The 121,896-nt window shown below is 52.8% G+C and overlaps 6 protein-coding genes and 1 long non-coding RNA gene across 7 annotated transcripts; 3 read left to right on the top strand and 4 right to left on the bottom strand.

The window, feature by feature from the left end:
• Nucleotides 1-676: 676 nt before the first annotated feature.
• Nucleotides 677-4,947, bottom strand: LOC131481714 (anthrax toxin receptor-like). Its single transcript, XM_058671770.1, has 3 exons — nt 4,777-4,947; nt 3,732-3,812; nt 677-925 (listed from the first exon to the last, which is right to left on the bottom strand). The coding sequence occupies exons 1-3, from the start codon at nt 4,927-4,929 to the stop codon at nt 716-718; spliced, it is 444 nt and encodes a 147-aa protein (XP_058527753.1). The 5' UTR covers nt 4,930-4,947; the 3' UTR covers nt 677-715.
• A 46-nt stretch (nt 4,948-4,993) lies between these two features.
• Nucleotides 4,994-21,774, bottom strand: LOC131481766 (anthrax toxin receptor-like). The gene is made up of 15 exons (XM_058671890.1): nt 21,300-21,774; nt 17,373-17,444; nt 15,979-16,050; nt 15,087-15,168; nt 14,947-14,980; nt 13,892-13,971; nt 13,742-13,810; nt 13,337-13,420; nt 13,187-13,247; nt 10,909-10,998; nt 8,319-8,388; nt 7,883-7,961; nt 6,175-6,498; nt 5,262-5,285; nt 4,994-5,005 (listed from the first exon to the last, which is right to left on the bottom strand). The coding sequence occupies exons 1-15, from the start codon at nt 21,545-21,547 to the stop codon at nt 4,994-4,996; spliced, it is 1,401 nt and encodes a 466-aa protein (XP_058527873.1). The 5' UTR covers nt 21,548-21,774.
• Nucleotides 21,775-22,605: 831 nt separating this feature from the next.
• LOC131481789 (uncharacterized) lies at nt 22,606-25,985 on the top strand. The gene is made up of 3 exons (XR_009246565.1): nt 22,606-22,909; nt 23,399-23,496; nt 25,793-25,985. It is a non-coding gene; the product is annotated as an uncharacterized LOC131481789 (long non-coding RNA).
• Nucleotides 25,986-29,642: 3,657 nt separating this feature from the next.
• ZNF488 (zinc finger protein 488) lies at nt 29,643-30,551 on the top strand. Its single transcript, XM_004583543.2, has one exon. It carries the CDS (start codon nt 29,643-29,645, stop codon nt 30,549-30,551), a length of 909 nt encoding a protein of 302 aa, XP_004583600.2.
• A 5,481-nt stretch (nt 30,552-36,032) lies between these two features.
• RBP3 (retinol binding protein 3) lies at nt 36,033-43,404 on the bottom strand. The gene is made up of 4 exons (XM_004583542.2): nt 40,354-43,404; nt 39,323-39,513; nt 37,500-37,642; nt 36,033-36,686 (listed from the first exon to the last, which is right to left on the bottom strand). Exons 1-4 carry the CDS (start codon nt 43,402-43,404, stop codon nt 36,343-36,345), a joined length of 3,729 nt encoding a protein of 1,242 aa, XP_004583599.2. The 3' UTR covers nt 36,033-36,342.
• A 9,805-nt stretch (nt 43,405-53,209) lies between these two features.
• Nucleotides 53,210-56,691, top strand: GDF2 (growth differentiation factor 2). Its single transcript, XM_004583326.2, has 2 exons — nt 53,210-53,561; nt 55,686-56,691. Exons 1-2 carry the CDS (start codon nt 53,210-53,212, stop codon nt 56,615-56,617), a joined length of 1,284 nt encoding a protein of 427 aa, XP_004583383.2. The 3' UTR covers nt 56,618-56,691.
• Nucleotides 56,692-60,151: 3,460 nt separating this feature from the next.
• GDF10 (growth differentiation factor 10) lies at nt 60,152-72,221 on the bottom strand. Its single transcript, XM_004583325.2, has 3 exons — nt 71,808-72,221; nt 62,395-63,356; nt 60,152-60,917 (listed from the first exon to the last, which is right to left on the bottom strand). The coding sequence occupies exons 1-3, from the start codon at nt 72,124-72,126 to the stop codon at nt 60,726-60,728; spliced, it is 1,473 nt and encodes a 490-aa protein (XP_004583382.2). The 5' UTR covers nt 72,127-72,221; the 3' UTR covers nt 60,152-60,725.
• Between the last annotated feature and the right edge of the window lie 49,675 nt (nt 72,222-121,896).

Below are 121,896 nucleotides of genomic sequence, written 5' to 3'. Positions count from 1 at the left end.
TAGCGTAGTGGTTAAAGTCCTCGCCTGGCTCGTGCCAGGATCCCATATGGCCACTGGTTCTAATCCCAGCGGCCCCACTTCCCATCCAGCTCCCTGCTTGTGGAGTGGGAAAGCAGTTGAAGATAGCCCAAAGCCTTGGGACTCTGCACCCGTGTGGGAGACCCAGAAGAGCTCCTGGCTCCTGGCTTTGGATTGGTTCAGCTCCAGCCGTGCACTTACTTGGGGAGTGAACCATTGGACAGAAGATCTTCCTCTCTGTATCTCCTCCTCTGTATATCTGCCTTTCCAAAAAAAATAAATAAATCTTTAAAAAAAAAGAAATTGTGAAGTAAACATGGAGACCTTGACTGTGGAGAGCTGAGCATGAGGAACTCAAGGAGGCCTCTGGGACACACTGGGGAGGAGACACAGGGTTGTGCTTGTGTTTCAAATGTGTGAGGGGACTTTCCTCCTGGGGAATGTGACACACATCCCTGGGAGTCCCAGTCCTGAGTGACAGGCAGGGCTGCTGGGACAGGGACTCACCCATCCTTGGTATCCCCATGACACCAGATGCCCTGTCCCACCAGGTGCACAGTGCAGCGTCTCCCCAGGTGACAAGCCCTTGACATTGGTGACAGGTTCTTACTGCTCTGCCCATAAAATAAGTGTCACGTTCAGGTCTGCTGAGCAAATAAATCCTCTTCATGTGGGGTGTGGGTGCGTTGAAGTTGGGCTATGGGGGAGGCAGGGACAAGGTATTCCTGTAGAGCCCTTGATCCCTGGCTGGAGGCAGTGGCAGGAGCCTGGAGGAAGGCCTGGAGCACCTGTCTGGGAGGTGGTGGCACTGTGGGCACCAGGTGAGGGGGAGTCTGTCCAGGTTGGGCTGAAGGCACGCACTTGGGTTGCAGGGGTTCTTCATGAGGGTGAGACTGGGCCACCTCTCCTGGAGGGAAGAGAAGAGACAGAAGGTGACCTAGAATGCTTTTTTTCATTGGGAAACAAACCAGACAGCATTGGTGTGGCCAGTTTAATGAGGCAGAAGCATCAGGACCCAGAATGTAGAAACTGTCAAAACACCTCAGCCCAGTGGTCTGAATAGCAGCCTGAAAGAAGTCCTGGATATCATGCTGAGAACCTGTGGCCTTCATCCCTGTCGGGTGCCAGGGGCTTGGCGCCTGTGGTTTGGGAACTTGGACTGGGCAGATGATGTGGGATTGCCTTTGGGAAGGACTGAAGGTGCTATAGCTGGGAGAGGAATGTAGTTCCAACAGTATCCATCAGAGGGAAGCAGAGGGAAGTTTTTGGATGGGGGAGATGGCTGCCCTGGGACCAGGAAGCCAGCCAGGAGACAAGGGGATTTACTACACCACTGGCTTAGTTCCTGGACAAAGGGGCCAGGATATAAGAAGTGGAGGCAGCTCTAGAGCTGGAAAAGACAAGAAATCCAGATGTTCCAGATTCTCAGCTGGGAGCTGAGACCCTGGGGTCTGCTTGGTTTCTGCTCTGAGGCTTACAGAAGCAGCCTGGCCCTGACAGATGCAAAAGATGCAGCCAGCAGGATGATCAGGCTGGACCCAGGGGCTGCATACTGTGCTGTGGACCAGCTAGATTTGAAACTGAATGCAAGTCAAAGCCGCAGTGATAAGGTTTACCTCCCTGCCCTTATCTGAGCTCTGCAGGCCTGCCAGCCCTCAAGTGGGGACTGAGGCAGCCCCACGAGGAGTCACAGAGACATCTGTCCTGCACTGTGTCTGGTGGTGTCACTGGGAAAGGCTTGATGCCCGGGGCACTGTCCACCCTAGGCCCTTCCAGTCCTGCCTGCCTGAGGGCAGGTGCAGAGGATGGGGGCTCCTTCCTCCCTGCCTCTCCCAGGGGAACTGTGAAGTGCAGGGGTCGGCTGGGCTACTTCTGAAAAACTGCAGGAACTGGGGTACAACCCAAGAATGGCTGTGGGTCCTCTAGCATCCCGTCTCTCCTTCACCCCTGCACAGTTTGCTTCTTTGGTAGGGACATGGCTACCACACAGGTGCCACCTTAGGTGTGGAATCTCCCACCTCTACTTCCTGAGCTACAGAGGCCTATGGTTTAATGTGGGGTCAGCCCTGGGCTCCTGCTTCTGCTGTCTGTGTTGCAGCTGTGAAGGTGCCACTTGCAACACCTGATTCAGCAAGGTAGGTGAACACCGTGAACTGGCATGACTATGTCACATGGCCTTGTCCTGCCCCTCTCTGAACTCCATCCCACTGAGCCCACAGTCAACATTCCACAGCAGGGCCTGCAGCCTGGTCCTGCCCATGGATTCTGTGGCACATGGGCTTGAGCAGCTCCCCCTCTATTCAGGCCCACTCTTCCCAGTACATCTGGGTTCTCCCCAATCCTTCCTGGGTCTGTGTGTCCTGGGTCAAGCATCCTCCCATCCCGTGGGCAGAGCTCTGCTGGGACCAGGGCCGGGAGAAGGCCTTTCCCGCTAGTCCCTGCTCTCCTCTGTCACCTGCTAGCCTGGGCAAGTGCACTGGCCAGTGTAGCCCCCACATGGACCTTGGCACTACACACCCACCAGACCCTGCCTGCATCTGCATAGAAAATTTCAAGTCCATGGTCAGGCCAACCAGGGAAGGGTGCTCAGGGATGGAGGACTAAAACCTTGCAGTGGTGTAGGGGACCCAACGTGGGGGACAGCAGAAAGAGTGAGACTGAGGCAAGTTCAAGTCTAGCTCTAGGAATCGCACATGTTGAGAGGCAAGACAAATCACTCAGGCCCTCTGTGCTTCAGGTCCCTCAGGAGACTGGGCACACAGCATCAATTGTTGACATTCTGTGAAGATTATGAAGGTGCCCACAGGGACACCTGGCTCACAGAAGCGCTGGGATAGCACAAGAGCGACAATTAGAACACTGTGGCTTCTCCTCATAGACAGCAAAGGGGGTGACAATGGAAGGAATTTCCACTACCTGGTAAGCTGACCAGGGCTGACCACACAACACTTACGTACAACCACACACAGCACAATGTATTTGAAAGTTAAAGAATAAGCATTTTTTAATGGAATCGAAGTCATGGCATTAAATCGGATTTACTGACATGCCATGCTCCTGAATCAGAAATCATCCCCAGCAGGGAGGCAACCTCATAACCATGCATGTGGTCTGAACCGCATTGTACAGGGGCTGCCCAGAATGGCACAGGGGACACTGCGACATGGGAAGTGTCCTGGGGATTCCTTCTTTCTGTGTCAGCTCTAACTTGAGCCCACTGCAGACATGCCCTGCATGCACCCTCGCTTCCCTGCCTCTAGGATTTCCCACCCCCATCTCCATGCCCATGTACAAGCACCTCCAACCCACCAGGCTTGACCTCCTGTTGAAGGCCACCTCTGCAGACTGCCATCCCTAAGCCAGGACTGGAGGGGCCTGTGGTCATACTTCCCAAAGCAATTGGGCTAACTCTCCTCAAAGTGTTCACGAGAGGCCAGTTCTGTCCATCGGCTGGTGTCTGTCTCAGGCACAGAGAAATCTTCCCGACCAGGCTAGTCAGGCAAGGTAGACCACACATCTGCTGCAACCACATTCCCAGCACTTCTTCCCAAGGGACCAGCCATGGACACACGTAGGGTTGCAACAATGCATCCTGGACATTCCTCTTGGCACCCACCCACCATGGCTCTCAGCCACAGCCAGAGAGGACAAGTGTCAACAGCAAAAGCAGTGGTGATTGTGCCCCAGGAGACAAGTCCCTATGCCCTGCTCACCTGCTCCCTGGACCGACACCACATCAGTGGCAGCTGTTGGCAGCTTGGTGGGATGATGTTGCACAAGGGATTCAGATTGCCCTGAAAAGCAGATGTAGCCATGAGCAACCAACACACACCACCTCCAGAAAGCACCCAGATCTCCCTGCCCTGGGACACACTGGGACACCCTGAGACCAATCTCCATCCTCATGCTGGGCAGGGTACTGGTGCCCTGTGTGTTTATGGGGTGCTCACTGAACACCATGTAGAGTTGTGGAATGGTGCAGGAAGTGTGGGATTCAGGGCTGATTGAGGGGAAAGGTTCCACGTGGAGGGATACCTGGGGGACAAATGGGCAGGTCACACAGTGCACATGGGGATGGGTCTTGGCTGGAGCTCAAGGAATGGGGAGGGGCCTGCCTTGGGGGGACTCAGGGAGAAGTAGTGAGGACCCCTGTGCTGTGCTGAAGAAACAGGCAGGAGTCTGAGAGCCAGGGAAGGTGAAGAGGAAGCAGCTCCCAGGCCGGAAAGAGCCCTGTGGGGCCCTGCAGTCTGGGTCCCAGGCGAGTGCAGTGGTCTGCTTAGTTCCCTGAGGCTGTGGCTAGGCTTGTTTGTGTCTAGCATGGTCAGGGGACAGGCAGGGCTGCCTCACAGCTGCCCTCTGAGGCTGCAGAGGAGCCGGAAGCTCCCTGGAGCACGTAGGGGTCTTATCCTATAGAGATAGGTGCTGGTCTACTCCTACCAAAGCCAGGCACTATGGTCCCTTGACCCTGTCCTGGTGTCCCTGGCTGCTGCTTGAGCAGGGGACATCCTCTGTGATACCAGGTCAGCCCTTATATAGAGGCTGGGTGCTAGCAGAGAGGGACAGAGCTGGTTTGGGATGGGCTTAAGGGCAGAGCAAATCTGTATTCTTGTGTCCCTTCAGCATGGATATGAGGGCTTTCCAGGGGGTTCCAATGATCCAGTCCAGTACTGGCCAAGACATGCCCCTCTGTCTAGGCCCATGTCCTATAGGGCAGAGGCTCAGCCCAGCCTCACGCCCCTCTTGCAAGAAATGCCTCACCTGCAGCCCTCTTCTCATGCACATCCCCCGGCAGGTACAACAGCAGATGATCACCGTGGGGCACACCGTCACGGGTGGTGGAGGGGGAGGTGGAGGACGGTCCCTCTTGGGCTTCAGGAAAGAAACACAACCGTTCACATCCTTGCCTGCCATTGTTAGGGACCAGAGCCTAGAGCCTGGAGATGCTCATCCACAAGACCAGTCCAACCGCAGCAGCCTATGCAAAATTCTGGGATGGACAGGAACCATCCCAGAACCTGCCCGCCCAGATTCTCCAACGCACTGTGACTTCAGCAGGCCCAGTGTCCAGAGGTGCTGCGAGCATGGAGGGAGCTGTCTGGGACATCCCTGAGCGTCCCAGGCCCTGTGACCACCCTCTGCCCCCTTAGGAGGGAGACAGTGGGCCTGGGCCTCAGGGTGCCGTGGCTGAGGGTCCCTGATCCTCCCAGGCAGAGGGCAACACCAAGACCAAATTCCATACTGACCTTTACTGGCGGGGGCTCTTCACGCTGTAAAATTAAGACACAAGGGATCTGTGTGGGCCTTTGTGGTAGCCTGATCTTGGGCAGCAACACAGCACATGTGTCGGGTGCCCCTTGCCTGTGGCACTGTGCCTGGTACACTCTACTTCGCAGCTGCAGGCTGTTGCAGAGTGGGGAGCTGCCTGCTCCTTCTGCTCTTGGCTGACCTGCTTCGCCCCTTCCCTCCTGTAGGCTTCCTTGCTTTTCTGCTTGTAGCAGTTTCCTAGTGCCTCTTGGCTTTTGCTCCTGCCCTGCTGTACCCAGGGGCCTGGCCACAGCCTAGCACAGTGACCTTCCATCATCACGCCCTGATATGGGCCTCATAGTCTCTCGGGGAAACAGCTGGCAGAAGCTTCAGTGTCACCCAGTCTAGTATCCAATGCATTTTGGTATTGGGTGGTGACAGATAAAACAATGATGGAAAGATTAGGAATGTAGGGGCAGAGGAGGCCCCCAGCGGTCATTCATCCTCTCTGGTCTGCCTTCCCCTTCCATCTGTGTTCTTTGGACTCTCTCCTCTTCCCTCCCCACACAGGTCACCCCATGAGCCCACACAGTATGGTGGCTGAGAGGTAGTCCTGGTCTCAGGGGCTGGGGTGGCCTCTCTCTGGGAACCAGCGTAGGCCTTGAGCCAGAGCTCCAGTGTCCCAGGCCAAGTCCTTAGGACCAGCCAGACTGGCGCAGGAGGCCCTGGGAGAGGCTGGGCTAGTGTCAGGAGCAGCCATGGGAGGATAGGGTGTGTGGCTCTGCTGGCTCCTATGATGACCATGAAGCCTGTTGCCAAGTGACTAGAGGCAGGCTCAGGAGCTGGGACAGGTGCATGTGCCTACACGGGTGGAAGGGCCTGAGCCCTGCCTGGGCAGGCAAGTGCACTCACCTTGTGGCGTGTTACCCAGAAACAGCACAGCAGCAACAGGAGCAGTGGGATGGACAGCCCGATGGGGATATAGATGAATTCGCCATCGTCTACAACGTCTGTGAAAATCGTGACGGGCGGCAAGGTGGTGGTGGCGGCGGTAGTGGTGGTGGTGGTGGTGGTAGTGGTGGTGGTAGGGGTGGTTGTGGTCGGGCTGGTGGTTGTGGTGGTGGTGGTTGGGGCAGGGGTGGTAGTGGTGGTGGTGGTGGTGGTGGTGGTAGTGGTGGTAGTGGTGGTCGTGGTGGTGGTGGTTGTTGTGGTAGTAGTTGTGGTAGTTGGAGAGCGCTGCAGGAGGAATAGCTCCACTGGGCTCATGGTGGCCATGGCAGGGAGTGGCCAAAAGGCTGGTTGCATTCTCCCCAGCTTCCCCACTCTGGCATACCCATCACCTACTCCCCCTTCTTGGGAGAGAATCTACAGGGTTAGAGGGAGGGGCCAGACCCAGCAAGTGACAGACCACTACCAACTATCCCCCCTTGCTCATGGTGGATCTGTCCCAGCATGGAAGGCCCATGAGCCCTATAACTCCTCATCCCCAGCTATCACTGCTCCCTTGGTAGTCAGTGCAGGGCTTAGTGAGCACCTCCAGCTCCAGGTTCTCTTAGAGGTATAGGTCCAAGGATGGGGCTGGAGATCTGGGGCTGGATCCCAAGGTCTGTCCTTCACATGCTAGCTCAGCAGCATTGAACTCCCCATGTGCCTCCCATTGGCACGGGAACATGGATGAACCCCCACCCCTGTGGGCACCTGTGAATGTGCAGAGTGACAGAAAGGGCGTGCTTGACCTTCACACCTAGGCAACTGCTGGCTTCTCCCATAAGCAGGTGCTGTGCTGATAGAAGAGGCCATGGGGGAAGGTGGGAAGCAGGCAGAAGAGCCAATGCCTGAGACACAGGCTGGTGACAAGCAGCAGCACAGCATGGTTGATGGGGGTGGCATGGTCTGGGCTGGAGACATAGAGCTGGGCCGGGGTTGGCTGCAAAGGGTGCCTGTGATTGGCCTGAGTAGCTGTATTGGACACACAGGTGAATCCTTTCACAGCTCAGGGCATCGGGAACCAGACCCAGAGGGAGGACTGTTAAAGCCTTGGGTTTTCACACCCTGGGGCCTGACATGAGGTGCTGGTCGTGGAGGTCTTTCTCTTCCTCCAAGATCCGGCCTTCCATACATAAGTGGTCCTGGGGCTCAGGGTATGGGCAAGAGAGGGGGAATTTGGAGGGGTAGGCACCTGTGCAGTGGCCCCAGCCTTCCCAGGTGCATCTGCCTGATCTAAGCCCTGCCCCATGCACCTGAGGACTACCCTTTACCAGCAGGAGGAAAACTCCAATCTGAAGAGCAGAGTGGCAGGAGGCATGGTAGGGAGCCTCAGGGAAGCAGGTAGGAAGCAGCAGGCAGGTGACCAGTGACAGCAGGGGTTTGTCCTCTGTGTGCAGCTTACATGGGAGAAGATGAGGGGCTAGATGCACAGCTGGTACTCTCTCAGACATACACACTCCCTGGATGTAGTCTCCTTGTCAGAGCCTCCACATGCCCTATGTCTTGGACATACCGCCCAAGTCCACATGCCCCACCTTTGCTGGAAGCAAGATGGAGTCACTTTCTGGGTCTGCTCTGGGACGCCCTTGCCTCTCTCTGGCCTCCCCATTCGGTCAGACCCCCTTGCACTCACGCATTTTTTGCTGGTGACGTTGAGGTTGTTGCCCAGGAACTGTTGCCCATTGTCGAGGCTGACTTCAACAGTGAGCATCCTAAGCCCCAGACAGGTGCCGAGAATGAGAAGCAGGTTGGGAAGACACAAAACCTACCGCGCTCCTTAGTGAGATGTTCCCCTCTGGACGCTGTGCAGTCACAGCAACCAAGAATGGACCATGGTGGGTCATGGGGATCTCATCCCCAGTGGAACAGGCTGCTGAGTGGCTTCTGTGCCTAAAGCCATTGTGGCCAGGGAAGGGCCAGGGAGGGTTGTTTGGGGTCCTCATCCTTACTCTTCCCTTCTTCCCAGGTGTGCTGACTTAGCTGTCAGGCGGCTGGAGCACCCACACCAAATATCCCCAATAGTGGTCAACACTGACCATCAATCTCCTGTGAGGTCTGCATGGACTTACTGCTGTGGCTGCTTTATAACTGGGGCATCACAAATTATCTGGTCTTCAGTCACACTTAAGGGTCTTACATCTAAAAACAAATCATGGACAAAGAATGTCAACATGCATATCCTTCCACTCCATCACGCTGCACTGCCCTGGGCCAGCAGAGTCACACCGAGCCAATGACCCACTTGTCCTCCCCACCTGCCTCTGCTGCTCACAGGCACCTGCTGGGCATGGTAAGGCCCCAGGGCACCATGCACTGTGTGCTGCTCCAGGAGGAAGCCCAGCCAGGGAGGGAGTCACTGGTGAGGACCGAGGGTGACAGGCCACAAGACAAAGAATAGAGCAGCACAAATGCCCCCAAAGGACAACACAGTGATGAGGATGAGTGGAGGGAGGGCCTGGGAACCGAGAGGCAGTGGCAGCTGTTGGGTCATGGGTGACCGGGTCATGGGTGACCTGTTGCATGTGTGTCCTGGAGAGAACGGAGCATTTACATGTGAGATAACACAGCACCAGGGGCTGCTTCCACACTCTCTGCATGGAAGGTATCGGGACATGGGGTAGGGGTTGGTGACTGCAGGAAGCAGGTGAGCCATGGACATCACATGGTTCCTGCTGATGTGGGCACTGTGGACCCACTGTGAGCACAGCCAGTGACAAGCAGTTGAGTCTGAGGAGGTGAGGATGGAGTCAGTCTGGAGGTGCATTCTGAACTGTGGAGTGGCCTGTGCCAAGGCCCTGAGACAGCGGCAGCCGAGTTGGCTTGGGGGGGAAGAAGTGAGCCAGGGTGGGTGGACCAGGTTTTACTCTGAGTTCGTACTTCTCTCTGGGTTTGCTGGATTCCAGACAGAGGCTGGCCAAGACGCAGTGGGACATGCACAGGGCTGATGTAGGCATGGAGCTCACGGCAGCCACCCAGGCTTTGAGCAGAGCAGATGGGTGGAGATGATCCTCATCGCGTCTCGCCTCCACTTGAGCATTCTTCTTCATCCCATCCAAGGGGAATTCAAAGCTGCACTGAGATACCTGACTGCATCACCTTTGATTCAGAGACCAGGCCAAAGTTTGTATTGATTCTCTATCCTCTCTTTACATTTTTTCGGATGTTGTCTCCTTCCTCTTCTAATAGCAGTCATTTTAAAATAGTTGCACATTTTGCCAAGGTAAAACTGGAATGCTAGAATCTAACTTGCATTTCAGATGGCACTTCTATTTTGTCTCCCTCTATACCTGAGGTCTCTAAGGCTCTTTCTTCCACCCTGGTTCATGAGACTCAACTGTGGGTTCTAACATGTGAACCTCAGAGGATCAGGAGAAATGATGGCAAAGGTTTGTGAAATGAAGGCTTGGTTACCTGTGTGGCATGCTGAGGCTGCCCATCTGTCTCAGCCGGAGAGATCCTGTCATTGGAAGCTCAAGCCAGAGTAAGAAGGGGTGGGAAGGGCAGGTACACCCTGCCCGTGGAGGGAGGCAGCAGCTCATCTCAGGCTGGGCACAGGGCCCAGCATAGCCAGGATTATGGGAAAGGAATGTTCAAGACACCATTGACCAGTGAGCAACTGAACATCACTTACCACAATCAGCATCTTCCGTAGTGAGCACAGAAAAACACAGTTTTAACCTCTCCTGGCTTCAGGGTGCCCTCTGTTTTCTAAAATGTTACTCCAACCTTTAAAATGGCATTATCGGGCCTGGCAGCATGGCCTAAGGGCTAAAAGTCCTCGCCTTGAACACGCCGGGATCCCATATGGGTGCCGGTTCTAATCCCGGCAGCTCCACTTCCCATCCAGCTCCCTGTTTGTGGCCTGGGAAAGCAGCCGAGGACAGTCCAATGCTTTGGGACCCTGCACCCATGTGGGAGACCCAGAGGAGGTTCCAGGTTCCCGGCATCGGATCGGCACGCACCGGCCCGTTGCGGCTCACTTGGGGAGTGAATCATCGGACAGAAGATCTTCCTCTCTGTCTCTCCTCCTCTCTATATATCTGACTTTGTAATAAAAATAGTAAATCTTAAAAAAAAATAATAAAATGGCATTATCTATCTTCATCAGTCATCTAAGCTCCAGCAATGAGCAACTGGACACGGCTACTTTAGGCTCAGACACTGACCAAGAATAGGTGGCAGTCTGCAACTGTGGCTTTCCCGGGCAACAGGGCGATGGTCCCTGGTGCTGGCCCAACTTAGAGTGAAAGCCAATGACCCCAAGGACACCCATAGGTTCCCTCTGGGATCTTCTGGAGGCTCCTCCATGAGGTTGATGGGCCCCACCTTCCCCAGCACCTTTTACTTTGAGGAGGCAGAGAGCCCTGGCACAGTGTCCTGGGGATGCTGTGGTGTGCCTGACCAGACTCAGGGACCTAGGGCTGCTGCTTTTCCTATCCATCCAGAGAAGAGAGAGCTGAGGACAAGGTCAACACCCTGCCATTCTTCCTGAGGGCTAGGTCAACGCTACTGGATGTTCTTGGGAACCCTGGGTCTTATCACAGCCTCACTTTCCAGGTGCAGATCCCCTTCCAGTGTCCACTCAAAACTGGTAGCAAGGACTGGGAGGGTGGACCAGCACTAGGACATGTGACTCGGAGACTTGGTGCAGCAACTTACAGACAGGCTTGTTTTTGCCTAACTTGAACTTGCAGATGACTCCTTGTGCGGTGTTAGCGAAACGTCCAATAACAGTCACTTTGTGGCGGGCTGCAAGGAAGAGTTCCAGTGTCACTCAGGCCTCAGAAGCCCTCGTGCCCATTCCCAGCACTGAGGTCCACAGAGCTCCTCCTAGAAGCGGGTGCCTCTGTTGCCTTCCTAACCAAATCCTCATCTCACGTTGTTTTAATGTCCAAGAGGAGGTGTTGGACTGGGCTTGGAGTTTTGGGCTCTGGACCCTCCTCCACAGACCCTGACCCACAGAGCCCCATGAAAGTCTCTCTGCAGGCTCTGTTCCCCTGGTGCTCCCTAAGGCGATAGAGCTACAGGTGGTAGTGTTCAGCCAAGCCTTGTGATGGGAGTCCCAGCAGCAGGAATGGAGATACAGCAGCCCATGCTGGTCCAGAAGCACAGGCCTGAGTGCCTGTGGGGTTCACAGCCCTGTGGAGCCTGCACAGCTCGTGGGAGTCTCTGTGTCCACAGACTGAGAAGTCCCCAGGAGCAAGGCCAGGTTGGACACAGGTGAGTTAAGAAACTAACCCACACCTGCTAGAGGGAGGATCCTGTCTGAGCTGTAGGTGCTGAGACCACAACCTGGAATGGGCTGCCTCCCTGCTTCTTCCTTGTCCTCCAAAGACCACACCCCCCCAGCCTCAGGATCCTCAAACATTTCCCCATACATGGTATGTCCCTGCCTCTGAGTCAATCCTATGGGAGGCACAGGGAAGGTGGAGGAGCAGGGATGGATAGGATGGCCCTGGGTCTTCCAGTTACAACCCCAACTCCTTCACCTTCACCACTGCCCCCTGGCCATGCTTTGTCCCATTTCCAAGGTCCACCAGTGTAAGGGCAGAGCTGGTGTGTTTGTGTGCAGGAACCTATCACCTGGGCTCAGCTCCCCAGGAAGGGGCTGCCAAGGGGTGGGGTAGGAATGGAGCTGAATCAGAGCAATGTGGGGGACAGGCTCAAAAGGAAGACACCCCAGGGGAGGGGCCTCTTCCCCAGCCATCTCACTTAAGGCCCCCCAACTTGTCCCTCCTGGGGAAGTAGGAGGGGAACCCAGAGCCAAAAAGCAGCTGGGCTGAGAATGGTTCCCAGTGGGAGAGGAGACTGACAGCTCCTTTCTCCCTGTGAACTGCTGAGGGTGGTGGGAGCTGAGCTTGCGCAGGCTTCCTCAGCAAGGGGGAGAGCCCAACTCCCAGGGGCTACACGCATCGTGGCTCTCAGCATGGACGCCTCTGAGCAGCTAGTGCAGGTCCCTTCGTATTGCTAGCATGTGAGTGTCAGAGGCAGTGTGACCATTCTTGTTTCCATCCACTGAGGGATGGCCTGGGTCTTGGCCCCATTTTGCTCTTGGACAAACTGCCTGGATACTTTTGGAACTGACTCAGCCTTGGGTGTCTTGGATGAGCCCTACTGGTTCCTCTCACCCTTGCCTGTCTGGACTGTTCCTGCGCATTATAGGCTGCTTCCTCCCACTGCCTGCTGTTTCTTGTATCCATTCTCAGTGGACAGGGTATGTCTCAGCTTTGCCAGAAAACTTTGTGTGATGAGATTAAAGCGGCAGCCAGCTTCGCTCACACGTGACCTCCCCCTTCCCACAAATACAGGAGGTACTTCTAAAGGGGCATGGAAAACAGGATTTAAAGATAAATTTCTTTTGATGCAAGACGGTTGAAATGAAATCTATGCATACTTGAGGTCTTGGAAAAGCTCATAAAAACGTGCATTATTTCAAAGCTTGCATGGATCTCAACAACATTGGCATCAAAGTGAATTGAGATTCCGGTTCTGTTTTCCCATGAACTTGATTTTGAAGTCCCTGGTTACAATTACTCGCCAAGCTCCACAGTTGTACATATGAAAGCTGCACATGTGCCTGCTCCAGGTACACTCACGCACATGCATGTCATGTTTCCCATGTATGCAGATGCCCATATACACCCTAAGTATGCTCAGCAAATATCAGCTCACAGTGCTTCCATCATCCTCCAACAGACTACATACACACACTCAAGACACACACACAAGGGCACAATCTCATCCCCATTGCCATCTGCCATACTTTGCACCCACAGGCAGCCTCCACCCACACATGAATACAACACACAGATCACAAAAGACAAGCACATCCTTCACACACTTACCAAACACCACTTAAATCATACAACTCACCTCGCACACATTGCACCCAGACATACCCCTGCTGCACACATGGCCTTCTGCCCCCAGCTCTTACCCTCTGCACACACAATGTTCTTGAGAAGACGCAGAGTTGGAGGGCAAATGTCTTTAACGACCTGGAAGGAAGATGGTGGGATGCAGGTAGTGAGACCCTCAGGGCATCAGCAAGAGGACTTAGGGCCTGCTCCCTCGTAGCCCCACTCACCTGATCTGTGATGGACACCAGGCGGTCGTATCCCTCACCAGGGAGCATGAGTGTTTCTTCTGGTCTGGTTGACAAACCTGAGAGCTAAACAGATGTCAAGATGTTTTCCTGCCCCCAGCCTGGGGCTTGGTGAGGCAGCAGGGCCCCATGCCCAGGCCAGAGTCTGCCCTCCAGGTTAAGGATAGTGGAACACCAGGATGAGGGCCAGACACCAGCTGGTGGTAGAAGGAAGCCCTCCACCCACACCTCCCCACCATGGGGTTTGAGCCTAACTTAGGTGAAATCTCACTTTAGGTTGTCTCTTGCCCATCCTGTCCGGTGTGAATCAGAATAGCCCTCTCCCCCCACTGAATTAAGAGGCCACGGGCGAGGCTCCAGGCACCATCTGGCAACTTGTGCTGTTACCTGATCATTGGTAGCTTCGTCAAAACCCACAGAGTAGACAGATGCCCCCAACGACTGACTCTCCCTGACCTGGGAGACAGAAAGTGGGGAGAGTGGATCTACGCACACACCAGAAGAAGCCCGATGCCTGTGCCTAAGGACTGTACTCACTTTTGCCTTGAGTCTTTGGAAAAACATATCAGGCAAAGCTTGACTCATAAGGTTGATGATCACGCTGGGCCCAACGACCGCTGAGAAGCCAGAAGTGGTCAGGTCAGCCAGGGTACCAGCAGGCCCTTTGCCAACAGCCTCAGACTGCCCCAGACTGCCGGAGTCACACCACCCACATGCAGGGAGGGGGACAGGGGTTCCCATGCCTCATCCTCCTTGAAGCCCCTGCCTACCCAGATCCCAACACTCACCCCCCCCACACAGCCCCCAGTGTGAGAAGGGGACTTGGCCCAGACCCCTGCTACACAGCACCTCACTGAGGTGGCTTGAACTCCACTGGACAAGCCTGGCCACAAGGGCAGCTCACGTCACCCATGGACAAGCACCGGAAGGTCATGGAAACAAGAAGGGGCAGCCAGAATCTCCTGGCCACTGCAGACTCAGTGCAGGTGAGGCTCTGGGCTCTGGGCATTGGGCACTGGGCTCTAGGTTCTGGGTTCAGGCTCCTGAGGTTATCCTTGTGTCCAGAGGTTCAGGACACTGGTCAGCAGTGCTCAGGCAGGGAGCCCCTGGGTTCCATCTGTCCACTCTCTCTCCTGTTCCAGACCCTTCTCCTTCTTGACATGCTCTGGGAGCCACAGGGGGGATGGTGTCAGCTCTGGGTAGGGAGACCTGGACCTAGGAGGTAAGGGTCCTGAGGAAAATGAGTTAGGGAGAAAGACAAAGAGGAGGAGGAGAGGAGGAAGGCTGTGCTTTCCACACAGGATGCTCAGTCTGTTCAAGGCTGCCCAGCACTGTTCTCCCTTCCTGCCACTGGTCCCCCGTGGAGGCCAGGCGCCTCCTGCCCACTCACACCCACGGACATGTACACTGCCTCCAAGGCCTGCTCTGGGCCATGCTGGAGCTCAGAGAGATAGTGGGGAGGTTGAGGCTGGGAGACGGGTTGTGGGGGAAGGGCCTTCCCCAGAAGCCAGAGGCAGGGAAGGCCCAAGGAGGATCCCTGTTTGCATCTCTCCATGGGCAACACCTTGCTCTAGAGTCCCCAGGCAGCTTACGTTCATTTTTGGCCTTTATGATCTGCTTATTGATCTGCAGAGAAATGAAGATGTCATTACAGGAAGACAAGGCAATGACCCCAGGAATGCTCTCAGATCCCAGAACCACAAGTCTGTCCCCACCCTCTAGTGGCCTGTACCTTAGCCAAACCTAAGTCCGCCAGTGCAGAGCCAGCCCTGACGCTGTATTCAAGTCTTCTCAGGCCCCTCCGGATTTTTTCCCTGCAAAGAAAGCAGAAGGAAGAGTCTGTAATGAGACAGCTCTCAGCGGTGCTGCAGCCTTTGTGCCCAGACAAGCTGGGCAGCAGAGAGCGTCCTTCCAGTCAGCCTGTCCCCCCTCCACCCTCTGGCCTACCACTGACCTCTGTCCCTGACTTCATTCCCTCCCCCTTCCCTCTGCAAAAGAAAGTCAGATATGTGCCTGCGAGGGAGCCAGGGCTTCGTGACCACCTCTGCTTTTGGATCTGGAAGATTCAAGCTGAAAGTGGTGGCCTGACAAGGGTCGTCACACCCACAGGATGACAGATGGCCTGAGGACAGGACTAGGACAGGCAAGAGAGGCCTCCTGGAGTTTAGGCTAATCCCACTTGACATGAGCTGGTAGAATCCAGACCAACCAGAGCCTGGAGCATGAGGTGGCTTTGCGCTTTGGGTAAGGACAACCTGCCAGCAGCTGAGCTGTGAGGTGCCCAGGCCAGGCCCTCCCCAGGAGCTGGGGAGTACAGGCATCAGCTCAGCCTGCAGAAGCCATCCCAGCCTAGTGGGGCTAAACAGCTCCTTCCCAGGTTCTGTTTTCTCTCTCCCACATCTACAGAACACTCAGCACTCCCAAACCTGGGCTGGGCAACCTACTCCTCTTCCCACTGGAGGTGGGCTGAGGGAGCGAGCCATGGGCGGGGCGGGGTGGGGATATCCCTGGTTAGCCCACTCTGTGCTGATGGGCTCCCCCACTACCCATCAGAGAGACCCCTACCCCATCCCCTCTGAAGTCCCAGGCACACCAGACCTGCTGGGGGCCACAACCTCACTGACCTGTCTGAGGTGAGATCCAGGATTATGTTGCCCTTACAGCAATAAGTGACAAAGGAAACCCGCAGCTTGGGGCTGGGGAGAAAGCACAGGATTGTGACAGTCTGCCAACTTCCCTGCTGCCTCCAAGACATCCCTCTGAGACTCCCTGCAGCATCCCATGCTTGGGGATTCAGTGGCTGATGCACCTGGAGCCTCATGGATGCGAGTGCATCCATGCTTTGGCATCCTGCTTTGCCCCTATACCCAGAAAGCCCCAAGAGACATCCACAGCCACACCCAGCAGCTCACACAGCATACAGGTACACAAATGACAAACAGAAATGTGGGAGCGCATATACAAGAGTATCCGTGATGACACAGACACTCAGGTGAGGCACCAGACACAGGACATATGAGAACATGAACTCAGCACATATGAGATTGCACACAGAATATGTGATTGCACAGACAGAACAAGTGACATGATTAACAGAATGTGATCACGCACCAAACATGAGAAAGCACAAGAGCACAGGTGAAGACATAGAACATGTGATCACATGCAAAACATGAGAGAACACACAGAACGTGTGATGATGTGAGCACACACAGAGACTAGGTGGGGGCACAGACTCAGGCACTTCTCCCTGAGGGAGTCCCTCCACCTGGCCTCTTGTTAACTGCTTTGTCCTCCTCCCATCTCTAGGAATCCTCTCACTCTAGGCAGCTACACACACACACACACACTGCTAACCACTGCCTTCCAGCCCACATCTTGGTGCCCTGCAGCAAGACTGCTAACCCTGCCTGGCTCAGCCCCCCAACTGCACCTGCTCTGGGACACACCTATTTGACCTGAGGTCATTGCCCTGTCTTCCTGGAGCTCAACCTTTTTGGTGCCACTTCCCTGATCGAAAACCTTCCACAGCTCCCATGGGGAATCCTAGCCCTTTGGCCTGGAAGGACAAGTTGCCAAGGTGCTGGCCCTGAGCTAGCAGCCTCATTTCCCAGCTCCCCAATGGGGACCTGCTGTCCCCAGAGCACTAGGGTGTGGCTCCTGTAGTGATGTTCCATTGCCCCCATCTCTGACCCATCCTCCCAGATCCCTTCTCAAGCCCTTGGGTAGCCATGGAAATGTCTGCCCTAGGGATCCCCTAGGGATCTTCATGTATCCCTCACCTCACCCTGTAAGACCTTTGTCCCTCAGCTCTGGGCCTGCCTGACTCAGCACTCTCTGCCCCATCCATGGATCCATGGGGGGTTTGAGAGCTTGTGGGTCCACTCCATACATCTGATTACAGTCCCGCACTGTTCTGGGCTTCTAAACCCACAGCATGGAAATACAGTGTGATCAGCCAGCCAGAGGCCAAGCCACCCTGGAGCCCAGTGAAACCTATTGTGTTAAGAAGCAGTACTTTTTGGTGACTTTCTCCACAACCTTCTTCACAAACTGGTAGACAGGCTCCCAGTCTCTCAAATACGAAGATCTGAAAAAAAAAAAAAAAGGGCAGAGACAAACCATCAGTGGGGTGAGGCACAGCCATCATAAGAAATGGGACCTGTCTTCCCAGCACATTCCTTCAGGTGAGCTGCAGGCAGCTGCATGGGAGTCCTTGCCCATGTGCTGCCACTGTCTAGTGGGTAGCAGTGATGGAAAGGGTGGTTGTGGTTGTACCTCGGGCTTGCTTAGAACCCAAACCACGCTCCAGTATGATAGCCCAAAGGCCATCTGGACAAAGGCTCTAAGTATTCTATGAAGAAGAAGCAGTCAGTACATCCATGTAGAGGTGTCAAGAAGACATCAACGAAAAAAGAATCCTCAATGACACACACACGCACACAGATACACACATACAAATGGAAAGATATCCCATCTTTAAATGCCCAGATTGCCTGCAAGTATCTGGATCTGTGAATGTACTGAGGTGGGCTTCGTCAGCCAATAGAGATTAGAGAGATTTTCTCAATCCTGGTGTAACAAAGCTGACAGTATCTCGGAATGATCAAAACCACTTAAGTAGCAACAAGGGATCACTGTTTCCCACCTTCAAGGTCTCTAAGGTGTCACCAAATGACCATGCCCCATCCCAGGGTGCTGATGCAGTTTGACAGCAAGGGGTGGTCCCCCATCTTCCCCGCTTATAGTCACAGAAGAAAAAAATATAGGAACTGAAACATTTATCTCATCCACCTTCCTTCACACTGCTATCCTTCCAAACCTAATCAGAGACTCATATGGTTATACATCCCTCTTAATTATGTAATCACTATCAAAAATAATAAAAAAAAATTCACATTGCCCAAGGACTCTCTTGATTCAGTGCAACTTCTATCAAAGTACAAATGGAATTTTTTACAGAATTATCAACAAACAATCCTGACATGCAAATGAAACTATAAAAGCCAAGGTAATCCTGGGGGGGGCGGTTGGGGTAAAATAAATAAATAAGAAAGATGAGGCCTCACAGTTCCTGGCTTCCAAACATAGCACTAAACAATGATAGATAACATATCAATGGCATAAAAACTGATTGTGGAATGAAGAGAGAATCCAGAAATTAACCTATGTACATACAGCCAACTGATTTTTGACAAAGATATAAAAAAAAGTTGAATAAAGAATCTTCAATAAATGATGCTGGCAAAGTTGTACATACACATGCAGAAGAATGAAATTAGATCCCTACCTCTCACTGCATCAAAATTCAACTTTAGGGTGAATCAAAGGCTCAAACCTAAGACATGAAACTCTGAAACTGCTGGAGGGGAGCTTAAAGGAAACATTTCAAGATGTCAGTTTAGGCACTGATTTATGGGCAAGAAGAGCCAAACCAGAATAAAGCAGTTACAGGGGATTCAAAAGCTTTACCTATGAGAAATAGTGACCAATGGAGTAAAAAGACACAAGGTTGAACAGCAGAAAATATTTACACACTACTTATTTGATACAAGATTAGCGAACAGGCTATATCAGCACCCAGAGCTCAACAACAAATTAACCAGCAACCAAGCCAAGAAACAGGCAGGGACTGGCACTGTGGCATAGCTGTTAAAGCCACTTCCTGTAAGGCAAGCATCCCATGTAGACACTGGTTCCAGCCCTGGCTGGCTTCACTTCTGGTCCAGCTCACTGCTAATGCACCTGGAAAAGCAGTGGAAGTTGGCTTAAGTATTTGGGTCCCTGCACCCACCTGGGAGACCTGGAAGAAGTTCCTGGATCCTTGCATTGGATGGGCCATTGTGGCCATTTGAAGAAGGAACTAGCAGATGGAAGATCTCTCTCTTTGCCCACCCCGTTCTCTGTAACTCTGCTTTTCAAATAATTAAATAAATATTAAAAAGTAGGCACAGGGACTGAATCAATATTTTGCAAAGTAAGAAACACAAAATGCCAACAATATATGAAAAAATAATCAATAGTCAATGTTAATAGCTAGAAGGAAAATGCAAACCAAAACCATAATGAAATATCACCTCACTCTGGTCAGAATGATAGTAACAAAACAGCAGAGAGTAACAAATGCTGGAGAAAATGTGAAGAAAGAAAAAAAAATTTTTAATTATTTAAGAGAAAGAAAGATCTTCCATCTGCTGATTTACTCCCCAAATAGCCTCCGTGGTACTGAAATTGGTGCGCATATGAGATGTCAGCATCACAGGCATCAACTTAACCCACTGCACCACAAAGCCTACCCCAAAGCGGAACCTTCATACACTCTTAGTGGAAGTACACACGGGTATAGCCACGATGGATAATAGGATGGAGATCTCCTTCAAAACCAGAATTGAAACTGCCGTTTGATCCAGCAAACTCGCTACTGTGGGCTCATCTGAAAGACGTAAACTCATTTCTCAAAAAAAAAAAAAGTCCTTCTATCATGCTCACTGCTGCACCATTCACACTAGTCAGGCTATGGGCTCCACCCACACTTGCATTGTCAGGTGAAAAAAAATATGCTTCCTATACACAGGGAATGCTACTTGATCATAAAAAGGGTGAGAGTCCACAAGGGGTGGAACCAAACCAGAGGAGAGACAAATGCTGTGCATTCGCCTTTATATGTGGGAGCGCAAGAAACTCAGTCTGAACATCCAGCAGTGGTAACTGGAGTCAGAAAGAGGTGATAACAAAGGTGCTTGGAAGATGAGTTTAAAAATCAGACCAAAGGAATGAGTTCACGGGGTTTGTTCTACAGCTGACGGTCATCCACAACAAACGGCTGCACACTTTATGAACCAACAGCATGTGATGTCCTGATGAGTGTTTGCATGTACTGCTGGAGCAAACTGATGGCCACGCAGGTATACAAATATTGCTAGTAAAAATTCTTTAAATATCCTACATATGCCACACCCCAAACTATTGAAGCTAATAAATGAATTCAGCCCAGTTGCAGTGTAAAAACCTAACACACATGGACAGATGTTTGGCCTAGCAGCTATGGCACTCACATCCCATCCATTCCTGGCTTGGATACACAAGCTCTGGCTCCTTACTCCAACTCATTGAATTGCCATGGTGATGCCTTGAGTAAATAGATACTGTCACTCACGTGGGGAGACCTGAATTGAGCTCCTGGGTTCTGGCTGTAGTCTTCACTCAATCCTAGCATTGGAAGAATTAGAGGAGTGGGTGATGGCTCAGTAGCTAAGTCCTTGTCTTGCACATGCTGGGATCCCATATGGGGGCTAATATGTCACAGCTGCTTCACTTCCCATGCAGTGCCATACTTGTGACCTGGGAAAGAAATAGAGCATGGCCCAAAGCCTTAGGACTCTGCACCCATGTGGGAGACCTGGAGGAAGCTCCTGGCTCGTGGCTTTGGATCAGCTCAGCTCTGGTTGTGGTGGTCATGTGGGGAGTGAACCAATGGATGGACGATCTTTTTGTCTGTATTTCCTTCTCTCCGTAAATTTGCCTTTCCAATGAAAATAGATTAATCTTTCTTTAAAAAAAGGAAGTTGAGGAGTAACAGTGAATAGGGTTGTGCATATGCATTCACACGCTCTTTCTCTGTAGGGAAGTGGCTGGCACAGTCACCTTAAACAGGCATCAACACAGGGTTCCAGGTCAGCCTGAAATCAGACTCAGCAGCTTCAATAAGGAGGTCGGCCATTCTGCAACACGAGCCCATCTTGCGTACCATGGATACCAGAAGCACAACAAAGAACAGAGAAAACCTGAACCCTTAGTTTGGGAAACACCAGAGTCTACTGCTTCTAGGATAGAGGCCTGCTCCTGGAACCAGGTCAGCAGCCTGGGCTGCCTGCTCCTGTGTGCAGCACCTGGGGAGCCCATGCTGTGAGAGCCTCCTGGACTCAGGGCTGGAAGGGCCACTCACTTGTCCAAGTTAAAGTAGAGGTCAAAGGTTGTATCGCACACTTTCTCCCCACCCTTGTCCTTTTCCCACTGTCGGCGTTTTCTGGAGCCAAGGACAAGTACTTGAAGGTTTGTTCTGTTAGGGTCGTCAAGCTGGAGGCTTCCCAAACCAAGTGGCATTAAGGATAGCGGTGGTGGCAGCAGCAACAGCAGCAGCAGCAGCAGGAGGAAGAGTGGGGGGACAGGCGCGTGGGGACTGTGGCTCCCCATCAGCTTGGCTGTTGCTGTGACTCTGTGACTCCACTCACTCTTGGGTGCTGTGGACTTTCAGCCAACTCCACCTGTGCCTGCCGGTCCGGCCCTTGCTGCCCTGTCACCAAGACCCACTGCGGCTTCAATGTGGTACCTTCACAGAGCACAGGGACTGGGAGGGTGGAGCAGATGGTGGTGGGACCACCTGCTCTCAGCTCTACCTGCACAGCTCTTCTTCCCCCTCCCAGAGGGCAGGACCCCTGGGATTATGATTGACAGGTAGGTTGTCATGGTGACTTTGTGACCTGCAGTCCTGCTCAGTGCCCTGGGTGTGGTAACAGCAAGTGGAGGTTGTACCTCTTGGGAGGGGTGGAAGAGGAGATTTCCATGGTTCCTTTCTCAGCTTTTGCTACCTGTAAGAGGGAAACTGGGATGGAGCAGCTGTCAGGTTGATTTCTCCCTTCCCCCACTGATTAGACGTCTCCGTGTGGTCCTCATTTGCATTTCCTAATTACTGACAGGACTGGTCAGCTGCTTACCAGGAAGTGCCATGCCCACGTTTCAGACTGCGACACGGACTCATGCACACCCTTACAGAGCGTGAGTAATCCAGTTGCTTCTCGTCTCCCGCTGTGATTCTTTTCCTTCCGTCTATCCTTTGCGAAGTAAGCGGAAATTGTTAATGTTAGTACAGATGTGACTTTCTGCCCTGGCCCCATTCCACTCTGCAGGGGTAGGCGTTTTCCCAAAACCTGCAGGACCCCATGTCTTGCGCCACATTGTGCTCTTGGGAGCCTGAAAAGTGCGTAGAGCCTAGGACCTGGGGCTGGAGGTCTTCCCTGCGTTGCGCAACTGCCATGGCACGGTCACCCTGAGAGAGAGGAAAGGATCCCGGGCAGTACTGGGATCCTGCAGCGGCCAAGCCTGAGCGCCGGAGCTGAGGACGCCGCGGCTGGATTGCGGGGTCGCCGCCCGAGCCACGGGCAGATAGATATCTTGGCTGTCCTATTGGCACTAGGGGCCGCGGGGCGCCGACTTGAGTCTCCCCATTCCCCGACTTTAGCCAGACCCGCCCCTCCAGCTTCTTCCCAGAGCTTTGTGGAGTCGCCGTTATGCGCGCGGGAAGAAAATGAATTCCCGGACTTTGGCATCTTCCACCCGAGGAGTTCCAATTCGACCAGGTTCCCCCTCACCTGCGCGCCCTGCACTGGAGACCCTGGGCAAATGAGGAAGAGGTGGCTCCAGGTGGCGGATGGAGTTGGGGATGGGGGTGCGTCCCCGCCCAGAGGCGGGAGCCGGCCCGGAAGGCGGGGCCGAGAGCTGCGGAGGGCTCCCGTGCCAAGTTCAGAGCCGCTGGCTCGCTGCTGGAGAACAGTCTAGGTGAGACACGCTCTTGTCCGCCTAGGCGGATTCCTTGGCGGGCTTGGGAGCTGTGAGTCCCTGCACCGGTTCCAGCCTTCCCCAGGGCAGAGTCCTGGAGCACTGAGCACTGCCGGTGTCCCCGTCGGCTGGCGCTGCCCGTTTCCTCCCTCTGTCTCCAGGTGCCTTCCATCGCTCCTGGTCCTGGCCTGACCTGTCTCCCCTCTGTGTCTCTGGTTTCCTTTCTCTCGCATCTTCCACTGCCTGGTCTCTCCTTTATTGGCTGTTTCTTGCGTCGTCCATCTTCTCCTTCCTTGCCTCCCTCCCCCTTCCCTGCCCCCTTATCCCCCCCCCCCTCCCCCCCCCCCCCGCCCCCCCCCCCCCCCCCCCTTATCCCCGCTACCCTTCCCTCCAGCCCCCCTCCTCCTTTTCCCTTCCCTGCCTCACCCCTTCTCCCTGTCCTACACAAGGCAATTCTCACTTGGCTCCCCCCACCCACCAACCCCCCAGCCTTCTAGGTCGACTTTCCGTTTGGCATCCGTCCTTGCTTCGCTCCGTTTGCGGTGTGGCTCCCTGGTCTCCCACAGGGCCTGTGCTGGGGCCGCCCGGTAAGAACCGTGCATTGCTTCAGCCCCAGGTTCATTCCCCCATAGATTGTATTGAGAGAGCTGGCCAAATCGCCCTTTCAGTGGCTGCTGCGGGGGTGGGGTGGGGGATAAGAAAATGCTCGGGCTAAAAGAAAAAAAAAATCTATGAACAAGAAGCGGTCTTTGGGAGACCCAGGTTTAGTTGGCTCTTGGCATTGCTAACACGCAGGGACAGCATTGCAGGAAGCGAGTCCTCAAGGAGACATTCCGGGACATAGCTGCCTATACCAGCCTCCTGGACAGGCTGTGCAGTGCCTTTTGGAGGGAGGGTGGGGTGGGGCAGGACCCAAGCTTGGCTGGGGGAGGACATAGAAATAGGAGTAGAAATAGGAAAGTCACAGTTTCTAAACAGCAGATTTGTCAATGCCGTTTAGACACGGACATTGCACAGTAACTGTTCCTTGAGGTGTCTAACGTTTCATTGCAATAATCGTAGCATGTGAAATGGGCATTTGTGTATACATTATGTGGGAGGACACCAATGATAAAATAGCTTACCATAGTATCTATCAGACATTGTCTAAGGAAAGAGATCTCAAAAAACAATTCCCATTTGCTACCGAGGAATGAAGTAAACATAGGCTGTGCAGAGGCATGCTTTTGTGCCTTATTGTCTTGTCTGGCAACATTTCACTTTTAATGATAGCTTTATGATTGACACTCCTATCTGTATTTCAGATACACACCTAAAGAATGCATTGCTACTAAAAGAATCCTAGCTTGTTTTTAAAGAGGTCAGTTAGTCTAAGACAATGAGCCTGGTGTAGTTTAATGGGATCTTTGTCAGTAACTTGGCTAATTTTACTTTTCATTTGATGCAAATAGAAAATATAGAAACCCCACAGAGGTGTAGAGGAAGAAGGTAGAGTGTTGAGTAGAAAAAATCTGCTTGTTAGGTCAGAGGGTGTGGGGCAGGTCCCTAGGTTTGTGCATGGAAATTGGATTTGGGACTCTGTAGGCTTAAATGGGCCAGTGTGTCAACTGACCACTGACCTCCATATATCAGGATTCTTTGTGGAAAAGCTGGGCTTAGGGGTTGTGCCTTCTTGTCTCTGTTGTGCTTAGCAGATTTCTTTACCAGAAATCCTTAAGGTGACAACTTTTTTTTTTTAAAGATTTATTTTATTACAAAGTCAGAGATATACACAGAGGAAGATCTTCCATCCGATGTTTCACTCCCCAAGTGAGCCGCAACGGTCGGTGTGTGCCGATCCGAAGCCGGCAACCTGGAACCTCTTCCAGGTCTCCCATGCGGGTGCAGGGTCCCAATGCATTGGACTGTCCTCAACTGCTTTCCCAGGCCACAAGCAGGGAGCTGGATGGAAAGTTGAGCTGTCGGGATTAGAACCTGCACCCATGTGGGATCCTGGCGTGTTCAAGGCGAGGACTTTAGCCGCTAGGCCATGCTGCCGGGCCCAGTGACAACTTTTTAAAACAAAACTTAAAAGAAAAAAAAATAATTCTTGAGGGGAAGTACTTTAAAACTTATATTCCTTCTCTAAGTAGTCTGCATTTTATGTCTGTAAGAAAGTCATCACCCTTCTTTCTTTGGGGGCCACTGCTGTTGGCATCTGGGAGGGTCAGACTGAGTAGACAGCTATGTAACCCCTGGAGGCTGCCCCTGCAGGGGACTGCTGTCTGTAAGTCACGTGTTTCCACAGCCCCACTTAACCCTTTGGGGTGAAGAGCCCTACCCAGGCTATACTTGCCAGGAAACTAAGGTCCTGAGGTTACATCATCAGTGATGGACCACACTGACCACAACCCAAGGCTTGTCCTGGAACCTCAGTGGGTAGGGCAAATTCAGCACTGCCGGTGACTGTCCATGGTACTGAAGCCCCAGCACCTGCCGAAATTACTGCAGGCACCGTTGATTTGCCTGTTGACGGGGTCTTCTGGAACATCACTGCCCTTTCTCATGTCCTGGCCCTTCTTGACCACAGCTGACCCCAAATTCTCATCAAGGCCCCTTTGAAGCCTCGTTTCTGCCCCTCTAACTGGCTTCACTTCTGCAGATGCATGGCCAATGGGGTTATATCAGCCCACTGTGTGGCCAAGTTGTGATGGTGTTGAGACCAACCTCACTGTCCATCCGGGGCCTGCCTGTGTCCTGGGAACCCTGCACTTGGCTTTGCCTGAGCCCAGCAGCCATTGCTTGCTAGAGCAGTGGTGGACATGGCTGGATGGGCCATGACCTGTGGCACCAACCAGCCCCTGGAAAAGCCAGCACCACCCACCCTAAATTCTAGTTTCTCAGTGTGTTTAGGCCAAGGGATGCCTGAACATCAAGTTCATCTCCTTTTTTAGGAAAATCAACCCTTGTGTGTCTAAGTATGTATCCAAGGCAACTTTTAAAAATTAATGTAGATGTGGAATTCAAAGTCAAATTTATTTTTTCCAGAAAATTTTGAGGGATTGAACATTTTGTGTGGTACATCAGTCACCCATATCACATCAGAGTGTGCCTCATTCACACCCTGGTTGCTGACTGTGCTGCCAATTCAGCTTCCTGTTCAGGTACACGACAGGAAGCACAGGTGACACTCACCCACATGGGAGACCCAGACGTAGTTCTGGGCTCCTGGCTTCAGGCTGGCTCAGCCTTGATGGTTGCAGGCTGAACCAGTTTGGAGAGTGAACCAGCAGGTGGCAGATCTGTTTCATTTATACTTTGTCTCTGCCCTTCACAAAAAAATGAAAAAGGAAGAATAATGTAAAAATTGAGTTGGATGCATCTTTTTTTCCCACAATATACATTCCCTTGAACTTTCTTGAAGTTGTGTGTGGGGGGGTGTGTGTGTGTGTGTGTGACCTCTCCCCACACAGCCCTGTAGGCACTGTGTGTGTGTGTGTGTGTGTGTGTGAGAGAGAGAGAGAGAGAGAGAGAGAGAGAGAGAGAGAGAGAGAGAGACTCCTCCCCACACAGCCCTGCAGGCACAGTGCTCCAAGTTGGGGCCAGGTGTCACATCCAGTGTCGTCAGGGTTCCTGGAATGCGAGCCACAAAGGAAAACACTGTCTCTCTTAGCTGAGCAGGAATGAGTCAGAAGATAGTGGCAGATGGCCATGTCAGAGGGAGCTGGCGGAGACAGGGCCGAGCTGCTTCAGGGAGCCCTAGGAGCAAGAACACATAGGGAGTTTTCCAAATTCAGATGGGACTTGGATAGGAAGGATGCTGAGTGGCACAAAACCCAAACTCCTGTTGTGCCAGAGAGCACAAGATCCTCTCCATTGGCAGTTTAAACACCTCCTCCCCATTGGCAGTTTGAGCACTTGTAGCAGGCCAGGGGTGGGGCTTCCATGTGGCCAGCACTTCCGGAGGGCTGATGCTTGAGAGGCTCTAAGGTTAGATCAGATGCATACAGTCCCTCTGTCCAGGGGACCTGAGTCCAGCTGGCTGGTGGGGACAACACTGACCCTGGCCAGGGCGGGCTGGGAAGACAGTCCCTGTGTCTGGAACTGAACAGGTTACAGGTGAAAGGCATTCCATCCTCATCCTGGGCTGCTGCTTGGTGTTCCCTGGAATTCTGCTTCCGAGGGTGGAGTTGTAGGCTCTGGAAGAGGAATCGTCCTGGTTTATCACTTCCACCAGCAGTGGAGAGAAAGTCATCTCCAAGTAAGAGTGTGGTCTCTGGCCCCAGAAGCAAGTGTGGGTGAGACTTCCATCCAACCCCCTGAAAGCAAATCTGGCCCAGTGTGGTCACATTAGCCCCTGCTTCTGTTCTGGGACTGCAATGGGGCAAGAAATGGAGACTGCCCGCGTAGCCAGAAGACACCAGATCTGTACAGTCTCCCTGCATTTTCCTCCTTGACCTCACTCAATGGAGCTGATGTGTAGTTGGAGCTGACCAGGCTTTGTTGGGGTTAAGGGTGAAGTCCAGTGCTACATGGGGCTCCTGCTCCTCGGCCTGCTCCTTATGGCAGACATATGCCCAGCACTTCTTTGTCTGGGCATGCTACTGTGCTTGCTTGGCAAATGCCAGTTCCATCTATCAACACCCACACTAATGTCACCTCCTGCATAGGGCCTTCTTGGGCCCCGCCAAGACATCATGTGGCCAGTGACTATCCAACCCTGGACTGCACCATCCTTTCTCCGCTCAGTAATGCTGATCTTCTTAAGGAGATTTAGTATTTTGGGCCCAGCACAGTAGTCCAGTGACTAAAAAGTCCTTATCTTGCATGTGCTAGGATCCCATACAAGCACCGATTCCTGTCCTGGCTGTTTCACTTCCCTTCCAGCTCCGTTCCTGTGGCATGGGAAAGCAGGAGAGGCAGCCCAAAGCCGTGGGACCATACACCTGCATAGGAGACTCAGAACTCCTGGCTTTGGATAGACTCAGCTCCAGTCATTGTGGCCACCTGGAGAATGAGTCAGAGGATGGAAGATCTTTCTCTCCTTCTCTCTGTAAATCTGACTTTCCAATGTAAATAAATAAATCTTTAAAAAGATTTAATATTTTATCTATTTTATAGGCACAATAACAGAGAGAGGTAGAAATCTTCCATTTGCTGGTTTACTGGCCACAGTGGATGGATCTGGGCCAGGATGAGGCCAGGAGTTTCCCACCTAGATGGCAGGAGGCCCAAGTATTTGGGTCATCTGCTGCTGTTTCCCAGGTGCCCTCGCAGGGAGCTGGATGGGAAGAACAGCTGGGACTTGAACCGGCACTCAAATATAGGACACTATGTTGCAGTGACTTAACCTGCTGTGCTACAATGCTGTGCTAATCATGCAGGTTTCCATAAGCATGATGAAGTGCTCTTGTGTTTTCCTCTCTTACTGAATGGATTTGCAGCTCCATGCCGTTCTGTCTTGGGGCTTGCTTCAGACTGTTGTTTGTTGAGTGAATTCATGATTGCCACACCCATGGCCAGGCCGCACAATCTTTCAGGAGGGCTGGTTACCACCCCGTGTGTGTCTATGCAGTTTTCTCTGCCTTCTCTGTTTCATTTTTGTGGCTCCCTCTAGAAGGGTGTTTCAGCCTTTTCCAGTGTCCAGCATCCCACATGATTTGGGGTGCATGCTGTGCTGTGCTCAGGAGCACTCAGCAACTGGCTCTCAGCAGGCAGCTTCAACACGCATGCTGGGAGGGGTTCTCATTGATCATCTGGTGTCGGATGGACACAGACTCCAGACTTCATTCATCTGCCAATGGGTAAAGCAGCCCTGGCTAAATCAGATGGTAATTTTTGGAATGCTGGAAGGTGAGTTCATACTTTTCAATGTGGTGTTTGCACCGTAACAGCTGCAGAGAATGCTAGTTTAACTTGCATGACCGAAATTTCTTATCACTTTCTGGAGTCTTACCACAGAACTATAAAGCAAACCCTGCTTTGCAGCATTTGTCAAAAATTCTCCCATCTTGGCTGAGTGTAGGCCAAGGATGCAAAGTCATGGAGCAGGAGTGAGTTTGGAAGACACCAGTGTGTTGTGTAGGACCCAGCCAACACCATGGTCAACAGATGTCAGACCCTGAGTGACAGGGAAGAAGGGAGGAGAGAGAGGGAGGAGGCAAGGAAGGAGGAAGGGAGGGAGAAACAGACAGGGAGGGGAGAGAGGAAGAAAAGGAGAGGGGGAGAGAAGGGCTGAGGAAGAGAGGGGGAGGAGAGGAGGGAGAGAAGGGAAGAGAGAGGGGAGGAAGGAGAGGAGAAGAGAGTGGGAGATGGGGAAGCAGGGAGAGGGGTGTGAGAGGGAGGAAGCAGGGAGAAAGAGGGGAAGGGGAGAGAGCTGAAGAGAGGGATGGGGAGGGGAGTGAGCAGAATGGAGGAGATAGAGGACTGAGAAGGAAGGAGGGAGGGGAGAGACAGGGGAAGGAGGGGAGAGTGGGAGGGGAAGGCAGTTAGAGGGAGACAGAGGGAGGGGGAAGGAGAGAGGGAAGCCGGAGGAGAGGAATGAGGAGGGAGGGAGGGGGAGAGCACCCCTCATTGGCTGCCCACTGTCCCTCTGTTGCCCTCTCTTTCTGCAGAGCCCCTTCTGTGTCCCCAGCAGCTGTCACAGGGCCGGCTTTCATCTCAGGTCTCTCCTCTGTCCCAAGCCCTGAAGACCAGACTGGCGCCAGTGCAGGAGCCTCAACCAGGTCCAGCCTGCCCAGGGTTGCTGATCCCCATGGCTGCGGCGCAGGAAGTGGCACTTCGCCCTCCTCTGGCTGAAACCCACGGACAGCCTAGCGAATCCGGTCAGAGTCAGGGCCAGGACCGGGGTCGCAGGTCAGTGTTGTTAGAGAAGACAAACCACCGGACATTCCAGGACCTGGCCTGCGCAGAGCTGGCCCCACAGGAAGCTGAGGGCAAGCCCAGAGTGGGCCAGCAGGTGTCCCCGAAGGCACTTAGGGAACAGAGGCAGAGCGCCTTCGTGGAGCTGCCACCTCTGCACCTGAGTTGCGTCCAACAGAGATGGCAGGAGGATGCCCTGCATCTGACCTCCACCATGTCCAGGACCCCAGGGGGCGGCACTGTCGGCTCTGCCTGGCTTGCTGGAGGCTGTGAGCAAAGAAGCGCCTTCCGCAAACCAAGCAAGCACCCCACAGACAGCGCCAGGCCCTCGGATGCTGCCTCCATTGCCTTGTCTGCGGGTGACCAACTGCTGGGCCCTACGCACGCCCAGTGCTGGCCACGGGTGACTGCTCCTTCCCAGCCTGGCGGGGAGGGCGACCTGTGGACCTTGCAGACCTGGCTCCCGAGGGCTGCGCTCTGCAACGCACTGCGGGGCACGCCTGCGCTGTGGCTGGAGCTGAGCGAGGCCCTGGGGCCCTCGGCCTCCTCAAGGGCTCTCCTGCCACCTACGCTCACTTCCCTAGGCTTGAGTACCCAGAACCGCTGTGCCAAGTGCAGCCTGTGCTTCCGCCTCACCGCCGACCTGGTAGTGCACATGCGGTCCCAGCACAAGAGGGCACCCGCTGCAGGGCTCGACCAGCCAGCCAAGAGGCGCCGGGAAGAGGCCCTCACCTGCCCCTCCTGCCATGAATATTTCCGGGAGCGTCACCACCTCTCCAGGCACATGATGTCACACAGCTAGCAGGTAACCTGGCAGCACGCCCTCTGCCCACCTCTGGGGCCCACATCCTTGGCGTCTGTGGGTCTACAGCCCAGACCTGGGGATGGTTTTTGCAGGGGGCACATTCCTAAGGAAAGGATGCGCTTCTGTGCTCCAGGGTGTCAGGGCTGAGCTGTGTGGCAGTGCAGCAGCTCCTGGCTCCATTGCCTGCTCTGCTTGAAAGCACTTTGCACCTGCTGTCCACTGCACCTGCCAGCCACCTCCATGGACAAGTTGCTGAACCCGCTGAAGCCTGGTCTTCTCACCCGTGAAAGGGAGATGGCAGTGCCTGTGTCTTAGGGATGTAGCTCAGAGTCCAGCGCAGTGATGTTAAGACTGGCCAGCCGGCTGCCTGCTGCAAGACCTGAGGATTCTGGTGCCCAGCAGTGTGCACCAGTGGCACTACAGGCTTGGGATGAGCGAGAACTTGGTGCACTTCTCAGCCGGGCCTTCTGTTGGCTGGGAGGGGAGCTGGGGATGGGGGACTGGCGTGGTCCCAGTAGCAGCTGTGATTTTGACTCTACCAAAATCTGGACAGGCTGGCTTGGGTGCCTGGGCACATCTCATGCCACTACCTGAGTCACTTTGCAGGGGGCAAATCCTCCTGCTGTCATTTCACCCTTCCCACCTAATCCTGGAGCAGTACAAGTGGGAGGCTGCTCTCATCCCCGCAGAAGAAACCAAGTTCCAAGCGTAGATGACCCCCCACTTGGGGCCATTGCCTAGAGGCCATGGTGCAGGGACCAGGACCTGGGTGTGGGTATGAGCTGAGTGTATTGGCCTCTGTTTCAGCTCCACCATCCTGGGAATGTGGCATCCCAGGCAGAGACTGAGGGTCCACCCCTCTACTCCTGCATAGGTGTGAGTACACCTGCTCAGAGCTTCCTGTAGTTCCTTTCTTCAGCACACAGATTATCTTGCTTGCTGTCTCATTGCTTTAGCTGGTCTACTGTGTCTTCTCACACTGGTAGGTAGACTTGGGGAGGGTCTTTTTGTTTGTTTGTTTTTGCTGTTTTGTTTGCTACTGCATGCTTAGTGTCGCGACACCATAGGTGCCTGACGGGCATTTAACAGTTATTGAGTGGATGAATCTGTGAATGGAATGTCATGTTCTGGCTTTGCACCTGCCAGATGTCGAGTCAGCTTCTTCATTGGGTTTTTGGCATCTGTCAAGTGCACACAGACTCCTTCCCTGGCTTATCCAATTGCCCTATGATTCTGGTAAGATCTCTTGGAAAGGGAACAATGCATGTGGATGCAAGAGATGCTTAGAATTGAAAGAGGCTTGCAGTTTCTGGTCTACACCCCTGGCTTTGGCATGTAGGCATGAGCCAACATGCTCTGCACTGCAGGGCAGGTGATGGTAAGGTCAAGGTTACAACCCCTGTAGATGGTTAGTCCTTGACAGTGGAGCTCACCTGTGCTCCACAGGCAGCCCTGAGAGTGGTGGTGGTGGTGGGGGGAGTCATGTGGTAGCTTGCACTACCCATGGATAGAATGATTACACACATAATTATCAATCATTTACATAAGTCATGAGGAGGATAGCATAGTGAGAAAATTCGAGAATGCTGCCCAGCCCTTCAGATCCTACACATACGTCCTCTTCCTGTGGGCAGGCTTAGGGGTAGAAGTCCACTGAGCCATCACCTCGCTCCCTTGGGAGGTTAGGACGCCACCTGGAGGCCGCAGGCTGCCCTGCAGGCCGCCTCTTCCTACAGTGGGCTTCACACCTTTTCATTTGCAGAGTGGCTCACTGGGTCTAAAGATCATGTGGCCGATGCCATCTGCACTGCATAGAGTAAAAATATGAGAGCTGAGGCTTTCCTTGGTGTCTCTGGATTTGTGATACTAGCAGATGAGAATTAAAGGCAGCCAATTCAGGGTGTAGAGTTGGGGAGACGGTTGAGGCAAAAGGAACAGAGGGGGTCTTTTGAACTTTTCCTTCCTTCCTGTTCTACTTTGTACTTCCTCTGGGGAAGGAGGTAGGAGGCCTCTGCCATCTAACCCCTTTGCTGTCCTAAGCTGCATGGATTAGCAGGCTATTTTTAGTGCTGGCCAGTAGGTCAGCAAAGAGGAGGGCTTGGGACCAGGCAGTGGCTGGATCCCATGGGAAGCAGGAGGTGGGAGGCGGGTGCCCCGGGTGGGGGCCTAGGATGGTGTAGGCCTGCAACCCTGTTCCTTCTGCGGCCACCTGTGCATTGCATTCCAGCTGTGTGGTAGGCAGGGCCCCTGCAGACTGTCTACTGCCCACGGGGCTGTGAGAGACAGGCACATTGTGAGATGGGGGTGAGGGAGGTGGTAGCCCAGCTGACTGCTCCCTCATGTTTCTTTCTGAATGTGGCATGTGGCTGCTGTGTTCCTGGCCCCTCTGGTTCTGAATGGGGACCCATGTCTGTAGCAGGGACATCTTGTCCTGCCTGGCTTGGGCCTGGCCAGGGACAGTTAACATGCAAGCCCAGGATCTGGAGCCTGGCCACCCTGGCCCTGCATGATCAGTTCCTGGCTAGGGAGAGAATGAGCTCTCTGGGAACATCACCCATTCCTTACTCTGCTGCTTGCCCTTGGCCCGGAGCCCTCTCTGTGGCACCTTGCCCTGCTTCTACCTGGCTCTGCCTCAGGGAGGGGTGGCATTTCAGAAAGTGACGGCCCAACACGCACCTTCTGCAGCATGGTCTGGCCCTTGATAGTCAAATGATGAGGTTTGGGTATTGAGGGAGAATAACAGGGAAGTTCTGTCTTGCCCTGCAGAGCTGCTTTGTGTCCCCACAAGGGCCTTTGGGGTCATTTGTCCTGTGCATCAGTGCCATGGGTCCCCATTGGTCTCCTTGGGGTGCTTCGACACCCTGACCACTGCCCACTTGCTTGGCCCTGCCGGGGAAGGTGTCTGCATCACATGGCAGTGCCTTCTGGAGGGGTCGTGCCCTTCACCGGGGGTCAAGGCCAGAGAAGGGTAGGAGCCATGGGAGGTGTTGAAGTACCTAGCTAGGACCCCAGGCTCAAGAAGATGGGATGGCAGGCTGGGCCCGGGACAAAGCAATGTTAGCAGCCCACCACCTTTGGTCCCCTGAGGCTGGTAGGGGAAAAGTGGAGAGAGAATTGGGGTGTTTGGAGGTGGGTACAGCTGTGTGTGAAGTGGTGATCTAAGAGGCGGAGCCAGCTTTGCTTCACAGAGGCCTCAGATGCGGGCAGAGAGAGGTAAGGAGCCCAGAGCCCATGGCTCTAGGTGGCTGCTGTCCAGGTGGGTGTGCCCACCACAAGACAGGCCTGGTGAGATTTTGTCTTCTGTCTGCAAGCAGGTAGATTTGCAAGAAGCCTGGCCTGTGGCAAGGTCAGCCTCTCATTTGGCTGTGCAGAAGGCTAAGGATTCTGCCTCTCTACCCCAGACTAGGTGCAGGTGACATGGGAGAAAGAGCAGGGCATTGCAACTAGGCAAATGTGGTTCACCTCCCTCCTGCCCCGGAGGCAGCGGCACCAGACCAGGCTATCCACTGGGAGGATGTCAAATTTTTGGCCAATGGGAGAAGAAAGGGCTCGAAGGAGCCTGGGCTGTATCCAGGGGAACCAGGCTGGACAGTGGGCCACCACTCTGCTGGGACCACAGCCAGAGTCACACCTGAGAGCCACTCCTGGAAGATGATACTGTGGCTGGCCCCACCGAGCCCTGTCCCTGGATGCTTGTTGCGAATTGAGCTTCAGCCCCCGCTTCCTGGGGTTGCTGAGGGAATAAGCTTCCAGGGCTTTGTAATAGGCAGACATGACAATGGCTCACATGGGCTGGGAACTGCATTGAGTTGTTCACTTGTCTCATCGTCTTTTTCCTGAGACAGCTGGGACACCTGAGGCCCTGCTCACACAGGCTGATGCCAGGCCCTGGGCTCCCTGTGTCTCCTTCTTGATGACCATGAGCCGGGGACTTGGTGTAAGTACTGGGTCTCCCGGTGGAGGATGGATGCCCGTTGAGAAGGATGAGTTGTCGTCCAGGCAGCCATGCTGTAATTTGGACATGGGGCAGGGGAGCACTGGGAGGAGGGTGGTCCTTAGGTCAGTGGGGTGGGGAGAGCTGGTCCTCAGGAGGGGTGGAGCCAGGGCCCTCTGCTTCCTGTGTAGCAATGCAGCTGCCTCATCCCAGTCTCAGAGTGACATTCCGAAAGAGCTGAGGACGGGGCAGGGGTCCTCACATGAGCCCACGTTGGGCAGGTTGGCTGGCTGTTGAGGCTCCAGAACAATCTGCTGCATAAGCTAATGCCCACATAGGTATTTCAATATTGTGATAAAAAAAAATTGAAGGCATGCAAGCATGAGGCTTGGGCGAGAGAACCATGTGTAGCCCCTGGCCCTTCTGACCCATCTCTGCCGTCTACTCGTCCACAGCACCCGGCACCACACCTTCGGCCAACTCCGTTGCCTGCAAAGGCCAACACTGCTGCCTCAGGAGGAGGTGTGGACAATAGGGAAGGAAACCCAAGTGGCAAAGGGCAAGTGCTGCCGATCCCACAAGTCATGACTAGTGGCCCAGTTCCTTTCCTTGACGGACGGGTTTTATTTTGGGGAACATTCCTGTATGTGAAAAGGATGGATAAAGGCTTGTGATGGGGGTTTAACAACAAAGTAGGATGAATAAAGATGACAGTATTATTCTAAACTCTACCACCCAGAGAAATTGTGAAAATGTAGGTGATCATCAGATAGCCACATGGATGAGGGGGCGAGAGGGAGGAAGTTAACAGGTCTAACGAAGAAAAGGAATGAGGTCACAGAAGAGCTTTGGACTGAAATGAAGTCATCTCCTTGATCAAGCTGGGTTTGGGCTTGGTGGTCACCATGGAAACTCCGGCTAAGTGGTTTTCCCAGGTGTCCCAGCTCTCTGTTGTCTGTAGAGGGCGCTGTGAAGATCAGGCTTGTGCTCTGGGGGAAGCCGCACAAGTGACAACATCTTATCCTCACCCAACCATCCAGGAGCTCTGGTGCCAGTCTCATCCCTACCAGCTCTTCCGGGAATCTGACAGCTGTGCATCTAGCATTCCCCTGCACTCACTGTGCACCCGATCCCCACCACAGCTGCCTGGTGGAGCTTGATGGGGGGTAGTGGTTGCCACTGTGGCCTTCAGAGCATGGTAAGGAAAGCACGGATCACAGCTCACGGAGAGATGTGCTCTACAGGCGAGACATACGGCAGGGGGCAGCAGGCCCAACGGTCTCAGCCCATGCCTTCGACACAGGTGCCTGACATCACGGGTGACATGAAATGCTGGTGACACGGAGCTGGGCTGGAAGCACCAAGTCCCCACAGTTGGCACAGCCCTTGACTCTGGACAGATACAATCGGCACAGCTGTGTGTGCATGCATGCTGAAATGGCCCGGCTGCAGACACGGTGGGGAAGTAAATAACAGAGCAAATCCTCTGCTTAACAACTCAGAGCTTTGCAACAGGCTGCTCAACGTGCAGTGGGTGTGTCAGCACCTAACCCAGGCACACATCAAGGGGCATCTGCCTAGGGGAGAGAGCTGGTGGGGCCATGATGTGACCATCAGGGGCCAGGAAGTCAGGAGGTCACCTCCTTCAAGTAACCATGCAGGAATATTGCTCTTGAAGAGGGGAAGGGCTGAGCTCCAGCTCCAGGGGTCCTGAAAGGGGTATGCAGCAGGGAGGGTGCTCCAGAGGGTCTCCATGGCTAGGCAGGCCTCTGAAGCCTCAGGTGGGGTTGTGGGCCCAGAGGTGGCACCTGCCCTAGCCCTGGGGCTATGCACACGCAGACCTGGTGGGTGCTCCTATGGGCCGGGGCTCTGCCTCCCCCTGGCCAGGCTGCGCTGCAGCATCTCCTTGGCTTTGGCGAGAGCCATGTCTGCAGGAACAGCCACGTGAGGGGTAACACCCACTCCCTCCCAGGAACTGCCATCAGCGGCCCCCACAGAGCGCGCTGTGGGGATGGTGATGTAGAGGTGGGTGTCGTCCACGTGATAGGTTTGCGGCGGCTGGCAGCCCCCGCTGGTCACCTCGCCGATGACCAGGGCCCGGCCAAGCCTCTTCATGATGTAGGTGAACTCCTCTGCAGCTCCGGCCGTCAAGCTGCTGGTCAGAATGATCAGGCTCTTCTTGGAGCCGTAGCGTTTGCCTGGAAGACAGAAGGGACTCCTCTGCATCCTGGGTTGCATGTGCAAGCTGTCTGAGCCCCTTGAGCCCCAGTTTGGGCATCTGTGAGGTGGGGGACATAATGGCTGCCCAAGACAAGCATTCGTCTGAGAACTGCCCTGGGGAAGGGGGTAGGGTAATACCCGGTTGCACCTGAGTCCAGTAGTCCTGGTCCCTCAGCAGAGCCGGGACTACTGTGGGAGTGTTGTGGGAGCCAGTGTTGTGGGAGCTAACCCAGGCCGTTGTTCAAAAGATGCTCCTTTCTCCTTTCAGAAGCGCAGCAGTAAGGAGGCCTCATCTGCCCGGTCAGAAGTAACCCTTCCCAATCCCAACTACATTTTAAGGGCTCAGCAGCTGTGGGTGGCGGGCACCTCCCAGGCCATACCTTATAGCTCAAAGACCTCCTGGTGGGTGGCTCTATTTTCAACTCTGGCCTAGAACGTGAATTTGAATTTAGAGTTGGCCTGGTCATGACTTTCTCTGTTGAGCAGTGTTTTGAGGTATATGCACTGGGATAAGGGGGTATTAGGAATGAAACTAGGAGTGTTTTTCTCATCAAAGACACCCCTTCCCACTCCTGTGCGTCTCTCCAGGTGCTTTCTGCTGGGTGTGCTTACAGGTCTCCAGGGTATGCATGGAAGGCAGGAGAGGGGAAGGGAGAGCATATGCATCCAGGAAGGGAGATCAGGGGCCACCTTGGATTCTCCAGCTGCTGCTTGGAGCCCAGGGCTATCTTTCTGGAATCTTCTAGAAACTTCCAGAAAAAGGACAGGAAAGGGACATCTTCCGCACGTACCTGCGAGCCGAGTGTGGGTCCAGAGCTCACTGATGGAGTCATTGGGACGGCTGTAGATTTTGTCCAATAGAACTGGGGCACCCTCATCAAAGAAGTAGGAGCACAGGGCAGAAATGGAAGAGGTGGGGCCACCGATGTTGAACCTGGGGGCAGCGAAGTGAGCATAGAGTGAGGCTTGACTCACACACAGGTGGGCCTCCAGCTCTCCCTGGGGAGGCCGGAGTCTCAGTCCAATGTCCCTGCTGTACCCTCCCTTTAGAGTCTTGAGGGTCTGTGCCACTCAGCATTAGTCTTTGATGCCAAAGGCTCTGACAAGTCCTGCACTTAGGAACTTGGGTCCAAGTGTTCCCCTCTTGTTAATCATGCCCATGAGTGGATCACATTTTGGGAAGCACTGTCTTCCCTAGTCTTATCCTGTGATGATGTTGCAAATCCCACCAGGCATCTTGGTCCAAATGCCCCATGTGGCGTTGAGATGTGTCTGTGGTCTCGGAGTGGTTAGAGAGCCTGTGTCAGGCCATCTGGCTCAATCCTACTGTGTGGCCTTGCAGGTCCCCTGCCAGAGGTTCCTCATGCATCAGGGGCCTCTCCTGGAGGGAGACTGGGGTAGCCTTGCTGCCCTCAGGGCTCAGTGTCTAGCGCCACAAGGATAAGGTGGACTTGGAGCAGAGCACACCTGTAGCCCAGGGCTTTCTGAGCCATTAAGACACAGTGAGACTGCGCAGCCCCCACATCAGAGGGTCTGAATTTGATGCTGCCGCTGGCTCCTGACTCCAACTTCCTGCTCCTGCAGCCCCTGGGAAGCAGCAGTCTCCTGACACCCATGTGGGAGATCTTGCTTTGGTTTTAGTTCCTGGGCTTGGACCCGGCCCAGTTCTGGCTGTTGAATACATTTGAAAAGTGAACCAGACAATTAGGAGTTCTCTCACTGTCTCTCAAACAAATAAATGTGGATGGCACAGTTCATCTGAGAGGGTCTTAGAGTCAGGGTGGTTCAGACTTTCACACGAACAGGAGGAGCCCCAAGTTCAAGTTTTAGGCACCCACAGAACTGGGGCCTACCCAGAGAGGCGACTAGAGATGACCAAGAACCATGTGATTGTGTTGGTCAGGGACCTGAGCTGGACTAGATATTCCCTGCCTGGTGATCTCTCCTCAAATACACACACAGAAAAAAATTTTTAAATGTTTCATTTTTATTTGGAAGGCATATTTTTAGAGAAGGGGAGACAGAGATGTGGTTCACACCCCAAAGGGCTGCAATTGCTAGAGCTGAGCCCATCTGGAACTGGGAGCCAAGAGCTTCTGCTGGGTCTCCCACATGCATGCAGGGGTCCAAGCACCTGGGCCATCCTCTGCTGCTTTCCCAGGCCATTATTAGGGAGCTAGATCAGAAGTGGACCAGCTAGGACACAAAGTGGCACACATATGGGATGCTTGCTCTTGTAGTTGGAGGATTAGTCAGCCACACCACTGTGCAATAACATTTTAAATATATACAGATAATCAGGCCTGCTCTCTGGAGCTACAGACTCAGTCTGGCTTGGGTGGGGTCCAGGAATCAGCCCCAACCCCCTCCTTTGAATTCGGGGACCCGACAGATTGAGGGTCACTACCAATCTGGAAGATGGTAGAAGGACTGAACAATCCCACCGGGGCTGTGGGTTTGCTGGCCCGTTGAATTAGCACCCTGAGAGGCAAACTGGCCCGAGTCCTGCTACATGGGCAGCCATGACCCCTAGGTCCCCGTCACATCCCCAGGCCCGTCCCTTCCCCTCGCTGCAGCCCTCGCACCAACTGCCTTCCCGGCTGGGCTCACTGACCTCATGTCAATGATCATAGCATCGGTGTGTACGATCTTCTTCCAGATGTGTTCCACCAGCAGCTCAGAGACCTGGGTAAGCAGCTCGCAGTCCCCGAACATGTCGAAGCGCAGGTAGCCAATGTTGTGCTCCAGCACATTGGTGTGGAAGGAGAATTTGATGAGATCCTCAAAGACTTCTGGGGAGGGGATCTGGAAGCGTGGCCAATGGTGAGACAGGGGTCACCACCAGAATGGGCGAAAGTGCAGGCAAAAGGGCACTGATGCTGCCAAGGGAGTCAGGGAGGACCTATGCCAACATCTGGGTAGAAAATGCTACTTTCTACACAGAGCCTCCTTTTAAGGGAACCAGGGCTGGTGCTGCCCCACCTGGCTTGCTGGGACCCTGCAGAGGAGAACACAGACGGCTGTCCTCAGCTATTGCTCTAGAGGGGCTTTGGGCTGGTGCTGGGGGTACCATTTCAAAGCCCTGTGACAGTCACTCAGCCTTGTTGACCGTAGTGACCTAGACTAAAGTTTTCATCCTTGTCCTTGGAAAGGGCCCCGCCTCCCTGGGGATGCTGCACTGTGCATTGTGGGAGAGAAGGAGATAGGCAGTTGGTGGCTCCTCCCTAAAGCAGACCTTGGCCATCCCCCTGACCAGTACAGAGCATGGTTCCAGACTGCATGCTATAGGCAGCTGGGAGGCTGGGGCCTCAACACTCACACACATTGCAAGGCAGGCAAGGGGAGCCTCCCATTTTCAGAGGAAGAATTACAACTAGGTGGCGTCTCTCCCCTGCAAACACCTGCCATGCACCTGCTAAGATGAAAATTCTTCTCTCTATCCCAAGGGAGTTTCACACTGGGCTCCTGCAAGTCCAAGTACTATGCAGAGGTGTGTGAGGATGAGGGTAACAGATGGGAAGACAGAGAGAGGCGGGGGAAAAGAGGTGCCAGAAAGAAACCAAAATACAGAGATAAACTTGATGCCCAGCATGGTGAACGCACTCCCGGGTCCTCAGGCCCAGCTAGGTCTCCCCAGTGTCTCACCTGCATGGGCACAATTCCTGGAATGCGGTCCTTGGCATCCTCAGGGATGTGGGCTGTCTTCAAGTGCGGGTCCCCTGAGAGCATCTGCAAGTCAGCCCCCAGCATCTCAGCCAGAGAAGCTTCCGAGGTCACCCTGGAGTAACGGCTCTGCAGGCTGCTCAGCTTGGCAGCCATCTGGGCCCCCAGCTCTGGGGAGGCGTAGTTGTCGGCCACCAGCTTCCCGGCTGTCTGCAGCACTGTGGGCACCTTGGCACGCAGGGCCACTATGTCTTGGGCCGTGGAGAGGGCCTCGCTCATAGGGGCTGTGACGTCAGGCTCCACGCCTGCCAGGTCCCAGGCCTCACCGGTGGTGGCACTCAGAGCCACCTGGGTGGGCATAGAGGCATACAAGGAGCTGCTGCCCACCTGGTAGATGCCCACAGCGAGTGCCCCTCCTGCTGTGGGCTCGCCAATGACGGTGGCCCGCTGCAGGTCCTGCATGGTATGGGCAAAGGCCTCAGCGGCTGAGCCACTGTTGTGGCTCATGAGGATGTAGAGGTCCTTCTGGGGGCTGTAGCGTTGGCCGGCCACCTGGGGCAGGGTCCACACCTCAGCCACCTGGGAGGTGGCCCGGTCAAAAATGGAATAGAGGTGTTGGCGGGGCTCGGCATCAAAGAAATAGGAACAGAGCAGCGGCACGGCTGAGGAGTAGCCGCCAGGATTGTAGCGCAGGTCCACCACCAGCGCCGCCGTGTCCACCAGCCCCTGCCACACCAGCTGCACCAGCTGTGGCCCGATGACCTTCACCGTCTCCAGCTCGGCCATAGCATCGAAACGCAGGTAGCCCAGCCGGCCAGGCAACACGTTGGTCTTGAACAGGGCCTCGATGAGGTAGGAGAGCTCTTCTGAGGAAGGGACGGCTGGGGGAGGCAGGGGCACCTCCTCAGCCACCAGCTCCCCAGGGCTGTGGAACACGAGCAGGCGGTGGTCCCCGGACACCTCCTGCAGGTCAGCTGTGAGCTGCGAGGCCAGCGACTCCAGGTCCACAGCAGTGCGGTAGGCGCCTTGGGACAGCTTAGCTTGCAGCAGGGTGCTGGTCTGCCCCACCACCTCAGGCCTTGCGTAGTGAGCCTCCAGCAGGTGCCCTGTGCCCTCCACCAGGGTGCCCAGGCTACGGTGGAACTCTAGTACCTCTTGGGCCTTGTCCAGGGCCTCCTCAGCCAGTACAATGGCATCAGGCACCACACCGCCACCCAGCCAGCCCTCGCCGTGGTTGTCGATGAACGTGAGCACAGGCACGATCAGCACCAAGCCACCCTGGGGTGTGTCCAGCAGTGGCACCGTGCTTGTGTGCAGCAGGCTGCCTGCTGTGATCTCGCCCACCAGCGTGGCCCAGCCCAGCGACTGCATGAGGAAGGCGAACTCCTCAGCAGCCGTGGCGGTGCGGTGGCTGGTGAGCAGGTACACCCCTCGCTGGTGGCCATAGCGTGGGCCCAGCAGTGTCGTGTGGCTCAGGTGCTCCTGTGTGATGTTGGTGCGGCGGTTGTAGGTGGTAAAGAGGCGCATGGGGCTGTCCTCGGGGCCCTGGAAGTAGGAGAGCAGCAGGGGCACGGCAGAGGACGGCCCGCCTGGGTTGTGGCGTAGGTCCATGATGAGGTGCTCAGTATCCTGAAGCGGTGCCCATGCTTGGCTCACCACGTAGGGCCCCAGGGCCTCCAGCACAGAGGCGTCGGTGAACCTGTCGAACCGCAGGTAGCCCACGTTGCCAGGCAGCATTGCCACCTGGAACACAGAGTTCACCAACACCTGCCGGGCAGCCTCGCCTTCAGGCACAGTGGGGGCTGCTTCCAGAGGGTCCCCTGCTCCAGCCACCTCGAGCCCAGAAGTGGTTTCTTTGGTTCCCGCAGTGCGCACCAGGAGCCTAGGGTCCTCCGACACAGACTGCAGCCCAGCGTTCAGCTTGGAAACCAGGTCTTCTTCGGAGACCACCGCTGAGAAGTCCATGGTGGCCAGGTGTTGCAGCAAAGCAGGCACACGGTCCACCAGTGCATAATATTCCCGCAGAGCTTCCTGCAGGCGATGGAGCATGCCGGGCAGGGCACGGCGCAGGGTAAGGATGGCCAGGGCTTTCTCTAGGGCTTGCTCGGCTGGTGTCCCCACACAGGGTAACACTCCACTGCCCTCCCATGTCTGGCTGCCCCCGCCCAGGGGCCCCAGGGATCTGGACACAGGAACAGTGAGGAAGAAGTTGGACTGGCCTATGCGCAGCTTCTGCAGGTCCAAGGCCCCTCCCACTGTGCGTTCACCCACCACGATGGCCCTGCGCATCTGCTTGAGGATATAAGCAATGTCCTCGGCCACACCCCCTGTACGGCCGCTGGTCAGGACCACCACATCCTTGTCGGTGCTGTACCGCCCTCCCAGCACCTGAGGCAGGGTCCAGATCTCCGTGGTGGTGTTGGAAGGGCGGTCGTAGATGGTATCCACGTGTAGGACCGTGTTTTCTGGGTGCAGATAGGAGATGACATAGGGGATGCCGGAGACGTGGCCCCCAGTACAGTGCCGGAGATCCAGCACGAGGGAGGATGTGTCCATGAGCTGTCTCCAGACGTGAGCCACCAGGAAGCCACCCAGCTTGCTCAGCACCTCCTGGTCTGGAAGGTCATCTACCCGCAGGTAGCCCACGTTGTGGTCCAGGACCTCGTGGTGCACACTCTTCTGCAGCCAGGCCAGCAGCTCCTCGTGAGTCAGGTTGCTGAGTGCCGGGGCCTGCCGAGGCACCTCCTCCAGGGTGCTGGGCTCATAGGAAATGACTAGGCGCGGGTCATTGAGGGAGCTCTGCACCCCGGCCGTGAGCACCTGTGCCAGAGTCTGGGGATCAGAGATGCTCAGAATCTCCTGGCTCTTCATGGCCTGTTCGATGGCTGCCTGCATCCCCATGAGGTTCTCAGGGAAGCAGTAGTTATCCAAGAGGACCTTGGCCATGTCCAGCACCAGGCTGGGCTGGAATAGCTGTGAGGGTCCAGCCAGGCCACACAGCAGCGTGCACAGGAGTAGCACCCATCCTCTCATTGTGGAGGTGCCGCAGCCAGCCCAGCTGCCAAGCCGAGGACCCCCACGGTCGTTTTGTCTCCCACCGCTTCTGCGTGGCTGCCTTCCACCCGTGTCCTTCTTAACTCACAAGACAGAAGGTCTGGGGCTCAAGTTGGGAGTTGGGGCAAGGCTCCCAGCTCTGATAAGCCTTTAATCCAGTCTAATTCAAGCTCAAGTGCATCAGCAGGGGAGGGACTGCTGGGAAGGGGCCGGAGCCTATCATGCCCTACCACCCTGTGTGTAAAAGCACTAACATCTATGCTTTATTTGGGGGCGTGCTGTGCACCTGAAGCACCAGGTCCTGCTTCAGCATTTGCAAACTGGTGATTCATGCCAGAGCTTGGGAAAGGAGACTTAGGTTAACCTGTGAGTCAGTAGCTTTTCTTTGCTACACTGGGTGGCCTGTGTCTCTGTAATCAAATAGAGTTTATTCTCTTGCCATCTGTTCTGGGACTTTAGGGAGCCCCTCATTATTGGCACAGATTAAACAAGAAGGCATGTGGATGGCGTTTTGTAATTCTCGGCATGTAAAATGTGCTCAGTCAAGTTCTCTGCATTAGGAAGCATCCCTGCCTCCCAGTTAAGGAAGCAGGCCAGAGAGCTGTGTCAGTGACTGATACCCACCATGCTGGGTGGGGGCAGTTGTGGGGGTTGGAAGAAATCAGGGAGGAGGTGGTGGTGGTGCATGGCCGCCTAGGAGTGCAGGGCTGGGGAGTGAGGCTGCCATTAAAACTCGGGGACCTGGCCCTCATTCCTGTGTCCTGGGGACTATGTTGTCCATAATCTTGGAGAAATGGAATATCTGGACCTTGTTGTGTGAGGGATGAGTAGGAGGGGTGCTGGCCTTGTAGACCCCATGGGACCATGATTCCAGCATCCCACCAGCTCAAGGACACAGAGAGTGTCCTTCTCTTGGCTAAAGAAGATCAGTGCTGATCAAGGACTCAGCGCCCAGACTGGTTCTTGCAGGGAGAACCGAGTGGTTGAAGGGCTTGGATGTCTGCAGCTCATAGAATCCAGATGACCCTCCATGCACATCCCCTATACACACACACATACACACACACACCACTGCATGGCGCACACCTGGGAGCTCATACCAGATGCACTGACACAGCAGGACCTGCAGGCTTCTGGTGCCTGCTCCTTCTCATGGGAGTGATCTGAGTCCTGCTTGTAGCCTGACTTGCCACAAGTATCCAAGGATACACTCTGGAGCCACAACCTAGGACCCCTCTGTGCCTCCCTTTAGGAAGGCCCACATAGTACAGCAGAGTCCAAGGAGGGTGAGTGGGACAGCCACCCCAGCTCTGTCCTTCCTCACTGCTCAGCACATGTGTCTTAGTAGGCTGGATCCCAGGAGAAGGTGGTCTGAGGGCCTAGTGGGTGGGGTGGGGTGGGGATTCTCTGCACACTACTAAGCCACAATCTGCCCTCTGGGTGTCACTGGCTGAGCATGTTTGCCAAGTAGAGAATGAGGGCCGAAGAAGTCAATTAGCTAAAGCAAACACGTTCATAGCTCATTAGGATTTGTTTAATGCCAAAGTGACATATGGTCACACAACTGCACTATGTGCAGGCCACGAGCATGAGCCAGACGGCAGGGGCAAGGTAAGGGAAGAGGCGGGAGGCCACAGACACAGTCTGGATCCACATCTGTTGCATTTATTCAGCCCTGACACTGAGAAGACCTGGCCGTCTCTGCTGCCTCCACTTGGGAAGCCATGGCTCTGAGTGTGCAAGAGTGCTTGTTGGTTGGTTACCACTTGAATCTAGGCTTGACTCTGAGTAGGAAAGGCTGGGGGTAGAGAGGACCAGCAATGATGCCTTCCTGGCATGCTTGTAAGCTGTGGTCTTGGAGTTCTGGGGCTAGCCCTCGATTCATGCCATGGCTCAGAGCCTTTGGGCAACACAGAGGAAGAACTGAGGTCCCTGGGGGGGGGGGGTGCACTCAGAGAGGGATCTCCCATGGGTGCAGCTGATGGCTGATGGGAGGGCTAGATCTGCCTCCAGGTTCTCCAGAGCCTCCAGGAGGCCTGGCTCCCAACTGAAGCAGATAGAGGTGGCTGCTAGCTGGCCTGCCAAGCCCATCTCAGACCATAGACTCTGTGCAGGACCCAGGGAAGGTGAGAGCCAGGAGGCCCTCTTCCCCACCAGCACTGGCCAACTGTCCACCCAGACAGGCTGCAGAGCATCCCGGGCTGATCTAGGCTGAGATTTGGGGCTGGGGAAGAGCAGGGAGGCCTTGCACCTGTTGTGTACCTGCCTGGCTCTGCAAGCAGAGGTGCTTGGGCTCAGTAACTGACCTTGGGTGACCTGAGACCTTGGTCAGAGGACAAGGCTGTTCTGACTGCCTCAAAAGGCATAGAAAATGGGATGAGGAGGAGTGTCTAAGCAACCACTGACTGTCTGGGATGGGTTGCACGTGCGGTGTTGGACAAGAGCAGCCCACATACAGGACCACCCTGGAGACCTGGGGTCCACAATGCTCCTTGGACCACCCACCCTTCCTTGGGCTTCTGTGTCTCTAGAGAGCGATGCCCAGATGTTGACTTCAGAGCACAGCTGGGCAGTGGTCAGTACCAGCACCATCCTGCAGGGGACAGAGGCTGTGCTGCTGGGACAGCTGAAGCCAACCGTGCCTGAAGCATGGAGATGCAACCAGGCGCCCGGCACCTCCCCCCACATTAAACACTCACTTCCGGTAGAGGCCACGCCCTCGCCTGCCTGTCTTGTTTTCTGCTCATGTTTGCCCTCAATGCTTCTTTATGAAGTTGTCAGCATGGGAAATAACTACTTACGCTGCCAAAAGATAACCTGGGGTACATTAAGGTTTTAAGGATGCGTGGGAGCAGATAGCCGTTCCTGAACCGGTCAGTTGGATCCTAGAAGTGGCTCCAGGCTCAGCCTAAGGAGCCAGGGGGGAAAGATTTACTCAGAGGATGCAGAAGCAGAGCTAAGCGACACTCTGACTGCTTCAAGGTGCAGTTATTGCCCTATTTGGACTCTGTTGGTGGGGGAGTCATTTTGTCCAGCTTGCTGGCTTCAGTTTAGCTTTTCTGTAAGTCAGCCACTTACTGGAAATGCATGTGAGTTAGGTTTCCTTTAGTTCACTGGGGGCCCAGGGCATCAGGGCCACCTCAATACAATGGCCTCGCGACTCAGGGTTTTAACACTGCCTACCCAGACTTCTCAACACTTTCTCACCCTTCCCAGTCTTGCCTCTGCTTCTCGGGCTCCATTTAACCTTTCAAATTGTGTATTGTTTTAGATCTTTTTCACGGTAAGTGGAACCTTGCCTTTATTTCATTTCTAGGCTATTCTTGTCATTTATTTTAAAAGGATTTATTCGTTTGGAAGAGGCAGAGGGAGAGGGTGATTTTCCATCACTGGTTCATTCTCTCAGATGGCCAAAAGAGCCAAGTCTGGGCCAGGCTGAAACCAGGAACCAGGAACTCCATCTGGGTCTCCCACACATGGATGGCAGGAGCGCTGCTATTTGGGCCCTATTCTGCTTTCCTGGGTGCATTTGCAGGGAGTTGAATAGTTAGCAGAGCAGCCGGGAACTCAAGTGGGCATTGTGATATAGAGTGGCTGCCTTATAAGCAGCAGTTGAATCTATTGAACCAATTGTTGGCCCCTCTTTCCACTTTTTTTTTTTCAGATCAGACAGGTAAATCATGATTTTTTAAATAAAAACATGTAATCTTTTCCAAAAGGTTCTTCCAGTCCAGCCTCTTTGGTAGCTATTGGGTTGTCCTTCAGACAGCTCCAACACACATTAAGGGAGACAGGCTGTCAAGAAGAGACAGCTTGGATGATAGAAAACATCTGTGGCTGGAGGAGCAATGTTCTGCAGCATCTCCAGACCCTTGTGGGAGAGGCTAACTCCTCCACCCCACGGCCCTAGGAGTGCAATGCAGCGAAGCCTGAATCTTAAGGCAATGCCTATTTGCAGGGAGCTCATTTGGTGCCTCCCATCAGAACTCTAATCTGCTGGGAAAGCCCATAAGATCACCCAAAGTCACTTTGCTGTGACCCTGTCCCTGTGCTTTGGTAACTAGCGATGACACTGGGGCAAGCAGCCATCTTCATCTGATACAGGGCAGGTGCAAGGGACAAATCCACCCACACATCCATGTCACCCACCTAGCTCACTGCTACAGAAGTTTGTGTTACTCCCTTACATATACAGCAGGTGAACACAGACATGCCAGTCACACCTGTGATGGCTTCATAGCGGTGCCTGGTGAGACACAGACCTAGTGCCTTACCGAACCATGCTCCAAGTGGCTTTTGTTTCTGCGTTTGTATTGTGTCCAACCAATGCTGTGACAAATGCTTTCAAACTCGTGTCCTTAAGGCATGACCTGTTTTGCTTCTAGGTATGAATTCTCAAGAGTGAAGTAGGTACAGGCAGAGGGTAGATGCACAGCTTGCTTGTTTTCTTCTTTTTGAAAAAGATTTATTTTTATTGGAAAGTCAGAAATACAGTGAATGGTCATTTTTTGCTGCTTTCCCATCTACACTAGCAGACAGCTGGATTAGAAGCCTGGAGGCCATACTCCTCCACTTTCTCAGGCAATCGGCAGGGAGCTGGAAAGAGAGAGGGGAGCACCTGGGACCTGAGCTAGAGCACATAAGGGATACCAGTGCCACAACTGATGATGAGCTTACTGTGCCACCACACTGTCCCTGAAAGTTATTTTTATATTCTTGATCTGAATCTTTGGACTAAAATGTGATACAATAATTGTCTTTTTACTCTTTTGAAAATGTCAAAACCTAAGCAAGCTACATGCTGAGTTGATCTTTGTGTATGGTGTGAGGCAGGGGTTTATTTTCTCCATGTGGCAATCCACTTGATCCAGCACCAATCAAACTTCCCTTGTATCTGGGATTGCCCTGACCAAGATTGGTCAAAATGTGATTCATCGTACATGTGTGTGTACTGTGCTCTGAACTGCTACAAGAGGTCTTAAAAAAGTTTGCAGAAACTGCATGCTATTAAAAAAATCACACACTGAATTTTAGAAGATGGTTTTGCATGAGAAGAAGCATCTTTTCATTTTATTCCCTGAAACTTTTAAAAATAATTTCTGATTTGTCTGTATATTCACCAGTAACATGATAGCTTGATCATTATTATGTGGTTTTACTATGCAGATCATGCAAATATCTTTTGAGACTTATGCTTTAGTATTTCTTGTTGTGTGTGTTATTATAAGTGGAACTTGTTTCTTTAAATTGCAACTTCTGGTTTTTATATCTTAAAATATTGCCAATCTATTTATTCCTTCTGGTGTACTTTTTACTGATCCCTTGGAGTTTTCCGAAGGAATACTTGTCTTGTATTTCTTCCTACCCTACATATTTTATTTCTTGATATCACTTTGTTGTACTCGCTCAGTCCTGCTGATATTTGGGGAAACACTGAATCTTTCATCATGGATTGGGATGTTAGCTCTGGGAAACTTTCAGAAAGTTCATAAAAATGCAAGGTGTGAAAAAAAAGACATGGTTTTCTTTAAAAAAATGTGGTAGTAAATAAACTTCTGCAGTTCCACATCCACAAACTTTAAGCCCCCTTACACAAATTTTGTTTTTGTTCATAGCAGATGCTCATTATTGCTTTGAGGAAAAATTCTCTTCTATTCCTTGCATTCTGAGAGATTGATGAAAATAGCAACTAGATGTTGGGCATTGCCATCGCTTCTGCTGAGTTGCCTTTATCTGTTTTTATTCTCCTTTAGTCTGTGAAATGTTGCCGAATGTTGCCCCCAGAGAGCTGAGAATATAGCCTTATGTAAATAAAGGTGGGAAGAAATTAGGATGACTGCAGGTGCAATACCCAGTGCTGCCTGCCTGGGGGCTGCCAGCCAAGTCAGGCAGTCAGTACAAGTCCCCAAGGACCAGTGCGGGTCCCTGCCCTGCCTCTGCAGCCTGTGGCCGTGCTTGACCTGAACTGGCTTCCTGTCCCAGTTCAGGCACAGACTGGTGACAGGCTTCAAGGATCCCCTGCTGCTTGGACAGTCTGCAGTAGCTGACAACTGGAGAGGTGGGGGTGGGAGTGTGGGCAGGAGCTGCCCTGCCCGCTGCCTACTGCCTACTACCAAGCACAGAGCCTCCTTGCCCACCTCCAGGAGCCTAGGTCACCAACGGAAAGGCATGAGTGATCAGGCAAGCCCAGCCTTGAGAATCTGAGAGCAGCATTCCCAAGAAAGAGCCATTGGAGGCCTGGGAGCAGGGCAGACTCCCAAGGGCCTGGGGATTGAGATGGGATCATGTTCAAGGAGTGAGTTGGAGCCTGCTGACTAGGAGGTGGGCTCCATGTGAGGCTTTGGGGACAGACAGCAGAGTGGACAGGGGCCAGGCTGGGGACATCCCTAGCTACCCTACATGGGGCTAGTCCTGGGTGGGCAGCGGCTTGCCCAGGAGCTCAGGTGGTCCAAGCAAGGAAATCCTGGGCATCAGGACTTCTTCTTCCCCACCAGGGTGTTCTCCTCCCCCAGCACCCCAGGGGCGGGGGTGCAAAATGTATCTATAGGCAGGTACAGACAGGCAGAAGCTGGGTGGCTCATGGGGCTGGCTTTGCCAGGTATGTAGTCCCCTCCTGGAAAGGCTGTCCTCTCAGGACTAGAGGGGGATTAGGGGAGATACAGAAAGATCACAAGAAGGAACAGGTATGGGGGCAGCCACAGAACTGACTCAGAAAGACAATCATGTCTTCCACCTGTTGTGTCACTGTTATGAATGCTGTCTCATTAATGAGACAGTACTGATTGATTTGAAATCAGTACTTACCTACAGACTTACTGATTGATTTGAAAGGTGCGTGTGCATACACACACACACACACACACACACACACACACACACACAATGAGGGATAGACAGAGAAAGAAGGCGATCTGGTTCACTTCCCAAAACGGCCACAACAACAAGGGCTCGACTACACAGGAGCTCGGATCTCCATCTGGGGATCCAGCTGTGTTGACAGGGCTCATCTTCCACTGCCTTCCCAGATGTGCTAGCAGAAGGCTGGCTCAGAAGTGGAGCAACTGGGACTGAAACCAGAGCCCCGATATGGGATGCTGGCATTGGAAACAGCAGCTTACCCTGCTGCACCACCACACCGTCCCTCTTTAATCTTTCAAATGATTTTTGGGATCAACCATGTAGGGCCTGGCATGATAGCTCTAACTTTTTCTTGCTACACATTGCTGTGTTCTGGGCATTTCTCACATGAGCCACAGCAGCCACTGTGTGGCCTTTTGTGACTGCCATTTCTCACGTGGCGCAGTGTCCTCAGCACGTATCCGTCTTGCAGCCTGCGTCACTGCCCACTTCTTCGCACAGCCCAATAATATCCCACAGGCGACCCGATTGACACTTTTCACACATTCCTTGTTCAAAGCACATGTAAAATTGTCCCCACCTTGGGTTACTGTGGATAACGATGCTGTAAGTGCTAGTATACAGCTTTGATGTGGGCATGAGTCTTTATCTGAGATAGTGGCACGCATCGAATGGGAAATGGCTGAATCTCACCATCACTGAGACTCTGGGAGAAATTTCTTTCCCAAGATATGGCCCTGTTTTGCAGTGAGGGGTGCTGGTGCCGCCACAGCTCTTGTCAGGCCTTGGTAGTTCCTCAAGTCTCATAACACAGCCGTGTTGGGCTGGCTGGTGGGGTGTGGATAGCATAACCACTCTCTGGCTTTGAGTGGCATGTCCCTGATGACAAATGACACTGAGCACGTTTTCATGTGCTCATCAGTCATCTGTACATCTTTCTGTCTGCTCAGTTCCTGCTCTCATTGGATAAAGTGACTTATCCTTCCATTGTTGCATGAGTGTGTTGTAGGATGTAGGTTTGGGTGTTGGAGTGCTGGGCACAGCCAGTCTGCAGTAGGTCCAAGAGGCAGTTGGATGACATCACACCACCCTCCCAGGTCAGGTGTCCCCTAGGGCCATGGGGACACAGCCCCCCCGTTGCTGCCTCTCCATCCTTCCCCAGACTGGGCTGCTCCTGTCTCCTTGGTGATGCCCTTCACAAACTGTGTCTTTATTATTATTATTATTAAGTCTGTCCCAACAAATTAGGTTCATCGCAAATGAAAAAGAGAAGGAAAGACAGAGGCAACCAGGCATGCTCAGTGAAGTATCTAGAAGCAGCTCACGTTCTGTGCTGCTGGCAACCTCTGAACAGGCTCATGGCGGCCGCCGGCTGCAGACACAATGAGCAAACTCTTGGACTAGAGGTGTTGCGAGCCTGTGGGATCCTCACACAGCCTGCAGGCTACACGCACCCGGGGAGGGAGTAACATCAGAGAGACTCAGGACCCCTCTGAGCGTGTGTCCCTGGGGCCTCTGCAACACTTCCAGTGCACACTAGGCAGTGGCCGCTGTGTCCCCTCAGCTTGGACCCATTGGGGTCTTCCTCCCCCCACTCTCCACCCGTAACAGTCATGCACTATGCACTGGGCTGGACTGATGCCCAGTCGTTTCCTGCCCCCTCCCCAAGCAGCGCAGTGAGGACAGCAAGTTCTGTCCGGGTGCAGCCGCTTTAGAGTGTTTGCTTTCACCCTCCCCGAACAGGGATGTGTCACCACAGTGTGCGGGTCCCTCCCCGACCCAGGAGCCCTGCTGGCTTGGCCTGGACCACTGTCTCAGGCAACTTCTCCTTGGTGTCAACCACCACGCACACCTCCCAAGTACTGAGTTCTTTCTTGGATTTGCAAAAATAAACAAACCACACGTGATAGCATTAGATACCATGATGACACAGTTCCTGCGGGTCCTGCTGGCCATGTCCACTGGGACACAGTTTGTTAACACACTCGGGTCAGGCAGCTGTCTTAGGGCACCCCAACCGGTGCTGCCTGCCAGCTGATGGGTGTGACCCCACTTGCTGGGTTGGCTGGCATGATTCAAGAACCACTCCAGGACATCACACACTCATGCACACACACAGACCCGCAGGAAAGTTGGGGTTCCCATGGCTGGTAGGCTGCAAATGTGTTTGCAGGGCTGCTGCACAGCTAGAAAGCGGGGAGACAGCATGGAGCTTCCTCCCCCAGCTCCAGCTTGGGAGACTCAGAGGTGGGGTGGGCACAGCCAGAACCAACACCCATGCCACAGCCACTCTCTATTTATGAACTTCAGGCTTCACAGCTCTCTTCTGGACGGCAGGCTCCAAGAGTCAAAGCAACCTGTTGCAGGTCCCATGCCTGGGGAAAAAGTAAGGGGGCTGCCGCTGCAACCCTGTTCCACTCTGACCCCAAGTTGCGCGTAAGCTGCACAGGGAGGGGAGCCGTGGGGCCACATGGCAGGTTCCCATCCCCCTGCTGTGAACTTGGGGTTCTATATTTGGAGGACTTTTCGACCTTGTTTCCTGGATTTCTTCCCTACACTGCCCCCCGGCCCTGGAAGACGGAGTGTCCCCTGAATGGAGCTGTCCGGTCGGGAAACGAGCAAGCATCCTAATTAGGGGGCGATGACCCCTAGGGCTCGCAGATTCCTTCCAGGAGGCCGCGTCCTTCCCACAGGCTCGGCATGTTTGCCCCCCGTGTTTACAGAATCTTCATTAACTGAACGCTCCTCCAGATAAGAAGGCTCTCAGCAAGGCAGCAGCTACACGCAGGGGACAGTTGGGGAGCAGAGGGCTGGCCGCGGCACTCCCCACGCTACGCTCAGCGGCAGGATGTGGGCCCACTCCTCCCAGGCGGTTCCTGGCACCCGCTAACATCCTGCCGCAGCCCCTCGCACCCTCTCCTCCAAGATGGGCCCAGGGCTGCTGTGGATGCTCCTGCCTGTACTGTCCCTGCTAGCCTGTTTGGGGCAGGGGAAGCCACTGCAGAACTGGGGTCGGGCATCGGTGGTGGGGAACACCCGTGCCTCACCGGGGGAGCCTCGCATGGGGCCTCAGGAACCCAGCAGCGCCCTAGACTTGAGCATGTTCCTGGAGAACGTGAAGGTGGATTTTCTGCGCAGCCTCAACCTGAGTGGGGTCCCCGCCCAGGACAGAACCAGGCTGGAGCCGCCGCAGTATATGATTGATCTGTACAACAGGTACACCTCGGACAAGTCATCCACCCCCGCCTCCAACATTGTACGCAGCTTCAGCGTGGAAGGTAGGGTCGGGTCGCACTGTGGGGGGTGGGGTCCCCAGGTCTATAGGGTGGGGGCACTGCCTGGCCAGGCAGTTATGGGTCTCATGCCATCAAAATTCATGGCCACAAAATGAAATGAAAACATGGCCTTTGCATTCCCCCCCAGCTTCAAAAGTGCTCGTGGGTGGCTCTATTGGGTAGAGATCACTTCCCTGGGCCACACTACGCACAGAAGGTGTTCTGGAATGCCAGTGTGCCATGTCCATCCTTGCCCTGTCCCTCCCTGCCTTCCCTCCTCCTCCCTTTCCTCTCCTTCCCTCCCACTTCCATTCCCTCTCTACTTCAAAGCAGGTAGGTGGCTGTTTTAGTCCCCAGCTCACTGCTCTCCAAGGGGACCTCGTGGTACTTGGGGCAAGAAAAGTTCAAACTTCCTGCATAGTTTTTTTTTTTTTTTTTTTTTTTTTACAACATGCATTTGCCCAGAGGTGAGAAGCCTCCTTCTGCAAAAAAAAAATGCCGATTTCAAAGCATACCTACTTTTGGCTTATGAAAGGACTTTGCAAACACAGATAACATCTTCTGATGGGAAAGCCTTGAGGGATATCTAGTTCTCATGTGATGGTGGAGGGCTAGGAAAAAGCCCTCGTGGTGGACTCAGGGTGAAATGTTTCTGAGCGCTGAAGCTTGCAGCCGCTAGGGGGAGCTCGCCCCGGTCACCAAGCCTTCCAGGTTACATGGCTGGATTTTCCTGCTGGCATTTCCCTCTGCTTCAGCCCCTGGCTGAAAGGCAGGGAGCACAAGCTTTCTGCTGCAGGGGTCTCAGACCTGCAGCTACCTACGAACTCCCCAGGCCAGACCTCTTTCCCCAGGCAGCAGAGCATGGGCTGGGGACCAGGGTGCAATGCCGGTACAGCTGCCTGCCTGCAAGTGCGGGAGAAAAGTCAGGCTCCTCTGAGAACCAACAAACTAAGGTGGAACCCAACAAACAGCTTCACTTTTGGAGATCTGCAGAGGCTTGGGCAGTGGGCACGCTCTGGCAGCTGCTGACTGAACCCCAGCCTGCCAGGGAGGCCCAGGAAGGTGGGAGTTGGTACAGGCAGGGAGTCTGTATAGGTGGGAAGAGGATGTGGGGAATCCCAGAAGTCTTGACCACTCTGAACCAGGTCAAGCCACTTGGTCTAAGCCTCACCCTGACGCTGGGAGGCAGGGTGGATGAGGCCCATTTTACAGATGAGGAAAATGGAGTCACAGACTCTGGACTCCCCAGGGTCACCAACCTAAAAGGGGGCAGAGTCTGGCCTGCTGGGTACCAGGAGAGCAGAGGGTCAGCTGCTGTTGGCGCGTAGTAGGTGCTCAAACATGCCATTTCTGTTCCTCTCTGGGAGCGAGCCACGGCAAAGCAGACACGTGCTCATGGCCAAGTATTACCAGGAAACAATCTTTTTAAAAAGTATTTAAAGATTTATTTGCTTATTTAAGACACAGTTGTGGAGAGGCAGAGATGTGTGTGAGAGAGAGAGAGATCCTCTATCTGCTAGCTCACTCTCCTGCAATGGCCAAGGAGGGCCAAGCCAAAGCCAGAAGCCTGGAACTCCATCCAGATCTCCCACATGGGCGGCTGGGTCTCTGACACTTGGGCCAGTCTCTGCTGCTTTCCCAGGCTCAGCAACAGGGACCTGGAACGGAAGAAGAACAGCCTGGACTTGAACTGGTGCAGCAATGGAATGCCGGCCTCATCAGTAGAGGCTTAGCACTTTGTGCCACCATGCCAGCTGTGGCACTGCCATGGTCAGGAAGCAGTCCTGGTTTCTCCTGATGGGCTGATCCATGAGACTGATAAATGTTTTCCCCACAAACACTGGAGGGGTGGGGTGAGGGAAAGAAATCGTCCATCTTTTGCTGTGCTTGGGGTTTGTCATTTGAAAGGGTTTCTACCCTGTGTGGCTGTTTAACATTGACCTTCACTGTCCCCTCCGAGGCTCCTCGCTTTAGATGCCTGCAGCTTCTCCTGTCTGGTGCCTTTGTGTGCTTGTCTCGATGCGAGAGGCCCCTTACTTGGTTATGTACATCTTGCCAGTGAGATGCCTTAAACCTCATCTGTGAGTGGCCACTAGTCCTTAGGTTGTTCTGTGTGTTTGCTTTCAGACGCCATCTCTGTAGCCTCCACGGACGGCTTCACTTTCCAGAGACACACCTTGCTGTTCAACATCTCCATCCCCAGGCACGAGCAGATCACCAGGGCCGAGCTGCGGCTCTACGTCTCCTGCCAAAGTCACGTGGATGCTGCTCACGCGCTGGAAGGAAGCCTGGTTATTTATGACGTCTTGGATGCCTGGGATGGCAACTCAGGAACCAAGAGCTTCCTGGTGTCCCAGGACATTCGAGACGAGGGCTGGGAGACTCTGGAGGTGTCCAGTGCCGTGAAGCGGTGGGTCAGGGCAGACGCCAAGAAGAGCAAGAACAAGCTGGAGGTGATGGTGGAGAGCCGCAGGAAGGGCTGCGACAAGCTGGACGTCAGCGTGCCCCCGGCCTCCGAAAACCTGCCCTTCTTCGTCGTCTTCTCCAACGACCGCAGCAATGGCACCAAGGAGACGAGGCTGGAGCTCAGAGAGATGATTGGCCACGAGCAGGACAGCGTGCTCAGGAAGCTTTCCAAGAGCACCGATGGTCACGGGGATGAAGAAGAGGAAGAGGAGGTGGATACGGCCAGCCACGCGGGGTCATCTCTGGCCAGGCGGAAGCGGAGCGCCGGGGCCAGCAGCCACTGCCAGAAGACCTCCCTAAGGGTGAACTTCGAGGACATTGGCTGGGACAGCTGGATCATCGCGCCCAAGGAGTATGATGCCTACGAGTGCCAAGGGGGCTGCTTTTTCCCCCTGGCCGATGACGTGACACCCACCAAACATGCCATCGTGCAGACCCTTGTACACCTCAAGTTCCCCACGAAGGTGGGCAAAGCCTGCTGTGTACCCACCAAACTCAGCCCCATTTCTATCCTCTACAAGGACGACATGGGGGTGCCCACCCTCAAATACCACTATGAAGGCATGAGCGTGGCGGAGTGTGGCTGCAGGTAGTAGCTTCCTGTGGGGGATGGGAGTTGGGGCTCCAGGAGGGGGAGCTGGGAGCCTGCCTCCCTCTCATGCTCCAACCCCACCCCAGGGTGCTTACCTGTCCAGGAAGATGTGAGGATGGGGTGAGAGGGGGGCAGACAGAACACCCGGCAGGGCTGGTGCATCAAAAGAGGAACTACCGGAAAGTGAACAGGTGGCAAAAGGATTCAGTCAGCAGCAGTGGGTGGGACATGGGGGAGATGTGTAGGGATCTATGGGAATATAGGGGTCCAGGAGAGAATGGAACAGGCATGATGCCCGTCGTTGTGTCAGGCTAGCTGCCACCATCTGGCCTGTTGGATATGCTGACCTCCAGTCTGTATAGACACAATCCAGGCCCCAGCTTGGTGAGCACCTGCCAGGGTCAGGATTCCCAAGCAGGTGAATGGTGGGAGGCCTGGCTGGGCTGGGCCCTGGTCAGCACACACAAGAGTGACTGCAAAGGCCTTTTATGTCTAGGGTCCAGCCTGTCCATTTGGGGCCTGTGACTGTATGCTTTTTAATATCACCCCTGAGTCCCACTGCCCCCAGACTGCCCCAGCAACAAGTGCAGAGAGAGAGAATGAGCAAACGAGCGAGCTGGTCAGCAGCCCTCTCCCGTGTAGTATGGCTGAGCTTCTTTGCCCCCTGGTGCCATTGTCATCCAGGGGCACTTGCTACCCCTGGACTCAGATTCTGGTATCCTGCAACAGGTGGACACATTCGGCTAGCACCTTGGCAGCCCCTGGTCACCTGCTCCTGCTCACAGGGCACCCTGTGGGACCCCAGCATGAGGGCTCCCTTGAGAGAGTCAGGACAGAGATATGAATTTGTTGGAATTAATAGTGCTCTTGCTTGGGCATTGGGAACGTCACTGCCTCTCCTTGGCATCCTGGATTCATGTGATTGGTATCTAGCCTGCCTGGGAGAGGGCCCGCAAGATCTCCCATCTTGTCTGCAGCCACAAGCTTCGCCCATACCTGCCTGTTCTCCTTAAGGATCCCAGAGTCTTCGCCTTCCCTGTCTTATTCCCTTGGTCATGCACAGGACAAAGCAGCAGGAGGAAGGGTCTGGAATGCCAGGCAGGGCCCGGAAGATAAAGTTTTGGCATCTGGCCACTCCTACCGGTAGGTTGTGTTTGCATGAAACCAAGAGACTCCTTTAGCGCAAGAACACCATGAAGTGTCGCTGTGTAGTAACTGGACTTATTTAGTTACTTCCTGGTCCTGCACTGCTGCACCTGCATGACAGTGTCACTTGGAAATAAACTCAAGTGTCTGAGTGGTGCCTTTTCTGATTGAGCGGCCAGGGTCACTCCAACCTTGCATGCCTGCGCGGCCATCCTGAGCTGAAGTGGTGGGGCAGGGCAAGCAGCCTCTGCATGGGTGTGCCCATCCCTGGCTGGGGCCTGCCCCTGCGGGCATGAGCACCTGCATAATGGCAGCTGTCTGTAGGCCTTTCCACCCCAGGCCAGGCAGGGAGACCCCATGGGTCCTCTCCACTCAGCGTCCCTGTAGCACTCTCCCAATGTCTTTGCAGTGCCGCCCAGCTCCAACCCACATCTGTGGCCTTGTGCACCCTAAATCTGCCTACTCTCAGGTCCGCAGGCAAGCACCACCTTCCCCCAAGGGAAGACCCAGTGCCATCGCCTGCCACACCCTTGCTCCCCCATAGCTTCATTCTTCCCTTCCTGAATTCCAGACAGCCGAGAATGCAGACAAAGCTGTGAGCCCTTAGCTCAGTCCGTCATCCAGAGAGGATGGACCCGGCCTGTGGTTCATTCTCCAAATGGCCACAACAGCTGACTCTCAGCCAGGCTAAAGCTAGGAGTATGGAACTCCATCCAGGTCTGTCACATGGATGCAGGGGCCCAAGCACTTGGACCATCCTCTGCTGCTTTCCCAAGCGCATTAGCAGGGAGCTGGATGGGGAGTGGAACAGTCCGAATTCACACTAGTACCCACATGGGATGCTGGCGCCATAGGCAGAGGCACTCTACCGTTAGACCCTCAGTACCTGATACACTTATGGGGTGGGTGGTCACCAGCCAGGAAGTTCCAGGTGAACACTGGCCGCACCGGCCTTGGCTCAGGCAGCCAGGGCATCCCAGCTGATGCAGCCTGGTTGTGGTGATCTATGAACAGACATGCAGCTTGTCTTTCCCTCCTAAACCTGGTCTGCGGTGGGTGGTGGGGTGACTGGGGCGGAGGAAGGAGGGCATGCCAGTTCACGAGCAGTCTGGGTGAGGAACCAGTGCCTGCTGCTGTGCCAACCAGAGAACTTGCTGATGAGAGCAGTTCCTCCCTCTGCCCCTGAATACACATGTGAGTACCCCTCATGCCACATCCCTGGGTACCTTCCTCCTCAGACTAGGTATGAGCCCTGGGTGGAGTGGGGATGGGGAGGGCTTCCCATCCTGCTCTCCCCACCCTAGAAACCCAGTACTGAGCACATAAGGAACTCGTGGGCATCCAAAGAGATCCACGAGGTCACCCTCAAGATGCTAGGAAGAGGACGGTAAAAGCACAGGACACGCCATCTTGATCCAAAATGGAAAGAGGGTGGTTGGATAAGCAGAGCTTGTGAGGGAGGGAGGGGGGAAGAAGGAGGAGTGAAGATACAGAAGAAATGATTTGGCATCAAACCAAGGCACAAGACTCAGGGTACACTTGGCTGTTCCTTTATAGCCTGACATGTTCCCTCAAAGAACTGGGCATGGTAACCTGGCCCAGGAAGCTGACAGGCTAGCCACAGTGCCTTCCAAGGGACGCTTCGGTCCCACGTCCAGATCCTGTGGGAATGAAGAGGTGACTCTTTGAGAAGAAGAGTGTCATGGAGAGGAGGAGCTGCAGGGAAGGCAGGTGACTATTGCCATCCTGAAACCCATCCCCTTACCCCAGAGCAGCTGCTCATGCCGGGGTCCTGTTGGGGGGGGGCCAGTCTAGGCCATGCCAGCCTGGCTGTGGTGCACCTGCTTCAGACGCTTCTTCAGAAACGCTGGATGAGAAGTGCTTCAGGCTCTGTGGCAGATGGGCCATGTAGACAACTTGGGGGCAGTCAGGAAGCAGCTGAGGGGAGGAGGGCTGGACGAGGAAACCCCATCCCCTCAAGTCACATCTGGACCACCAGCGACCTCAGGCTGCTCATGCTGTCTCCTCGGCTCGAAGGACTCCATGTAAGAGATCTCCGCCCAGGCAACCTCAGGTGTTCCTTTAAATGCTTCAGACAGACACTGCCCCATCATCAGGTGTCCCCTCTGGAGTTAGAGAGGCGTGGGGACCCCAGCAAGCTGCAGAGTCTGCCTGGGGCCATGTCCTGCGTGGGCACCAGTCTTGGACAGCCTGGATGGGGAGGACCCAAAGGCACAGGATCCTCCTTCCCCCTGGTGTCTGGAGCTTGGCATGAGCTCAGGAAGGTAAGAGGCATCTAGTTGCTTCTGGGTGTGGGAGCAGGGGAGGGAGAAACTTGGGTATTTTGGAAGAATGGGTGACAGATTTTCAAGATTCCCTTGTATCTTTAATTTATTAGCTCTCCATAAAAACATGCCCCATCCACCATCTACAGCATAGACAGTATAATTTATAAAAATAGAAAATCTTGGTTACTTTTTAGTAGGCACATCTCCTCCAGACGCAGATAATCAACCACCCCTACCAGCCACGATTCTTTGTGGAGAAGGATGTCAGCTCCCCCTCCTTTTGGCTTTAGAATGAAAATAGAGATTAGGAAAAGGGAACCACTATGGGCTACAGGGGCGTGCTGCATGTATACCAGCTCATGCAGCAGGGTCGGCAGGAAGGCACCCACGTGAAGCACAGTGGGGACCCCCCACCCCGTGTCCCCAGTCACTGGGCAGTGGCCTCAAGTGGCCATCACGCAGAGCAACTCCCACGGACAAGGAAGCAAGCAGGTCCTCTTCCCAGTGTGGTGAGCGGAGCACAGGAGCGCAGTGGGGACACGGCCCACATGGGACAGGATGGCAGGCAGTCCCCTGCCCAGGCATGCCTCTCACTGGGGCTGCCCTGTGCCCTGCGGCTGCATATCCCCCGCAAGGTCCGGGCCCTGAAATCAGGCCGCTGCAGTCCTGGGTTCGTCAGCGGCAGGCGCAGGTCTCCACGGCCATGTTGGGGTACACCTTCAGAACCACGTTCCGATTCTCATCCAGGAAAAGGACCCCCAGGGAGCTCATCTTGTCGGGGACACAGCAGGGTTCTGGCACGCCGGGCACGATGCCCACAGCCCTGACGATGCTCTGGATGGTGGCATGGTTGGACGGACGAACGACCTGCAAGGCAGAGGAAGATGGCAGGGTTATTTCAGCTGTCTGACCTCTCCCACTCACTCCCTATAGCCGGCCCTTGGATCCTGTTCTTGTTCCAGGACTGGGCGAAGTCACTAAACTCTACCCTCTCTTCTGGTTTTCCCAGAACGGCACGACTCTTACCCGGGCTTGGCCACTTGGGGGTGCTCGCGTACTGCACAAGGCAGGGCGCGCCTGGACGTGGGCAGGGAAGGAGGGACTGGGCCCTGTGGGTGACCGCCCTCCTGGATTACTGCGTCATCACCGAAGCGGGGAGGGACGTGAGCACCCAGGGCTGGAAGCTGACAGTTCACAGGGGTTTCTGCCTTGTAGCGTCTCCGTCATACCAACTCCAGGGGCATCAGCACGACCGTTATTTTATCGCTAAGGACACCAAGGCTTGAACTAAATAGGGGCAAATGTCTGGCTCAGCGGGGACCCTTGTCATTGTCCCTTATCATTGGCTCTGCTCTTGGCTCCAGCGTCCTGCTGTCGCAGGCTGTGGGAGGCAGGCAGCAGGTGTGGACTCAAGTTCCTGGGTTCCTGCCACCCACCTGTGAGATCTGGATTGAATGACTGGCTTCACAGCCTCTGGGGGTGGAGGGGGGTGAATTAGCAGCGGGGAGGTTTCTCTCTGCATCTTGCATGAGACAAGCAGAGAGGCAGGCAATGGAAAAAGCCCTTCCTCCCCATTGCTCAATTAAGGCAGGTACTTGGATCGCAGACCTAGCCTGCTGACAAGCAACTGGTGTTAGCCAAGGCTAGCTTTCTGCACCATACAGGGACTGGGGAAAGGCTGGAGATGTCTGTGTGGGTGACTATGGGGGACAGCAGGGCTACCCACACCTACACAGCTCTGGTTGGTGACCAGCCAGCTGATAAGGTGCACCCTGGGGTCAGCCAGCTGAGAGCCTGATGTCACAGCAGATCTGGCCTCTTTGTGAGCTGCCCTGCAACACACACGCAGGTGCATCGGCCTCCCTCCTGTGTCCTGGGGCTGGTTCTCTCCCCGCCGGCCGATTTATTTACGTTCACATTGGATTTATGCAGCACTTCCTTTTCAGGAGGGGCAGGCATTACCTGGCTTCAGAACAGCTAAGCAGGGAGGAAACGGGGACATGGAGGGCTGCCAGCCCGCTGTGGCCCGGACCACAGGGAGAGGAACAAATGGAGTGTGGAGAGAGGAAGAGGATCTGACAGCCATGCATAAAGCAACCCTATGCTGTGTGTGGCTTGCCGAATCTTAAGTAGTGGCCTTGTGGGTCCCAGCCTTGAGCTGGGTGGAGAGTCCCAACTCAGCCAGTCTGTGTGCTGCCTGGCCAGCTCGGCCTATCTGCCCTCTGCCTGCAGCAGACACGGGGCGTTATTTGCTCCCATTTCACAGGTGAGGCGACCGAGGCCGCGAGGTCCGGAATCAGAGCACTCCTTTCCCACAGGAATCCGCCACCACTGCAAGCCCTACCTTGGGCATGGGGAACTCGCAGGCGCCAGCACAGTAGTAGGCGTCGAAGGCTTTGGGAGAGATGATCCAACCGTTCCAACCGATGTCGGCGAAGTCCACCTTCAGGTACCTCCGCGAGCAAACGCGGGGTTCGTCCCACTGCCTCCTGCGGGCTTTCTGCATGGTTTTTTCATCGAAGTCCAGCACCTGCGAGGCTGCTGTGAGCAGCTCCTGGCCCTTCCTGCGGCGTTCTTTGCGTCCTGGTCGAGGCTTCAGCGCCCGAAACGGGCTGGGCCACAGCTCGTGCTTGTGGTAGTCTGGGCCAGAGTGCTCTGGGGAGCGCCTTTCGTCCAACCCCGGCAGCTCGTTGTCCTGCAGGGGCCCTAGGGCCTGTGCGGAGGAGGCAGCGGCCCGGCGCACGCGGGGGTCCGCCGAGCTGTTGGGGGCCGCCCGGGGCTCGGGCTCTCCAGCTGGGAAGGGATCATATCTCTGCAGCGTCACGGCCACACTATTGGGCTCCGAGATGGCCAGGTCATTGGCGTAGATGAGGATATAGGGCGCGTGCGCGCTGGGGGGCCTGGGGCTCCCAGGGCCCCTCTCCCAGGCGGCTGGGGCGGCATCGAGCTGGGCCGACAGCAACAGCTCGCCGTCCCTGCGCGCCGCCTTGATGATGGGCGAGATGTCCCTGGCCTGCCACAGGCCACGCGGTGGCAGAGCCAGGGCCAGGGCCCCGCGGAGCAGTCCTTGCGTGGCCGAGTTCTGCGGAAGGCTGCGGAAGAGCAGGTGCAGGCGCGCTGGCGGGCCGGGGGCCTGCGGGCGGCAGGACGTACCCTGGGCTCGGGCAGGCGGGCAGGGCACCCCGCGTGCCTGGGGCCACCGCCGCGGTGGCTCCAAATAGAAGTGGAAGGTGGCCGTGAGAATCATTTCCGAATCCTGCACCGAGGTCAGGTTGAACAGGTACACGGCCTTCTGGTCGACCACCTCTGCAGGGGGAGAACACAGCTCAGCTGCGGTGGGCGTCTTCCAGGGGCCCCATCCGGGGTGCCCAGGGCTGGGAGTCCAGGACACACTCCAGCCTGGTGCTGGGCACTTGCAGTGCTCACGCCCTTTCGGTGTCCTCAGTGAACACATTGGACATTGAGGCCCCAGAAGTCAGGGACTGGTAAAGTCCCACTATGAAGGAGAAGCAGTGAGGGCAAACGGGGGAGGGAAGAGGAGGAAGAGACGGAGGAAAAGGAGGTGGGTGAAGGGAAGGGAAGGAGAAAGAAGGAGGGAGGGTGGGTGGGTGCTGAGACACCTTAGTGTCTGCTCTACCCCCTGTAGTTGTCTGCCTGTTACTGGGCACATGTCCAGGACCCCTGCCTTAGGTGCCTGGGTGGTCTGGTCAGGCTAGGTGTCAATCCTGATTCTAGGCAGCCCCTCCTCTGTGACCCACACCTCTATTCCATTTCTAGGGGCTTGGTTTGTCAATGCAATGGTTGAATGCCATCATGGGTATGGCACATAAGATTCTTCCAGATACGGTGCAATAGAGCAGTTCCTTGCACTTGCCTCGGAGTGTCCACCCAGAGATGCTAGGGCAGAGTGGTCTGTCCTGCCTGGGACCCCCTCAACCACCACACCTGCAGGGTGTGGTTCAGGCAGGCTGCAGCCCCTGCTTCCCCCACTGCCGGCTGGGCAGCTCCCTTCCCAGAGGCTCTACAGTCCTAGCACTGCCCAGCATGGACATGAGCTCTCGGCCATGGCCACATCCTTTCTGAGATTCGAGGGGTTGGGGCTGAGCGGACAGGACTCCTCACTGGTGCCCCCTCTGATGTTGTAGACTGGCCGGAGATAGGAGTGATGGTGGGCAGCCCTCCCTCCCACTGCCCCCTGTTACCCCTACCCATGACCCCCTACTGGTAGAACCCAAAGAAGAGAGCTCCCAGCCTGGGAGGGGAGTGCGCGTGTGTGCGAAAGCGTGCATGTGTGTGTGTGTATGTGTGAGACGCTGGGCTTCCCAAGGCATGTGGGTTGGAGTTGTACCTCTGACCCCTGTATGCACCACATCAGCTGGGATTTTCTTTTTTCCACTCAAACCTTCAGTTCTAAGTTCTTTGTTTCTATGGGGAGAGAGGCAAGGGTCACTCAGAGGTTCTCCTCGACTCCTAATGGACCGTGGGCAGCGTAAAGGAGGGAAAGAGGAGCACCTCTGTGGGGTCACAGCTCCGGTGACACTCTTCCATGTTGCCTTATCCTCCGGACACGCCCGCTAGGGAGGCAATGGGTCCCTCAGTGGCAGACCAGGGCCCTGAGGCACACTTGCATACCTGGCCTGGGGGCATCATGAGCTTGCGTCCCTATTTCAACCAGACCTCATGGGTTGTGACCATCAGCGCAGTTTGGAAAGTATTGGCACTGGATGCCAGCACCCAGCTGGCACAGCAGAGGCATGTGTGTCCTCCATACAGCTCATGTGCCAGCCAGCTCCTGGGTTGATCTCTCAACAGGTTCGAGTGGGAAGGAGCCTCAAGAGTCATGAGAGAGGCAGCTTGGCTGTCTGCACAGAACCCTCATGCTTTCTTAAAATAAAAATCTGCAAAGCTCCCACTCCAAGTACAGGGCCACTGGGGACCAAGCAGCAGTGATCAATGGAGACACAGCCTAACAGGGAGCCCAGTGATACTGACAAGGTTCATCGACACTGTCCCTGTCACATCACACTTTCATATAGTCCAGGTGGTCCCCAGAGTGCTGGGTGCAGCCAACCACAGGCCACCTCTAGCTCAGGGCCCTCCACTGACACTGAACATAAATGTCATCTTTTCTCAATGGGCAGTGCCATCTGTGCTGCCTGCACTTCTCCTTCATCCCCAGCACAGTGCTGTCCCTCTGCCATGGCCACACTGGTCTTTATGTTTGTATACACCTGACACACACACAGCCTGAAGGTGAGTTTATACAATGTTTCGGGTGTGTCTGGGTTCTGACTGGGACACATCACCTGAGGTCAGGTGTGGCATTTTCCTATTGTGGGGCATCAGCGGGGCACTGAAGGAACTATGGGTTTTATAACATTTGAGATGTGGGATTTCCCAAGTAGGATGCATATAGCCTGTAATATTGTTGTCCAGTAATGGAGCTTTGAGTTCCAGGAATGTGCCTGCGCCCCCTGCTGGACATTCTGCAAACCCGAGTCCTCATTTCACAGTGAGTAGGCAAGGGACTTTGGTGACAGAGAGGCTCCAGGTCACACAGCAGGCCGGAGGTGGAAGCGGAGGTGGAAGCAGGCCCGGCTGAGCCTCAGACCGAGCTCTTTGACCCTATGCACTTTGGCTGTAAACTGAGCGTCCTTAAGAACAAATGGACAGACTGTGCAGTGCCCTGTGGTTTGCAAGTGCATGTCAATTTTGATATGCTTCTGGGCTGCAACTCTCCGGGAAAGGAGGCATGGAACTTCTTCAGACAGGCAGTTCTCCCTGTGGATCCCTGGAATTCCCACTAACTGGCCATCTGCTGGGCACTCAGCCTCCTTCTGAGGGCACTGCAGTGGCAGAAGGACCTCCTAGGCCAACTGCACCCCAGGCTCTCTCCTGGCTAAGCCTCCGCCAAGAGCACCTCTCTCAGACAACTCTGCCATTTATGAATTTATTTATTTTTAAAAAGATACATTTATTTGAAAGCCAGAGAAAGAATCTTTCATCTGCTGGTTCACTCTCCAGATGGCTGCAACAGCAAGGACTGGGCAGACTGAAACCAGGAACCAAGAGCTCCATCCAGGTCTCCCATGTGGGTGGCAGGAGCCCAAGCACTTGGACCATCCTTTACTGCTTTCCTTGGTGCAGTAACAGGAAGCTGGACAAGAAGTGGAGCAGCTGGGAATTGGACCGGTAGCACTCCAATATGGCATTCTGGCATCCCAAGGCACACCTTGGCCTGCTTTGGCCCATGTACTCCAACTCTGCTATTTATAAAGCTATTTATTTATATTTATGTATAAAGCTAAGCCACCTGCAGAGCTGTATCTGTTGAGAGCGCCTAACAATCTATGGGGCTGTCTAGGACAGCGCCTCGGACCAAGGCCCTGACGAGGGCAGCGGTAAACAAGTTCAGGAAGTGTCTTCCCCTTGGGGCGTGGCTGTGTGTCCTGCCTGCGAGACGTGCAGGGGTGACCTTTTGGCTGATTGGCTAGGTGTTCTATATAAGCAGGTTGGGTTCTGGAGAGAGGGAGAAGAAAGAGGGGAGAGAAAGAAGGAGCAGACGGCTTTCCTGTTTGCATGTGCCTGGTGTAATAAAGCGTTCCTACACATTCACTCAGTGTCGGGTTTTCTTCCGCGGGTTCGGAGATTCCCTGACAATACCTTCATCGATTTCCCCTGACACGGCCACCACGGTGACTGATAGGCAGAGGTGCCAGGGCAGCCAGTGGTGGACCAGCCAGGGCGGCCATGAAGAAAAGCATACATCCGACACGTCCCAAATATTGGCTTCTGTGCAGACTCTAGGGCTGGGCTGAACTCCTGCGTGCATCACTGACTTGCTGTGGGGCCTCAGGTGAGTTATGGGAATCTCTCTGTGCTTCAGTTCCTCGTCTGGAAGTGAGTATCTGGATGTACCTGCTCGAGTTGTGAGTGCTGCTCTGCAGATCAGGCTCACGGCACAATTCCTAGTGCCCAGTGCAGGTGGAGGACACAGTGGTCAGGCAGCTGCAGCAGCTAGCACTGCCTCCAGGACACACCACCGCTCCCCGGACTCCAGCCCAAAGGGGGCATCACTCTCCCTCCTCCTCCAGGGGACTGTCCTCCCTCTTCTCCTCCATCCCTGCTTGCTTCTATCCAGTCCCCAGTCCCTGTTGGTTTTGCTGTCTGTCTCCATACAGCAATCCCAAGCGCCAGAAGCTTCGTTGAGGAGTTGACCTCCATGACCACAGGAACCTCAGAACTCTGACACCTCCTTATGTCACCTCCATGCATCGTCCAGGGACCAGTGCTAAGCCACCACTTGTGAGCCCAGCATCCCAGAGTGCTGGTTTGAGTACTAGCTGCTCTGCCAATGCACCCAGCTCCGCTGCACCAGGGAAAGATGCAGAAGACGGCTCAAGACGGCCCCTGTACCCATGGGAGAGACCTGGATGGAGTCCCGGGCTCCTGGTTCAGGCCTGGCCCAGTGTTGAGCCAGTGCTGGCTGTTGTGGCCCTTTGGAGAATCAACCAGCCGATGCAAGACTCTCTCCATCTTTCAAATAAGAAAACTTTTAAAAAGCCAATCACCTATTAGACATGAAATATTAATATCCTTCCTATATAAAGAGTTTCTGTAAATCAGCAAGAAAAAAAGATAAGCATTGAAGACAAGTAGTAGTGCTTGTAGGAAAACAACAAAAGGCCCAAAGGCATGGGAAACAGTTCAGGAAGGCCAGTAATGGGAAAAGGCAATATCTAATGAGATCAGCCATAGGTCCTCCTTAACGCTTGGAGAGTCTGCTTGCACTCAGGTAAAATCTATGATCTAGATAGGTGGAGAATACACATTTTATTATATTATGGCTGCAGTGATGCCACCATGTTAGTATATGAGGATACTCAGGAATTTCTTGGCCAACAGGATTTCAGATTTTGATGAAAAGGGGCCGGGGTGTGCATCAAGCTGCTGCCTGTGTCATTGCTACTGGCTCAAGTCTGAGCTGTTCCACTTCCCATCCAGCTCCTTGTTAAAATGCCTGGAAAGGCAGAAGACAGACCAAGTGCTTGGGCCCCATCAGCCACGTGGGAGACCAGGATTCCATTCTTGGCTCCTGGCTTCAACCTGGTCCAGCTCTGGCTATTGTGGTCACTTGGGAAGTGAACCTGCAGATGGAAGATTTTTCACTTCTTTTCGCTCTCTCTCTTTCTCTCTCGCTGCCTTTCAAATCAATAAATCTTGAACGAGAAGACAGATTTTGGTACCAAATCTATGCATGCAATGAGTCATCCAAAAGTCCATGGAAAATGTGTATTATGAAAAACCTAGGGATTTCAAAGTGTTGTGCAACAAGGCTGACTTGTGTCACCAACTCACTTCCCTCTGGTTGCAGCTGAGTGTGTAGTTAGAGATGCCATTCTTCGCTGCAGTCTTCTCTGGTTTCAGATGTTCCCGGATACTCATGCGTTTCTTGCACACTTTTCGATTTCCCCTCCTTGCCGTCTGTCTAATGCATGCCCAGCTTTTGTTACCATACTGTCCCCTCCAAGGCCTGAATGCAACCTGCTCATCCATGTCTACCCCCCACCTCTCTCCCTTCATACTAGCTCCTCACTAAAGCCAGACTCCTGGCAGTTCCCCATGCACCATGGGCTGTCTCATGTTTACACCTGGCAACGCTGTACCTGCCCTTTGTTTCCCCGGGTTTCACCTACTCTGTGGCGATTTCCCTGGGTCCCCCAAGGTCCATGGCCCCATGACCCCACAAGCCCTTGTTCCTCTGCCTGCTTTTTTTCAGCTCTGTCACATCCCCTACGAGCTATCCCGGGTAAGGCCAGCACCTGGGCACAGCTGTGTCCTCCAGCTCATGACACCAGCCACCAGCAGCAAGGTACTTAGAGAAGAGCTAGGAGCTGAGATGAACCGGACTATGGCCGTTCACCAGAAGGGTATGTAGTGTTGCTCACATTAGTGATGATGAACTCAAGCTCAGGGTCACGCTGACAAGTGCCTAGGCTTCAGGCTGAACACAGGTCATTCTGTGGCAGCTGAGGAGTGAATGGTCCAACCCAGCCCCAGCAGATTGGACTCAAAGGCTCACTCTCCACTGATGTAGATTTAGCAGGGGACAGAAGGCTCAGCTTCTAGAGAAGGGAAGGAGGGAGGGAGGGCTGAGGGGACCGGGGTACGGTCAGAGCTAACACACTGTTGACATTTAGGTGTGCCAGGAATGGTTTTAAGCACTTGACGTGTCTCGGTTTATTTTACAAAAATCTCCATCAGGAAGGGAGCCATGGGAGCCTCATTTCACAAGTGAAAAAAAAAATCCCAAGTCATGGCCAAGTACAGCTCTCCACCTTGGTTGCAGAATTCGGCCCTGGAGCCTGCCGTCTGGCTCACGGGCTGCACTGGGGACCTGGCTTCATGGCAGGCAATAGATGCTGCAGCAAGCGTCCCTGTGATATATGTGTTTATCTTTGGAGGAGTGGTGTCACCCACTGAGGCAGCAGACAACCAGTCCAGACCAGAGCTGCAGCCCCACACCAGCGGTCCCATTTATGAGACCACGGGAGCTCTGCTCAGGCTCCTGCCTCCTTTCAGGCAGGTCACTGGACCAAGAAACAGGCACAGAGCAGACATGTTGGTTCAGGGGGTTGAGCCATCAAATGGAAGCATGAGTTCAAGTCCCAGGTTTTCCACTTCCAATCCAACTCCCTGCGAACATGCCTGGGAAGAGAGCAGGTAATGGTCGTAATGCTTGGGTCCCTGTCACTCATGTGGCAGACCTGGATGGGGCTACTGGATCATAGCTTTGCTCTGGCCTGGTCCTGATTGGTGTAGGTGTTTGGGACAGTGAACCAGCGGATGGGAGATCTCTCTTTTTGTCTCTGTCTCTTCTGCTTCTGTCATTCTGCCTCTCAACTATTGCGACAATAAAGAAATCTTAACAGAACAAAACCTGCAGGCACACTGCACATTGGGACAGAGTAAGAAAGCAACTCCTGATCCTACACTAAGCACAAAATCCACCTTATCCCCTGGAGTCCTCACCTCCTCCTAGCACACACAAGGACATGGAGGCTCAGAGACCTACAGTGTATAGCCCAGCACATAGCCAGTAGCTGGGGAAGCTGGGCTTTGTGCCCACATTCATCTCCACATTAAAGAGAGAGAGAGAGAGAGAGAGAGAGATTTGTCAGACAGTTCCAGATTGTTCTAGAATTCCGACTTCCCTAGCTCTCTGCTCCCCTCAACTTCTACCAGGGCCTGGGCATCACTGTGGTGGGGTTGAGAGAGTGTAAGAATGGCTTTGCCACAGCCCCTGTGCAGGAGGCTCAGTAACCACACCAGAGGTGTGCCTATGTGAGATCCTGTCTCCAGGACCTTGTGAGGGACAACACCCCAAACTCCACCCCAGTCCACAAAATGGAGACAGAATCACCTCCTGCCACAGCCAAGCTGCAGCCAGAGGCTGGACCCAGGGATGGGCTCAACCCGGTGGCTGCAGGAAGAGCCTTGCCAACTTTGCTTTTCTTCTGCAACCACAGGCTTTTGGAGACTGAGTTAATGGGCGGATGAGCAACGTTAAACCCCTGCCAGCCCTGTCCCCTGCCAGCTCTGTCCTCGCCCAGGGAACATCCTACAGCCCCACGGGACAGACGAGTGCATGGAGCACTTGCTGTTTAGTCAGGCCATGTTCAGCACAGATGCTTCGGTAGTGGTTCCACTCCACACTCTTGCTCTGGGAACAGACCCCAGGTGGAAACTGAGAGGGAGCAGGGAGAACGCTGCTTGCTAGATGCACTGGCCTGCAGCCAAGGGACATGGAGCCAACAAGTCTGCCCCATGGGGGCTCAGGGCTTGCAGCCCTTCTGTGGCAGGTGCTTCACGCCCACAGTCATGGCAGGTCCAGCTGCCCACAACGGATGCTGCCCTGATGCCCCCTCAGTTCTGTTAGCAGCGGATAAGAGGTCTGACCCAAGACTGTGTGACCCCCAAAGCTGGCCCTGCTCCTCTCCATGAAGACAGAGGTTTTCTCCTGATGAATGGCCTCCTCTTGCCCCAAGCAGGCTGCAGAGGACCCCCACCCACACTTTCTGGAACCACATTCTGCAGCCTTGTACGGTCACCATGACGACGAGGGGCTTCCTACCACCCATGCAACCCAGGCTGCGCCTTCAGCTCTGTCCACCCCAAGGGTCTGCAGGGACAGCCGGCCTCCGTCTCTCCACAAGTGGCCTGTGCCTAGCTCTTGTCCCACACCAGAAAGGAGTGGGTGCTACACCCGCAGCCCAAGCTGCTGGACCCCGCCTCAAACCCTCGAAGCCAGAATGACTTCACATTCACTCTCCTGTACTCAAGATGCTCTGTGCTTCCCTTGCTACAGTCATCACCACCAGGTGCTCCCCCCACCCCACCCCGCCGGAGGCTCCTGCCTGGTGCTTGGATCCAGAGCCCACTCTTCCGCTACGGCTGCCTGGTGACCACCTACAGGTGCCCTCCTCAGTCAGCAAGGGCCACCACAGGCGACCCCGCCTCCACTTGCCCCAAGGGATCAGGGTACTTTCCAGCCACAGAGCCCCGTGTGGTCTGGGTGGAATTCTGTGGCACACAGGTGAGCCTACCGCAAGCTCACAGCAGCCCGAATCATTAGTGAATGAATGAATTAACCAGCAGAAGAAAGAGCAGATAGCAGAAGCGCCAGGATGAGGAGGGCCACTAAGGGAAGAAAAGGGGGGGAGGAAACCAAGGCGTCCAAAGACTCTTTCTACTTACCCAGCCGCGCACGGAAGCTGCGGACCGTGTTGCTCCCCCCGGGTTGCACGCCCCGCCGGCTGTACTTCTCATACAGCCGGAGCATGTGGACAGCGACCATGTCTTGCGCGCCAGGGCCCAGTGCAGCCGCTGCGTCCCCTAGGGACGGCTGGGGGTCCTTGTCCCCTCGCATGCCGGTGGCCGCGGCGGGCGCTGCGGACCAGCCAGGGGCCATGTGGCTGCCGCCCGCGTCCCGTAGCAGTAGCAGAAGCAGCGGCAACAGCGACAGCAGTTGGGGCTCTGGCTGCCTCGCACCCCTCCGAGCAGGGCCACGAGCCATGGTGGGGCGGCAGCGGCGAAGGACTGGAGCCCAGGAAGAAGAGCGCGGGTGTTCCGGAGGCAGCCGCCCAACCCCGCGACGCGAAAGCACTTGGGGCAGCCCAGGCAGTCTGGGGTGGAGGGAGCGCCTAGCGGGGCGCTGGGCTTTGGGTCCCAAGATTCACGCAGGACGGACGGCAGGAAGCGCGGTGCCTCCACGCTGCTCGTGTCCCCGGCCGGGGATCACTGCAGTTTTCAGCCCGGCGGAGCCGAAGCTAGCCGAGCAGGAGCCGGCGCGCTGCCTGGGCGGACGCGCGGGGACAAAGTTTGCAGCCCACGGAGCGCCAGGCTCGGCGGGTCCGAGGGGGCGGGGCGGGGCGGGGCGAGGCGGTCGGTGGTGCCCTTGGGGGTGGGGACTGGGGTGTCCGGCTGCGCACCCCGAGATCACTCGGGGACCAGCCGTCGATCACCGTCTCTGGCCTGGACGCCCCGTTTGAGTGTGTGCACGTCTATGCGCGCACGCCCAAGGGTGAGAGGCGCGGGAGTGAGCATGGACCAGCGCGCTCCCCAGCCTGGAGCGCGAGCCCGGGGCCCGGCGGCCGGCTCCTGTGTGTCGGCACCGTAGCAGCCCGGCCCGGGGCAGCGTGGGGGCTGGGTAGCCTTTGGAGGGGGCCGCCTGCCGGGTTGCCACTGTGATGGCATGCGGTGGCTGCGTGGTTGCAAGTTGACAGCTCGCCCAGGAAGACTGGGAGGGCGCGCGCGGGCGTGTGTGTGTGTGTGTGTGTGTGTGTACACCCAGTTGCCTCTGAGCCAGTGTGTGTCCCTAGTCCTCCCCCTGGGCAGACAGGCTCTGTAAAGCAAGGCTCTGGCCCCCACACCCAGCCAGTCCGTTAGCCCAGCAGCCTGATCCTGTCTCTGAATTAGCTGGGTAAAGGCCCCTCTTGGGTCACCAGACACATCCAAGGTCCTTCTTACTGTGGGCATGAAGACACAGGGACTGCGTGAGGCACAACCAGCTTTGCGTTTTTGAAAGAAAGTATCCCCATCAGAGGCAGAGCAGAGAGACTAGGCTTTTTTTAGGAGATGAGTTGCAGGGACGTGAGGGTGAAGTGCGGGTTTGGCCACTGCTTGTGGCCCAGGCGCTCCGGGTTGGAGTTTCCCCTCTGGCAAGGATGCAGGGACCCTGGAATCGACCATTTCAGATAAGCCCATTTTTTATTTTTTACTTCTTTAACCTCTCAGAGCGAAAGTTGAAAAACCAGCAGCCATTATACATCTTTCTTTTTTTTTTTTTTTTTTTACTTTTTTTTTATTCCTATCATCCAAGGGTTGTTCTTTCCTAAAATTCCCTTTCTGCTCTTCTCAGAGTTAACGTTGCAGTAAGTGTCAGACCTGTTGCTAGTGGGTTAAGGGAATACTTCAAAAAGTTTGTGGAGTGAAAAGATCGTTTTTTTCCAGATGTCAAGCAATTTTGAAATCTATGTACAGTTTTTACCATGATTTTTCTATAGGAACTCTCTGAAGATCCTTTCTCGGTGTGGATTTTGATGTGCTGTTTGTTTGTTGCATCCAGATAAGTGAGTCTCTCTTCCACAGGCTCCCTGAACCTGCCTTGCAGGGGCATATCCGTGTGTTACATATTGCAAAACTGTCTTTTGAAATGTTTTGGGGAGCTGCATTCCAACGTCATTTGGTTCCTTTATAACTGTTTTAGACTTAACGCTACATGTAGAGAAACCTTTTTCTGAGAAGGTGCCCTCAGACTGAGGCAGGTCCTAAGTTTACCATTGAACCCACTCCCCAAAAACATGCACCATTTGCCAACCTGAGAATGCTCTGTCCCCTTTGCTCTCAAACTTCGGGGATCCAGTAGCCAAAAGAGCTACTACTTTCCTTGGTGGACTCACAGCGCAGAGTTGAAAAAGTGACGGGAACAAAGCGTGTGTCGGAGTGCACCGCAGTGTGAATTCCTTCAATGCTGTGGGCGTCAGGGGTGAGGCCATTCTGTTGGCTGTCTCAGTCTGGAAGGAGTGTTGTCTTCATTTCGAAAACCAAGCTGCTTCCACTTCCCCTCATGGGCCCTCTCGTTTGCTCTCTAAACCTGACGGGAGGCGATCTGGTCCTGGCCAGGGGCCTTACTGATGGCGGGGACCTGACGGGAGGCGATCTGGTCCTGGCCCGGGGCCTTACTGATGGCGGGGACTTTTCTTCTGTTGATCCCTTCCCTATCTCACCCCCAGGTCTTGCTTCTCCTTTGCCCACCCCCCTACTCTCTCAGAACGCTCCTGACCCACACTGTTCGAGCTAACCTCCTCCTCTCTCCATCTGCTGGGGCCATCCACAATCCCAGCCCGTGAAAAGGAGGGGCGGGTGGGGGCGAGGGGGAGTCCACAGGAGGCCGGCACAAGCTGAGCTATTCGGGATCCCCATCCGTGAAATCCTCCTGGGCCGTCCTTAACTCATTCCCCTAGCTCCATTCAAGGCAGCCCCCCAAGGGTCGTCTTCAGCCGGCACTAAAACCTGTAGGGTACCGATCCTCTGACATTGAGGGAGAAAGAATTAAGGCCTCAGCCAGGGACGGCTAATATTTCTTGCCTCGTTTTATTGCTGAACAGCGGGACTGTAAAGTCCCGGGCACTGGAACGCCATGGCTTCCTTTCATGTAGCCGAGATGATGGGATAAAAATGTGTTTGGTAAAGCAATTCAGATTAACACTGGGTCACATCCTCGCCGGCTCCCAGCATGCCCCTCCCCCCGCCTCGGCCCAGCATTGCCCAGGCAAGAGATAATGCCTATGAAGCAAGCCCCTTGCGGAACAGGGCTCCCAGCCTGCAAAGCAGCCAATTGTGGAGCTTGCCAGCAACATTGTTTTGTTGTTAAAAGCTGGGGCTGCAGCAACTCAGGAGAAGAGCTGAGATAGCGGAGTGGGGAGTAAGTGCCTGCTCCAAAGTAAAGTCAGATGCCTTCCTGTAGCATCTTCCAGAGCCCGGGAGAATTACAGCCCCGAGACTCCTGCCTGGCCCTCCAGGTAGGGGAGGAAGGCTGGGTGTGGAGGAGGATACACTGAGGTCTTGTACTTGCCAGCTGGGATAGGGCATGTTCTCTGCCCTGAAGTTGTTCAGGGAGCTGTCCTCTGTCTTCCAGTCCTCTCTGCTAGGCTCTCAGGAGTTTAATGGTTCCCTCTTTCCACCCTAGGATCTGGGAAGATGGTGAATTGTAAGCACGCAGTTGACAGAATTTGGAAAAAAGAGAATAGCACCTGGGATAGTTGTAAAGTGTCAGCTCACCTGGCTTCATTGAGAACTTCCTGAGTCCACATCCAACGAAACCTCCCCAAGAGAAATGGTTCATGTTGTCAGTCTGCGGTGGAGCCCAGCCGCTAAGCTCTGCATCTGGGACTATGGCCTCACATCAGCCCATTCTTGGAAGTGAGAGGATCTGTATGACCCTGCGTGTGTGGCCATGTGACCTTCAACCAACTCCTTGCATCCTCTGGGCCTTGACTTCTTCAACTCTATCAGGGGCCCAAGCATGAGAGTCAATGGGAAGTGTGGGTAAGGCTATAGGGGTGTGATGCTATAGGGGTGTGATGCTATAGGGGTGTGATGCTATAGGGGTGTGATGCTATAGGGATGTGATGCTGTCCACAATGTCTGTTACTACTTTTATCGCTCAAAGAACCTGGAGCACATTTAAAGTGGACCAGACTTGATCTGGGCAGAAGGTCTTGCCTGACTTGCTTCTTGTAGTTCTTAACGTGTAGGACCAGGATCTAAAAGGGCAAGGAATGGCAAGGGGTGTCCCCTCAGTGAAAAGCCATGGACTCCTCTGCTGTCATCAGTGGTGTGTGCATCTCTGGCTGAGGACGACAGGAGTGATTTACAGCTTTGCCTGTAGATGTTCAAAGCTCTTAGACCTGAGGACAAAAGACATGAGAAGGACTCCCTGTTTTCGTTAGGGGCCTGAGCTGTGGGGCGTTAGAGACAGAATCCCAGGGTCTCCCCAGGCTGCCAGGGCCGGGCTGTCATAAATCTGGGCAATAATGAGCACAAAGGACTTTATAATCAAGGACAGATTTGATTTTTGCTCTGGCCAAACCCCTCTGTGCAGTATGTGTTTTATAGGGAAAGAACTGCTCTCTGCCTGTAGTCTCTTTCTGGAAGTCCAGGGCTGGGGGCAGGGCGGGGGCCAGAAGCCGCAATCAAAGGGGACAGGCCCTCTGTGGACGGTGGCCAGCCAAAGCCTAACCTTCCTGGAGGGATGGGGTGGGAGTGGAAGGGACCCAGCTCTGATGCTGTGACTTCCTGTGGTGGTATGGGCCATTCATTTCTGTTTTGCTAAAATACCCGTGACGTGTGAATAAACCAGGATTACAGAACATTGTCTCGGCGGTAATCGGAGCCGGCGTGGGCTCTGGGTGGATGAAATATGGCGTTCTCTCTGAGCAAACATGGGAATTGGTATTACTCCTTGCCAAAGCTGAACACTGGGACTATTTAGGAGGGACGCATGAATGCGGCACTGTGGGGAGCGACGATTTGAAGGGGGTCGATTTGGGGGAGGGGGCGGCTGGTGAGTGTATGTATGTTTGAGTTGGCCCGAGTCAACCTGTTAGGAGGGGGTCTGTGGGACAGGCAGCCTAAAGGATGTTCTGGGGATGAGGACTCCTTCTAACCTCCCAGAGAACCTCCCTGCTGCCTGTGCATCCTCAACCTGCCATACAGGTCCTTAACCCTGTGGTCTTGTCCATTCCTCCTGTCACACATTTCATGCCCAGGAATTCAGAGCAGCCCGCACTGTACTGCATCCCTGAGCCCTCATCGTCACTGGCACCATCAGGTGATCACAGCTGGTGTTGTGACCTGATCCCCCCCTTCCCCGCCCCCAACTCCCATCTCCCGCCAGGACCCAGGCGGATGGCTCCTAGCTGAGTCCTGTCTAAGAACTGCTGCTGGCTGGCCGGCATAGCTGCCTCACCCAGCATCACCTCCTTCGCTGGGGACCAGGGCCATGCAGGTGTGGCAACAGGATGCCCAAGGGCTATGCTGGGGTCCCTATTGCAACTGCATCACATTTTTTTGGTGAGCCCTGTTCTCTCCACAGCCCGACAAGTGTGGTCTGACCAGAACTTCCACATAGACCTCTGTGCTTATCTTGCCATCCTAGAGTCTCTTTTTGGGGACACCTGGTCTATGGGATGACCAGCTAAGAGTGGCTCTGCAGTGGGACCTGAGGCCTGACTCATCGAGTGATAAGGATTCTAGAATGGTGTGGCTGGAGTCTGGGTCACTCTGGCATGCGACACTATAGGAGGGCTGGAGTCTCAGACACTAGAGGTATGGGTGGGGGAGAAGCGATGTTGTAAAGATAGTGAGATCACCTCCTGCTGAGTGTGTGGAGGCTTTGGAGAAAGATAAAAGATCGAGGGGATTAATCATTAACTTAATGCAAAGCACACAGATCCAAGGGTCTGTTGGGGAGCAGAGAAAAGGGCCCTTGTTGCTTGTGGCTGATCCAACTGAACATCAGGCCCAGGATTTAAATATGAAGGGAGCAGAGATGGTTGCATTCCCAGCCCCAGAAAGTTCATTTTTTCCAAGTCAGGGCTCTGGATGGGAAAGCCTGGGGCTCCAAGACTTGCAGGAGGAAGACATTGGTGGACATGCTAGAGAAGCTTAAAGCCCTGGACTTGCTTGGATGTTCTGGACTCCTCTTCTGCTTAAAGAGGATGCTGACTGGGCATGCCTTTGGTTTGATGATTAAGACTCCAGGGTTAAGGCACCTGAGTCCCACATTGGAGCAGTTGGGTTCAAGTCTCAGCTGTTTCCAATTCCAGTTTCCTGCACACACACACACACACACACACACACACACGGCAGGAGGTGGTGTAGCTGAGTAGCCAAGTAACCGAGTCTCTTCCACTCATGTGGGAGACTTGGACTGAGCTCCTAGCTCCTGGGCTCGGTTTGGTCCAGTTTGGGCAATCTAGGGGAATGAACTAATGAGTGCTGTTGCCTTTGGTCTCTGTCTCCCAGATAGAAGCCAGGATGATACAGATATAGCACGTGCCTTCTGGACACTTAGTCATGCTCTGGATACCAGATGCAAGCTAGGGCAGTATCACCACCTACTCCAATCTGGGGAGAGCTGAGTTCAGTTAGGCAAGGAGATCCATAGACCTGAGACCACTAAAGGCAGTACCTGGAGGATACATGGATGATTCAGCCTGTGGCAGGGTCCCTGAAGTTAGCTGGGGAGAGTTTGTGAATGCAAGAGTACTCTCTCATGATCCAAGGTTTACTGGCATGGCAAGGGCCCAAGTGGCCGGGGCAAATATGCTTATCATAACACCTAGATGCTTGGCATAAGCAAGGGCCTGCACAAAATGAGCTATTGGTGCCAAAAATACCCCAATATCTGAGGAGGACAAGAAGGAAAGACCCATGGAAGTGACTGCACCAAGTCAGAAAAGCACCATGTGTCTGTTCCTGGGAAGGGCTCAGAATTTTCCCCAACCACCCAGGTGATAAAGAATCTGCGTGGAGTGGGGCAGGAGGTAGAACAAGTGGTATGCCCAGAGTCCAGGGATGGCTGCTGTGGGCAGCCTGGGGCTCAGGGCAGGAGATAGGGATAACTAGTTCTTTAAATAAGAGAGTGTTTAAGTAGGGCAGATACATTGGTTGCTTAACAGAACATGGAGGTTCCCTATTCCGGGGCAGGGGGAGAAGTGTCTTGATAGACAATTAGAGAGAGTTTGTCCATTCTGTGCTGTCAACAAAACAAAACAAAACAACAAAACAAACCAAACCAAAACAAAACAAAAAACAAGCACAATCGCTGTCTTGCCCAACATCTGAACCGGAGCCAGTTTTTAGCAAAGGAGTATATTGAAGAGGCAGGAGAAGAGGCTTGGACTTTGCAACACTCTAGGAAGGTCTTTACCACACTCTAGGAAATTGAGATGGTCTTAATCCCCCCTCCTTCCCACAAAGGGACCTATGGCCCTTTGCTCAGGTAGAAGGCTTCCACTGCACAGGAAGAAGGCAGCACCCACCCCTTCCAAGGACAGATAGACGGTTCCCAAGTTGACCTCTATGTTGAGGACCCCTTTGTTTCACTGGAAGTTGAATAAACAGATGCTAGCTCAGGCTTAGCTCACTACGTCCCTGGATACATGGCTAAAACATGTCCCCAAATTCCAAGTGGCAGGCTAGAAGGGACATCGCTGGTAGCTGTCACGCCTTCAGAGGCAGAGCTAGCATAGTGGGAAAGGGGAAGTTGAAGCTTGCAGTACGCGTGAAAGCCTCTAGAACTATTCCCCAAACCCTATCCCAGTCATATACATCAATACCACGTCCCAAGGGTAAGGGTAGTAGAGCTTAGCACCATCTGAAAACCGTATAGAGTACATAGTTGCCACTGTGACCATCCTTGTGCTGTCCCTGTTGAATTTACTGATCTGGTTCCTGGAGAAAGCACACATGTGCTGGAGAGGGACACAGATGCTGCAAACGCAACCAAGTACAGTCAGTATCCCTGATTATACCAGCTGTGCTAGATGTGGTGTCATGGCTACAACAGATTGACATGGCCTTGGCCACTTGGTCTGCAGCCTTTGACTTGGCAAGCAAAATTTGGAGGTTAGTGCAGGAACCTGTATGCATTCACTGTGGTGTGTGTTTGTCTCCCTAAGGCCAGGTTCACACTGCTGCCTCTGTTGTGGTCCAGCAGGTGGCCATGGACTATCTTGGGTACTTCCCTGAGCATCCCAGTAGTCTGCAGTAATGAGACAGCCAGCCAATCAGACCACATCAACAAGAAGTGTCAAGAGCTCCAGGGTCCTCGGTAAGACACCTGTTCTGCAGAGTGTAGAGGAGAAATTCTGCATGTTGGAGGGTCTCAGGTGATTGTGGCCTGGGCATGCTTGGGTCTCCCCTCCCCAAAGAAGAATCGTAACTATATCTTACACTTCTCTGCTCTAAGAAGAAACCTTTTTTTTTTTTTGCCTCTGAAGACTGGAAATTCCACCCTTGCAGACAGCACCCTGGCCAGAGGGACACAGATGGCTCCAGATTTGAGTGAGTCCCAGGGCAGGAAGGCTGAAGAGGGCCTGTTGCTGGGGCCAGAGGCGTTGTGCTGCCCTGTGTTATCTGTGGAGGAAAGACAGAAATTTCTGGTCCAATAGGAGCAAGACTTGGGAGCCAAAAGCAACCCAAATGCAGCAGAGGATTTCATAGCCTTTGAAAAATAGCTGCTCATTTCCCATGGGGCATCATTAACCTCTAACCATGGGGTGCTGCCATGGTTAGCATGGCATGCTACCCATGCTGGACTGTGTCCTCAGACCTACCGTATCCTAAACTGAGGCAGGCCCAGCAGTAATGTGTCCCAGGTGGCAGTGGTCTACCTGGGATCTGCCATGAGCACTGCTGGGGCTTGTCTGAGGCTGCTCAGGCAGTGGACTCAAACTTACAGGACTTCCACCACTGTGCGCCTGGGCCTTTTGTTCAGCTTGCACCTGCAGCCGCTTGGGCATCCCTGATGATCAGCTAATCAAGAAGGAAAATGCATCAGCTTAGCTTGTGGGTGGAGATTTTGTGACGGCAACCCAAAAATGAACTTCTGTTGTGCTCCATGGCATCCTAAAGACAGCGATGGGAGGCCATGTTTCTGGTGGGCAGTTTGGGAGGTCAAAGGGTCACCCACTTGGTGCAGAAAGGAAAGTGGGAGGGGACTGGTACAGAAGCATAACAAGCTAATCCTCCCACAGAAGTGCCAACGTCCCATATGGGCTCTGGTTTATGTCCCACCTGCTCTACGGCTGAACCAGTTCCTTGCTTACGGCCTGGGAAAGCAGCAGAAATGCTCAAGTCCTTGGGGTCCTGCACCCACACGAGAGATCAGGAAGAAGCTCTAGGCTCCTGGCTTCGGATTGTCTCAGCTCTGGCTGTTGAGGCCATTTGGGGAATGAAGCAGTGGATGGAAGATTCTCTGTCTCAATCTTCCTTTTAAATAAAAATAAATAATTTTTTTTAAAAAAGAATTGTGCCCTGAGCTTCAACTGCAGCTGGGTTTGTGAGCCACAGTAGATGACAGGGTTAGTTGACTGGAGACTGGGCTAACAGGGATAATAAGGCCTGGGGCGGAGCCCGGAGGAGGAACTTGCAGGAGAGGTCAAGAGGTGAGAGTTATCATGTTACATGTCTGCCTCATCCACCAGTGAGCACTGACCATAGAAGAGACACTAAGCAACCATGGACAGAGAAAAGCCTGGCTGCTGGATGCTGTAATTTGTGTGTGGTTTGTCCTTCCATGGCCCATGGGCTGGAAACTAAGACTTGAATGTTGCCGTATTCAAGGTGGTGGTGGTTGGTGGTGTCAAGGGGACACCCACGAGTAGATTTATGACTTCCTCCAGAGGCTGGGTGAGTTCTCCCAGGCCCAGATGGGTCTCGTGGGAATGAACAAGGATTGGCAAGACAGGATCAGTTACCTCAGAAATAGGCTGTTGCAAAGTGGGGGTAACCTTCTGTTACTCCTGTCACGTTCAAGTGTCCACTGTCATTTCCGTTTTCCAGCCAAGAGATGATGCGGCAAGAGGCCCTCACAAGGGGCCAGGCAGTTGTTCCTGGCCTTCCAGAAACATGAGCTTAAGTTAACATCTTTCCAGTGTAGATTGCCCAGTCTCAGGGAATTTTGCAATAGGAACACAGATGGACTCAGGCAATTGGTAAACACAGCTTCTGTCAGCAGACCTGGTGAGTGTATTCTTGGAGTTTGGCAGCCTGGAGGAGCCAACACCTCTATGGCCAGCCCTCCAGAAAGGAGCCCAGCTCTGAGCCTCTGGGTTGGAGGCCAATGACTTGGTGGAAGGATGATTAATTGGAGACTTCCTTGTTAGACCAGGCTTATGGTGTATCTAGAAATGCATACAGTTACCAAGCAAAGTGGCCCATGCTGGGGGGAAGGTGGATTGTAGGGGGACTGCCCTTAGCATGCAGCAGGCCTTCCTCCCCCCAGCTGCCTGGATTGTCAATTGCAGCTGGCGCAATTGGGGCTCAGACTCCCCAGGAATTGCCTCCATCTGCCTGAAGGAGGCGTTCTGCCTCCAGTCACACCTCCATTTCCCAACCGAAGACCCCACTGTGTCCCATCCACCTCCCTAGCCCTCAAAGGGCTGGGTGGGTTCCCCATGAAGTTCCCAAGAGCCCACTCCTGCCAGGCTCAGTCCTTCCCTCCGAGCCCCTTTCTTGGACTGCTCAGGGGACACACAGTAGGGAGTCCCTCTGTCCGCATGAATGACCACTCACTTTTACATTCTCCTCCAGTCTTTCTAGGAGAAATATTGTTTTTCTCCTGTTATCTCTTTGCCATCCCTCTCATAAATCCAAATTACCCTTTGATTAGGAAAAAAAAAAAGAGCAGCCTGGGGCTGGTAGTGTGGCACAGTGGGTTAAGCCACTATTTACAACTGGCATTCCCCCATCACAGTGATGGTTTGAGTCTCGGATACTCCACTTCCTATTCTGTTCCCTGCTAATGCGGCTGAGAAAACAGCAGAAGCTGGTCCAAGTGCCTGTACTCCTGCCACCCACATGGGAGACCTGAATGGAATCCTGGCTCCTGGCCCAGGCCTGGCCAGTTGGAGAGTGAATCCATACATGGAATTTCTCTCTTTCCTTTTCTCATTTATCTCTCTCTTTCTTTCCTTCTTTTTTCTCTTTCTTTCCTTCCTTCTTTCTTTCTTCCTCTTTCTTTTCTTTCTTACACACACAAAATTGCCTTTTAAATAAATGAAATAAACCTCTCTCTCATCTTTCCAATAAATAAAATAAACCTTAAAGAAAAAACAGTCTGTAAATTTAGAAGAAATCCAAGAGCCTGTGTTTCTTTTATTTATTTTTATGGTTCACTTCTATTTATAAACAAAGAACACCGCTTTTCCATTTCACACTTGAGAAGTACAGTTTCTACTAAAAATAAATGTAACTAAAGCAGACTTGGTTTAAAGGAAAAGATACTAAGTAACTGTGAGTTCCAGCGGGGGTGATGGAGGTCATTATCTGTATGTTGGCTCCAGCAACTCTTTTGCCCAGGGTCCTGCATTTAGCTGAGGTATTTACTCCTTCCTACAAAGTGTGTCTGTGTGGATGGTCAATGCTGTCTGATTCTGCAGCTGGCTAGGGAGTGGCTTGCATGCTGTGTCTCTTACTGCCTGTGCTGCCTTCTGGTTGGATGCACCTGTTATTCCTCTGACCAGTCCCTGGGGCAGGTGGAGTGGGCAAGCTTCTGCAAGAGCCTCAGAATTCCGCCCGTGGAATTCCACTCTGCTTGCGGGGGGACACAAGCAGCACATGACCATTCAGGTTTTGTGGTCTAAGTGAGGGGATTTTGCATAGGTAATGGAGACCCTGAATTCGTTGCTGAGTTACTGAGACGAGAGTTCATCCTGAAGACGCCTAACTTCATCTGGTGACCTCGTAGGCCCCAGGGGCAAAGATGTCTGGGTCCTGGATTAGAGCAGCAGGTTTGCTTCTGGGCTTCCTGGGTGCGGAGGGGGCATTGGTGATGGCTCAAGTAACTGGATGCCTGCCAATTACTGGATGATTCTCCAGACTTCGGGCCCCGGCGGTCCCGGGATGCCATGATTGGAGGATCTGGCTACACCTTCCCTGTGGTGCATGAGAATGGACAAGGTCAGCATCTGCTGCAGCCTTGCAACTGACCCCTTACCTAGCACGGTGCAGGCGAGGGCGGGCCCAGTACTGCCCTGCTTTGTTCAGGATGAGTGTCTCTGAGCACAGCCCTACCAGTCGTGCTCACTACCCGTCCTGCACCTCTGAGAGACATTGCAGCCACTTGATTCTGTTGTGCCCAGAGAGTGGCTGGTCAGTGTCCCCGGCCTGCTTCTCCTGCTTGTGAATGCAAGACCTGCAACTCCTTGGGCCCACCTCCACTCTTCTATTTGCTCCAAGTCAGTCCTTCATCTTGAACCCCTGTGCTCTGTGTGCTCTGATCTTACCACTCCATCCCCTCACCCTGCCCTCCACTACTCCACCGCCTCTGGCCATCATTGCTGGATTTTCCATAGGCTTCCTGGTGGCCCTGACCCTAGCTTGGCTTCCCACCCTTGCCCCAGGCCAGTGGGCTTGCCACAGCTGGCCCCTCCTCTCCTGGCTGCACCCCTCAGCAGGTTGCTCTGGTCCTTGCCAGCTCCTGGCTTGTCCAGTCCCTCTTTCCACTTCCGCACCCCTGAGAAAACCCAGGCTATTACATGGGCATGGGCTGCTCTGTCTGCCCAGCAGGGTTCTGCCCTCTCTCATTTTTATTTTTAGCATTATTGACTTGATGAAAGGCAGAATTAGAGACAGGGCTAGCATGGTGGCATAGCAGGCTAATCCTCTGCTCTGGCATCCCATATGAGAGCTGGTTTGTGTACTGGCTGCCTCATTTCCCATCCAACTCCCTGCTTCTGGCCTGAGAAGACAGAGGAGGATGGCCCAAAGCCTTGGGATCCTGCACCCACTTGGGAGGCCCCTAGCTCCTGGCTTTGGATCAGCTCGGCCCCAACTGTTGTGGTTATTTAGGATTCTGGAGCTGCAAGTAGAGGATTAGATTGCTACACCATCACACCAGCTCCAATAAAGCTTAAAAAAAAAAAGGTAGATGTTAACCGAATTCCTTGTTTCTGTTCCACACTCATTGTTACAATCCCTCCTCCATGTGTAACTTCTGCTTTCACAGAGTTGATCACTCTGAAGTCACACATTTGGGTTGTTTCTTTTGTCGCTAAATGTTAGCCGTCAGTATTTATTCATGTTTGCAAGTAAGTTTCTCTGAAAGCTTTTAAGTGGCTGGCTTTACTGTAGTTCCATTAGACCATCTTCCCTGGTGGATTTTTCCAATCTTTTCCCCATTATAAATGACATACATTGCCCCACATTCAGAATTATTTTGGCTTTGACAAATAGTTTCCATTGCTGCTGCCCTCTAGGGTCTGTGTGAGCAGGAAGCAAGCGTTACAAATTCAACTGCTCTGATGTGAGGTGTCAGTGTCCCACCCAGTGTCTACATGGCTGAACCCCGACTCTTCATCTTACATGAAGATGCGTGGATTTTCTTCATGTAAACACATGAACAGAGATGCTTCACAGCCTTGTTGTATTGTGGGCCCAGCAGCTCCTCCACGGGGTGGTGCAGGAGGCCATGGCTTTGGGCTGGCTTCCAGCTGTCTTTGTACCCCACGAGGGCCATCCTGGGCTGCCGCTGTTCCAGCTGGCGGGGGCTGCAGTTTCACTTGCTACTGGCAGGAAGCTGGAGCAGCTGTGGGACACTTTCAGCGACAGCACAGGGGTGGGACACACTCCTCTAAGGCCAAGGGCATCCTAGGCTTGACCCTCGACTCCCGTTCTGGCCTGTCCTCCCCCTAGCACAGCTCACAGGACCCCAGTTGTCCTCAGTGGTATTTGGAGAGTCTTCTCTCTGTAACATCTAGTTGAGAATGCTTCCAAGAGGACATGGGGGCAGGTGGTTAGAGCAGAGGTGTCCACTGTCACAGCTTTCAGGAGGGCAGAAGGACAGGTGGGGGCACGGGATGTGGTATACTTCTCACTGGGTGGCCCTAGCTAGAGCTGGAGAGGCCTAGGAGGACTTCCTTGAAGAGGTGACTAAACCGGGAAAGAAGTCATGTAGGAAATGAGGGAGGAAAGGTTTTTGAGGCCAAGGACTTGGAGATTACAAAGGCAGAGGAGAGGACCAGGCATGTTCTTCTCAGGACCTGAAAGTCGCTAAGTTTGAGTGTGGGGGGGGTGCGGTAAGGGGGCTCCTGCCCATTGTAACTCTTCAAGCAGCCACAGTCACCAGCCTGGGGCCTCAGGAGAGTGGGGGGATGCCGTGGTGACCGCCAGCTACTGTAACAGGTATATGTGCAGGTGGACGCCCAGGGCTGGGGTCCCCACTGGGGGCAAGACAGTGAGCCAGGCAGCACGGGAAGCAAGCATGGAGGCAAGCTCTTGCCCCCAACTCCCCAGAGCCCACAAGCCCACAGCTGGAGACACTGTGCTCTGTTGGCCTGAGGAGTGGAGCTCTGGAACCCCTGGGGAGCGAGCCAGGGGCCTGGCCATGAGCACTAGACACTAAGCGGTAGAGGACCAGCCTGACTTTGTCTATGTGACCTTGGATGACCTTCAACTCCTTGGGGAACAGAGCCTGCAGGCAAGTGATGTGCACCAAAGCTTAGGTGTCACCCCTTCCATCACTCTGGGAGGTGCTGGCTCTTGCATCCAGCATAGGAAGACATGGGAGGGTGTCCTTCCCAGGGTCCCCCCTCCCCCATAGCCTTGTTGAGGCTCCTCTTCTGGTCAGTGAGTCAGGCATCCTGGAGCCTGTGTTGTCACCCAGCTGCCACTGTGTCCCAGACCCTCGCCGTCCTGGAGCCTGCAGAAGCACCAGGCAGGCGGGCAGACTGCTTTTATATGCCTCGTTAGCATTTTACAGTGCAGCTGGTCGATCTGCCTCTGATGAGGTGTGCCTGCAGTGGCTGCAGCCTTGGGGCCCTGGCTGGGCCTGTCTGAGAGGGTAGCAGGCCCCAGGGACAAGTTCCGAGGCCTGGTTCAGGAGTAGGGGCCCCAGGCTTGGGGGAGAGCCCCACTGTCAAAAACTAGATGAAGAGTGGTGGTATAGGCTGCAAGACAGAATAAGAGTCTGGGGTCAGGCCTAGGATGCCCTTGGCCTTGGTGAAGAGTGTACCTCTCACTGGGGATTGGCAGTGAGGTTACCTGGAGGCTGTGTCTCTCTCAGGCTCACAGGTTGCTGCGGGAAGGTGGGACCAGCCAGTGGGATCCACCCTGCTCAGATAGGCACAGAGAAGGGCATGCCCAGGAACGACCCCTTGCACACCTGACGATTGCTGTCCTCCAAAGCAATCAAGCACGTGGGCAAGCTCAGTTGTGGATTTCATTGCAGAGGGGTGGCTGTGGATTCTGCCCTGTGGAAGCTTGAGACATCCCTGGGCAGATTGCAGGCTTCGAGTGCCAGAACTGGGGAGTACAGGTGCTGGGCCTGCAGGCGGCTGAGCATGGAGGCTGGCTGTGTTCTCTGAGGTGAGGGGGTGGGGAATTGGTTATCGGATGTCACCCCGGTGCTGAGGGTCTAGAGACAGCTCAAAGTCTGGGAGTGGCATGAGCAAGAGCACATGCAGAGGAAAGCCAAGACGAGGGCAAGGGAGGCACCGAGGGCCTGACCGGCTGCAGGAGCATGAGACTGGAGAGAAAGGCGGGGCCTGGGGACCAGGAAGCAGGCACACTGAGGACGTGCAAGGCATTGCTGGGAGTGCGTCTCTGGGCTAGAGTCTGTTTGGAGGCCACAGGGTCTGGAGGCAAAGGGGACAGGGGTGGCAGTCATTCCCCAAGTGCACATTGTCTCTGGGATTCTTGTGTTTCCATGGCTGCCATAGGATGGTGGGGCAGGGAACCTCCAGAGAGGAGGAAGCTGGTATGTGTCTTTGGACCTTTGCTCAGTACTTTCAGCGAGTGGCTGAGTCTTCCTGCTGCTAAGGGAGAGAGTGAGGACATGAAGACTGAGTTCTCTTGGGCACACGTAAGAGGCAGCGGGCTCCTAGCTGCCCACTTGGTCTCTGAGCCCTTTGAGGTTGAGCCTGTGGCTCACAGAGATCAGGGTGCCCCAGAGGAGGGGACTGTAGCCTTTGGGGACAAGCCACTATTCCCAGAGTTGGCTGTTGCACCTTTGTACACACGCACATGCACACACACACGTGTAAGACTCCTAATGTGAAGTGTGGGTACTCCCTCTGGAAGGCTGATTTGGGTCAGAGTACAACTGTGCAACCCAGGTGCCATGGAGCTTGGGACTCTTCAGTAGCACCCCAGTCCTGTCCCCTTCCATACTCTGATGGAAGAAAGGCTCAGGAAGAGCAATGCTCTTGGTTTTCCGTACTGGATCATCACCCAAATCCAAAGCAGAGACCCAGTTGCTTTTGGAAAGAGGAGAAACCTGTGCCTGTTGGGTCTGCTCTGTGGCATTTCTCCCCCAGTGTAGATTTCTGGAATGCTTTGTCCTCGGAAGTCCCACTTAAAGAGATGTGAGTGTAGGGAGTGCCAAGGCTTCTTGGAGAGCATCTGTCGGCAGTATGAACCTCATTCAATGCTGTTCAAGGTCATTTCCATCACAGTGATATTTTAAAATGCTAATTATATACCATCACCTCCAACAGCTCTCTCTCTATATGAAGTCAGAGTTACAGAGTGGGAAGGAAAGAGAGATAGAAATTCTATCCACTGGTTCACTCCTCAGATGGCTGCAATAGCCAAAAGCTGGGTCAGGCTGAGGCCAGGGGCCAGGAGCTCCTTCTAAGTCTCTGAAAGAAGTTACAGGGGCATAGGCATTTGACCATTCTCCACTGCTATCCCAGGCCAGTAACAGGGAGTTGGATTGCAAGTAGAACAGCTGGGACATCAATCAGAACCTAGGTGGGACACTAGCATCCTAGGCAGTGGCTTTACTCACTATGCCACAACACTAGTCCCTTTTTATTTCCTAGTGATCTGTTCAATTCTTATACTTTCCTACTTTCTTCAACCTCTCTTAAAATCTTCATGATTGTCTTGGGGATTTTTTTTTTCTTCCTGAATCACTTCTATTTGATTTGGGCTCTTGCAAGACTTCATAAATGTTAGAGTATTCTTTGTCATTGTAAATTGACAATTTTAATTTGTTAATTTTAATTTGTAAATTGTCTTTGCCATGTAAACGGAAGCATTGGTCAGTGGGAACTGAGGAGCAAAATAAAAAAAAAACTAGAAAAGCTCTAAAGAAAGTTAAGGATTGTGGTTGGACTCACAGATTTCTTTTTCTTTTTTTTTTTAAAGATTTATTTAATTTATTACAAAGTCAGATATACAGAGAGGAGGAGAGACAGAGAGCAAGATCGTCCGTCGGATGATTCACTCCCCAAGTGAGCCACAACGGCCGGTGCGCGCCGATCCGAAGCCGGGAACCTGGAACATCTTCCGGGTCTCCCACGCGGGTGCAGGGTCCCAATTCATTGGGCCGTCCTCAACTGCTTTCCCAGGCCACAAGCAGGGAGCTGGATGGGAAGTGGAGCTGCCGGGATTAGAACTGGCACCCATATGGGATCCCGGGGCGTTCAAGGCGAGGACTTTAGCTGCTAGGCGACGCCGCCGGGCTCAGGACTCACAGATTTCAAGAAAGTTAGCAATCTCTATAGAAATAGTATCTAACTAGAAAATGTGGAAGAAAATCAGATATCACTCACAGCATAGGACCCAGGACTGGTTTACCAAACAATGGAAAAGAAATGGACCATGGGATGGATAGATGGATGAATGGACAGATAGATAGGCAAGTAGATAGATGGATAGATTGATAAAGTAGATTTTTACTATAAAAGTCAAATCACATGGCTCTGCAGCCAGAGGGCCTGTACTCTGCTGTTTGTGAGCTGGAGACCTAGGCTGGTGGTGATGTAGCTCAGGCTCAGATTCAGGAGTCCGAAAATCGTGATCTTGGTCTGAGTTCCAGGGCTGAAAATCAGGAACAGTGAATCCATAGGCAGGAGAAGGTGGATGTCTCAAGCTCAAACAGAAAGAAAGAATCCACCTGTCCTCTGCCGTTTTGTTCCACTTAGACCCTCACGGCTGTCCTCTGTCCACCTCAGGGAGGTCTACCTTGGGGAAGCTGACCTGGACTCACAGTTCTAATGTGGCTCCCTCTGGAAGCACCCGTAGAGAAGCACCCAGAAACAGTGCTGTGCCAGTCATGCAGAAAGACACTAACCATCACACCCTTCCTGGTGACAGGGGACATACCTACATTAAAAGGCTATAAAATGGAACAGTCAACATCACATCAAGATTAGTCCTTCCAGAGTTAATTTTACATTCCATGCAATTCCAATTAAAATTTTTGGATTGTTTTTGGATCAAAAAAATCTGCTCAGAGAAATAAATGTTAAATTGTATAGAAGAGCAAAAGTTTAGAAACACTGAACAGGTTCATGCAGATCACCTACAATAGGAAGAATACATTTAAGAAGTTTGTTGTGTGGCATGACTATAATCAGTAATAGTTGTGGAATATATTCTTGAAAACTGCTGAGAATAGTTTTCATTGTTCTCAACATAAAAGAAGTGATAAGTATGTGGAGTGATGTGAATGAGAATTAGCTGTTAGTGCTACACAAGATGTAACTGCATGGAAACTTTGATGTGAGGTTTGCACTCAGCTGTTATATACGATGGATGTCAATGTTGATCTTTTTACTGTTCCTCTGTTGCTCTGATTTAGGTTAAACTCAAAAACATGTTAACTTGGGAGAACAACAGCAAAAAAAAAAAAAAAAAAAAAAAAAAGGTTTATAGCAGCCAGTTGTGTATATACTAAAATTGAGATGTCAAGGAAGCAGTTACAGGATGTGGTTAGGAACTTGCATTTTCTAGCATATTGGTCACTCAATACGATGATAATTAACTTCATGATGTTCTTAATTTTGATGTTTCTTCCTGTTGTTGAAGTTGTGTAATGACATCTCATTGGAGGGGATGATATTCTGCCGGCTCTACTTTCAGACCAAGGATGGTCTCCCAATGAAACTGTTGAATTACCTGGACAATAAGATGCTGGACTCTCTGCATGGTCCATGCCCACAATAAAGGAATCATGACTGGTTATGATATGGAGGAATTCAGTATGGGGAGAGGGCTTGGGGAGGGGCTGGGGGAATCCCAGAGCCTATGAAACTGCGTCATAAAATGATATTAAAAAGTAAATAAAAATAAAAATAAATTAATTAATTTTAAAAAGAGAATTGGCTTAATAGTTCAAAACGATAGCATGTACACCATAAATATATGTAACTTTATTTTTCAATTAAGAAATAGAACTTTAAAAACCACTAGGATTTCTAAGAAAATGTAGTAAGGTTTTAGAACTCAAATTTAATATAAAAAGTTGATTTTATTTTTACATGCTAGCAACAGAAAATCAGAAATTAAAATGGCAAATATGGACCAGCATCATTGCACTGGGTTAAACCACCACTTATAATGCTCCTACCCCATTTTGGAGCATCGACTTGAGTCCTGGCTGTTCCATTCATGTTCCAGTTTCTTGTAAATGCACCTGGGAAAGTAGCAGAGGGTGGCCCAGAGACCTGACACCCACACAGAAGGCACAAGATGGTGTTTCTGGCTCCTGTTTCGAATCTAGCCCAGCCTTGGCCATTGAGAGAAGATCTCCTCTCCTGGGATTTCTGATGACTCTGCCTTTCAAATAAATATATGAATCCTTTTAAAAAATATAGGTGCAGGACCCGGCACGATAGTGTAGTGGTTCAAGTCCTCGCCTTGCACACCTGGGATCCCATATGGTCACCGGTTCTAATCCCCGCAGCCCCGCTTCCCATCCAGCTCCCTGCTTGTGGCCTGGGAAAGCAGTCAAGGCTTTGGGACCCTGCACCCGCGTGGGAGATCGGGAAGAAGCTCCGAGCTCCTAGTTTTGGATTGGCTCAGCTCCAGCCGTTGTGGTTGCTTGGGGAGTGAATCATCAGATGGAAGATCTTCCTCTCTGTCTCTCCTCCTCTCTGATTATCTGACTTTCCAATTATATATATATATATATATATATATATATATATATATATATATATATATATATTTGCAGCAGAGGAGCAGACACCTTACTCTCCTGACCACATGGCTTCTGGGTTGGGAGAGGGTCTTGAGCTTGTGGGCTCTGCCCACTGGCCTCATGGCGGCAAACTCTATGGTCTTGGGGGTATCAATTACTGCCTAGGGCAGGAGGCAGACCTGGTGGGGTTTATTGCGGGTCACTTTGATTAGCCTACAACTCCCACTGGTTTGCGTAAGGGCCGAGTGTGTGGTAGGCATGATTGGACTGGACTGGACTGCAACACCCATTAGTTTGTGAAGAAGACAGGGCTGGAGACAACTGACCAAGCAATTGCCACTAACTGTGTACGAAGGCTGATTTGGGCAGCAGACTGTGCTCGACCCTGTATTGGCATGCACACATGAGAATCAAGTCAGGGATCACCTCAGATGAAGTTTCTTTGGGAATCCCCCCAATTGAACTTAGAATTCCACTCATGGAGGAGATTACAGATTCCATGGTCTGACCGTGGAGTGCATGTGTCAGAGCTGAGCCTCCACAGTGGTTTAGATGGAGCAGTGGACAGCATAGCCAAGTGCACATGGAGGATATGGCAGTACACTGGAGCCTGCAGAGGACACCTGGTACCATTACACACGACAGAGGACAGAACAAATCAGTCAACTACCCCAGCCAAGTGTTGGCAGCGAATACCTGGACAAATGGAGACTCTAGGGTGGACTATGTCAGCTGGAGTCTGGAGAGATTTCTTCGTGATTTTAGTGGCAAGATTGGCAGTCATACAGAACTGTTGCTCAAAACCACTTGAGCAGGACCCTCGGAGCATGCCCCACACTGGGGACCCTGGAATGGTTGGGAGGCTGGATGTGGCTTCTCCTCTTATCTCTCCCCTTCCCCCAGATACAGGAAGGAAGGAAGAGAAATGTGAAAACAATGGTTTCACCCACTTTCCTCTAGACCTTGACCCCTCGTACCCTAATCAAACATGTAAAAATTATCAAAAATAAAGTGCATACAAGAAAATATGAAAGTGCAGTGCTGTTTACAATGCTATTAAAAAATATGAGACATTTGAAGGTGAATCTGACACAGAAGTGAAAGAGCAGCAGGCAGACGATAAACCCAGAGCTGCTGCTGACAGAAATTAAGCTCTCAGGTGTTGGAGAGTTACATCGCGATTGTGGGCCACACAACTCAATATCAAGGCATCGGTTCCTCCTAAGCTGATTATAGATTCAAACGCACTGCTGGCAAAATATAATGGGGCTTTGGGGTTGGGGGTAAAACTGATGAATGAGTCCTGAAATTTATATGGATCATGCAAAAAAACTTAGAATAACTAAAAGGATAATAAAAAATGTTTTGAAAGATCAACATTTGCTGATTTTAATAACCAAAAAAGCCACAATAATCAAAACCATGTGGTATTTGTGTCAAGATAGATAAAAGAAACAATGGAAAAGTCCAGAAATAAACTCACATACCCACAGCCATCTGATTTTGAAAAAAGCACAAAGAAAACTTAGTGGAGTAAGTTAGGATTTTTAGAGCAGGTGGTGACAGAACAATTATGTACCCATATGCACCAAAGTGGGGATTTGATCTATACCACATCCCATGAAGAAAAAAAGTCTTTGAAAGATAAAGCAAAGAAAAGATGATACATTTTCCAACTAAAAAAGTATAGAAGAATAGTGGAGAATGGTGAAGGGGAGATTTGGAGACACATTTGTAAATTCTTTATCTGATCATTTTTGTGGAGAAAATATTGAAAAACAAAACTCTTAAAAGCCAACAATGATAATTAGTCCATTAAAAGGTAGGAAAAGATCTGAACAGATGCCTTACTCAGGGCGGGCAGGGCATCATAGCATCATGCAGCTGTGCCAGCCAAGTGGCCGAAAGTTTAGAAACAATTGATTGACAATGTCACATGGTGCAGATGATGTTGGAGCAGCAAAAACTCTCACTCATGGTTGACTGGAATGGGAAAGGGTACAGACACTTTGGAAAACACTTGGTCCATTTCCCATCAATGTAAATATGTACTCACCAGATAACCTAGCATTCCTACTCCTAACTTCCTGTGAATGTTTACAGCAGCTTCCTTCAGGGAGATGAAACCTGGAGTTCCAACAGATCAGTGCGACACAGTCCGAGTGGGAAAACAAGTCAGACATTAAACAGAACAAGCTATTGACTCACGTAAAAACACGGATGAATTTTATGTATGTTTGTCTAGGTCTTTTAAAAAGACCCAAAAGATTCCACTGATGTGATATTCTGAAGAATGTAAAAGTAGCAGGTTGGAAAAGGTCAGCATTTGCTGGAGGCTAGGGGAAGGCAGGATGGAAGAGGGGTGACCATGGGAGATCTTACGTGGGAATCTGGAGGGGGGGATGTTCTCTGCTGCATGACAGTGATAGATCACTGACAAGATGCCTTCATCAAATCCATAAAACTGTCAATCAGAGGGAACATAACTAGTATGGAGTGAAGATGGTAAGAAGCAGAGTGAAACCCCTCTGTTAGTGTCGACAGGTGGATTGGAAATCCACAATATACAATAGGTGCTTCCAAAATAAATTGGGCAAGGACATCACAGTGACTGCTAAGCATGGGGTGGAGGGAGACAGGATTGCAAATTGGGAATAGAGCAGCAGCAATCTACAGCAAAAGTGGGTCTTGAACGGATCATTTGTGAGAATTTGATTAAGTTTGTCAAAGCAAACATATTAAACTCAAACCCTAACGGAGTCCCCACAAGCTGATGGGAAGCCCTGAGAAGCAGGTGTGCACTGGGTAAGACTGCATGGGGGGCCTTCCCAGCAGTGTGGGGAAGAGGGGGAGCGCTAATCAAATGGCCAGTCATGCACTCAGGGTAGATGGGAGCTCCCAGATCCTCTCTGGGGAGGGGGAGATGCGGGTGCCTGGCCTGAGAGTGCAGAAGGGAATGGGTCGTGGGTGTGCACCTGAGCCCTGTCCCAGTCACATACTGCTATCCTCACTGGTGCCTCCTCAAGATAACCAAGGAAGTAGCGTGGGTGCACTTGACTGTGTAGGATGGGGGGATGGTAGAACACAGATCACCCTTATTCCAGATGTCTCTATTTGAAAGTCAGAGTGACAGAGAGACAGGTGGGTCTGGGTGTGAGGAGAGAAGAGTTCTTCCGAAATGGCAGCAACTAACAGGGGCCAGGTCAAGCCAGAGCTAAGAGCCAGGAGCTCCATATGGGTCTCCCACATGGGTGCAGGGGCCCAAGCACACTGGCCACCCTCTGTTGCCTTCCCCGATATATTTGTAGGGAACTGGATGGGAATGGAGCAGCCAAGGACATGAACTGGCACTCATATGGGATGCCAGCATCACAAGCACTTGTTTAAATGGATGTACCCACTGTGAGTCTGAATTTCACAGAATCTTGTTTTCAGCCCACCTCAGTGTCCACTTTGTATTTTCTGGAACTTCTAATTCTGGGGTTTTCCCAAGAGTGTTACTGAGACATGTTGGTGCATTAACGTGGCATAACTGGCCCTTTGCCGACTTCCTCAGACATTGCTAGCATCGAATCCACTGCCATCTCTCTTTTGCTTTTCTCCTATTTTAATCTGACTTTACTTCTATTAGGTGTCACAATGCACTTCTGTGCCCCCTCTTGGATTAAAACAGACACTATGTGCTCTCTCTCTCTCTCTCTTGTTTTCTGTGTTCTCACTCATGTGAGCAAGAGGCACTGGATGAATGAGCTCCTGACAGCAGCCAGGTGTGGAGGAGACAGGTCAAGAGGTCAAGATTGGCAGGCAAACCTCTACTGAGCTGGGATCCCAGCCCCTTGAGTTGGGTCGAATCTCTCACCCTTTGAGGCCTTCATTTTCCTTAGCAGTGAGGTAGAAGTGTTAATACTACCCCTTTCCATGATCAGTGCCATAGCACAGCAAGACAATCCTACACCTTGTGGCACAGGCATCCCATATGGGCTTCAGTTTGTGTCCCAGCTGCTCCAATTCTGATCTAGCTTCCTGCTTATGGCTTGGGCAAGCAGTGTGGAATGGCCCAAGTCTTTGGCCGTTGCACCTACATGGGAGACCCAGAAGAAGTTCATTTCATTTCTGGCCATTGTGGCCATTTAGGAAGTGAACCAGCAGATGAAAAACTATTTTTCTATCCTTTTTCCTCTCTCTTTAAAATCCACCTTTAGAATAAAAATGAACAAATCTTTAAAAATACTGCGCCTTCCTGATATCCCGATCCTGTGCTGAGCCCTGCTGATGTTCTTCCCTCAAGGGAGTGTGTGCCCCAGGGTTCATTGAGGGAGAATTGTTAGATGTGTCATGGGACCAACCCACCTTCAGAAGCAGGCGAAAGGCAGGCAAGGCTTGTCCCCAGTCCAAATCTTTCTTCCTGTTCTACCTGGTTCTTCAGGGATGGAGACAGATTGGGACAATTGTCTGCATGCGTAGAAAAGCAAGTCATCAGGCCAGCAACATGTAAGGTTAGGCTGCGCCATGGACCCTGGCCTAACCACCTCCCCTCTCTCCATTTGGTTGTAGGAAGGACCAGGACATAGTGAGTTCTCTCCCTTCTTCACTGCTCCAACAGTGTCTGGCCTGAGGACCCCACTCTCCATGGAATCCTTTAGCTCTCCTACTTAGAAACACTGTAGTAGATGTATCAATGTTCAAGTTTGACCCCATGGGAGATTCTGCTACTAATTATCTTGCTGATGATTGCTAATCCTTTAAGAGACAGATGCTGTTTCTGGGACTAGGAAACTGTCTTGGTACAAGCTGGCACACCCAAATGAAGGAGAAAAACATCCTCTGTGGGTGGGAATGCTATGAAAACAACAGGGGTAATGAGGAAACCCAGACACGTGCCCGGGCTGCCATGCCTGACTCAGTGTGTCTCTCCGGTGTGAGGGACGTAAGGGTCTCTGCCATCAGTAAGTGGGACACATGTGGCAATCCTGCCCCTGTGTCTCCAGAGGTGGGAGAAGTGATGAAATCATCTCTTTGTGACTCTCAGTAGGGCAAGAACGAGAATCAGGGGAGAGAAAGCAAAGGAGAGCAGGTGCCCACTGGCATCCCTTCTGTTCACAGCTGTCCCTCCAGAGCTGATCAGTCCTAACTAAAAACACACTGGGAAGGCTACTCTCTGAGTCCTCCATTCCTGGGACCTTCCATGGGGCACCCAGTAGGATGGGCATTGCCCCCGTGAGGGCTGCTCCATTGTATTTTTTTTTGGAAACTCCATGGGAAAGGGTAGGATGAAGCTGTGACCAATGGTTGCATCTTGGGACTAGCACTTCCATCTTCCAGCAGCCTGACCCTCAGGTCCCACTGGGACCCCTGCACATGGCAGCCTTCTGTCCAGAAGGCTTCTTCTCTGTAACCACCACCACGGGCTCCTGTGGCACCGTCGGGCTGCCCATCACTTGCAGCCTGAAGTTCCTCTGAAAAACATCAAAACAGTGATTCAGTGCATTCACCCATCAGGTGCCGTTTGGAAAATACCCAGAGGAAAAGATAATGCAATCTGCATTCTCATCACACAACAATCCTGTTTTGATCCCTGAGCTGGACTTTTCCTGTGGGTGTTTTTGTGCTGGGACAGAGGTGTGACTCTGTGAATGCATACTCTCTCATCATGACTCTATGCTGTTTCACATCCCTTTGTGATAACACATGTGCCCTAAAGATCATACAGTGGTGGTTGAGCATATGCAAAAGGTTGGTTGGCTAACTAATCTTTTAAACGTTGAGTGGCAAAATAATACCAAAGTGATCTTTTTTTTAAAGAGGTATAGGATCAGTTCTCCAAGCTCAGTCCCAGAGTGGAAGCTTTACAACATTAAATGGTCTAGATGCTTTTGACTCTGCATTTGATATAGCAATGGTCAAATCCTAGAGTCCACTTCGCATGTGCTTCCCAAGGTGAACAGGTGGGCCTATGTCTGCCCACAAACTTTGTGTAAGCTCCCTGTTCCTTTACATCCTTTTTGCCCTCTTGCTGAGGGCCATGGGCAGTACTGGTCACACAGGCCTTGCATAACATCCTGGGCTGGGAGTGTTTCCTGAGCTCTGGAAATTCCACCCAATGTCGTTGTTCTCAGAATTCTGGTCCCCACCCATGGAAAAGCCAGGACGTAGGCGTGGCCTTGCCACCTTATCCTCCTCACTTCTCTCTCCTGCGACCCCATAGAAACTGAGTCACTAACCAGGCTCCCTTTTCTGTCTCTTTAGAGTTCAGGGTGCGGGGTCCTGGGTGCCAAGAACCATGTCTTGCTCATTTTTTCCCATTTCCTAAAGGCACTTGGAGCACTACTGGAAGCAACTGCTTAACCCCCAACCCAGGCAAAGGGACAAAATCAGCAGCATTCAAACTCGGGGTAGGGGTGTGCTTTCTGCCAATGGTACAGGTATCCACTGCTCAACTTGGGCTTCTGGGGTCAGTGACTCTTCTTGCAACTTGCCTCACCCCTGCACTGCTTTGGTTGCTTCGGTTTCTAGTCTGGTTTTAACATTTCATTGCATGTGGACGCTGGAGGGAGAGAGAGAGAGAGAGCAAGCAAGTGCTGGTCTGAGTCTAAGAGTCCCTGTACTTGAGGCTGGGGCCAGGAGCCTAGGATTGCTGGAACCTTGGCAAGGACAGGCAAAAGCAAAGTTTACTAGGGTGTGTGTGTGTGCATGCACACATGCATGCATGCCTTTCAGGAGAGAGAAAGCTTCCAGAACAATTTTCCATCTTCACCAGCATACCTTGTAGCACAGGGGGCTCCTCGACAAAGTAGCAAGTGGCCCCTTTGGGTTTCCAGGCATGCCCCAGTGCTGTCTGCTAGAGATTGTGGCTGCTTTCCCAAGCTTGGAGTTGTTGGGCCTGGCTTAGCAGAAGGTGTCCGTGCCAAAGCACAAGTGACAAGGACTTGGACACTCCAGAGATGCCCACAGTCTCAACAGAGCTGGTTGATAGGGGAAGGGGTAGCTTCCTGAGCGTTTTGTGCTCCTTGGATCTTCCTAGATCTAAGAAAGGGCACCAGCACATCCACATATTCTTGCCTATGGGGCAAAGCATCTCTCTGCTAGAGAGGGTCCACTTCCACTCTTGACATTTTTTTTTTTTCGCATTCGACTACCGGAGAGAGGGCTGCCCTGAGAGTCCTCATGTCTGATGCTGTCACTCAGAGTGAGGTTGGAATTTTCTGCATGTGCGCAGAACATCTAGTCTCTGGGAAGAGGGAACACTCCCATTCCTCCACTTACTCCATGGAGTGTGACCCTCCATGCTCACCCTCCCCAGGACCAGCCCCATTTCCCCCTTAGGCTCTCAGGCTAAACTGTGTGACCGTGAGCACAGCTCCAGAACAAGCTGCTGTCACTGCCATCTGGCACCTGCATCATGGCACCCACCATGCTTCCAAGTCTCCCTAAGACCCCTGCGAGGGCTGTTTGGGCAACTCAATGAGAGACAACCCTTCTGCACATGACAAGGCATGCAAATTCACCCCTTGTGTTTCATCTCCATGTGCTCAGCTCATGTCCTATTGGGTGCTTCCTGGAACAGGCATGAGGAACCCTGAGAGTTGACAACCCCGATGGTGCCCGAGGGATGTGTGGGATGAATGGTAAGAGGAAAGCTGAAACTTACACTTGGTACAGTATCCCAATACCAATCCATAGCAATTCTCGGCTGTCTGGGGATAAAAGTTGTTTCTGTAACACGTGCCTCAAAGCAATGTGAACAGATGAAATCGGAGCCATCCCCTGAACTTCTCGAGCAGAAGAGTGTTGACTTTCTCCATGTGGCTTAACTTCCTCTTACTGGCTGTGTTTGCTCAGAGCCAGTCCACCAGCCTGCAGCTGGCACTGATTATGACAATGTTGACAGCAAGGTTTTTCTCTTGCAAGACCAAGGAGGTGACAAGGGACATTTGTTGAGCTTCTGCTGGATAATAAACTCCTAAAGCACCCACACCATCCCCAATCACACTGAACTTCTTCAAGATGCTGCAAAATGCTTCCTTCTTCCCCATTTCCCATCTGGGAAAGCTGAGGGTCATGGAGGTGAAGTCGTTTCCCGGTGTTGACAAAGCTGGTAATGACAGGGTTTGAGTTGGAAGGCACAGCTGCTTCCCTCCAAAGCCATGCTTTGTCCACTGCTTCAAACTCCAGAGCATCATCGTCCAATGGAAGCAGAAGGCAAGCCACGAATGTGAGCCAAACATGAAATTTTATAGTTTCTCATAGCCACATGAAAAAAAGGGATGACTAGGTGACATTCATCTCCATAATGCATGCTGTTTACCCCAGTGGCTGCAGGACATCCATATTTCAACATGTGGTCAATATGAAATTTATTCATTTTGCTTTCTTTGCTGTTGCAAGTCTTTGGACCTTCTTCTGCCTTGCCACACACACAACGTGTCTCAACTGGGTCCAAACCCGTTTCACCAAAGTGGCTCAAGAGTCCCATGTGGCCAGTGGCTGCTGCATCACCAGACTTCAAGTTAAAACATGCAGAAAAGCTATTTTGTTTGTTCTCCTAGACTTTTCCTTACAGACAACTGTTTTCTTCATGCTTTTGAACACATTTGAGTCATATAAGAAATAGTGAATTCCTAATACTTAAGAACTAAATTAAGTTTTACTTATATTGACCAGTGTGGGTGGCCATGGCTAAGGAGATGGGGCCACACAAACAAGATCAATGCATTTTTTGTGCAGTTACAAAACATGGGACTTCAAGTTCTGGGTGGCAGCAAGGTTGGGTGCTTGTGAGGACTCTTCTTTTTAAAGTTGTGTATTTATCTTTCTTGATTTGAAAGGCAGAGAGGCCAAGACAGGCTAAGAACTCACCCATGGGTTTGCCTCTGCTCCCCAAATGCCTGTAATAGCTGTGGTTTGGACAGCTTAAAGCTGGGAGCTGGGTGCTCAGTCTGGGCCTCCCACCTACATGCCAGGGACCCAACTACTTGAGTTGTCTCCAGGGGTGTGCTTTGGCAGGTAGCTAGCATGGAAGAGGAACCAGAACTGTATTCTGCTGGCACAGAATGCAGGTGTGCCATATAACATCTTGCATGGTAGGTCAAATTCCCACCATGCTGCGGGGGGTCTCTTCTAGGGTCAGCAGTCCCATCACAAGGATCCCACCTTCATGACATCTCCTAACCCTAGTTTCCTCCCAAAAATTCCACCTGCATCACATTGTGGGGGTCAGACCTTCTGCATATAAATTTGTCAGGGACACAAACTTTTCATCCTACAACATGACTGAAGAAAATGCAGGACGCCAGTATTTTGCTTGGTGCTCAGTGATGTTCAGTGTCTTGGGGCTAGTTTCTGGTAGTATCCATTGGAGCTCCAGCATGAAATTCCTCTCCAAAAATGAAAGACTTGCACCCAATCTGTACTCTTTCTGACAATTCTCTGTTCAGTTGTGTTGCTCCCACTCACATTTGTTAGGGCAGGTATCCTTCATCCAATGGTGAAAACCCGGGCACAGAGTCAGTGAGGAATCCTGGGGTGCTCCAAGTCCCATGTGTAGACACAACGGGGCCCTTGGCTCTCCCACGGCTGCTGCCCCTGCCTTGCTTGTGGACAGTCATAGTTGGCTTATTACCTCCCAGGAATCTAGGTTTTACCTAGGTCTGTGTTCAGTAAACACTTGTCTGAGTCTTTTTTGGGTCACAGAGAGCTTCTCCTGTTTGGGTGTATCCTCTGTGCAAAGTGCTTGACCAGTGGGCCTCAAACTCAAGATCCTGAGTGGCAGGAGGCCAAGGGCCCTCTTAGAGAGGGATAGGTGGAGGGTTCCTCTCTGTTGTGACATTTTTTTTATCACTGTGATTTCCTCTAATTTGGTCTTGAGAGCAGACATAAGCCAAATAACTTCTTTCCAGAAGAGGCCTGGGGGTTGGGAGAGCTTGGTCCCTGTATGTGGGCTGAGTCACAGTGAGGAAGGGAAACTCAAGTGCCTGAATTACATTCCCAGGTTCCCAAGGATGCTGAGAGGAGGCCTGTGGGGCAGTGGAGGGCAGGGGGAGGTTTGGAGGTAGCAGGGAGCTTGGCTCAAGCGGGGAGGGGAGAACATAGCCATAGGCCTGCAGGATGTGCTTTGCTTCACTGAGATGTGACACTGTCTCCTAGGCTCCCTGGGCTGCAGCCTGTCTCTCTCCTTGCCCTTGGTGCTGACCACATGGCTCCATCATGGCCCAGCAGCTCTGTGTGCATGGACTGGGGGTCTGTGGAATGGGAACACATAAGCTGTGTCCCCACAACCATTCAGGGAGCGAGGCTTTAAGCCAAAAGTGACGGTTGTGGCTGGGTTTCTAGCAACTTCTAGGTGCCGCAAGAGCAGTTATATGCAACTACAGAAGGCACCCGTCACTGAAGCTGGTCTTCAGGAAACACTGCTCTCTGCTCCCGGGAGCTGGTGTGGCAGTTTCCAGACATGCAGAGGCTGACCTTGCTCCCAAGGAATGGGGAGAGAGGGGTGCATCATGTGTCTGCGCAGAGCAGCAGAGACCTGGGGCTTTGGGGAGGGCTGTAGCCTGTTGCTGGTCAGGATCAGGAGCCAAGTGGACTGTGGTGTGAGGCAGAATGGAGTGGGAATTGCACCTGGGACAAAGGGATTTCTAACAAGCCAGAGAAGGTTTTGTGGAACCTGCTCAATACTGTGGTGGACCTGTTATCCCTGCTGTACCTTTGTGTTGCTGACCTAACCCCTGTGCCTTGATTGTAACCCTGCATGTAATAGGGATTATGGCAGTGTAATTCATTAAGATGGGCTCATCAGGTTGGGTCCCTAAACTGGCATGATTGGTGTTCTCAGTTTAAAAGAGGATATTCAAGGGCCGGCATTGTGGTATATCAGGTCAAGCCTCCACCTACTATGACAGCATACCATCTGGGCACTGGTTTGAGTCCTGGCTTCTCCAGTTCTGATTCAACTCCTTGCTAATGTGCCTAGGAAAAGTAGCAGAAGACAGCCACACGACCTTGGGCCCCTGTACTCATGTGGAGATCTTGCCTATATTAAAGGCCCCGGTTTGTGGGTTTTGCTCCGGTGTCCCTGGAAAGGGACTACTCCTTCTGCCTAGAATGAAGGTAGGTGTCCTGGGGAAAAGTGGCGTCCTGACTGTGTTACAGAAGAGGGAAACAAGAAGTAGGCAGGTGATTTACTTCAGGTCGCTCAGAGCTCCCTCTGAATCCACATATACCCTATGCCCTTTGAAATCATGTCTACTGTGTGACCCTTAAGTTCAAGTCCATCTTGAGCTCCAGTCAACTACATCCTGGAACTCCAGGCAGGAATTTCTTATGAGCTTCTGGGTGACTTTCAGCCAGTCCTGGGGACATACCACTCCCTTGGGGCCGGGGGAGCAACTGTTTTGCAGGATTCTCTTTTTGCTTTCTTTGGAGCGGCCTGCTGATCCCTGGGTACAGGAGCCTGGGTCGCTTTCCTGGAAGCCAGTTCCTGGATATATTTCCCCCTGAGCCCTGCCCAGCTGATACCCAAGATATGGGAAGTGTCTGTCTCCCATAGGCTTCCTGAGGGGCCTCACATTCCTGTCCCAGAATTTGCCCTCGGCATGGAGGCGCAATGACCCCCATGGCTGGTTGCTGTGTCAAAGGCATATGCAGCTTTTAATGCTCTCTGCAAAAATGGAAAGTGGGGGCTGAATGTCTACAGTACTTGTACCAGCCTTGCCTGTCATGGACCTTAGCTCCATGAATCAAAGAACCAGCAGGCAGCACCCCCCACGAACATGCATCAGGATGTGCTGTGGGCCCCATCTATTGTGCTTACTGGGTCAAATAAACACCTTCTCCTCGGCCTAGTGGCATGGGAGCTTTCTTTCCGGTTCATTTCATTCCTGCCATGAAACATTAAGGGAGCCGGGCAGTTGTTACTTAAACAAGGAACCATGTTATTCTTTGCAGTGCTTTTTCCATGAGCTTGAGGAGCTCAGGGGGAGGGATTTTTTTTTCCCTGAGGCCAGAGGACAGCACCGGTTCCTTTCATGTCTTCTCCTTCCCTCTCCACTTCCCCCTATGAGAAACACACAGAACACACACCAAAGTCAAGCCCTCTCCTAGCCCAGCCCTCCTAGCAGGGCCACCACGATTCGCACTGATGCTGACAAGCTTGTAAGGTCCATCCCTAAAGGGATATTCCTGTCAACGCCAATTCCTTTCTATTTTGAGTTTTTGCTTAAACGTTACAAGGATAAGAATACTGCTTTATAGCATAGAACGTGTTGCAGAGGTGTGCAAAATAAAGTGCAAAATAAAGTTGTCACCTCCTTGTCAGTTCTACTTAAACATTTTAAAAGATTTATTTATTTATTTATATTAGTAAAAGGCAGAGAGCAAGGAAGAGAGAGAGAGACAGTCTTGTACCTACCAGTTTACTCCCAAAATGGCACAACAGCATGGTTAGACAAGGCTGCAACCAGGAGCCAGGAACTCTGAGTTCCCCACACGTGTAGCAGGAACTCAGGTGCCTGGATCTTCAGTTGCTCTCTTCCTAAGTGTATTAGCAGGAAGCTGAGTCAGAAGCAGAGCACCCGGGAATGGCACCAGTGTTCCAATATGGGATACCAGCATCGCAAGGTAGGTTGTATCTGGTGTGCCACAATGCTGGCTTCTATTTTTGTTTTTAAAAGAAAGATTGAATTACACTATGTGGAGTGTTTGGCAATGCCTTCTTTTATTCCCTATGAAATAATAAACCAGGCTGTCTTGTAGATCAGTGGAAAGGCTCCTGTTTAACCACTTTGACTTCCTTTTGAGTTCTCTTTGTTTTGGTTTGCTACATATTTCGTTTCAGATGTCAATCTTCATCCCTTGTTGGGGATATTTAGGTTGCCTATAGCTTGAATTACTATAAGCAATTCAACTATGAACATCCATATGCCTGCATGCAAATATTTTGAAAGAAAAGAAACAGTGTATTTGAATAGAGTAAGTCCCCACTTTAAATACTGCAAGATGCCCTCCATGTCCAGCCACAAGTGTTCATTTTATATTATCCAGTGCCCGGAGGGGTGTCCCTTTTCCCATCAGCCACATGTAGAGGTTGCATCTTATTGACATTTTTTTGGAGAACGTGATGATTAAACATAGTATCTCGTTGTCCCATTTTTATTTACTTGAGAGAGAGAGAGAGAGAGAGAGAGAGAGAGAGAGAGAGAGAGAAACACTCCCAGTTGTTAGCTCATTCTCCAAATCCTTCCTAATAGCCAGAGCTGGCTTGAGGCCAAATTTGGGACTGTGTTCAAGTGACCCCCCCCCCCCAGGTGGCAGGAATGTAATTACCTGAACCATCACTGCTGCCTCCCAGGGTGTGCATTAGCAGGAAGCTGGAGTCAGGAGCCAAGGCTTGGAGTCCAACCCAGACACTGTGCTGTGGGTTTCTGGCAGGCCAACTGCTTGGCTGAACGTCTGTGCTTATTTAATCATTTCACTTTCGAGTTTCTCCTGAGCTAGAACGTGTTATCAAGCCAGAGATCTTCAAAAAGTGCATGGGAAAATGTGTACTGCTCAAAGCTGCAAGGATTTCATTTTTTTTTTTTTTTTGCATGAAAGTGAACTCAATCTTCAATTTCATTTCCCACAAACCCTTGGTGCTGCTCTCTTAGGTTACCAGTCTTGTGTAATGCGCTCCTTAATAACTCAGTCCTCCCGCTTTTTACTGTTGGAGGTTTTACGTTTTGTGGTTCCATCTTTCACTTTTTTAAAACAAGATTTATGGTTTTCTGCTTTGCAGAACTGTGCGCCAGGCAATGTCTTCGTTGTGAGCAATAGAGACCAACTTTATGTAACAGAGGCAGAAGGGATGAATTAGAGGCTCCTGGATATGTTAGTGACAGGAGGGGATATTTGGAAACAATCATTAGAAGGCTATGGGTAGAGGCTTGCCTCATGGTGCACCAGGTTAAGCTGTTCCTGGCAACATTGGCATCCCCTGTCAGCGTGCCCACTTACGTCTTGCATGCTCCACCTCTGAGCTTGGGCCTCTGCCGTTCACATAGGAAACCTGCATGGAGGTCCTGACTTCTTACTTCAGCCTGACCCAGCCCTGAGTGTTGCAGCCATCTGAGAAGCGAACCAGCAGATGGAAGATCCCTCTCTCCTTTCTAGCTTCCTGTCCTCCTCTCTCTGTCACTCTTCCTTTCAAACAAAATGAATAATTACATTTTCTTCTTAAAAAGTAGAATTGGGTAGAAGGAGTCCAGAGAGGCAAGGACAGAGCTCAGTGGTCCCATTGTCCTGGGCTCTTACTTTTCACCCCTGAGTACTGGATACCATCATTCCACCCTCCCATCACTTCCATCACTACCCCTCCAACTCCGTGCTCTCCACCATCACACCCACCTCCACAAATCCCACCATCGCTCCCTCAACTCCCACCTCACCCACATACCCCCACGCACATCTCTCCAATCCCATCCCCTTCACCATCACCCTACTCCAAACATCACCCCTCCCCACCATTCATATCACAACCCCTCCAATCCCATATCCACCATCACACCCCCTCCACCATTCACATCACAACCCCCGTCTAATCCCACCCCCTCCACCATCACACCCATCTCTATAAGTCCCGTCATCACCCTAACTCCCACCTGCATCACCCCCATCAATACCCCTTCAGTCCCATCTCCCCCAACATCGCCCCCACCCCATCACTCACATCACCACCCCGTCTAATCCCAACCCTCTATCCTCATCCCCATTCCCTGCAAATCCTTCTCCACCATGTCACCCCCACCTGTGTCAACTCCACTGCTACCAGCCCTCCTTGCCACTGTCTACTCCATCGTTTCCCACTATCACTGCTCCCCACCACCACTATCACCACCCCAACTAAAGTCAACTTACAACCATCTCTGACTTTTGAAGGGACTTACTGCAGGTTTAAAGTCCTCAGTGGGAGTGTTGGGTTATTCATACATGAACCCTGTCAGGAGTCAGGGTTAATTTGGGGGAAAGTCAGTATCCTTATAATGTTAAAGTCCCTCATCCAAGAACATGATATGTGTTTAAAATCTCCCACTGTGCTTGTCTCCCACTAAATTTCATTAAGTTTTGAAATTCCAACCGATTCCAGCAATATACAGACATGTCATGGTTCCTTGTGTTTCATATTGCCAAGCCTTGCAGATACTCTACTGTTTGACATGAAGGTTTGTGGCAACTCTGCATTGAGCAAGTCTGAAAAGAAATATGTCACTGCCAAATTTTCCAACAGCTCAGAAGTCTACAGCATTTTTTGTTTTTTGACCTTTTCCCTGTATTTTAATTGACATACAAGATTTTTACATATTTATGGGATACCAAAAGATAGTGGGATATGAGGCATAATAATCAAGTCAGCATAATTGGCATTTCCATGTCTTCATACATTAGTCATTTCTATAGATTAGGAACCCTTGATTGCTCTGGTCTGGTTGTTTTGCAATATATAATAAATTACTGGCTATAGTCACCGTACAGGGAAACAAATTGTTGCTCGCTGGGTTTTGGTGCCAATTGTCTCCTTTGCTCTATTCTCCTTCCCCTCTTGCACTCCCAGCCTCTTGACTGCTGTTTCCCTCTCTGCTTCCATGAGACCAAGAAGGGATTTTTGAAATTCTAGGTATATGCACCATTTTAAAACATGTTAAAACATTGCGCACTCAATACACTAAAGTGTAACACAGGTTTAGCATGTACTTGGAAGCCAAAATAATTTGTGTGATCTGATTTAATTGGGGTATTTGCTTCTGGCAGAATTGAATCCAGAATACCTCCAAGGTGTGACTATAGTCAACAAGGTGCCAATCGTATTCATTAACAGGGGGTTGTATTTTCTCTCTCATTGTCTATGAGTTTCTTCCTATCTTTCTGTTTTCAAACGCTACATGGTGTTTTTTTCTTTCGTCCTAGTAGGATATATGAGTCATTTTAATCTGAAGTTCCACTTCCTTGGCATATTTTAATGATTGATTTGAAAGGCCGAGTGACAAGGAGGGAGAAATGATAGCTAGATATGAGAAAGAGGGAGAGGAAGAGAGAGAGAAAGAGAAAGAGAGGAGAGAGAGAGAGGAGAGACCCATCTTGCATCTGCTGGTTCACACACCGGTGGGTCTGGGCCAGGGTGAAGCCAAAAGCCAGAAACCAGAAACTCCACTCTACTGTCCCACAGAATTGGAGCACTGGAGTTATCATCTACCACCTCCTGGGCTCACCGGCAGGAAGCTGAACTGGGAGTGGAGTGATGATGCCTTGAGCCAGCACTTGGAATAATGGATGCTGGCTTCCCAGGCTGTGGCGTAATGTGCTGCACCACAATGCCAGGCCCCCTTTCTTGTCTTTCTGCCTTGGGTTGTGGCAGGTTTCCTTGAGTGCATCTCCTGGTCATTTCCTAATGACTTGGAGACAAGGACAGTGGATCACATTGTAATGTCCAGGAGATGTTTTCTTTTCAGGATGCTGTTTTCAGGTCTAAGCAGTTGAGAGTCTGTTGTGTCCACCATCCTCCTGCTGCACCTGCTGGTTTGCACCGTCTACCTGGTGCATGCCCATTGGAGAACTGCTGGCCACAAAAGCTCCAGTCCTTTAGCCCTGAGCTCTGAGAGATTTCCTTCCAATTAACCTGGGCTCATCTTCTGGCAACTTCCCCTGAATGTGCAGCCTTTGGGCTGACAACCTGCTGCTGGTGGAGTAGCCATCTTGAGAAAGTAGGGACATCCCCTGGTGCACCTGTCATTTCTCCAGCCCCTCAGGCTGACCTGGGTCACACCTGGTTGTAGCTGAGTGGGGGAGGACTCCTCTTCCTGTTTCCATTTGTTGAGAGCAGCTGAGACGAATGGCTTCCTCTGAGCTCCCACCTTCTGCTGGGGATTTTCCATTCCATGGTCAAGCCTACGCCAGGAATAACATTTCACATTTGTCTGACACCTTTTCTGCTCCGAGCCCCAAACACTTTGCAAACAGTTACCATTATTGCCCTCTGGATTCTGGTGGGAAAGCTGCACAACCGGGCATCGAAGAAGCTGGGATCCAGGGTGGTGAGGCTCCAGGCACCAGGACGGCCCCAGCCACTGGTATGAACAGAGAGAGCATCCTGCTCCTCTAGTAGAGGGCCATTAGCACTGGTCGCTGGATGCTACATCAGAGCTGTCTTATTCCAGTGTAGAGGTGGCACATTCGCACCTGCTACTGACTGCAAAAGAGGATGGGGACATGATTTTGCTATGTGCTAGGAAAATTGGATCCATAGCTTCTGGATTCTTCTGGGTACAAGAAATCTTACAGAATCTGTGCTGCCACCAGCTTGTCCTGAGGAGGAACTTATGTTGCACATGGCCATGGCAAGGTGACCCATTGGCCTCTTCCAACTCAATCCAGAGTTTGCATCACAAGGGTGCGCTTTCAAATCCATCTCGGGGGAGGGTTGGAGGTTTTCACTGAGATCCTGAGACCCTGGGCAAGGTACAGCTTGTTGGGCCTCCAAAGCTCCTGGGATCATGTCTCCTTGACTCAAAATCTGAATTTCCCCTTCTGTAGGAAGGGCAGCTCAGGGAAATGTCCAGCAAACACATGAGGCTGTTTGAAGCCATGTCTGCTGAGTTTGTGTTGGAGTTAGCAATGAGGTGTGTTTGTGTGTGTTGGGAGGGTACTGTGAGTCACAGACCTTTTTTTTTTTTTTAAGATTTATTTTGTTTATTTGAAAGGCAAAATGATAAACAGAGAGATGTCTTCCATCTGTTGGTCACTCCCCAGATGGCTACAACAGCCAAGGCTAGGCCAGTCCAAAGCCAGGAGCCAGGAGCTTGCCCTTGGTCTCCCATGTGGGTGCAGGGACCCAAGCACTTGCGCCATTCTCCACTGCCCTCCAAGGTGCATTAGCAGGGAATTGGATCTGAAGAGGAGCAGCCAAGACTTGAATCTGTATCTGCATATGGGAAACAGGAACTGCACGTGGTGGCTTCACTTACTATACCACAACACCAACCCCGATCCCAATTCTCCTTGCCTGCATTCTTTCCCTTTGGTTAACACGACCCAGCTTGAAATTTAGTGCCACCAACGAGGCCTCATAGCCCCTGCTTGACAGGCAAGTCCGGAGTCTTTTCCGGCTAGCAGAGCCCTCCCAGGCCCTAAGGGCTGTTTCCCAAGTGCTGGCTGCCTCCTGACTCTTGGGAGACTCCTCCGGGGTCGGCCCCAAGCCTTCATGGATACTGTGGAGCATTCTGGGCCAGGGCCCAGGCACAGCAGGGCAGTCGTGGTCCAGCCCTGTGGTTTGCGATCTAGCCATTCATAACTAGCTTTGGAACAGGCACTTATCACTCTCCACGACCACCCAGTCAGCCCAGCTCAGCCTGCAAGTGCAGTGTGAGCTGTCCAAAGCCCGGATGGTCTGCTGGCCGCCCCCGGATCGGCCGATCGGCCGGCCAGCCCTGTTTGCCCAGCCTAGAGGACTTCAGAGCCCAGAAACAGCAGGGTCTGAGCACCCCCCAACCGACCACAAAGGGAGATTCACAAATCAAAGGAGCCCGGGAGAACAGAGCTGTCACATGAGCCCATCACACAACCGGATCTCAAAATAACCCCGCACCAGACCCCTGCCAGCTGTGAGTCACTCCCAGCCGGCACAGCCATGGCAGGCCCCGGCCGTGTGGAAAAACACCTCGGCAGCCAGCTGGCTGCTCTCACTCAGACCTGTGGTGTGGGGTGTTTGTGGGGCTGCTCCATGCTTCTCCGCCTGGGAGGAGGTGGGGGTGGCGCGTGTAGTTGACCTCAGCATGGTCACTACTGGGGCAGGAGCAGGGGCCCTGAGGACAGCCTTAGCCACACTGCACCTTCCAGAGGACACAGCCCTAGCTCCCTCCAGGGCTCCGGCCTCTGTGACCGCAACCGGGGCGCGGCGCTGCCTTTAGGATCACCCTGTTGCATCAGCACCAAGTTCCTTGCTGTGGGGAAGTTGGCACCTTCATGACCCCAGCAATGGGAGGCCCACAGCCAAGCCTCCTATCAGCTACCCTGAAGTGCACTGCCCAGCCTCTGTCCCCCAGGCCCTGATACGGGACACATAGGAACTTCTTTTAGGGTGTATTTCCCTCTCCTGCAAGTATGACCATCATAACAGCATCTTGAGACCACACACATTTCTCCCAACACCCCTCACTTCTCCTGGGTTTGAAATCACAGCATGTCTGTGCTCTAGTATGGAGTGACCCAGATGCTAGTTTGCCCAGCAACCCCAGTTTTGTTTTTGCCATCATCCCATCTCTCCTCTCTCAGCTTCATTGTCAAATTGAAGAATGAGATGAGATCTTAGAGACGCTTTCAGACCTAAACCCCAGGGAGCCTTCAACGAGCTGATCAGGAAGATGAAGGCTGGGGAGGATGCCATCATGGATCTTGGGGAGGCTAAGGAGTAAGTTCTGGGGCTGCACCATTGTCTGGGTGGGAATGGGAACACCTTAGTGGCAGGAGACTGTATCAGGGCATGTAGTGGTTCCACTCAACGCCAGGACCAGCAAGGGTGGCTGGGCCTGCCTTGGTCTTCTGCACCTGCCCCCCAGTCCAGAGCCAACCAGGTGGAGCATGCAAACCATGCAGCTCCTCTCAGAGGTCATGGCTGGTCATTTATGCTCTCCTGTGGCTCCTGCACACACTACTGGAATGTCCTGTGCCCCAGTCTGACCTCCTGGGAAGCCATCCCACTGAAGATAAGCAGAACTCAGAACTGCAGCCTCCTGCTCTCAGCACCGTGAGCTGTGCCCATGCGGGAACTAGAGGCGGGCATGAGGCTCGGCCAGCTGTGTGAGGTCTGCTGAGCTACGACTGCACAGGATGAAGATGCATGTCCTCTCCCTGTCCCAGGCATCCCAGAGGGCAGGTGTGTAAGTGTCCAAAGCTGTGTGCTCCCACCAGACTGCAACAAAGGAGCCCTCTGCCTCCCACCTTGACAGCCTGGAGCTGGGACCCACCTCCAGCCCTGTGGACCCAGTGTGCCTCTGTGCTCAACATGCATCCTGCTTGGCACTTTTGACAGAGATGCTGCTAATTCACAAGAGAGATGTGGAAAGTGGCTCAGAGGAACGAACGGTAAATGTGGCAGAGTGGGGAGGCAGTGTACTGGAGTCTGTCTTGTCCTGCTCTGCCTTGGAGATGGGGTGCAAATGAAGCTTCACCTGTCCCCTAACCACATCCCTGAGAGCAGAGACAAAGAGGAGTTCCCACAGATGACTGTACTCACTCCCTCAGATGCCTGCAAAAGCTGGCATGGGCCAGGCTCCAGCCGAGGGCAAAGTCCAGGTCTCCCACAGTGCTACAGAAACCCTGGCTAGGATCTCGCACGATAGCCTAGTGGCTAAAATCCTCACCTTGCATTGTGCCGGGATCCCATAAAGGTGCCGGTTTGTATCCTGGATGCTCCACTTCCCATCCAGCTTTCTGCTTCTGTGGCCTGGAAAAGCAGTTGAGGATGGCCCAAAGCCTTGGGACCCTGCACCTGCATGGGAGACCTGGAAGAATCTCCTGGCTCCTGATATCAGATTGGCTCAGCTCTGGCTCTCCTTTCTCTAAATCTGACTTCCCAGTAACAATAAACACATCTTAAACAAACGAACAAATGAAAAACAAATGTAACCCTAGGTGCTGGAGCCATCACTGCCACCTTCAGTATGTGCATTAGCAGAGCCCTGGACTGGGCATTCCACATTTATCACTCTGAAGCTGTTTGTCACTGCGATACTGAATCCAGCACAGGTGAGGATGTGTGGGTTAATCCAAGCTGCTGAGAGCCCAGGTAAGACTGGCCAGAAAGACTGGCCAGAAAGTGGCCCAACAAGGCTTGGCTGGTCAGCGTTATCCCAGGAAACCAGCAAGCTTCAGTGAGGGGGAAGGTCGCAGCTTGTCACCTTTCAGCATTGCTCCTGCAGTTCCTCCTCACCACATTCTCTTTATGTTACTATTAGACCCAGTATGTATCTCAGACAGGTAGAAATCTTCCATGTGGCACAGGCAATGTGCATTAGCTTGTAGTGCACCGTTAGGGGAAGCTGGGTGTCAAGAAGGACTGGGATCCTCTAAATGTCCTTTTCGGATCTTACTTCCCTTTGAAGATACAATCCGAACAGCCAGCACTGTTGTGTAGCAGGTCAAGAGGCTGCTTTCCACGGCAGTCGCTAGTAGAACACAGGTTTAAGTCCATGAAACTCTGCTTCATATCCAGCTCCCTGCTAATAACCCTGGAAAGGCCATGAGAATGACCCAAGTGCTGGAGCCCCTGCCACCGGCATGGGAGACCCAGATGGAATTTGGGTTGGCCACTTGGGGAGTGAATCAGAAGATGAAGCTGGTACTCACTCTCTCTATCTCTCTTCAACTGCCTTTCCAATGAATACATCTAAAGAAAAGAAAGCATAATTTGAAAACTTTTGTTGTTTCTGTTTAAAATGTGGAGAAGTTCACATAAAACACAGTTGGCCATTGTAAGGGGCACAGTCGAGGGATATTTGGATGTTCTTCGTGCTAGCACTTTCTATCTTCCAGATGTTTTCATCACCCACCAAGGACCCCAGACCCAGTGAATAATCCCAACCCTCCTGCCTCCTGTGTGTCCTGGTCACCTCTGGGCTGCTCTAGCTCCCTAAACTTCCGGATCTGTCACAGACAGAAGGCTGCCACACATGTCTGGCTTCTTTGTTTAGCACCGTGGCACTGAGCACTTCATTTCCCAGGTGCCCATGGGCCGTGGCCTGGGTTAGGACTTGGTTTCTTCTGGGTGGCTGGGTGCCATCCCCTCTCATGTACGAGTCACAGTGTATCCATTTGTTCATTTTTGGTGGATGTTACAGTTGTTTCCCCTTCAGGTTTTAAGAATTGTGCTGATATCAGTAGTCACATACACGACAGTTGCTTTCATCCTCTTCCTGTGTTTCTTGGCCATAGCTGTATCTTCCTTGGAGAAATGACTGTTAACATCCTTATCCAGGGGCTGACTTGGTAACACAGCAGGTTCCTGCACCACCTGCTGCGCTGGCATCTCACAGGATCACCTGTTTGGGTCCAGGAAGCTCCTCTTCCAATCCAGCGCTCTGCTAATGTGCTTTGAAAAGCAGCAGGGGATGGCTCAACTGTGTGGACCCCTACACCCATGTGGGAGACTTGGACAGAGCTCTGGGTGCCTGACTGCAGCCTGGCCCAGTCATCACTGCAGCCATCTGGGGACTGGGCCAGAAGATGAGAGATTCTCCTTCTGTCTGTAACTCTTCCTTTCAAATAAATAGATCAATAAATATTTTTTTTAAAAAAATCCTTTGCCCACTTTTAAATTGCTCTTTCATTATTGAATTCCAAGAATTCTTGACAAATTCTAGATATACTAGATTCTAATCAAATGGGTGATTTGCAAGCATTTTATTTTATTTTCCAAACTGTCTTTTCAGATTTTTGTTCAGATTCTTTGATGCACAAACATTTTCAATTTGGCTGAAGTCCAGTTCATTTAATGTTTCTTTTGTTGTTACTCACAATTTTGGCACCATATCTAAGAATGCTCTGCCAAAAAAAAAAAAAAAAAAAGATTGTGCAGGTTTTCTCCTGTATTTCTTTCAAAAGTAAGAGTTTTAGCTTTTGTATTTAGGTGAAGTGATTCATTTCAAGTTAAATTTTGCTGCTTGTGGTAGGTAGGGGTAAAATCAATTGTTTCTCATGTGGCTATTGAGTTGTTCCACTCAGATGGATCTGTTAGGATAAGAAAGAGTAAATGGGTAAACTGGTTGCTCTACCAGGTCCCTAACACATTTTCCTTGTTGGGTCAATAAAGTTGTCCACCTAGACAGAACTTAAGCCAATTGCAAGCCTGAGTTTGAGTTGCCGTGAAGATGAAGTGAAATGGCGAGGGTAGCACTCAGACAGCGTGGAGTTGAGGGGCACATGAAGGTGTCACCAGAGTGGGTTTACAGAGTGTTAGAGCTGGAACAGAATGAAAAGTACAGGCCTCCGTCCCCATCACCAAGGTGCCATATGCCTGGGCTGTGATGTCCTCCTTCTGAAACAATGGCTGCTGCCTGCAGTGCACACAGTCCAGCCCACATTGCCTGTGAGCTGGCTGCAACTCCCTCGTTGCCAGGGGACCCGGACCAACAAGGCAGCCCTTGGAAACAATCCTTGCTCTCCAAAGACGAGGCCCGTGACAACACAGTGCCTTGCAACTGCCCACCCTGGGTCTCCAGTTTTTCTCTGGATCTGTGTCCCGGGAATACAGGGTGCTGCTGAGGTCTGTGTTGAGTGCTGAAATGCAATAGTCCTCTTTATCTGCAGTTCCAGTTACCATGATCCCAATATGGTGAGTGCAAAGTCCTAGAGGTGGTGAATGTGTCTGTGTTCCATGGCCGGCTATTCTGACCAGTGGTGAACTCTGATGTGATCCTGCACTGTCCACCCTGGGTCACCCACTGGCTGCCCAGTGTACCCACACCATATACACTGCCTGTCCGTAGGCCACACACTAACTGTCTTGGCCATCAGATATACTGTCTTGGTGTTGCAATAGTTGCACGCCCACCATCTATCCAGTGTACCTACGCAGTATGTACTGCCTGCATGCTGGCCACATGCTGGCTGTCTGGGCCATCACATACACTCTTTTGGGTGGTGTGATTCTGGTGTCTGGATCACTCTTACTGGGCAGCCTAGTACTACAGTCCTGGGGGGGTCTCCTTCATGCACCTCACTTCACCCCACAGGAGTGCATGGCTTCATCTCGCACCATTGCATGAGAAGAGGTGGAGTCCAGTGCAATGAGAGAGTTTACGAGAGAGAGAGCATACACTCCCACAACTTTTATTACTCACCGTTCTTTTATGACTAGTCATTGTTGATGTTGCACTGTGCCTAATTTATAAATCAAACTTTATAATAGGAGTAGGGTAAAAATACAGTTCAGTAGGGCTTGGTACTATCTGTGGTTTCAAGGGTCTGCCAGGGGGTCTTGGCACACATCTTTACCCCTATCCTTGGAGTAGGGGGACCACTGATGTCATCACTGCAGGTGGACACTCTTGACAAGGACTGACCTATCATCCCGGTCTCCATTCAGTTCCTTGTTGGCTGCACTCAGTGACTGTACCTGCAGCTTGGCCACCCACCATCCCTCCCATCATGTGTGGTCTCAGCTACTCACCATGGAAACACAGCTATGGCTCTCATACCACGCTCCCTCTGCTTCCTCCCTGGCTCCCATCTCCATCCTGCCCTCTCTTGTCCTTTGCACTGATTGAACTCTGTGAAACTCCCATCAGCCACTTCCCTGTAGGACTTTCCCATGTGGCTGCCCTGGGGTTGGGTCCCCCGGCTACCCCTCAGTCTGGGACCCAGCAGGGGCGCTGGGTTGGTCAGCTCCGCTTGGGGAAATTGCATCAAGGTTGGAGCTGTGGGCATCATGCTCCAGCTTGGTCAGTACCTGTCCTGTTGCCTAACCATTGGCTGACCCTTGTGTCCACTCTGCTCACTCCCTTTTGGGGCTTTACTCTTTGAAGGTCTGTTTCTGTTCCATAGTGCTCTCTCTCGATGCCCTTCTTGCTGCCAGATTCGGTATCACTTTTTCTTCTTGCCCTGCTCTCTCATGCTTATGTTCCCCACATGTCCTCCCGATAAGCAAGCACCAAGGTCAATAAAGCCACTCCAAAGCACAGTGCATGTGGACTGTGTGCTCCTCAGATCCCACAGCACCAAGTCCTTGGCAGGTGCTGCCTGCAACCCCAGGTAAGCAGACTCCTTTCTGGCTCTCTTTGCAGGTGCTTCTCTCTGCTGACCATGTAGATGCTGGGGCAGCCTCTCTCTGCAGCATTCCCATCCTTCATCCACTTGTAGCTCTTGTGTAGTCTGGGGAGGCCCTGAGATGGGATGGCCTTCCTAGAGTACTACTGGGGGTCATGGCCAAGAGTGCTCTCCGCGTTCATGATGACCAGTCTAGGAGCGCTGGTGACTCCACCAAGAACACAATGAAGATTTTAGCTTCTGGGGGCTGGGTGGGTTTAAGAAGAGGACCCTCAGATGGCAGGCTTCAGGCGAGATCCTTGGTCCTCAAAACTGGCTTTTAGGGCAGCAGAGTGGGCATCGTCTGAGAGCCTAGCAGGTGTGCAGGGTGTCAGCTGGCACCAACTTCTAAAGCAGGTTTGCATGTTGGTGAACCAGAGGGGAGAATCATATGCACAGCAAAGGTGATGGCTGTGGGCACCTGCCTCAACCAGCCCAGATGGAGCACAGGGTAAAAGTCTCTAGCTGGGATCCTGAGAATGCTTTAGTCAGGGTTTCCAAGGACGGATTGGTGGAAGAGTCATCTAATTTTTCTAATGCAACAGTAGCGTATGATCAGCAAGTTGAAGTGATGCTTGCATGAAAAAAGAAGTCCTACCACCAGCTTTGGGAGCTTCAGAGGAAACAGAAAGAAGGGAGAAAATCAGCAGTACCACATACCCAGCTGGACCATGGGCACTGTTGGGCCTACCCTGGGTGGCAATGCACTCCGAGGGGAGAAGCTGAGGGCTGCCTGTGAAGGACCGTGTGCAAGTCCCTGCTGGCTGGATCAAGGAGGAAAGGGCTGCCTTTTCTAGCTCACCCTGGTGCTTCCCGGCCTAGCGGGGCACGGCCTCCCTGCCCTCAGGCTGTGTTCAGATCCTTTGCTCGCTGGACCAGCTCCAGAAAGCACAAAGCACATGGGCTTTGGATGGCAACATAGGACCCAACTCAACCCTGGCTTTTGAGCTGGCTCCTGAAGCCAAAAACAACAGCTCCTCCCGCTGCGCATTAGCAGGGCAGTCTGGGTTTGGTTGGTAACTCGCCCCATTGCCAGCGGTGCCTCTGTTGAGAGCACCCCCGGACTGGGGCAGACAAGGCCTGGGCTGTTTGCAGGAAACAAGAGCCTCGCTGTGGGGCTGGCATGTTCTGGTCCCATGCTCCAAATAGAGATGATAGGGACAGAGGGGAAGTGAACTTGGGACAGTACCAGGCTCTGATGGTTTCAGGCAGAAGAGAAAAGATTGAACTCCTGGGAAAGCTGTTGGCAGCCTCCCTGGGAAGGACTGGGGTCTGGGCACCAGGACAACCTTGTGGCCACAGGACATTGTCACGCCTGGCTGTCATCTCCTGGTCAGAGGTGTCCTCCGTCTACCCTGCGAGGTGTCTGCCACCCACCTTGCATCCCCTAGCCCTGATCCACTGGGCTGGGTGCCTCTCATATTCTCTGAGCACCTGGATTCAAGATTCAAACTGCATCCACTGTAAAACTGATGTGGCAGGCACATGGACACCCTGTTTAGGGTAGAACCCACTGCCACCCCAGTGCCAGGAGTGTGGCTGATGGCTAACCTACAGCTGCTTCTTGGATTGTGTCACAGCCCCCAAAAGACAGCCCTCCATTGCTCCTCTGGGCTGGGCAGAGGTCTTGTCATGTCTGTATCCCAGGTAGGCCATTCCTTGTCCAGGTAAGCTTTGCCTTCTATAGAGCTTTGGTAGATTTTCTTTGGCCTTTGTGTCTGCTACTCAGAAACCCAGATGGGACTACCTGGCTGGGTCACAGCCAGTACACCCGACACAAAGCAGGTCCCAAGTGCAGTAGCCAGGTCCATGTTCAAAGTCAAGAGGTGAGGACTGGGGCAGAGCACGCAGAGCTGAGCCTCCCTGTGGACCATGTTTATCTCCCTGCAGAGTGGGACTCCTAGGTGTGCTTCCCTAGAGATGTCTCTGAAGGAGGGCAGCGTGTCATTATACATGTATATATGCATGCATATGTGTGCGTATATATGTATGCATGTACATGTGTGTATATGCAGATGTGTGTATCCTCCCTCCACCCGTCTGCAGGATCAGCCTCCCATGTGGGAGGAAGAGCAAGTAGCAAGCAGTGTACAACATGGCTCTGCCTCTGGTGCAGGGCTGTGACATCACAGCCTGTGCAGGAGGAAGAGATCACATGACAGACCCTAGAGTGAGGCCAGGGAATGACCTCCCCCTGAAACCGACCTCTTAAAGGGCCCTTTACCTCAGTTGTCCTAGACATGTACAGGCCTTTCAGTGTCTGAGCTCTGTCTGCAAGGTGCTGGGGAAGTCCCAGGGGTTGTCGGTGGCATCTTGTCACAGGTCTGTTGTGCGTGGCTCATCTCTGCCATGTGGTTCAATCCCACAGATTTTTGCAAGTGAGGAAGACTACAGTAGAAAATCAATGGCCCTGATTTGCTTCAAACGTCCCCATCAGTAAGAGGCAGTGCAGGGTTTGGGACCCTCATTTACTTAAACCCCAAAGTCTGGGTTGCCATTGGCTGCCTTGCAGGTTATCTCCATTGGCGGTGGGGCAGGGCAGAGGGCAAGGGTCTTTTGTGCTCCTGAGACTCAGGGTGCTGGTAGAATAAGGTGTCTCCGGGGCAGGACTGGTAATATCAAACCTGGTTTGCCACCAACAACATTTAGCCACCATTGAGCATCTCAGAGAGGTGAGGAAGCATCACCTTACTTAGTTTCCCCTACTTCATGGGATGCCCATCCCCACCACTTCATCCCAAGGCAGCCCAGCATTGGAGACACAGGCACCTGCACGGAGCTTCAGATACCTCTCTGTTCTCTTGGGGTCGCTCCCTTGCTTGCTGGAGGGGAGGAAACCATAGAGAAGGACCACTTCCTTCCTTCCTGGGCTCCATGTGCGCCCTAGGGACCTGTCAGGCTGCACCTGCTCAGCAGAGAGCTGGTTTGCCAGGGTGACCTGGGAGCAAGACTGGTATGCCTGCAGCAGCCTTCAGGGACATCCTCCCTGTCATCTTTGTCTAAAGCAGAGTTTACATCTCAGCCTTCTTGGGAGAAGCTCCTGCTTTCACGGACTGGTGGGTGTCCAGCAAAAGCAGTCTACTTTGAGCCACCCACAACTACACCTTTTGATCTGACTAGCACCGATGAGACTCCGAAGTGCACATCTTGGTGGCTCCTGGGCAGACGGAAACTCCTAAGGAATCCAACCTTCTTTCTTAGTGGAGAAGGAGAGCCCAGCATTCGAGGAGCTGCGAGTGTCTGAAGGGAAGGCAAAGGAAGGGACACAGGCTCTGAGCAGGGCACTGGGGCCAGAAGCTTCCTCCTGCTCCCTCAAACAGCAGCTGCAGCCCCCACGCGACAAGGCTTCCAAACCCCTGTGCAGGAGTGCAAGGCGAGGTCTCTGCCTCCAGCACCTTGAAGGCCCTGGCCCTCTATTCTGTGGATGGAGCAAGAAGCAAGTCTGTCCTCTTCACTACCCCCTATCCCCACCCCCAACCTCCACCCCTGTTCTGAAGTATCTTGTATCAAAGGGGACCTCATGCCTTGGCTCCTACTTGTCTTAATTGGTGCCCTGGGCTTCCTCCCTTTGTCTTTCCAGCGCCAGATTTTAGTTTAATCTGCTAGTCCTGCTGGAGACCCCCCACCTCTGTTAAAATAAGCAGCTCAACTTTCAGCCAGCAGCAGCTGCCTTTGACAGACAGGGGCTCAGCCCTCTCACCCTGGACTCTTGCACCGAGCCAGAGGTCTGCAGACTCGCTGTCTCTGAATGCCGTGGCTTTGGCCTTGCTTTGGCCTTTTCCCCCAAGCCCAGGCAGGGCAAGGACACTGGATCTGGAGAGCTAGAGTGCTCTAGAGAGCTGTCTGTGGGGTTTCCCAGCTGTGCTGCTCAAGGTGGCCCCTGGGGCAGGGATGAGGTGAAGGTCAGCAGGAAGGCAGAGTTTAGTCTGTGAGCCTCATGAACATCTCCTGGTGTCATCTCACAGGGAGGTCCCTCACCCCAAGGGACGGAATAAGTGGGGGCTTCACTCAGAAGGAAGTTAGGGAGAGTCTCAGGCAGGAGAATGAGGTTGAAAGACTTAACACCGCAGAGTATGGATGCGGCTCCTGGCAGGAGGCTGCGTCTACCGGCCTTGGATGGGCAACTGTCCTGCAGCTGCAGTCGGGCGGCGGATGCAACCAGTGGCTGCTGTCAGCGTGTGGCAGGCTGCCTGGTTGGCGTGGTTAACACCAATCTTGGACCCTGTCACATGGCCTGGGCCTCCATGCCACGTGGAAGCCAGGGGCCAAGTGAGCATCTCATGAGCTTCTCTCAATGAAACCCTAGCCGCATTTCCAATACACCCTCCCACTCACCCCAGGTCATCCAATGGTGTTATTTCTCAGGGGATGGGCTCCTGGAAGAGTCACGCCCATCCCTCGGTTGTAGGGGAGTAGAGGTGTGTGTTGGGGCTGGATAGTTTCCCTTCTGTAATTTAGCACCATACCTAAGAAAGTTTCCCACCCATCTCCCGGATCAGGTAGCAGGGGAGGTTTTAAAAGGGAGGATGCTGGAGCTGAACTTGGACTTGGAAATTGTGATTGCCCTTAAAGGGAGGCGTCAATAGAAGGGGATCCCAGTGAGTTTCAAACCATGATGAGCGACATCATCACAGTGGGGAAAATAGGGGCCCCTTGCATCCCCTAGCGGTGCCTGGTCATAGCAGGTCCCTTTGGACCCTGGACTCAGCTGCAAGAAGGGACGAGAGGCAATGGCGTTTCTTGTGTTCCAGTCTGGGGTCAGGCCCTGCACTGGGTGCATGCACTTGCTCTGCTGGGAGACCTGGGGAGGCTGTCTGGGGCTGCTTTGGGTTTTGCAGGATGCTCTGGGAAGCTCCAAGGCCCAGAGATAGCTCCAGCTCCAGGGTCCCCGTTAGACATTCTGGAGGCCTGGGCGCATAACAGAGAGGGAGGGGTGCTCATCAACAAGTGGGGCCCTGGTCCTCAGGCTGAGGTGAGAGGGGGGCCAGGGATCTGGAAGCAGGGTTGATGGGGAGAGAGAGAGAGAGCTTCCATCTGCTTATTTACTTCCCAGCTGCCTACAGCAGCTAGGGCTGGGACAGAAGAAGCCAGGAACGCAGTCTGGGTTTCTCACATGGATGACAGGGATCCAACCATTTGAGCCATCGCCTGCTTCCTCCAAGAAAGCAGGACCTGGGAGTAGACGTGAAACTCAACCCCAGGCACTCAGCTATAGCATGCAGCTATCCCACTGGTGTCTTCATGAAGTCACTATGCCAACCCTCACACCAGACCTGAACTTTGACCCAGTGGGTTGCTCAGGGA

Source organism: Ochotona princeps, chromosome 13 (assembly GCF_030435755.1).
Source record: "Ochotona princeps isolate mOchPri1 chromosome 13, mOchPri1.hap1, whole genome shotgun sequence".
In the NCBI taxonomy this organism is placed as follows: Eukaryota; Metazoa; Chordata; class Mammalia; order Lagomorpha; family Ochotonidae; genus Ochotona; species Ochotona princeps.
The sequence above is the reverse complement of the archived record's forward strand: the minus strand, read 5'-3'. Positions and strand labels throughout refer to the sequence as shown.

Excerpts from the sequence above, each read along its gene's own strand:
- GDF10 (XM_004583325.2), bottom strand. The coding sequence starts at position 72,126 with ATGGCTCGTGGCCCTGCTCGGAGGGGTGCGAGGCAGCCAGAGCCCCAA. Across the intron at positions 63,357-71,807 it reads CAGCTTCCGTGCGCGGCTGG|AGGTGGTCGACCAGAAGGCC; the intron begins GTAAGTAGAAAG and ends CTCCCCCTGCAG. Across the intron at positions 60,918-62,394 it reads GCGAGTTCCCCATGCCCAAG|GTCGTTCGTCCGTCCAACCA; the intron begins GTAGGGCTTGCA and ends TCTGCCTTGCAG.
- LOC131481714 (XM_058671770.1), bottom strand. The coding sequence starts at position 4,929 with ATGGCAGGCAAGGATGTGAACGGTTGTGTTTCTTTCCTGAAGCCCAAG. Across the intron at positions 3,813-4,776 it reads GCATGAGAAGAGGGCTGCAG|GGCAATCTGAATCCCTTGTG; the intron begins GTGAGGCATTTC and ends TCTGCTTTTCAG. Across the intron at positions 926-3,731 it reads GGTGTCGGTCCAGGGAGCAG|GAGAGGTGGCCCAGTCTCAC; the intron begins GTGAGCAGGGCA and ends TCTTCCCTCCAG.
- LOC131481766 (XM_058671890.1), bottom strand. The coding sequence starts at position 21,547 with ATGGGGAGCCACAGTCCCCACGCGCCTGTCCCCCCACTCTTCCTCCTG. Across the intron at positions 15,169-15,978 it reads CTGGATCTCACCTCAGACAG|GGAAAAAATCCGGAGGGGCC; the intron begins GTCAGTGAGGTT and ends CTTTCTTTGCAG. Across the intron at positions 7,962-8,318 it reads GTTATAAAGCAGCCACAGCA|GATGCTCACTGTTGAAGTCA; the intron begins GTAAGTCCATGC and ends TCTGGGGCTTAG.
- GDF2 (XM_004583326.2), top strand. The coding sequence starts at position 53,210 with ATGGGCCCAGGGCTGCTGTGGATGCTCCTGCCTGTACTGTCCCTGCTA. Across the intron at positions 53,562-55,685 it reads ACGCAGCTTCAGCGTGGAAG|ACGCCATCTCTGTAGCCTCC; the intron begins GTAGGGTCGGGT and ends GTTTGCTTTCAG.
- RBP3 (XM_004583542.2), bottom strand. The coding sequence starts at position 43,404 with ATGAGAGGATGGGTGCTACTCCTGTGCACGCTGCTGTGTGGCCTGGCT. Across the intron at positions 39,514-40,353 it reads CAGGAATTGTGCCCATGCAG|ATCCCCTCCCCAGAAGTCTT; the intron begins GTGAGACACTGG and ends CCACGCTTCCAG. Across the intron at positions 37,643-39,322 it reads GCTATGATCATTGACATGAG|GTTCAACATCGGTGGCCCCA; the intron begins GTCAGTGAGCCC and ends CGCTGCCCCCAG.
- ZNF488 (XM_004583543.2), top strand. The coding sequence starts at position 29,643 with ATGGCTGCGGCGCAGGAAGTGGCACTTCGCCCTCCTCTGGCTGAAACC.